The sequence below is a fragment of the Paramormyrops kingsleyae genome, chromosome 13 (genome assembly GCF_048594095.1).
Source record: "Paramormyrops kingsleyae isolate MSU_618 chromosome 13, PKINGS_0.4, whole genome shotgun sequence".
In the NCBI taxonomy this organism is placed as follows: domain Eukaryota; kingdom Metazoa; phylum Chordata; class Actinopteri; order Osteoglossiformes; family Mormyridae; genus Paramormyrops; species Paramormyrops kingsleyae.
Window position 1 is genome coordinate 5885093 of NC_132809.1, and position 144179 is coordinate 6029271.

Below are 144179 nucleotides of genomic sequence, written 5' to 3' on the forward strand. Positions count from 1 at the left end.
ATGGATTTTCAAGGAAGGTTGGTAATAATAATTTGAATTTTTAAACATGGATTAAGTTGGCTGTTTTGTTTTGTTGTTATACTAAAATGTTCACTTAATTGCTGTAATTATCACAAAGTAATTTGGTTGCTACTAATGAATGGTTCTCATGTTCTGTTATATAGATCATGTATCTTGGAACTGCAAACAACAATTTGGCCTCTACCACACAGATTTTTTAACCAAGCTGTGCAGCAGTATGGCTTTCCACTGAGGTTAGATTAGTTTACTATTTACCAGTGCAGACAGGTCAGAATAACAGTAATACAGCTTTCTATATTCAACTGTTTATTGCATTTTATTTCCAGGGTTCGGGGGGACCACGGCAACGATGAATGTGGATGTTGCCAGGTTGATGTTCACAGTACGGGGAACAGGAAAGGGCAGCTACAGTATATAGCTGGAAAAAGTGTGCACAATCAAAGGTACAAATATAAACAAAACTTTATGTAAACAAGGTCTCTGAGATACAAGAGTTCTCTTTTTTAAAGGACATTATAAAGTGACACATTCATTGATGTGTCACTGTGGCCTGAAAAGATTTTGCCAGTGACTTTGGTTATTATCTATGAGGCTAATACATTATACTGGAAACTGGCCATATGGCTTTATTGGGCTATGCTACACAACCCCAACCAACTTTTTTTCAGTCACACTGAGACTATCTCACTCCTCTCTTTCTCTCTTCAATAATAAACAAAACACTGTATTAACAAAGTCTCCACACTGGTACTGGTGTTGCCATTCCTTATCTTAAAACATGTCCAAGTTGTTGTCATCCTCTGCATAGACTTACCAGCTTGCCTAGAGGAGTATTCTCTGTATTTGTTCTACTGTTTCTGATTGACAAACTAAAATTTTTGGTATCCAAGAATTTTTATGAGTATATGAGTGCAGTGAATATGGAAATACTTATGTACTTTATCACAGAAGTAGAATTCATTTAATAATGTGATTTTCAGACACTTTTTAGTTTAACCAAAGTGTATTATTAGTCTGTTGATGAATGTATAAACCAAGGGAAGAAACAAACTAATAAAAAATACTGTTTGAATGTTCATCCTAGAATTGAAAGGCTGTGGCGAGATGTATGGATGGGTGTCACCTGGACCTTTTATAATCTCCTTCACAATTTGGAGGAACAGGGGAATCTGGACATCTCTGACAGTGTGCACCTGTTCTGTTGCCATTACGTCTTCATCCCTCGGCTTCAGACAAGCCTTCATGTCTTCTGTTGTGGTTGGGATGATCATCCCTTACGATCAGAGGGAAACATGACTCCTAACCAACTGTGGGAAGTTGGCCAAATGCAGAATCCCATCCCAGATCCAGTCGGTTTGGAAGTCAGTAGGCGCTAAACTTTGCCCGATATATTCAAAGTACAGATAAACTCAAAAAATTTGATAGTATAATGCATTTATTCATGTCATTACAAATAACTGTTCATGTCATTTCAGGAATTGCATATTCCCAACATTGACTGGGAAGATAGTATACAGATCAATTTCCAGGCTAACTATGGTGTGACTGTACCAGAATTGAGGAGTCCACTTACTGAAGAACAGCTAAATCAACTGAGTGAGCATTGACCCACTACGTCCTTCAGACTGTTATGGTGTAGACATTTATCAGGCAACACTGAACTTTGTCCAGTCTCTTTTAGAAGAGAGTGTGCTATGAGATTATACAAGCTAAGGATGTTTTCTCCCTAGTTTTCATCTCATAGCTGTGGCCTCCCAGTTGTAAGAATTAAACAATATTGTAATGTATGTAATGAAAGAATTTCCTATTTAACTGTACTGTAGTCTAGTTGTTGCCCTGTTTTACCAAAGAATACAAACAGCATGTTACCGAATTTAAGAACTTTAATTAGGTTATACCATATAGAAAACAGTATAAACAGTCATGGAAAACTATTTTTTTATAATAAAGCAGCTGGATGACTTGACAACCATCTCTCTATATTAATGGGATCCACACTAAAAAAAATTAGCCAAAGATGCTACGCCTCATAATTGAGAAAAAAAATGTGATCTGGGCTTATTTTCATTTCAGCTGATAGGTAAAAAAGAAAATTAGTAAAACAGAACAATCAGTATAGCTAGAAAGCTTTTATGCTGCAACCCTTAATGAACCTCCGGAAAGCACCAGACTGACTTCTACATATTTTACCAATTAAACAGAACTCTTTGGTCAGAGTATGTACAAATACTGCTCAACGATATGGGTACAATATTGGGTAGTTCTGCTTAACAAACCTGAACTTTACATTTAGACTAACCCAAATCCGTACATTACTGAACTTAAGCAGGTCTGCATGTCTGTCTGAAACGAAGGAAAATCAGTGTAGTGGCCTGGAAGCCGAAGTGTCTCAAAGCAGGTTGAGGTTTTGGGCATAGAGCTGGTGGTGAACTCCACTTTAAGTTCCTTTGGCAGAATTTCCCAGCCTACCCAGAACTTCAAAAGCTTTCTCAGTTCATGGGCTGATGCTAAAGAAAAAAAAAACATTTTATAGTTTATTACAATTATAGTGAACAGTACTGCTCATTTACAGTTTCCATAACATTTCGATTACAATGTGTGATTGCTGCAAAGTGATTCAAAATGTTCTGGTAGAAAATAACTACACCACTGCTGTAGTACATGCTGCAAATGTGTATATTATATTGAAATACATTAGAGGCTTCCAATTATGCTGAATAATTAAAAGTATGTAATTAAATACCATTGTCAATAAATTGACGCAGGTAGCCAGCAATGCGGGATCTGGTATTTGCATCAAGCTCTTCATCCTCATCGTCCTCATCAGAATTCTGGGGCCACACTATATGCTGCAGTATCATCTAGAATACATATGAATTTTATAATTGCAAAAATAAAGCATGCGAAAAATATAAAAGGCCTGGTTAGGTGCATATTCACCTGAGGAGAGTAGTCATACTCTGAGTTTGGAAAAATATGTTCCACCACATCTGGTCTTCCTCTGATAAGTGGCCATAGTCCTGTCTCCTTCAGACCCTTGCGCATCTGTTTAAGCTGACGTGTGGTCCGGCCTAACACCTATAGGAAATTAGGTCTAGGAATAGGTTATACAGAGAACTGTAGTCATATTTACTCATAATAATTCATCTTAACAACAAAGATATAAACTACATCAAGACTAATAAGCCTAAAGAGTATAGGAACTTAATTTTAGCAATTTCAGAAATATATCTGTTCAAAAATATGTCAGGAATACAATAAATACGATGCTGTTCATACTTGTAACATTGTTCACAATTGCTCAAACTATAACAATCTGTGAGAAAATAGATCGGTAATACAGCATGGAGGAGCAGTCTTTCGAAGAGCCACTTCTTGTTGCCGTCTGTGACACCAGGGAGATCCCATGACAGACAAAGCTCCAGAATTTTCTCCCTCTCTAGATCAGTTATTCTGTCATCTTTCTGCAGCTTTATGAAAATACAGGGAAAAAAATCTTAATTTACAACGTAATTGTTTAATAAATTCTACCCTTGTGCAACATACCAGTTGTAGAGTGTCCCGAACATCCAGATCAGGACAGTCTTCTAGTTTTAAAGTCGCTGTCTCTGGCGTACCTCCTGTTAAAACATGGACTACTGCTGGACTTAGTCCTGGCAAACCTGGACCTCCGTGCAAGAAACTGTGTGCCACCATCCTGCCAGCCACTAAGAACAAGTCACTTTCAACCAGAAAAGAGGATGTACTTGCAACAAGGTGACCCTGCTCTCCCTCAAACAGCCTAGTAACATCCATGTTACCTGTAAGATAAGTTGTTAGTTTTGTAAATACTTCAACGTGTGAACACACACACAAATATACACATTTAAGAATGTCTGCAAGTACCTAAGTTAACGTGGAATCCATTTCTAAGTTTATGACAGATGGTAGAGAGGACATAACGGTTCACACCTTCACCAACAGCAGAATCACCTGTTAGATCATATAAATTATGTGGATTATAATGCACCAAAATATTATTTGAATTACCATAAAAGTGGTAAATGGTTTTTAAACAATACCTCTTAGTTTGCACTGAAGAGGAGATGCCCAGTTGACGTTGCCTTTTTTGTAGAAGAACAGAATAGCATGGTCTTGTTCCTCAACACTCTTGTGAATGTCCAAAGTGAAACACAGGGGTTCAGCATGTCTCTCTGCCTTGCACAGTAATTCTCGAGTAAAATGCAATGCAGCTCTCTTGGGGTCTGATGTGGTCATCCATTCTAAAGAATTCAAAAATATGACAAGTATGTTAAATGTTGTCATCATAAATACCCCTTTAATGCCAATAATTCAGATAAACCTTAGCTGGTAATTGGAAATCTTTAGGAAGGGGAGGAGGAGAATTCTTTAAGGAAACACACCTTGCATGTCTGAAACGCTGTGTAAAGGTGAAGGATGCCTGTCAACGTTTCCACTTGTAGAAGGCTGATATCTGTTGAAATCAAATCTACTGTATACATACTGTAGAAGGTGATGCTGTAGCCTACTGTTACTTAAAAGGCATCCAACATTGCGTGCAACATTATATACAACTCACCCCTCATCACAAAAACTGGCATGTGTCTCTATTTCATCAGCAGCAAAGTCCTTTAAGCAAATTGGGCACTGTACAGGGCTATTTTTCTATGCAAAAAACAATATCACACTAGATATCAGAACAACACATATCTGATCATTACTATTTTTTGTTAGTAAGGCACTAAAGACATATTTTGTTACTGTTTTTTCTTAATGAGACAATAAGGAATTATTTATGTGTGAAAATTTTAACCCAGTCAGAAAAAAGAAGTGTTTTCAAGTCAATATATTTTATGTTGACTATATGAAAAATATAAATTAAATTATAAACTAATAACGATGCTATTACCTCAGTGCCTTCTGATGTAACAGGAGTCTCAGAGGAAACATCATGTTCAAGGCTGTTACCCTGAACACACATTAAATAATGCTGATTCTTAGTATGTTTTATTGATTCATATATGGGCCATATATAACAAAAAAAAAACACAAAACTTTATCTATTCTAATTTACAGACTACATGTTACTTACTTCACAGTTGTCCACATGAGATGCCAACAACTGAAGAGGCATATACATGCCACATCTCTTGCAGGTTTTTTTGGGCATTTTAGCAAACTCTTGAGCATCAGGAGGAAGAGGACTCAGGTCCATCTCCTCCTGTAGTGGAGCTACATACAAAACGATTTCCCCTGCATTTGTCAACATTTTAAGCTGCTTTCCAGAATACCCCTCTGACTCTAGAGGGATAATTTGAAGTTTTCTATGACCAGTCCCACCTGTGAAAATATGTAAATTCCTATTTATTAAAATGTTATAAATAAATTATTTTTAAGAAGTACAAATAATGTACATATATTATAAGCTTTAAATGACACCATTTTATCCCAGTTTCGGGAAGCATGTTATAAGTGCGTCCACTTAATAACAAAAGCCAACTGTTGATGATCCTATTGACTAAAAATACCTGCCACCTTTGTAATCATACTTATGCATATTACTAAGCATATTACTCTGACTTGATCTACAAATGCCACTGACAACAACCATCATTCCTAGTTATTTAATTGGCTATTATTTGTGGTTTACTTTGGAATCACAATTTTGAATGCATACAGCTCATCGTTCATCAGCTGTCAAACACAGAAATTTTACAAGGTCACTTCAAAAAATCACTAAGAATTTTCTGGTATGATTCCATAGTTTAAATGCTAGTACCATGTTAGTGCTAGTACTATTTTTGAAAACAGCACAAAATATCACAAACTATTAAAAAATTACAATATACTACATATATATATATAAAGTATATATTATATATTCTATTATGCAGAATTCTTTAGCAGAATTCTTACCTGTGGCTTTATAAAGCATCCATCCACCTGTGATGTTCCCCAGTTTAGGATACTCAATCTCCAGAAGTTTAACAATCTGTTCAGAATAAATTAGCTTTATAAATACTTTTGTCATGTAAAAATGCTATTTAACTATGCATTAGGGTAGTCATATTGTTGAAGCATAACTACAGAACACAGTGTACATATGAAATTAGTAATTATTGAGAACGCAAAGAAAGCATGCAAATAGTATTATTAAGCATTAAGCATGGGGCGGCATGGTGGTGCAGTGGTTAGCACTGTTGCCTCGCACCATCCAGGGTTGTTCCCTGCCTCATGCCCGTTGCTTCCGAGATAGGCTCCAGACCCCCCGCGACCCAATAGGATAAGCAGGTTGGACAATGGATGGATGGATGGAAGCATTAAGCACAATAGACATTTACCTCATCATGTGAGCTGTCCTCAGGCAGAGACACTAGCTTCTTCCCAAGGCCAGCCTGAATAAGACGCATTTCATCTGCCGCTGTAAGGGTGGTTGTAGTTGGTCCCGGTAGTGCACAGAATGTAAGGCTGACTGTTTTATTTATATAGTTTGTAGGTGTAGATAACCTCCGTTTTCCACGTACAGGTCCATCTTTTCTGAACAGCCCTGGAAAGGATCTTGAGAACAATTGAAATAGCAATAAAGTTTGAAGTAATCAGATATCATGTGACGAATGATTAACCTCTAAGAAAACTATTGTAACCTGCACATCTCTTGCTGGACCTGTACACTGCCACTCATTTCAGGCCTGGCAGAACCAGATGCTTGGTTCTGTGTGCCTGTCACAAGTGAAGGAATCCTTTGTGCAGACGTTGATCTCCTACTGTATGTGACTCCTCCAAAGTGTTGGCAATGACAGACATCATTGCCCTTACTGCCTGCTCAACACCACTGGTGCCCTGCATAGTACCATAACCATATTACTGGATAAGTACTGTATCATGAATTACTTGTTTTATGTGCTAATGTAACTGCATGATTAGAATAAAATACTATAGCACTCATATTTAGCTAACATATCTATTCGTTATTATTATAGCTACGTACGGTGTAAGACATCACGAATAAAAAAAACACGGTCTTAGCAGACCTAGTATCAAAACACAGATTTAACAACTAATCGTTAGCAATTCAATTCACTAATTGTTAGCATTCAGAAAGTTTATTGGTAATTTTAAAAACGTTATGTCAGCTCAAACACCCAGCTAAAAATAGATTTAGCATCAGTAAACAAATTTATTGCATCGTAGTTTGACAAGGCGTTACCATATCATTACTGTTAGATTGTGTAATTTATTCTGTACATCGGTACAGTCGCATTTATTCAAAACGGAACTCACCGGCCCGTGCTGACTACTGTCCATTTTCCCGTACAAGAGTCCCGCTCTGGTACCTTCGTCTTCTTCAGCGGTTTTTTTTACTGGAAGGCCAGGATTGGTTGCTACCTTACCTGCAGCTTTATGATTGGCTAGAAAATGAATTAATTTGATTGGTGGCTATGCGAGCAAATATTTATCTGCAAAGCGCTAGGCAAATTAGTGCCAAAATTATTTATATGCGCAAGTGTGAATTTGCACTCGCAGGTTGGTATTTGCAAGAGGACTTGGATTTGCAATACAGGTTTTGTACTTCAGTAAATCATTCTATCTTTGTAAAAAATATTTTTATGAAGATGTTTGGTTTCGCATTTACAAAAAATATTTTTTTTTGCGAATGAAAATTGTGTTCAGTGCGAGCAAATTTCTTTTTACGGGTGCAAATTGGAAAGTACACATACAAGTACATATGGCACTATTCTGACTCCATAGAAACCTTTACTGTCATGCTTAGCCTCCAATGCAATTTTTCTTTCTACATCCCTCTTTGATCACCTAATGTCATTTTTTAACTTTGCCTGTAGACTCAGATACTCCTGCTTGATTTTGAAATCATTAGTTATTTTCCAGTTGTGGAACAGAGCCCTTTTCCTCCTGACTTTATTCTTAATTTCCTTAGTAAACCACCTTGGTTGTCGTTTCCTAGATTTAGTTTTGCTGGAAACAGGTATGAAGTCCTCTTGCACTTGCAACAATGTGCTTTTGAAAAATTCCCATGCCTCTTCAACTGTTTTGCTATTTAACTCTGTCCAGTTTACAGTTTCTAATTTCCATCTCATACCATTAAAGTTAGCCTTCCTAACATTGTATACTTTTAATTTAGAATTTGCTCTTCGGACACTAAAATTAACCTCGAATTTAACCATGTTATGATCACTACCGTACAATGGGTCTAAAACCTCTAATTTTCCAATCCTATCCTGGTTATTACAAAAAACGAGATCAAGAAGGGCTTCTCCCCTGGTAGGAGTATTAACAAACTGAGTAAAAAAACAATCCTGTACTAATTCCACCATCTCAAGTTCATTTACAGAAGAGCCAGAGACCGTGTCCCACTGTATCCCAGGTAAATTAAACTCACGCATAACCATCACATCATTTTTATTACTCATAATCCTGATATCATCATATAATATTCTGCTTTCCTCTACAGCTACATTAGGTGCCCTATAACAAACCCCGACAATTAGGCTATTTGAATCTTTAGCATCAAGTTTTATCCATACAGCTTCTGAATTTTTATTTTTATCAGTGAGATCCCTTGCCTGCAAGTTTTCTTTTACGTATACTGCAACACCACCTCCCTTCTTGCCTATCCGGTCTCTATGGAACAACGTATAACCATCCATATTATATTCATCACCATCATTGTCACTCATCCATGTCTCAGTTATTCCTATAATGTCGTAATTGTCTGAAGAAATTAAAGCCTCTAAGTCATTAATTTTGTTTCTAATACTCCTAGCATTCAAATACAGACCACTAATGGTAGGCCTTTTACAGTGTCTACTTTTAATATTTATTTGGGCTTTCCGTCTCTCCCCACATAAATTCTTAACTGACCTCCCTGCCCCCCCAGTCCCTAGTTTAAACATTCCTCAACTATTCTGCACATACGCCTCCCTAATACACTGGTTCCCCTATGGTTCAGATGCAACCCGTCCGGCTTGAACAGGTCCCACCTGTTCCAGAAGGTCTTCCAGTGCCCCATAAACCTAAACCCCTCTTTCCTACACCACCATTTTAGCCACGCATTTAATCCCCTTATCTCAGCTAATTTTGCCTGACTTGCACGTGGCATGGGAAGTATTCCAGAGAATACCACCGTGGATGTTCTGCTTCTAAGCTTATCCGCGACTTCTATAAATTTATCTTGCAGAACAGCCCTTCTGCCCTTTTCCTATGTCATTGGTGCCAAAATGCACCACGACCACTGGATCCACCCCGGCTGAGGCCAAAAGCCTGTCCACTCGATCTGGAAGGTCCCCTACCTGGGCACCAGGCAGGCAAGACACCATACGGGACCCTCTATCACGGGTGCACACATAACTATCTACACCTCTTATAATTGAATCCCCTACTACCACAACCTCCCTCCTACTGGGGTTAGGTGGCTCCTTGGTGCCCAAGGGCCCACCTGCCTCCCCAGTCTCTTCCGGCTCTAAAGCTGGAAGCACCTGAAAGCGGTTAGAAACCGTTACTTCAGGTGATGCCGCCTCTGTGAACTGTGTACGCCCTTTTCTACGTCTACGACCTACGCTCACCCAGCTCTCTCGACCTACCTGTTCATCATTCTCCCCCCTCCCCGCTTGTGACGTACACATAGTCTCCCTAGAAGGCGTATTAACTCTCTCCTTTAACTCATTGCTATGCTGGATGAGAGCCAGTCGCTCCTCTAGGTCACGAACCTGGGCAATGGCTCCGTTTGCCTGCTTTCCGGCTCGCCTGCCCGACGATTGTGACAGAATGACAAGTCTCCCCAAGAACGGATCCCCCCTAGCCGAGGAGGACTACCTCGGCTTGGTTGAAGAGGTCCTGTACTGGCTGACCCAGCCCGAGATCCAGGAGGATCCCGCGGCTCGCTGGTTAGCGCATCAAAGCCGGGACATCCTGGAATGGATGTCCTTACCCGGCGACGCGCACCAAGCGAGCGAGGTGCGCGACAACCTCCGGCAGCTTCGAGAGGTAGCGGCTGCAGCTATGCAGTGGCAGGTAGATCGTGACGGCGGGCTGGTGTACAGCTCGCCACCCGCCGATGCAACCCCGCTGCCGCCTACCGGTTCCGGAAGGCGAAAGAAGAGGCGAAGGGGAAAGGTGGAAGAAGCCGCCCCGACTCTCTTCTTGTGGGCTTGCTCTCTGCACCCCACCTGGGATGACACCGCCGCTACCCGCCTGGCGAGCTTCCACGCGGAGAAACCACCCCCGCTGGAGGCTTATTGTTACCGGCCGGCGCGCGTGGGGTACGGCGGAATTCGCGCCATGAGAGACGGCATTCCTCGGCTCCCCAAAGCCCTTAAAGGGACAACGCCTTCTCGCTCGGCGCCCCTCCTGCCGCCCGTGCCGAACCTACCGGCCGCACTGCCTGCTCCGGACCTGCCAGCGGCTACACCTGCTGCTGCTGCCGCCGCTCTGCCCGCGGCACCGCCTGCTGCAGCTGCCGCCGCCTTGCCATTGTGACATATACTCCTGGTACCTGTAAGCTTGTATATTGTAAATCACTTTGATCTAGCTAAGTAAATATTGCATGCTTTGTTTGACTTAGTGGAAAGAAATTTTCTGTATAATTTTGTATGATTATATAATTTTTCTTTTGAATGATGTGAGAAGATGTGGTTCAGTAGGTAGCACTGTTACTTCACATCCCTTGGGTCGGAGAACCAAATGTTGCCTTAGATCCGTGTGTGCGGAGTATACATCTTCTTTCTCTTTGTCATATGGGTTTCCTCTGGGTACTCCAGTGTGGTAGAAAAATTATAAATCAAGGACTTAGAATAAAAGTCTGGACCTCTTAGTTTGGTGAGTAAAGAAAATCTCTTTTATTCCAGCAAGTTCAGCAAAGCGCTCCCATCACACTCTGGCACTTGGTACCAAGTCACACCCGGCACACAGAGCAACCAGTAGATAAAACATAACTCCCAGGACTTCTAAGTCCTGATTGGTCATGAAACATCAACAAACTAAGCTGAAACGTATAACAAACACAATTCTCCTGCTCCATTGGTTCACCTTGGTAGCAAGGTAAAGTCCACCCATTGTACGCAACTTACTGGAGACAGCCTCGGCTTCTAGACTCTACATGAGATATGTATATAGATATTAATTATATGACATTGAATCAGTGTTAATGTTTGATTAATGATTAACACATTGACGTATTGTCTCTGAATCACTGGAAATACATGGTTAACATATGATTAGTATGATTAACATATATATTGACTACTACTATTCTATTAAGCTATAACTCTTTGTGCACCAGTTGGGGTGGCTTCGAGTCTCTTCCTGCAAGTGGTTTCTCCCCCCCTTTGCTCCACTGTCTGCCCCTCCAAGGTCCGAGCTTCTGCGGAGCCAACTGCAGGCAGCTATCACAAAGTGAGGTCACACAGTATTCAAAACAATCTTTTCTGGTCTAAGGCCTAAGACATAACAGACCCAATATGCCTCCCCTCCTGGGCCTACTAATGTCCAATTTTACTTCCACACCAGTATCCTCCTGCAGCTCAAAGACATGTGGTGCTACCTGAGGTCCATAGTGAGTGTGTTTAGGTGTGTTTAGGTGCCATCCAATCTAAGGTGTACCCCTACCTCATGCCCCCCTCATAGTAAGATACAGAAATGTAGGGTTTGCTCATACTGCTGTCCCTTCTGGGTATTTTTCATAAACATTGTTTCACTATGCAGATGACACATATCCTCATGTATAGATCATCCTAATTTTCCTCTTGGTGAATAGAAAGGCAGTAAGTCTATTTCAGAAATACTTTCTCAGTCTTCAAACTAGATGAATCTGGGTCAATGCCAACACCCAATTAAATGACCCTAGTGTTGAAATCATCAGTGTAGTTTTATACATATGTCACATGTGACTTTTACCTGTGTAATATAGTCAAGGTCAGACAACTGTTAATGATACAGAATAGTTTTATGCATTTATTGCACTAGAAGTAGAATAATGTAACAATCTGCTACCTGGCCACCTATATCCTGCCCTGAAGTATCTCTAATGGGTACAGAATGGTGCTGTTATTTAGAGTTATCATTAGTCAGAATTATTTAGAGTCGTGTATTCACCGGCTGGCAAAGTAGAATATAAAATAACGCTACTTATTTTTGAAGCCTATAATGGACTAGCACTAATGTGTCCTAATAATCTACCTTTCCATACAGTCTAGTATTAGTATACTTTTTTACACATGCTTGTTGTAATACTCAAAAATAAGAGTATTAATTAAAGGTTACTCGGCTTTCTCATAGAGAGCTCGTGCTTTTTAAAGCCTGGATTTAAACAAATTTCCTATATTTAAGTCTCGAATAAACTTTCCTCTCTAGTCTCATATTTGTGAGCTATGCAAACACCTTAACATTATAAATGTGCCAATGTGATCCTGTTCTTTGGCTTGTTTTGGTATTGACTCTATTGTCCTTTGTGGCTCCTCTGCCTCCTCTTTTTCACTATGCTACCATATAGTTAAATTCTCTGAGACACTTGGTTAACACAACTTCTTCATAATGTTGTCTGGGTCAGCTCCTGCTGTTCCCAGTCTTTCGTGTCCCTTCCCCGTTTGGCCAGCAGGCGTTGTTGGCCATCCTGTCCCTCCTGTCACTCTCTGTGTTTTCCTTTGCTTCCTGTCAGCCGCATGGTTCAACATGTTGAGCATGCAGTTGTCTGTGAACTCCTTTGTTGTGTGTTCGAATCCTGCCTTCTGTTTTTGTAGTTTCGTAGATTTTGTTCCCTTGTGTTTCAATTGTATCAGTTTTCTAGTCCCTGTGTTTCGATTTGTATTGTTTTTTTTTTTTTTATTGTGTTTAATTACATTAATGATATTGACACGAATACATACAGTAAACTGGTTAAATTTGCAGACGATACTAAGGTGGGCGGGGTAGCAGATACTAATCTAGCAGCAGAGAGGCTCCAACGGGATCTGGATTTAATTAGCGAATGGGCTGATACTTGGCAGATGAAATTTAACACAGATAAATGTAAGGTAATCCATGCAGGGAGCAGAAATATACAGTACAGATATTTTATGGGTTCCACTGAAATAAAGGTAGCTGATTACGAGAAAGATCTCGGTATGTATGTTGATGCTTCCATGTCCCACTCTCGCCAATGTGGGGAAGCAATAAAAAAGGCGAACAGAATGTTGGGTTATATCTCTAGATGTGTGGAGTTTAAGTCAAGGGAGGTGATGTTACACTTATATAATTCCTTGGTAAGACCCCACCTAGAATACTGTGTGCAGGTTTGGTCACCATACCTCAAGAAGGACATTGCTGCCTTAGAAAAGGTGCAACGAAGAGCTACGAGAATGATTCCTGGTCTTAGAGGAATGTCTTACGAGGAGAGGTTAGCGGAACTGAATATGTTCAGCCTTGAGCAAAGGAGACTAAGGGGGGATATGATTCAGGTCTATAAGATTCTAACGGGTCTGGATGCCGTTCAGCCAAATGACTATTTCAATATTAGTCTAAATACTAGAACTCGTGGCCATAAGTGGAAATTAGCGGGAGAACATTTTAAAACAAATTTGAGGAAGCACTTCTTTACACAGCGTGTAGTCAGAGTATGGAATAGTCTTCCTGCTATTGTAGTGGAAGCTAAAACCATGGGTTCCTTTAAATCAGAGCTAGATAAGATTTTAACAACTCTGAGCTATTAGCTAAGTTCTCCCCAAACGAGCTTGATGGGCCGAATGGCCTCCTCTCGTTTGTAAATTTCTTATGTTCTTATGTTTTTTACTGGTCTGTTATCCCCATTGTTAGATTCTGTTTCCTATTTTTAGTTTCATGTTTACTGTCTTACTAGTCCTTGTTAATTAGTCTCACCTGTCCTGTGTTAGTCTCGTTACCCCTTAGTATTTTAGTCTCTGCCTCAGTTCAGTTCCCCAGTGGTTCCTTGTATGGCCTGCCTGCCCTCCATCCATCCATCCATCCATCCATCCCTCCCTCCCTGACCCTTGTAGTTAGTCTTTGTTTTCCCCCATTTTAGTTTTTGACCCATCATGGGGAGTATTTCTCATACGTGGATTACTCGTTTAGCCGGATGTAATTGTTGATGATTTGGCATGATCCTGGATCTGTCAGTTTTTCTAAACTCTTCTTGGATGTGTTGTCATAGCAGCACATCCAAATCCTCAAACCTGCTCTGAGCAGGTTTGTTCTGTGTAAACAAGGATTAGCTCGCACACGTAATCATTGTCCGTGCATTGAAATCCAATCAGTCATGGTAAATAGTAAATGATAAATAGTAAGCAGCTGAAACCGATTAACAACCCCCATTGCTACTTAACGGACTAGATCAATATCCCAGAAGTTAAATTGACTCGATGCTATACTCTGATTAAAAAGTGTTCCTTTAATTTTTTAAAGAAAATTACACAGGTAAACTTGCTGCGATTTCTGTTGCAGCTCTCCTGTACCTGGCACTGAGTTGTCCATACAAGTCCTGGCACAGCAGCAGCAAACGCTGCAGCAGCCTTCCTCTCTGTCTCCATTGCCTTTTGTTGCATAAATCGGCAATGGAGTTCCTTGGCTAGAAGACTCAGAAAGAATCTTCTTTTGCCTTTCCACCCTGTACATGCCTTGTACAGAACGCAGGCATTCACAGAATACATGCACGCCATTTGGTCCAACACATCTACACCACACTGTAAAAGCAGAAAGAGAGAGAGAGTCATGAGTATATGTGCTTTTTTTCAAAAAAAAAAAAGGCCTGTATAGTACATATCAGAAAACATTTTAGCACTGGTGTAAAATTATACACACATTCACATACCTTCATAGTCTGTTATCGTGTTGGGTTTCCTCTTTCTGCCGTCACCGATCGCCATGTCTTGGTGCATGGAACTCAGAACACACACAGTCTTGTTTTTTTTAGGTGCATAAATTGTCAAGGAGACACTTCCACTTCTAAGCACTTACGTGGAGAATTCCTCTCGCTGTGCAGTGTCCTTTGCAAGTGGAGGAAGTTCATGCCGAACTTTATTCTCCGTGCCCAGTAGCGTTGTTTTGCGCTGAAGCAGTCTGTGTGACAGTGCCAGTGAGGTGAAGAAATTGTCCGTTGTGACATTTCTCCCATTATCCAAAAATGGCTCCATCAGATTCATGACCACGTTCTCTGCCAGCCTCTCCCCCTTCTGACGACTGGGGTCCTTTCCCAAGTAAACGGATGCATTGCAGACGTATTTGGTCTCTAAATCCGTGGCCATCCAGAACTTCATCCCAAATTTGTCCGGCATGGATGCGTTATACTGCGTGAATGGACAACGAACCTTGGTAGGGAACAGCTGTTCATCTATGGTCATGTGTTCTCCTGGAGTGAAACTCTCAGCACTGTTCTTGGTGAAGCGTGTCCAGATGTCAGAGATCGCAGCAAATTTGTCTGTTTTCACCATTCTGCCCACGTGTCCTTGTCATCAAATCGAAGGTGTTGCATAATTGAAAGGAATCTACCTCGGGACATTGTCTCTTTGATTACTGGCACCAGAAAGCTTTCTGACCAGCTATCCACAATGGCACCAACAGGACACATGATTGCTCTCACAAACAGAATAAACCTAAATCAGTGAACTAAATCACTTATTCAACAGGTTTCATTCATCTGCCCCTGACTTTCCACCCATACTGCCCTCACTCATGCAGTCCCCAACATCTGCTACAGACACCCCTACCCCCACCTCTGTTCCACATCAGACACTTCACAAGTGTTGCAGGAGACTCTGACAGCACTGAGCAGCTCCTTCAGTGGCAGGCTCCTGCATCCACAATGTGGGAAGGAGAGATTCAGAAGGTCTTTCCTTCCAATCGCTGTCAGACTCTACAACAAAGTCCTTGAAACTGGCCCCACACACATATATCCACTCTGTACATAATATACATACACTCTATTTATACATACGTATATTTATCTGTTTACATATACACACACACACACACACACATATATATATATATATATTTTTTTTTTTTTCTTTTTTCAATACACTCATCCATATTTATGTTCCCAGATTGTTTGTATAGTGCACTTTTTATACTGTACTGTTGGTACAGTTTTTATTCTATTGTTTTTATTTTTGCTGCTCTTGTCTTGCACTGTCCACTTTTCTGCCGTGATGATGCAATTTTCCACTTGTGGGACTAATAAAGATAGATTTGCTGCAATCTCTGACATTTGGACACACTTCACTAAGAACTGTGCTGAGAGTTTCACTCCAGGAGAACACATGACCATAGACGAACAGCTGTTCCCGATCAAGTTCTGGATGGCCACGGATTTGGAGACCAAATACATCTGCAACGTGTCCCCTTACTTGGGAAAGGACCCCAGTCGTCAGAAGGGGGAGAGGTTGTCAGAGAACGTGGTCATGAGTCTGATGGAGCCATTTCTGGACAACGGGAGAAATATCATAATAATATCATAATTTCTTCACCTCACTGTCACAGTCACACAGACTGCTTCACTTTACTGGGCACGGTGAATAAAGTTTGCCATGAACTTCCTCCATTGGCAAAGGACACTGCACAGGGAGAGGAATTCTCCACGTCACTGTTTAGAATGGCGCGCATGTATTCAGTATGAGCAGCAACACGCAGGTGGCCAGTAGCTGTATTATACAACATGCTGGACCTGGTGGCGGTGAATGCCTGCGTTCTGTACAAGGCATGTACAGGGTGGAAAGGAAAAAGAAGATTGTTTATGATTCTTCTAGCCAAGGAACTGAATTGCCGAATGCAGGGACGATGGTCACTGGGTCTGCAAACGCTGCAAACACAGACTTTGAAACAGACAGACAGACTGTGTGGGAGAGTAACCACTGAGACAAAAGGCAGAAAGATGACGAAGAGATGAACCTGGAACTGAGGGACGGATACATTTTTTTTTTCCATTTTTTAAAAATTTTTGCTATTTTTACATGAACAGCCAAACATGCTAATCTGGAGAGATCGCACAAAAACAAAATTCACTTTTGGTGTTATAATTCAGTGATGGCCTATGAAAATGAAATGACATCATTTTATTCTGTATGTGTACGAGCATGTCAAAACCATGGACCATGACTTCACTCAGCTTATGACATTTGTGTACAAACATACATTGGAGACTAAAATGTTAGCATGTTTTCATTTTATTCATTTCATTCTATTAGCAACTTTTCATTTTTTCACTCAATTTTTTTTATAAATAAAACAGACTTGTGTTTCCATATATTTTGTGAATGTGTGTCTTTCATATTTGCAGGTCAGTCAGTGTGTGGGATATTCTGTATAGATATAGCAGGTGTTTGTGAAGGTTTCCATGTCACACACAGAAGTTTGGCCTGCCTTGGATTTGAGCTAGTCTGAGTAAACAAATGCAAATGTGCCAGGCCTCACAGGTAATGGGTATGTTTGCACAACAAAAGACCTGCGAAAATCTTGGGACTTTCACCAAAAAAATTAAAACTTGGTAAATCTAGTGTTATGACATACAGTAAAATCCTGTTATAGCGGACTCGCATATCACAGAATTTCGCTTATAATGGACAAACAATTTGGGCCCCAGGGCTGCTTTTATCTGTAGTTTTGTTTAGCTACAGTATAATGGACATGCATCCAAGGCGCGTGGCATGCCGGTGATATCCAGTGCAGATACGTAGTCGGGATTATTAATAGTCACGCATCTGGTCAGGTAAAGTTGGATTACCACATGTACAATATAATAATCTATACCACAAGTGTGTCTGTGGGGTGTGGCATGAGTAAATGGTGTCCTGTATTGGGCATACAGCAACTCTGGATATAACGGACTTTGGATATAAGGGACTGTTTGGTCAGGTCCCTTGAAGTCCGTTATAACTGGATTTTACTGTATTAAATAATAATTAATCTAACAAATAGGAAATGAAACGCTGCATTCAGTAAATACAATGAACAGTACTTCCGCGTTTAATTTGTCGGCCACTTTTTGCCTGCCGTCTTTTCTGGTTTGGGCAGTTTTTGCCGTGTTACCCCTTGTGCATATTAGTTCTTGAAATTATTCATATCCTTCTAATAGGAAGTCCTGCTCCACTTGTGTGAAAAGGTGCACCCTTCCTTTCGTCATTTTGTTGCAGCCTATCAAAGACTTGCTGATCAGGTTTTCTAGACTCAATATACAGTATATGGGCTTTTCAAGCAGCACAGGCGTGCGCAATCATCTCGGATGAATGGATCCAGCTAGACTAATCTTCTACACAGCTGCGTTTGAAAAACTGACTTATCCCGGATGACTTTCACTGGCATTAACTCATCCAGGATGAGGCATCTGATCTCGGATGATTTAAGAAACGTACGGAAAATACCCCCGTAGTCTGTTTTTGTTTTATTAGTGTTTCTAGTGTTTTTCTGTTTTCATGAATAAACCCCTTCTGTTCCCGTAAGCCGCAAGTGCACATTTCTGTTCCCCACCTGCATGATGCCTTGTCCTCGTGCCAAAGCCGCCCAGATCCCTGACAAATGTAACTATCAATGCTATTTTTTTTTTCATTTCTTCTGTTTCCCCTAGGGGAAGTATGCCTGTTGAAATCAATCAATAAATCAATCCATCCATCTTTTCATGTCCTTTTGTTCCATTTGTAAAAATTACTGTGAATCCCCCTGAAGTGCTCTGTAAAAAAACTTGTTTGTAAAAAATTTTATCCATTCATTCATCCATCTTCCCACCATTATGAAGAAAAATGTTAAATGCTTAAGTTTGATTGATTGATATAGAATGTTACAATCTGCCTGATCTCATAAGTATAGTCATTTCATGTCAGTGACATTTACTGCAGCCATGTATCTGACCTGCATGAGAACAACAAAGTCATTTTGACATGCCACAGTTGTCTTGTGTCTGACCCTCATAAGTACTGGCAATTGATGTGAATCAAGTTTATCCATATTATTTCCTGGATGGATGGATATACTTTATTGACCCCAAGTATGCGATTCTGGATTACAAATGTCCACAGATTAACAAATTTTTATATGCTGAATTCTTTCCTCGAAAGACATTAAGAAATGTCTCATTCATCCTTTTTCCGTAATCATTTAGCCAATGGACAGTTTAAAAGGGATGCCAATCCATTACAGGGCACATATATGCACACCCAAGCTATGGCCAGAGCTATAAAGGAGGAATCCCTCATGAATATGGTGAAAGGCATGCAAATTCAAAGTCAAACCCACAACACGGGAGGTATCAGACTAAAATATGACCCACTGAGCCACAATTCTGCCCTCATGTAATTTTTAAAAATGCATGGCACCCATTACTTAGAAAGAAAACCATGCAGAGGAAATAAGCCTTCCTTTATAATAATGTTTATTTCAGAGCATGTGTACTTTAGTGTGTGCATTTATGTTCATGTACACCACCCCCAATCCTAATTAGTTATATAAAATCAGTGAATTTTATTTGTTTTGCCAGCAGGACAGCATTATAGACTGGAATTCCTGGACTAAGAATATAATGCAATTTTAGATTGAGTAACACCATGTTTTATAAAAGGTTTATTGAAAAAACTCTTGCTTCTTAGACTGAAGCACATACTAGGGCAATCGTCCAATCAATGTTCATAAAACATAGCTGTGATTCAATGCCTTACACACAGAAATACTAATGTTTCTATATACTAAAATATGTTTTTTTTAATTAAGTATTTTAAAAGTATTTTAGAAATAGGAATCATAAATTTGACATTGAAATTAGATTTTTTTATGTGACATACCGATCCTTTCTGTCTAGGGTGAAGACAAAAGAACATAAAGAATCAAAAGTAATCCAGGAGCACCTTGTTTCACAGCATTTTTCACTAGGGATTGTGTTATTGTCATTCAATAAAAGACAACACTAAAATATATGGTAACATAATAGTACGATTATAGGATTAGCTTTCTATAGTAATATTTGGCACTGGAATTGCCTTTTGACCAAACTACAAATTTAAATGTAGTTACATTTCCATTTTGGGCTGGTTACCTTTACAAACACATGCAATTTTTGGTTCACATGTGAAATCAGTTCAAAATACTTCTTGATTTAAATAATTTCAGTTATATAAAATGCAGTGAAATGGTGCTCCTGTAAAATATAATAAAGAAAACAATTTTCTGTAATAATGCATGTGTAATTTTGATGTTCTGGAGACACAGCAGCACATTTCACTTCATATTTATTATATGGTACTTGAATTTCAGGCAGTATATAATCCCCCAGTTACGACAAACAAAAAATAAGTATTATTTAAGGCGATATCAGAGCTCACAGCTTGCTTGTTGTGATAGATACTTCATTTGGAAAGAGTGGACAATCATTTTCTCTCTTACACACACAAACTCATAAAAGATGCTTTGTAAAATGGACATAGAGATGTGATCTGGTATGTGATCTGGTGTTCTGTATATAACTGAAAGCAATTTCACTAATTCCAGTTGTTGACTCATTCACAGTACGAACTGGTTGCTCTTCTGATTTCAACTGCCTCTCCGACCTGGGGTCTCTATCAATTAACCTGCTGTATCCAAGCAACAAGAAGGTGACCTGCAGGGCTGTATATGATTACGTTCAAATCCATCTAAAAATTTTTTTGCTGTCCATCTTTACACTGCATAAAAAACTTTAGCCCCTTATGAGGATAACGATACTTAAAATCACATAATTTTTTCCACTAATAAATTTAAGGTTTAGTTATAGCAAAATGATAGGCTCTTTTTCATAGAAGGGTGACCACTGGAACTCTGTTACAATTTGTTGTTGACAGAGTCTTTGGTGCCATAGAGATCGGCTAATTTTTTGAATGGTGGTCCCCAGATTTGGAGGTAGTCATAGTTCAGGTCTGAGTCGTTCATGGTGGTTTCCAGGGAGCTTAGGGAGCCAGCGACAGAGCCCTGGCCCTCATAACCATACACCTGGATGGAGTCATACGGCGGGGCATTGGGGTCATTGTCGACATCACAGAGGTGGTTCCTGATGAAGCAGTTTACATCTACGTTGCTAGTCGCCTGCTCCGGCCTCTGTTGAACTGGGTACTGCAGCTCTGGTTTCATGTCCTTCCGAGGCAGGAAACCATTGGCCCCATCAGGGTTCTGTAGTGTAGCGATGTCAAAGGCCTCAGTGTCGGCCTCGCCACCACCCTCGTCGTCGTACGTAATGATGTTTTCCCGAATGTCCTCTTCCTTAAATACCATGAGGGGCTCATTCTTCTGCCTGTGCAGCGCCACAAATAAAACTACAATGGCTGCAACAACAGAGGAGGAGGTATCAATTTCTGTTTCCTAATTCTGAAAAGAATGATCCTGTGAGACTTAAGTGCAGCAAACTGTCCTAAAGTGTCGACAGTGACTGCATGATGAGACAAATTCTTTTTATTTTCTTCAGACCAAGACACAGCCTCATTTGGGCAGTAAAGTTGATCCTATAGAAATTCTGTACCTTCCCACATCAGACATTCTGAAAACTGGAGGTGTCAACTGGAGGTATACTACTGTAGGGGCTCAATCAACCTGGGGTGCGTTTCTCGAAACCATCGTTGCTAACTATGTTAGCAACTTCCGTCGTTCGAACTATGTAAGTACGACACAAGTGTTTCTCGAAACCATAGTTCAAACTACATAGGTAACGATACTGCGGACTTACGTGGTACGATGCATCGTTAAACGACGCAGGTGTTATTCGTCAGCGATGTTGGAAAATGCAGTTTAATAAGGGTATGGTCACCGTGTAAGTAAGAAATGTAATAATGTTTAATACATAATAAAGAATAATTTAGCCTTACGATCACATATAATGTTAAGTTGTCTGAAAATGTAGTTTGAAACGTAATTGTTGTGTGGGTCTCTGGTCATAAGTACGGTAACTGTCTAGTGAGCAACAGGGACAAATCTCAGACTGTAAAGTATTGATTAGCACAGGGGTGGCTAATTTTATCCAGAAAGGGCCGTTAGGCACGAAGCTTTTCGCTGCAACTTAAGAGGACCGATCGACTGAAGAGGTCGCACAACTGGGTTTGAGCAACTGATCGAACTGTTATCCCAAAAAAACCTGCAAACACACCGGCCCTTTCTGAATAAGATTGCCCACCCCTGTAGTGGCATATGCAGTTACTGTGTATTGCTTGGTATATTGTTGTGTACCATATGGTACACTTCACCATATTTCATATGGTATACTTCGCCATATTTATTATTTCTTGCCAAAAACGAGAAATAATAATAATAAAAACATTAATAAAATAAAAAGAAAATAATAAAACCCAATAATAATAATAATAATAATAAATCATTATCCCTTGTATGTGTATACATGTGTGTATTTGTAGCCCTATGCAGACCATTGGGTGTTGTGCAGTTTCTTCATTACACACATAACTTAAGAGGGACAACAGTCACCTTAGAAAAGAGTACAGCATTTTGATGAAGTACTCCTTATTCACTGACAGCTGTCATTGCCATAATGGAAGAGTAGAATGACACTACAGCGGTCAGATACGAATCCATGCCTTTGTACTCGGGAAATTACGTCTGTAATGTCTGGATATTACATGCACCTGTATATTCCAGTCAGCCACTAACATTCTGTAAGTGACAATGTCGGACCAGGAATTTGTAAGTGGTCGTAGTGTGACTGAAACACAATAAACTGCAATCAACATAATTGCAGATGGAGCGTCTTTCAAAAAATGCAGTGTCATAGCTAAAAGTTCTTCTGTTTATCACTCCAAGAAGCGTCGCATTATTTTTGCGCGATTGCTAATTTTCATATTATTGGCGTTATGTGACTGACAGAAATTGATGACACAAAAAAATATATGTGTGTGTGTGTGATTATTATATATTTTACACAGTTCGCGAGTTTTTGTACCCAACCGGCTGTGAAAGTACGTGAAAGTACTTTGTTAGTTGTTGCGCACGACTTGCCGTGAGTCTGACCAATCAGCGCTGTAACCATTGTATTTCAAACTACGGTAGGTTCGCCATGCGTCTGACCAATCAGCGCTGGAACCACTGTAGTTCCAACTACGGAAGTCCTAACTAACTGACGTGGTTCATACTACTGTGGTACGACGGTTTCAGGAAACAGTCGTTGTTTGGATGTTGGTTAGTTTGAACTACCATAGTACGATGCATCGTTAATGCTAACTTCCGTCGTTGTTCGAGAAACGCACCCCTGGCCAGTTTATCCAGAATGACCACACCAAGCCAAAGTCAATCTGGGGTCCAAACTGGAATATTACACACAATAACTTCAGAGATATGTCTACTGTCCAGTATGGTCCCTCCCAAGGTTTCTTCCTTCTAGGGAGTTTTTCCTTGCCACTGTCGCCTATGGCTTACTCACTGGGGGCTTTGGGTGGGGATGCTGTAAAGCGCTTTGGGACAATGTAATGTTGTGATAATGCGCTATACAAAAATAAATTTGTTGTTGTTGTTGTACTGTCTTGTGTTCATATTGCAATGCCCTCTACAGATAATATAAAACTAAACTGAAACCATAATTAAATTGAATTAAGTTATATTTAACGGGGCAAAGAGGAAATATAGAAGCATATTACATAACACTACTGCAGTTAAAAACATAATTTTGGTAGCCCCTTTTTCAACCTTTTTCCATTTCTATTTTTTTTTTCATTTTACACTGTGATATAACTTCTTCTTCGTCAGGTGATTCTTGCATAGTTTGGACTAATTTGGACTAATTACTCCTTAGCAATTTCAGAATGGCAGCCAACCCCTCCTGGGTGAAATGGAAGCAGCGGGATGTAGGTGAGCGACTTACCCAGCAAGATTACAATGCAGGCCAAGATGGCGATGAGGGCGCCCATGCTAAGTCCCGCTGGCAGGATGAAATGCTGTGCATTGCAGGAGAGGATGGTCTCCCTGGCATCACAGCTGCAAACTCGCAAGATCACAGTGCTGGTACTGCTCATGGGAGGGCTGCCGCTATCGCTGATTTTGATTGGCAGGTGGTAAACATCCTGGGTCGTCCGGCTGAAGTCCTTCCGGGTCACGTAGAGACTGGCGGTGCTGTCTGTGGTGAGAAACAGGGAGAGAGTGAAGGTATTTTACAGCATAACATGAAGGACACAGAGCAGTGAATCAAATGACATATGATAAATGCTTTTGGACAGACTCGAAACTCATGGAAGAATGTGAAATCTAAGGTTGAGAAAGACTGTTTTTTTTAGTTAATACAAGGACATTGCTAGAGGTGAAATAAAAAATAAATTAATAATTGTCAGTATTCTTTAGGGTCTTTCCAAAATGACGAGTTTTCTTAAAAGGGGCATAAATTACTGAAAATTTGCAATATATTTTGTCATTGATATGACATTATTCAAACTATTTTCAATAACTAAGGCTACTTTAAGGAAAGATTCTGTATTTAAGGTCTAAATTGTTACAAGGTGGAAAAGATTCCACCACATAAGATAAATAACTCCTTCCTGGGGTTATAATCTTTTTTCAGTTATGTCACGCATCATTTTTTTGTGGCCTTCACCTCAATCTTCTCATTTATATGAAGACACAAATTTAAAAAAAAATAACCAACATTCGCAACATGTTGTTTCATATAATGTGAAATTAATCTTGTTTGAAACATGACTGACATGGCCGCTTTATTATTTAGAGGGTATGATGTGAATATATAAATAATTTACAATGTTTATATATCTCCCTTTTGAAATTGCTAAACAGGACGGGCATCCATTAGCCCTTCATTTCTGGGCTGCATGCTGCAGTACGACACTGTTGCCCACCCACTTCGGTTATCCTTGACAGTGAAGTTTTGTTTGCCGGTGACCTCTGGGGAAATGCTGAAGTGGAAATGTTGATGTGAGGCCATTTCATCCTTGTCCAAGGCACTGATGATCTCGATCATCTGAGATAAGGAGCAGAGTGGAAACATCATGACATCAAGTGTCTTCACATCCTTTTTGTTCCATGAAACCAAATAAATTGAAAGCATTTATGCACCATCCAGCCCTCGTTTTCTTATTTCCCTTGCATTCTTGGATATAATGTCTAAACTACAGCTTTTTCATTTATTTTACTTTTTATGTCGATATGTAATATAAAGAAAAAAAAATGTGTTTAAACGCTTGGCACAAGTACATAGTCTACACTAAGTAGCCAGTGTATTAGTTACATCTGTCTGATAAAGCAATTTTTAACATGTTTCTTGGTGCAATACACTACCAGCCAAAAACTTTTGCACATCACAGGTTTTTACCACTTTTCCATTTATTTCATAAACTGCAGATTATTTATTCTTGTTAAGCATTGGAAAGTTGAGTGAACAACAATAAATGAAAATATAAGTCAAATAAAACAAGTTTCCTTTATAACATGGAAAGAGTATGTAACAGGCATAGTCAAATTCTAGACTGTTCTTTAACTTTAAATGCACTAGTTAACTGCTTCATTCCTTGAAGCAGAGCAGTATTTGGTGTCCCTTGTAGAAAGAATGCCTTGAATTTTCTCTGCTGATATAATTGCTAGAGGAGGTAACTTTGATTAATCAAAGATATGACATTTTCTTTCTAATAAAGGTACACTGGTATCTCGGTTCTCGAACTCACTAGAACTCGAATTTCTTGAAACTCGAACAAACCAGTTTGACCTAGAACTCGATCTAAATATCAGAAGTCGAACCGGGACCGCTGACCTACAGTAATATAAATTGTACGTGCCAGGAAATGAGTCATACTACAATGCAATTCTTACTTGAATGCCGCCTTCACAGACTGGACGATTAACCAAATAAAGCAGCGCAACATTATAGTAACTAACAATAAATAAACCACTAACTTTCGTGTACTATTAGAGCATTTATGTCATTTATTTAAACTTTATTTTACCAGGTAAATTAACTGAAAACCAGTTCTCACTGCTTTAGGTGATATTCGGGAGAAATAGCAGATTACGTATCGGAACTGCCTGGGATACAAACGTCATGCATGTAACTAAACTCTTCAGCCAATAAGGGCAAAGGTGTGTCGCGGTTCCAGTTTGTGCAGCCGGGTGAGAGGCCGCAATGCATCTAACCGTAATGCATTGCGTCAGGATCAGAATGCGTTGCTTTAAGCCAGCGCTGTAAGCAAGTCGAACGCACCCAATGGCCGGACTGGGGAAGCAAACTGAAACGCGGACTTAATACAGAGGACTAATGACAACAACCAGAAACACCTGATCACATGGGGATCCCACACGAGGTTAACGAGGGGGCGTGGCACAAGGAAGGAGCGGACGATCGGGGCAGGACAGGGGTAATGTTGGGATAAGATCTTTTTGGAAGCCATTAAGAAAATTGTTTTATCCTGTTCATTTTGTGTTTAAATGCTAAAAAAAAAAAAAAAACATATTTAGGTGTAATTTAGGGGGGCCGGGAACCAATTAATTGGTTTTACATTATTTCTTATGGGAAAAATTCGATCAGAACTCGAACTTTTTAAGATTCGATCCAGATCCAGGGTTAAGTTCGAGAACCAAGGTACAACTGTACTGAAATGGTGAGCATACTGTGAATTTCTTTGTTAGCAAAGAATATTGATTGTATATTGATTGAGTAAATGTTAATTGAGCAAATGCAATTTGCTCATTTAAATCTCAGTGTGTGCAAAAACTTGACTTGTAGTGTACGTGCTGGTTCTAGCATCTCAGAAACAGGCATCTTCCTGGGATTTTCATGCACTTCACTGGATAGAGTTTACAAAGAATGGCATAATGAAGAAAAAGCAGTCAATGATATTTCTGTGGTTGACAAAATACTTTGTTAATGAGAGAGGTAGGAGGAGAGTGGTGAGACGTGTTAAACCAAATGTGAAGGTTAAAAGTACATCCTTGAAATGGTGGCAAAAGTAATTTCTGCCAGGTACTAGCTAGGTGTCCATAAATAAAGTATCTATATTATGGTTATATAAGATCACTCACATTTAGCACAAGCATTGTTTAGCTTCATTTTTTGCAGTTTCTGTTTGCTTTTACAGTAGTTGAATATGCACAGTAAAATACTTACTTTGCCATATGCTACATTTTCACACAAAAGAATTTCATTTTGTGAGGCCAGTTCAGGAGCATTATCATTCACGTCTCTTACTTTGATGTTGACACGCACTTTAGCATCCTGATGATGGCCACCTGTAGAGAGCAATAGTTAGGTACTGTGTTGTTTTTGCATTTTGGAATTTAAAAGATGCTGATTTATTTATCTTATAAATATAGCATTAAATTACCATTTATGGGGTGAAGGAGATACCACTGATATGTCTATTACATTGTTAAAAGAAATATGGAAAAATTGTTTATACTTATAATCCTGGCTACTATTGTTCCATTATGAATTTTTAGCATCAAGTTTTTATTGGTATGGGAACTGCTTTTTAAATCAAGAAACACAATAGAAGCAGACAATGTCAATCTGGACTTTACCAGTCAGATTGCGAACCTACCGATTTCAATGGCGCTTACAGAGATGTTGTGCCAAGGCAAAGATTCACGGTCCAGTGGCCTTGTTGTTCTGATAATTCCATATTCTGGGTCAATGCTGAAGAATCGTTCCAGGTCAGTGTAGCGGGGAATCATATACCTATAGAGGAAAGGAATCCACTGATGTTAACATGTCTCCCTTAACAATTCTAGCCAGTCATAGCCGTGATGGAGCTTTTTTTTGAGGCCTGAACTTTGTTGACGGATGCAAACTTATGATGGAATGATTGCAATGGGGTTCATACCTAATGGGTTTGTTGGCCATATCCGTGTCCTTGGCATGGACCCGCCCCACAATGGTCTCTTCTGGTGCATTCTCCTCCACCTCAAAGTTGTAGCCAGATGCAGTGAAGACTGGTGGCTCATCCTCGTCTTCCACTGTAACCTTCACGGTAGCCGTGTCTTTGAAGGGCCCCCAGGCGAAGAAATGTGGGTCCACATTCACATTGGATGCCTCCACCCGTAGGGTGTATGCTCGCTTGCTTTCAAAATCGACGGCCTGCCATCGGGCGAAAGACCAAACATTGACAAATCATTCACACCACATCAGTCACCATAACACGTTTCTCTGCAGGTTGTGTGTGTGTGTGTGTGTGTGTGTGTGTGTGTGTATATATATATATATATATATATATAAAAACTTGAGAGAATGGGAGTACCTGTTACAAATAGATGGTTTAACACAATAAAACCCAGCCAGGAAAGTTGTTATGCTTCTGATGATCAGAAACTTTTCACGGTCACAGCAGAATTTAGCTGCAGAATAGTACAATCTATATATTACCCTAATTATGCCTAGGGAAGTCTGCTTTTACAACAGAATAATATTAATGCGTGTGAAAACAGACTATGGTAATTTTTTTTTTTTACATTTTCAACTACTGCAGTGAGGAGCCAGGGGGCGCTGTTGATATAGAATTTAACTGCGTGTGTGGCTTGCTCCAAAACAAACATCCTTTCATAGGTTTCTTGTTTTAAGACCGTCCACATACAACACATTATTCAGCCTTTCAAGAACTACATATATTGTCATGTGTGAATCATGAAAGGCCAAAATAAACTGCAACTACAAGGTCTGAGGAATCCTGAATATTCTTTAGGAAAAAAAGAGAAGAAAATATAGTTCTTTTACATCACTTGAATTTTCTTTTTAACAACAAATCCATCATCTATTGACCTTTTCTTTTGCCATTTTTTTTGTTGCAAACTTCAGAACCCCTCCTTCCCACTCCCTATATATATATATATATATATATATATATATATATATATATATGTGTGTGTGTGTGTGTGTGTGTGTGTGTGTGTATATATATATATATACATTATTTCAATGAAGCTGCCAAACACTGAAATACAAGCTCTCTCTTCTCTGTTCTCCAGACAGTGCAGGTCACCTTCTAAGTCTTATATTCTGCCACTAAATCATTTGATAGCTAAAACTAATCATCAACAGATAACGTCCACAATAATGTCAGGTTGCCTCTTAAGATTCCAGCGGCGCCTCCTGCCTGCGGCTCAGACTGAATACTTGATTAAACTTCAGCAAATCTGTCAGTAATTTCAACTCTAATTTTTACCTTACTTTGAGCGGTGAGGGGTAATTAAATAGTGAGAGGTGTACCTAAAGGCTGTTGTTGCAGAGCACAGCAGTCTGGCATCAAAGTTATTGTATTCAGCATGAATGTGATAATGCCCCCCCTCCCTCCCCCTCACCCACCCCTTTGTATGCTGACACAGGTGGAGACAGCTGCATGTCTTTCAGTTACATGCTCAGTCCTGGCATTTGACAAATCAACAGTGCTGGATTCTGCACCTTGTGTTCCTTATACACACAACACCTTATTATATATTGTCTGAAATTATTTTTTTCCACCTCTCAATACTACCCCTTTCAATCAGGGAACCAAACCAACCAATTTAAGGAACAAAAAGAGCAGCCTGAAATGAACATTTTTAATTTATTTTTTTAAAAGAAAACGAAATTGAAAACGAATCCATCCATTCATCCATTTTCTATACCCACTTGTCCTTTGCAGTGTCACAGAGGTTGGGAGCCTATCCTGGAAGCTATAGGCATACGGCAGGGAATAACCAAGGACAGGGTGCCAACTCATTGCAGAAAACATATTCGCAAACATAATTTTTAAAAGTTCTAGAATGTATCGTTAGTTCTCTAAAATCTAAGTTACCAGTTAATGTTATTTTGTGTTCTGTGCAGGCAACAACTTAAGCCTTACCTCTAAACTCCCAGCTGTCTTTGGATCACCACCATGCTTCACGTGGTTCTATTCCATGGAGTATTTTATGTGCATTTCTAGACCTTACTATACATGCATACATCTATCCATCCTTTACTATACTTACTATACTATACACTAGTATCAAGCTTATTATAAACATTTTCTTTACAAAAAAAATAAAGGTAGTTATTTATGTTAACCAGCCTAGATAATAATAGATAATAATAAAAACCTAGCTGTCCAGTCTAATAGCTATGGCACCCTATGTTTTAATTACACTAGAACTATATACATTTGTTAAAGGAACTAAATTAACTGTATGTTTTAAACATTTTGTTTAAGCAAAATTTTATTTTTACTGAGTAGGAATGTTATGTCAGTGTAGAAACTGTTTTTGAGCCTTTCTTTCAATTAACCTACATTGATATTAATTACTGTAATAATAACTGCTGTGCAAATTTCACAGATGGACACTGCATAGCAATACTGATGACAATTAGACTGAAACTCCCTCGGGCAGATACATTTGCATGGCCTCTTACAAGAGATGCACGATGTCTCAACACCCTGATTATCTACAAACAGAAAACATAATTGCAAACCTATTTTTTAAAAGTTCAGGAATCTAAAAAACAGATGCGTTAAAAAATGCGAATCATGTTGCTTTTGAACAAATCCATGTGGCTAGTTAAGCATGACACAGTTTGTGTCTTGTACTAAAACCAGTGTGTTAATCCATTTACAAAATGAGGCTGAAACTTAACCAACTGATGTTAATGCCTCTAACAAAATGGCAAGCCAACAAGTAATATTTACTTGAGATTCATCTAACCTTCATTAACATGAACAATCAAGAGAACTAAGACGTGAGAGCAAATTACCAGGCAGAGACAACTGAAGCGTACCGTGCAACATTATTGTACAAATATTTAGTACAGTGGTACCTCAGTTCTCTAACTCATTAAAACTCTAATTTCTTAAAAGTCGAACCAGTCAGTTCGAAAAAAAATTACCTATAACTCAATCTGAATCTCAGAAGTCAAACTGTGAACGCCGACCTAAGATAGCTTGCGGGGAAATGAGTCACAGGGCACGTCTCTCAGCGGAAACGTTTCAGTCTCAGCCTCGCATTCGCTGTGATAGCATCGTGCATGTTTAAACTAGCTGAATACGAAATACAGAGGACTAATGACAACAACCAGAAAGAGCTGATCACATGGGGATTCTACATGAGGTTAACAAGGGGGCATGGCACACGGAAGAAGCGGACGATCGGGGCAGGACATGTTGTTCTTTTTAACATTGTTTGGATACATTTATTTTCTTACTTTAAGAATTACTGTTTTGATAAATGTGCTTAGATGTGTTTAGTGCAGTATATGCTTTTTTTGTTTTGTCTGGTTCATTTTGTGTTTAAATGCTAAAAAAAAACATATTTCAGTGTAATTTTTTGGTTTAATTGGTTTTCTATTATTTCTTATGGGGAAAAGTTGATCAGAACTCAAAGTTTTTAGGATTCGATCCGGAGTTCTGAACGGATTAATTTCGAGTTCTGAGGTACCACTGTATTTCATATGTTTGATACCTGTGTGTGAAAACACATACCCCTGTATGAGGTAATATGCCACAAAATGTGTTGAAGTTGTGATAATACAACTTTTTTTTTTATTTATGTGTAAAATGTTTGTTTTGATAAATCTATCTTTAATTCAATACCAAACAACTTACTCATAAATCCATTCATTGGAGAATGATTTGTAAAGCTGTTCAATCATCTGCCCCTCCATGATCCTCACCTTCTGCAGTTTTATGATGCCTTCCTGGGTTCCCGAGTCTGTGACAATCTCGAAGACGTCCATGCTGTTGCCTTCAATCAGACTGTATGTCACCAAGCCATTCTCCCCAAGGTCTGGGTCCCTGGCCTTCAGCCTGCCTACCTCCTCACCCAGACCTTTATCTTCTGAGATGGACATGGAGTACACACCTGAAGGGGGAGCTAAAATCACTTTACAGCTCATGTCAGACAGCTCGACCTGCAATTTTGAGCATTCCGTTTTTGTTTTTCTTTTCTTTCCCTCATTGTCAGGTTTTTCAGGGCCTGTTGTGCCAGTTTTAATCAAGAAACGATTCATTTCTCATCCGCGATGCATATAGCGAGAAAAACGTGCTTACCGCAGTGCATTATGGGTTAGACAGCTCATCAAAATTGATGTTGTCATGCAATACATTTCTTAACTCCTCAATATATAACAACATACCAATAATATAAAAAAGTTATCGATTATAATGAAAAATCATCAGATTACATCGTAATGTTGGCATGAAAAAAATGACTGCATCTCCAAGCGTGTAAATATACTCAGCAAAAAAAGAAACGTCCCTTTTTCAGGACTGTGTATTTCAACAATAATGTTGTAAAAATCCAAATAACTTTACAGATCTTCATTGTAAAGGGTCTAAACAATGTTTTCCATGCATGTTCAATTAACCATAATCAATTAATTAACATGCACATCCGAATATCACACCTACGTGACAGGTACAGGATGGCCACAACAACTGCCCGAGTCACACCAGGAACACACAAGCCCTCAGTCCAGCCTCTCTCAGCCTATTGCGGACAGTCTGAGCACTGATGGAGGGATTGTGTGTTCCTGGTGTGACTCGGGCAGTTGTTGTGGCCATCCTGTACCTGTCACGCAGGTGTGATATTCGGATGTACCGATCCTGTGCAGGTGTTGTTACACGTGGTCTTCCACTGCGAGGATGATCAGCTGTCCTTCCTGTCTCCCTGTAGCGCTGTCTTAGGCGTCTCACAGTGCGGACATGGCAATTTATTGCCCTAGCCACATCAGCAGTCCTCATGCCTCCCTGCAACATGCCTAATGCACGTTCACACAGATGAGCAGGGACCCTGGGCATCTTTCTTTGGGTGTTTTTCACAGTCGGTAGACAAGTCTCTTTAGTGTCCTGCGTTTTTAGAACTGTGACCTTAAATGCCTACTTTCTGTAATCTGTTAAGGTCTTAACGACCATTCCACAGGTGCATGTTAATTAATTGATTATGGTTAATTGAACATGCATGGAAAACATTGTTTAGACCCTTTACAATGAAGATCTGTAAAGTTATTTGGATTTTTACAACATTATTGTTGAAATACACAGTCCTGAAAAAGGAACGTTTCTTTTTTTGCTGAGTATAGTAGGGTAACATACTTATGTAACACCATAAGAGTGCTTCCCCTTTGAAAAATCAGCCGTGATTTTGTAAACAATATTGAAGACCAATTTGAGACATGAAGAACATGTCTAAGTAGACTGTTTCTGCACGAAGTACGTACCCAAATGTTTAAAATTTGAAAGTAGTGGTAAAAATGTGCCCTGCACAGCACATACAATTCTTTTTCTCTCCAGAAAACTGCACTTGTCCGCGGACAGCTGAAATCAGAAAAACACGCTTGTCCGATGTTTATTTTTTCTCTGCTGCTAAGGTAGGAATCGGTATTTTGGCTATGATCTCTGAGACTCAGTTGGAACTAGATTAAAGCCACTAGTATTGCTGTTTTTGTAGTACTCTGAAGTGTTTGCTAGTCTATGCCAATTAGTTCTCTCAGGTAACTAATCAATGGTAGTTTCAGACTCCCGTAAGGGCAGGGCTTAGTAAGATATACTGAAGGTGTATCTGCCACAGACATGCATCCTTCCTCTTCCTGCCATCATTTTCCTCTTTCCCTTCCTGGCATCTTTTCCCTCTTGCGCAATTAGCTACCAGCTCTGTTAGAGCTCTATTAGTTATACTTAAACTTCAGCCATAATCCGAACTGCAGGCATGTGCCTCAAACCTCTCGATCCTCATATTTTTCTTATACCCAGAAGACCCAATCCACAATCGAGAGGCCGTACCACCAGCAACCTTACCTACCCTCCCCTGTTGTCCAAGTCTCGGACAAGGGTGTTAGGTGGGCTCTGGAACTGTCAGTCTGCTGTAAAGAAGGTTGATTTCATCTCTGCCCTTGCCTCCCATCACTCTCTTGACTTTCTGGGTCTAACTGAGACCTGGATATCCCCACAGAACTCACTGGCAGTTCTCTCCTCTGTTTATGCTTTCTCTCACACTCCACGAGAAACTGAGAGGGGTGGAGGTACAGGTCTGCTGCTGTCTCGAAATTGGTGTTAGACTCCCCTCTCTGTCCCATCTTAATACCTCATCCTTTGTATTCCATGCAGTTTTAGTTTCTTCTCTAATCAACCTTCTCATCGTTTTCATCTACCACCCTCCTGGTCCATTAGATTACTTTCTTGGAGAAATAGATGCACTGCTCAGTCTCTTCCCTCTCACTCTTCTTGGAGAATTCAATCCTCAATAAGCTCCATTCCTTCTGCTTTCTCCCTCTTCTCTATTCCTTCTCTCTGACATCCAACAACTACTCTCCCACACAAAAAGGAGAAAATTTCCTGGACCTGGCCTTCAGCCATCCTTCTCCAGCTTCTAACATTATTGCTACCCCTCTTTGATCATAAGTTTGTATCCTTTAGAATGATCCTAACTAACCCTGCCTAAACCCAGCTATGAATATTTCTCCCCCACTCAACAAAACCTCCGCTTTGTCTCCCTTTCATCTGTTTCTTCCTGCACTCTATCATACCTTCCGGACCCTGACTCCTTTTCCTCCGTACCACTGGAGTCAGCAACTGACACTCTCCTCTCCTACTTCATCCATGAATCACCTCTGCCCACTATCTTTCAAACCAAGGAAAACAGCTCACCCTGCTCCTTGGCTATTGGATGCATTACATATCAATCAAATAGAATTAAGAGCAGCTAAGAGGTAGTGGAATAAATCACAACTCGACACAGATCTGTCTTCTTACAGCACACTCTTGTCCAAATTCTCATCTGATCTGATTGCTACAATGACTTCTTTCTACAAGTCAACTACTCCTGCTCCATCCTCCCTGACCGCCAAAGACTTCACCAACTTCTTTGAAGAGAAGATAGATCAAATCTGTCAGACACTCTCTCTCACCCCATCTACTACACATTAAGGACTTCCCTTTCTTTCAAAATTTCTTAAACACAGTTTATAATCAGTTGTCTCTCTATCTCTCTCAGAACAACCTTCATGATTCGAACTAATCTGGCTTCAAAGCTGCACATTCCACAGAGATTGGCTGTCACTGAGAAGCTACATGCTGCCAGAGCAGCCAAACTGTCATCTGTCCTCATCCTCCTTCACCTTTCAGCAGCATTGGATGCAGTCAACCACAAGACTCTCTTGTCCATACTTATGAGTCTTGGAATTTGTGGCTTAGCATGGCAATGGTTTGTTTCCTACCTAGAAGGCCAGTCATATCAAGTGACATGGAAGGGATACACATCAAGTCCACATAGCCTCTCCACTGGTATCCCTCAGGGCTCAGTTCTTGATCCTCTTCTGTTTTCCCTCTACAGTAGATCTACAGTAGGTGAGGTCATATCCTCACATGGGTTCTCATCACTGCTATGCAGACGACACCCAACTCATCCTTTCCTTTCTTCCTTCAGACACTAAAGTCTCCACTTGAATCTCTGCATGTCTGGCAGACATCTAATCATGGATGACAGCTCATCAGCTGAAACTTACCCGCAGCAAAACCGAACTGCTATTCATCCCAGCTGATCCATCCCCACACTAGGATCATGTGATCTCCCTGGACAACTCTATGATTTGTCCTTCGGTTGCCGCCTGTAACCATAAACAATCAGCTGTCCTTTTCGTCTCACATTGCTAATCTTTCCTGCTCCTGTAGATTTCTCCTCTTCGACATCAGAAAGGTTAGTCTATTTCTTTCCACGCAGGCCACTCAGGTACTTGTTCAATCTCTTATCTTGAGACTAGACTATTGTAACTCACTCCTAGCTGGTCTGCCTCTGAGTGCGATTCATCCTCTGCAACTGATCCTGAAGGCAACTGCCCAATTCGTTTTCAACCTTCCCAAGTTCTCCCACAGCACACCATTGTTACACTCCCTCCACTGGTTTCCTGTAGTTGCTCACATCAGATTCAGAACACTGATGTTTGCCTACAAAACCAAAAATAGTACAGCACCCTCAAACCTAAAAGAACTTCTCACCCTGCGCTGCTCAACTGGTCACACCATCTCTCAAGGTTCAAAGACGACATGCATTAAGACTCTTCTCTGTTTTGGCACCTATGTGGTGGGATGAACTTCCACTAGATATCAGAACAGCTGAGTCACTGGGTGCCTTCTAACGACGACTAAAAACCTACCTCTTTCGGAAATACCTGGATTAGCACTTTCAGGATTATACTCATAATTATTTAAAAGAAAAAAAATTTATTACTTGCCAACAGATTTTTTAGAGTGATAGTATTCTTAGCCAGGTTCTATTGAACGAGTATTAGAATGTATTCACTGATGAGACTTCTGAGCACTTATATAAGTCGCTCTGGCTAAGGGTGTCTGCCAAATGCAGTAAATGTAAATTTGTTAAAAACAGGCGCTAATGTAGGTCTTTTGCGAAAGCAAAGTAGCATAAAGCAGAGAATACTTGAAATGTGTATGATGTAGAAGCTATGACACCTCAACTAGTCTACAACCAAAGCAAAAATATAGTTGCATAGACTAGAGTTGGATGTCTCGAGACCACTTTTACGCTGTCTTGGTCTTCTCACAGTCTCGACGTTATATGGTCTTGGTCTTGTCTTGGTCTCGGATCCCTCGGTCTTGTCTTGGTCTCGCTGTCTTGGTCTTGCTGTCTCAGATCGACATAGTGGTCGGGAGATTTGGAGCGAAAAGTATCCATGACACACAATGTAACGTTCCATAATGCAACATTATTATTATTTCACCTTTCGCGCCCTTCAAATGTAACCAATAAATGACATTCATATGCATTTTGTTGTGATTCAGACATTGGCGCTCATCCAATCAAAATACGCCTTATATGCGCAAAATAAGTGTAGCGCTACTTAAACGTTAGTTAAATGTAGGGCTGCACGATTTGGGGAAAATATTGAATCGCGATTCTTCTGACAGAAAGTGCGATTGCGATTTGATTTGCGATTTAATTTTTTTATGTCAAGCTTCAGTTCAATATTCAGTGTGTAGTAATTTTAAAACATGACGCAGCATGAGATACCATCGATCAGTATTAACTGGTCTACGTTCTAATGCAAGGATGAGAATTTAAAGATGTGATGTGTCAAGTAAAATAAAGTAATAATGAAAACAATTATAATTATAATATTAATATATTATAATAATTATATTATAATTATTATTATAATAAAAATAGCGATCTTGCAGGTAACGCTTATTACCCTCCTAATAACACTAGAACCGCCTTTTCCCACGCCAATGAACAAACAAGAACTACTTCGGTGTGTGCAGCACCTGCGTGAAGTTGGCCCCCCATATGTTTCAGATTTCAACCAAACTGGTCTCAATCGTATGTGCCGCGTTTGTGCCGGATTGTGCCGTTAAAATTTTTGTTTGTGCTGTTTTAGTTTCTGAGATATAAATGTGTGTTTACATGGTGACGTCATCAGCGTGAAGTTGGCCCCCCATTTGCGTCAGATTTCCACCAGACCGATCGCAATCGTGTGTGCTGCGTTTGTGCTGGTTTGTGCCGTTAAAACTATCCTTTGTGCTGCTTTAGTTTCCGAGATATTAATGTTTGTTTACATGGTCACGTGACACCAGCGTGAAGTTAGCCCCCCATTTGTGTCTGATTTCCACCAAACCGATCGCAATCGTATGTACTGCGTTTGTGCTGGTTTGTGCCGGTAAAACTGTCCTTTGTGCTGCTTTAGTTTCTGAAATATTAATGTTTGAAATGTTGTCCCCCCTCCCATTTGCGTCTGATTTCGACCAAACCGATCGCAATAGTTTGTGCCGTTTAAAAGTTGTCTGTATTGCTATTTTTCTGAGTTATACCTCTTAGTTTATGCCTTTACGTGATCGCCGTATAGTGCTCAGGCTTGTGTTTCTCATGTTAACGGAAAGTGGAGCGTTTGATGACTACGCGACAAAGCTGCATGTAGACTTAGTCAGCCCCGCCAGCCAGATACCGCATTTTAGGATCATGCTAGATATTTTCACAAATGACCGCCAGTTACATACTGCCTCGTTACGTGCAGGCTTGACCCAGGTTATCATCTGTTCTACCAACTCATCACAACACAGTACGATTCATTGAGATGTAAAGATTCTTGGGAATGTGAAATTTGAGAGTGAAAAAGCAAAACAACAGTATGGAAAGTGGCTCTTGCGGTGTCAAAAGTGATTGTGTGCCATTTACAGTGGTAAAGCACATCACAGAACCCTAAATTATATGCAGACGTACATAGCATTTTGCTACAAGGTAGTGAACACCCCAGCACCAAACGCAACCAGTTAATGCTTAATACTGTACAACAATGTATAATAAACTCTTGTCATTTTGCCTGCACTGTGTATTGTGATGTCTTTACCTTCCCATGGACCCTCTTATTTCTTGCACATGGCGGTTAAATAAAAATTGTCCAATAATGAAGTTTTACTGTCTTTTTAAAAATATAGCAAAAATATGTATGTCTATGTATGAATACGTATGTATGTATGTGTGTGTATAGTTAATGAACAGGTATAGACCTCAAAAATATTAACGCCCGCGCCCCCCAATTTCTAAAATGGCATTGCTCATGTGAAAATACAGCGCCTACTTATTAACTCTATGGAGGGCACCAGGGGCCCCTTGCATGGGGGGGCATTTCTTCCCTCTTTGGAATAATTACCTTATAACTTCAGATATAAAAGTCACAGACACATGCCTGATACCTAAAATCAAAGTTGACCCCTTTACAATTGATTGCAGGAAGTTCAATAACGAAATGAATAACCTGTGTATAATTTATGGACATGCGAATATAACAAAAACAGCTGGAAAAATACAAAAACCTGTCTTTGTGTCTTGGATTTTTGTAAATATTTCAAAAACTACATGATGGAATAGGTCCAATTTTAAAAATCTGGTTCCCAAACTTGTTTTCTACATGTGTGCCCAATTTCATATCATTTGATGCAGCCCAACAGGTTTTACGGAGGAAAGAGCAAATGGTGCAACTGGGAGCCTTTCCTATCCAAAACCTAACCTAAACTAATCTGAAACTTATCCAAAATGGCAATAGTGTAACTAGCAGTGTTTTTTGGGGTAGCAACTTTCTTTCTAAATGCATTACCACTTATAGGTCATAAGTAACAATTTGTCACACATCATCACCACACATTTGTAGGAAAATCTATATTTTATTCACACGACTTGTGCCAAACTTATCCAAAACCTATCCAAAACCTATCCAAACTGGCCACAGTGTAACTAGCAGTGTTTTTTGGGGTAGCGTCTTTCTTTCTAAATGCATTACCACTTATGGGTCATAAGTAACATTTTGTCACACAAAATCACCACACATTTGTAGGAAAATCTATATTTTATTCACACGACTTGTGCCAAACCTATCCAAAACCTATCCAAAATGGCCGCAGTGTAACTAGCAGTGTTTTGGGATAGCGTCTTTCTTTCTAAATGCATTACCACTTATGGGTCATAAGAAACATTTTGTTTCTAACCCTAACCCTGCATAACTGTGCCCAAACAAAGCCCGACAAGTGCCCCGCATAACTGTGCCCAAACAAAGCCCGACAAGTGCCCCGCATAACTTTGCCCAAACAAAGCCCGACAAGTGCCCCGCATAACTTTGCCCAAACAAAGCTGACAAGTGCCCCGCATAACTTTGCCCAAACAAAGCCGACAAGTACTGTACATAACTTTGCTCAAACAAGGCCGACAAGTGCCCCGCATAACTTTGCCCAAACAAAGCCCCGCGTAACTTTGCCCAAGTGAAAGCCAAAAGCGCTGCATTACTTTGCACACTTCAAAGCTTGACAAAGGCGATGCGGAACTTTTCCCAATGTACCACAATACAAGTGTTACCAAAGCAAATGATAATTGTAATTTACTGAATCACGGAATTATAAAAATCTATAGAATAAAAGAGTAAACTGTAAATAAATGTACTTATGTCGAGCGTTGCATCCTCTCCGCGCAAAAAAGCGTCCTCCTCCATCGAATCAATGGATAAAAGCGACACTTTCTTCCCCCGAACCACTCTTCAAAATCATCTTCTGTGCTTTCTCAACAGTGAAAGTCATCCGAGCCATTTTTCTTCAGTCAAAAAAGTTGTTGTCCGAAAATAACTGGGTAAACTCACGGAGACTACGTGCGCAATGCGTAATCGAGACACTCCCACAAATACTGCACCTGCAGATAATAAGTTGCGCATTCATGTCCCCAGCGCGAAAAACAATGCCCAATCAGCACATCCCATACCATTTTGCAAACCTTAGACACACCTCTATTGGATGAAGCAAATGACACTGTAATTTGATGTTCATGTCAAAAGTTTATTATGGTGAAACATAACCATGGGCAAAGGTTCAGTGCGTAAAAAATAATGTGCTAGCAGGGAAGCAGAGCATATATCTGAAAAAATACTTGACAATGAAGGATTACAGTGATTGATTTATGTTACGAACGTCCATACGTCCAAATTTTCAATAACAAAAAAAAATGACGTTCAATAAAAGAACAAAATCAACCAAAAACGGCTTGTTACACTACAAAAAACCTTTCAGATAATATCTGTAGAAAGTTGCGCAATTTTTGTGCCATGGTTTTTTTGTAACAAGTAAAAATAAAATGACCATGGTAGCCATCTTTAAACGGGTCGAGTGTCAGGAAGTAAAATATAAGTGTTAATAAAATGAAAACTAAGCACTTCAAACTATTTCTTTCACGGCCAATAATTCATAAACCGTCACAGTATTAAGACAAAACACGTATTTTTCCATAAATATGACTGTAATGCTCTGAAATAGCTTGCTCACTCATCGCGGAAAAATGTCAGTCGGCATTCTGTACATTCGTCCAATGTTTATTATCTTCGGAGTTTTAGAAGAAAACCAATGAATAAAATGACAAAGTTACCCTCGTTTGAAAGCTTGATCTCTTATGTACATAAATCAATCACTGTAATCCTTCATTGTCAAGTATTTTTTCAGATATATGCTCTGCTTCCCTGCTAGCACATTATTTTTTACGCACTGAACCTTTGCCCATGGTTATGTTTCACCATAATAAACTTTTGACATGAACATCAAATTACAGTGTCATTTGCTTCATCCAATAGAGGTGTGTCTAAGGTTTGCAAAATGGTATGGGATGTGCTGATTGGGCATTGTTTTTCGCGCTGGGGACATGAATGCGCAACTTATTATCTGCAGGTGCAGTATTTGTGGGAGTGTCTCGATTACGCATTACGCACGTAGTCTCCGTGAGTTTACCCAGTTATTTTTGGACAACAACTTTTTTGACTGAAGAAAAATGGCTCGGATGACTTTCACTGTTGAGAAAGCACAGAAGATGATTTTGAAGAGTGGTTCGGGGGAAGAAAGTGTCGCTTTTATCCATTGATTCGATGGAGGAGGACGCTTTTTTGCGCGGAGAGGATGCAACGCTCGACATAAGTACATTTATTTACAGTTTACTCTTTTATTCTATAGATTTTTATAATTCCGTGATTCAGTAAATTACAATTAACATTTGCTTTGGTAACACTTGTATTGTGGTACATTGGGAAAAGTTCCGCATCGCCTTTGTCAAGCTTTGAAGTGTGCAAAGTAATGCAGCGCTTTTGGCTTTCACTTGGGCAAAGTTACGCGGGGCTTTGTTTGGGCAAAGTTATGCGGGGCACTTGTCGGCCTTGTTTGAGCAAAGTTATGTACAGTACTTGTCGGCTTTGTTTGGGCAACATTATGTACGGTACTTGTCGGCTTTGTTTGGGCAAAGTTATGCGGGGCACTTGTCAGCTTTGTTTGGGCAAAGTTATGCGGGGCACTTGTCGGGCTTTGTTTGGGCAAAGTTATGCGGGGCACTTGTCGGGCTTTGTTTGGGCACAGTTATGCGGGGCACTTGTCGGGCTTTGTTTGGGCACAGTTATGCAGGGTTAGGGTTAGAAACAAAATGTTTCTTATGACCCATAAGTGGTAATGCATTTAGAAAGAAAGACGCTATCCCAAAACACTGCTAGTTACACTGCGGCCATTTTGGATAGGTTTTGGATAGGTTTGGCACAAGTCGTGTGAATAAAATATAGATTTTCCTACAAATGTGTGGTGATTTTGTGTGACAAAATGTTACTTATGACCCATAAGTGGTAATGCATTTAGAAAGAAAGACGCTAACCCAAAAAACACTGCTAGTTACACTGTGGCCAGTTTGGATAGGTTTTGGATAGGTTTTGGATAAGTTTGGCACAAGTCGTGTGAATAAAATATAGATTTTCCTACAAATGTGTGGTGATGATGTGTGACAAATTGTTACTTATGACCTATAAGTGGTAATGCATTTAGAAAGAAAGTTGCTACCCCAAAAAACACTGCTAGTTACACTATTGCCATTTTGGATAAGTTTCAGATTAGTTTAGGTTAGGTTTTGGATAGGAAAGGCTTCCAGTTGCACCATTTGCTCTTTCCTCCGTAAAACCTGTTGGGCTGCATCAAATGATATGAAATTGGGCACACATGTAGAAAACAAGTTTGGGAACCAGATTTTTAAAATTGGACCTATTCCATCATGTAGTTTTTGAAATATTTACAAAAATCCAAGACACAAAGACAGATTTTGTATTTTTCCAGCTGTTTTTGTTATATTCGCATGTCCATAAATTATACACAGGTTATTCATTTCGTTATTGAACTTCCTACAATCAATTGTAAAGGGGTCAACTCTGATTTTAGGTATCAGGCATGTGTCTGTGACTTTTATATCTGAAGTTATAAGGTAATTATTCCAAAGAGGGAAGAAATGCCCCCCCATGCAAGGGGCCCCTGGTGCCCTCCATAGAGTTAAGGCATAAACTAAGAGGTATAACTCAGAAAAATAACAGTACAGACAACTTTTAAACGCACAAACTATTGAGACCGATTCGGAGGCAAATGGGGGGCAACTTAAAGACGGAGTCACGTGACCAAGTAATTAAGCAATATATCAGCACTGAAGCAGCACAAAGGACAGTTTTAATGGCACAAATTATTGCGATCGCTTTGGTCGAAATCAGACGCAAATGGGAGGGGGGTCAACCTTACAAACATTAATATCTCAGAAACTAAAGCAGTACAAAGGACAGTTTTACCGGCACAAACCAGCACAAACACAGTACATACGATTGCGATCGGTTTGGTGGAAATCAGACACAAATGGGGGGCTAACTTCACGCTGGTGTCACGTGACCATGTAAACAACATTAATATCTCGGAAACTAAAGCAGCACAAAGGACAGTTTTAATGGCACAAACCAGCACAAATGCAGTACATACGATTGCGATCGGTTTGGTGGAAATCAGACACAAATGGGGGGCTACACTCAAAAACCCGTAATGTTCATAACAGAGTGGCTGTTGTGTCCTGAAAACGTAACACTGGAAATTTTTAAACGTAGCATGCATTTTATAAAATGTTGAATAAATAGAAGTCGTTTATTAGTGATTTCATGTTGGTCCACTTTTTAACAACTGTATTTGTATTTTCTATACAAATCAATTAAGGTGAAACAAAAAATGTACGTGTTCATGGTTGCAAACTCTTTCAGACTCTCACGCAAGAAATCTTACGGCAAATCTATATTCCATTCTGAACTTAAAATTAGCTGCATCAAAAACGTTACAGCAGTTTGCAAACCCTGCAGACTATTTACAAGGTAATAAAACTTACATACATATAAATGTGTGTGCAGAACGGAGAACAGAAAATCTCACTCCATGCAGCTGACTAAAGTTGCCAACCCTGCATTTTTCGACTGAAGCAGCTTATCATTCCTTTGCTTTGTTACCCGGACAAATACAAAACGAATGATTAAACATTATATGCGTCTCTATTTGTATGTTTTCTAAATAAGACCGCGTGCCCATACCCAACTGTAATAGCGATTAAAGCGATCTATTCTTTTAGTATTTATGTTAAAGCAAGACTTTTATTTCTGTTCTGTTGGAAACACTTAAATTTAATAAGCACAAAAACATATGACATAAACACGACTGTATTGTGGGTTTTACGGCTTTTTTGAAGGTCACCGCTGCTGTGAGAATTACTGTCTCGTCGTTTTGATCGGTTAACTATAGGTACAGTCGAACTTCGTTACAACGTACCTCGGGGGACATTAAGAATTTGTACGTTATAACCATAGTACGTTGTAACCAAGTCCCTCAAAATGAATGATAGAACACAAAATGTATATAAAAAAACTTTTAGAAAACACCCCTCAAGTTGACACTATGACATACAGCTTGTGTAGTTTGAAGAATATAATAGGAACTATATTCTTCAAACTAGGTTAATATCAGTTACTCATAGACAGCCGACATAACGCAAAATCCACTGCCGGCTTATCGTTCAAATTGCCTTACTGTAACCTAATGTCAAACCGAAATTATGCTGTCTTTTGTTAAATTCTTTCACTATATGTCACACAATTACCCCAATAACCACACAGTTTCAGAACTTAGTTCGCGTCGGCAGTATAAGGCTGCCATGTATAATTCTGAATTATTTCCACCTTGTCGGTCAGCGAAATCCGTTTCCTTTTAGCAGGCATCTTGCTTGATATGCGGCAGCATGACACCATGCAAAACCAAGAAAAAACGGGGGCTGCATGCAAGGAGTCCGGCCGGCGTGGAATGCTTCGTGAGGATAGGTTCATACAGTTAGGCGTTGCTAAGCGATGTACTGTAGATGGCCGGCAACGGCCGATTCTGAATTGTGCGCGCGCTCGGAAGATGAGGCTGTACGTTGTAACAAAGGTCAGTTTGCCCATTTTCCTCTGAAAATCATACGTTATATCGAAGTTTACACTGTAAAGGTGTACGTTCTAAGCGATACCGGCAAATGGAATAATGCATTACGCGAATTCGGGACATCGAAATTTGAACATTGTATTGGTGTAAACGTTATAAACGGGGTACGTTGTAACGAGGTTCGACTGTAATACTAATGCTATTGCCTATTAACAAAAACCAAAGGTATGATACACTGAAGAATATTGCAACTGGTGTTTAAAAGGAGCTCGTCGGTTCTATTGATGATAGGACCTTTCTGAAACAATCTCGGACCATGAAATAGGAAGGCAATTCACTTATAGCTTAGTAGCGCAATCAGTATTTTTCCGCACCGCGAATGTTACATTTTCCTCGGGTTTCACGTGTTTGCTATTTGTGGGCCTATACGCCTTCTTGGGCCACTTCTGATTGGTGAGCTGGCACACGAGAAGCACGGCGCTTGTGGTTGGTGAGAATGACTGTCACACAGGGAGCACAGCATGAATTTGTAAAACTATTCTAACAGCAGTTTTAAACCCTGGGTCCGACGTGCTGTATAATGTATATCCTAAATCGCAATTTTTGCGACTTGCTAACCGCGTTGTTTCAAATCGCGATTTCGATTTGAAATCGATAAATCGTCCAGCCATAGTTAAATGTGTAATCACATGCCACTGCAGACATCAAGATGTCAGAATCTTTTAAGCACTTGTCCTTATTCTTATTAATGCACAATTTGAGGTGCAGTTTGTATTGGTATATAGAATTTGTAGTTTGCATTTGATTCATGTGACGTGTGTGCATGTCTTTATATTGTTTGATTACAGTATTTTACAAACCGGATTCCAAAAAAGTTGGGACACTAAACAAATTGTGAATAAAAACTGAATGCAATGATGTGGAGATGGCAAACGTCAATATTTTATTCAGAATAGAACATAAATCATGGAACAAAAGTTTAAACTGAGAAAATGTATCATTTTAAGGGAAAAATATGGTGATTCAAAATTTCACGGTGTCAACAAATCCCAAAAAAGTTGGGACAAGGCCATTTTCACCACTGTGTGGCATCTCCCCTTCTTCTTACAACACTCAACAGACGTCTGGGGACAGAGGAGACCAGTTTCTCAAGTTTAGAAATAGGAATGCTCTCCCATTCTTGTCTAATACAGGCCTCTAACTGTTCAATCGTCTTGGTCCTCTTTGTGATGCGCCAAATGTTCTCAATAGGTGAAAGATCTGGACTGCAGACTGGCCATTTCAGTACCCGGATCCTTCTCCTACGCAGCCATGATGTTGTGATTGATGCAGAATGTGGTCTGGCATTATCTTGTTGAAAATTGCAGGGTCTTCCCTGAAAGAGATGACGTCTGGATGGGAGCATATGTTGTTCTAGAACCTTTTTCTGCATTGATGGTGCCTTTCCAGACATGCAAGCTGCCCATGCCACACGCACTCATGCAACCCCATACCATCAGAGATGCAGGCTTCTGAACTGAGAGTTGATAACAACGTGGGTTGTCCTTGTCCTCTTTGGTCTGGATGACATGGCGTCCCACATTTCCAAGAAGAACTTCGAATCGTGACTCGTCTGACCACAGAACAGTCTTCCATTTTGCCACACTCCATTTTAAATGATCCCTGGCCCAGTGAAAATGCCTGAGCTTGTGGATCTTGCTTAGAAATGGCTTCTTCTTTGCACTGTAGAGTTTCAGCTGGCAACGGCGGATGGCACGGTGGATTGTGTTCACTGACAATGGTTTCTGGAAGTATTCCTGAGCCCATTCTGTGATTTCCTTTACAGTAGCATTCCTGTTTGTGGTGCAGTGTCGTTTAAGGGCCCGGAGATCACGGGCATCCAGTATGGTTTTACGCCCTTGACCCTTACGCACAGAGATTGTTCTTCGGATGATGTTTTGCACAGTTGATGATGATAACTGCAAAGTCTTTGCAATTTTTCGCTGGGTAACACCTTTCTGATATTGCTCCACTATCTTTCTGTGCAACATTGTGGGAATTGGTGATCCTCTACTCATCTTGGCTTCTGAGAGACACTGCCACTCTGAGAAGCTCTTTTTATACCCAATCATGTTGCCAATTGACCTAATTAGTGTTAATTGTGTTGTGTTTAATGCAATTATAATGTGTACTGTGTTACCGGAAGTACATGTGTAAGAAGGGATCTTCCGGTTGATGAAGTGCGCGGGTTAGTTCTCCTACGTGGTTTCCCGCTCCGCATGTACTGCTGCTTACGTGCGTGAACTTTAGTAAAGTTATAAGGTTACTCCTGTTTCCTGCTCCTTAATTTGACACCAGCCATCACAACAAATTGGCGACGAGGATTTAGATTTTTTTTCTCTTTTCTTTGCTCTTCCACGCTTGTGGAGATGGCAGTGTCTAATGTGCCTTTTCCAAGTTTTTTCCTCCCCTGCCCCGGTGAGCCGGCGGTGCCTTTCACTACGTGGCTGCGGATTTTCAACAATTACTTACTGGTGATCGATGCTACTGGAGATGCTTGGCCTGACGCCCGGAGGAGAGCAGTTTTACTTCACTGCCTCGGTACGGAGGGACAAAGGATTTTCTATGCCTTGCCTAATACAGGTAGTACATATGAGTCGGCGGTGGACGCGCTCATTGCATACTTCGCGCCCAAAGTTAATGTGGTGGCTGAACGCCATGCCTTCCGCAAAAGGTCTCAGGCAACTACTGAGTCAGTTTTACAGTATGTAGCTGCCCTGCGTGAACTTGTTGCTACGTGCGACTTCGGTGATCGCTCGGAAGAAATGATCCGTGACCAATTAATTGAACATTTATGCAGCGCACGCATTCGGGAAAGACTGTTGTTGGAAGTGGACTTAACGCTGGACAAAGCCGTAACTATTGCAACACAAATTGAATCTGCTACGGATCATGCCAAATCGATTGCAAATGTACATATTGCCCCAGTACAGGCTGTGCAGCGCGCGTCTACTGTGCCTACCGGTTACGAGCCAAAGGGTAACCTACCGCTGCGAGGTAATGTCTCTGTGCATTCTGCTACAAGGAAATGCTTTCGATGTGGTTCAGAAGGACATTTAGCAAATGCAACGACTTGCCCTGCCGTGTCAGTAACTTGCAGACGTTGTAAAAAGGTTGGGCACTTCGCTAAAGTGTGTCGCTCTACTCAGTCTGATTGTATTAGGATGAATTCGCGGACGATTACGTCACCCACGTGACATAGAAGTAACTTTACTATAATATTCTGGAAAGTTGTAATAGTTGATTAATTCCGATCGCCTGTGGACTGATCGTCCTGAAATTCAGATTAATCGTCCATGATTCACCCCAAATGTCACTACACTGCACGAACAAGTTATTTACCGATCCCCTGTAAAACCTAATTTTGCCGTAAATAACTTGGGCTCATAAAAGAAGCCAGGATGCTTATCTTGGTTTCGGGAGATAGGGTGGGGGGTCGGTATACAGCACCCTATATTGCCTTTAGGGGGGAACAGGGAGGCGTTGCGCAAAGACACCTGGCGCCAGGACGCCCATTGTATTGTATTATCGCAAGCAGAATCACTCGGACTAAAGGGGGAATTGGAGCACCATATATTGCCTGGGGGGAAGGGGTGAGCCTGGCCAGCTTACCCCCTGCCCACACGCAACTCTAAATTTAGTATAAAGGAAGGGGGGGAACCCAGTACTGACCGGAGTTCAGCCGTGGGATAGAGCGCGCATCGCCCGGCACTTTCTCGGAACTCACGTGTTGGTCTCCTGCCAGGACTGAAAGGGCTCCCCAGTCCATGTGTGAAGGTGGGTGATGATAGCACGTCCGAGTGTAAATAGCTTTGCAACTGCTTCTGCTTTCCATTGATTGTTGCGAGTAAATTATCGCCGCTTGTGATATTTCGTAACTTTCTATGTTTCCTTGCTTCTTTTATGTATTATTGCTTCTTTTCTATATATATTCAAACCTTTCCACCTAATGTTATTAGCTATAAGATATATATATTTTGATATCCGTTGTAGTACGAGTTATTTTGCATTGCCTTCAATATGATAGCTCAGTATTGGTGTTAATGTGAGATCATTTTGTATTACTTATTAAAGTGTATTTGAGTGAACCTAAGCGTGCCTGTTTGTTCCTTCAAGAGCCCTATATCCCTCTCTCATCCATTTTAAGACATTTTGGCGTAGTCGGCAGGATCTGAGGGGAAAAAGATATAGGACTAAGGAACAAACATGTTTAGGAGAAAGATAGCAGCGCCCGAGCCTGAAGTGCTCCCTGAGTGGGATGAGACGCAGTTTGCTGCGTTAGCCCAGGAGATAAGGAAAGGTGGAGGGCCTGTTGATTCCTGGACTGCTGCGTTGAGAAAAGCCGAGCCTGAGCAAGTATTGTCTTGCCTTAAAAAGGTTCCGGTTGTAAAGGATCCTGTGCGTGCTCTACAGAGACGCCTATGGATCGTGTTGGCTGCATACAGAATGCAGTATGAGCGCGCAGACCAGACTGAAAGGGAGAAAGAGGGACAAATGAGAGAATTGACTGAGGCATTAGGTCGGATGACCCTGGCACAGGGTCAGGTGGATATTTTACATCAACGCCTGCAACAAGTAACGGGGGTTGCAGAGCGGGCTGCGATGCAAGTAGCAAAAGCCAATGCTAGGAAAAAACGGACACCATGTCCGCGAAAAATTAGAGCATTTGTTGCTACTGCAACAGCAGCTAATTGGGATCCCGAGCGATGGGATGGCAATATCTGGGACTCAGATGATGAGGATATTGATATTTACAACCCAGATAAAGTCGCGGGTCCTGATCGGGGATCTCTTATGGATCCCCCTCCGTTAACAACTTCTGCACTCCCTATTTCACGGAGAAGGGAAGTGCAAGATCCTTCTGGCCGGAGACCACGGCAGTCTGAGCTACTTGTGGAGGATTTCACACAGAAGGAGATTAGCGATATACGGGAGCGGATGAAGCAGCGACCAGGAGAACCATTAGATAAATGGTTGGTCAGGCTGTATGATCAGGGTGCGGCACAGATATCCATAGATCATATGGATTGTCACCATTTTTGTGATTTAAGCACCGACGCTGTAGTGCGGTCTCAATGTCGGGAGCACAGGCAGCCACCAATAGATGGGAGAAGCAGTGACACTACTCTCCTAGCCCTTATGGGAACCGGGGTGAACCAGCGATACCCCGATGAAAGCAGCTGGCCGGAAAAATCGGGCCAGTGGCAAACATTGTCAGAAGCGATCGCTAGAATGCGAGAGTTGTCTATGAGGGCGGGTGTGTATACCGGGCATGTTGATGCACTGGACGATTTGTCCTTAACAATACTGACCCGGAATGCTCTCATAAAAACAGCACCCGCTCAGTACAAGGCAGCAGTGATGTCATTGTTGTTGAATATGGTAGGGGAAAGAATAGGAGATGTGGTGTTCAGATTGAGAGAATTGTGAGATCTAGGAGAGTGGGATAAGTCTAACCATGATGGTGATTACACCTGGGACCCAGGAGTGGGATGGACAATTTAAAATTTCGAGGTATGGTGACAGAGCGACCGGTATTGGTGGGGAAGGTGAAGATGCAACCTTTCCCCAGTCCATACTGTACCTCTCGCAAACAAAGTAGTGAGATTGAAGCAGCACCGGATTGGTGGAGCGTAAGAAGCATGGGTTTTAAAATGGAAATGGTATGTAAATGACAAGGGCTATGAGTAAGTGGCGGATGTTGTAGAGAAAGGGGAAGAGATTGTGATATTGACGGTGTTGGTGGAGTCCCCTATATCGTGGGGGGTGAAGAATAGAAACAGCATGTGTGTTGTACGGATGGGGCGGCTAAGTATGTCGATGGTAAGCGAAAGTGGAAAGCTGCGGCATGTAATCTATGTACGCAGCAGATGTTGGAAATGACAGGTGAAGGTAAAAGCAGCCAATGGGCTGATTTGTGAGTAATGGTTTTGGAAGCAGGAAGGGATGAGTGATTGCTATGTTTATACTGATTCCTGGTGAGTAGTGAATGGTATGGCTGTTCGGATGCCTGCGTGGAAAAATCTGAATTAGAGAATTAGGACCAAGGAGGTTTGGGGTAAGAAATTATAGGAGCGAATCTGAAAAACAAGTAAAAAGAATAAAAACACAGGTATGTGGGTTCAACAACAACAAGACAACCCACCGAAACCTGCAGAAGTGATAGCTGTGGGACAAAACAACACTGTGGTCGTTATGGAGCCAAGCGCCGAAGGTGGCGACATGTCCCAGCTAATGAATGTTATCTAGGAGAAAACTAATGTGCATGTGAGTTCTTTCCTTATGTGTGAAGGATGACGCAATGGCTCTGGTGATGGGCGTGGCCGACGCTGCTGACGACCTTCGGCTATGCTGCAGTCCCAGGGACCGAGTGGGAGCAGACTTCTACTTTCAGGATCGGATGGAAAGACAGCGCGACGGAGCGGCAGCAAGACATCTTCACCTGACCAGCAAACCAATCATGCTTCGTCGTTGAACTGACTCCTGTGAACCCAAACGAGATGTACGTCTGTAGAGGATGCCACAATGGGAAAGAACATTCCCATCCTTGCGTCTGCCGGAGTGCCCCTCAAGTGGGTGTAGGAGTGTGACCTAACTCAGTGGAGGAATCGGACTGAATGCACTATGACTATGTAAAACACCAGAATTCAACTAAATAATGTGTATTAAGTGTTAATCACATTTAATTCTAATGGAAAATATTCTGGAATATTGATTCCAGTATGAGATTACATCTGAAGCCTGAAAAAACTCAGTGTAACGAGACTTTGTGTACTGGCCAATGGTAAATGTATAGTGTAACTACTCCCCAAACTTTATGTAGGTTCCATGTGCTGCCTGTAATAGCTGGACGGGCATATAGGACTTTAAAAGGAAGGGAGAATGACTAGATACCTATACTAACAAAACGTATAATATACGAGATAGAGGATATGTATGCGCTACGAATACGTTATGCTATTGGCTGTGTGGAACACCTGTTTATGTATTTATACCCGCAGGTTATATGATCACATTTCTGCACGGGTTATACATTGGTGAATCATGGCCGAGGGACCGAATGTATTAGGATGAATTCGCGGACGATTACGTCACCCACGTGACATAGAAGTAACTTTACTATAATATTCTGTAAAGTTGTAATAGTTGATTAATTCCGATCGCCTGTGGACTGATCGTCCTGAAATTCAGATTAATCGTCCATGATTCACCCCAAATGTCACTACACTGCACGAACAAGTTATTTACCGATCCCCTGTAAAACCTAATTTTGCCGTAAATAACTTGGGCTCATAAAAGAAGCCAGGATGCTTATCTTGGTTTCGGGAGATAGGGTGGGGGGTCGGTATACAGCACCCTATATTGCCTTTAGGGGGGAACAGGGAGGCGTTGCGCAAAGACACCTGGCGCCAGGACGCCCATTGTATTGTATTATCGCAAGCAGAATCACTCGGACTAAAGGGGGAATTGGAGCACCATATATTGCCTGGGGGGAAGGGGTGAGCCTGGCCAGCTTACCCCCTGCCCACACGCAACTCTAAATTTAGTATAAAGGAAGGGGGGGAACCCAGTACTGACCGGAGTTCAGCCGTGGGATAGAGCGCGCATCGCCCGGCACTTTCTCGGAACTCACGTGTTGGTCTCCTGCCAGGACTGAAAGGGCTCCCCAGTCCATGTGTGAAGGTGGGTGATGATAGCACGTCCGAGTGTAAATAGCTTTGCAACTGCTTCTGCTTTCCATTGATTGTTGCGAGTAAATTATCGCCGCTTGTGATATTTCGTAACTTTCTATGTTTCCTTGCTTCTTTTATGTATTATTGCTTCTTTTCTATATATATTCAAACCTTTCCACCTAATGTTATTAGCTATAAGATATATATATTTTGATATCCGTTGTAGTACGAGTTATTTTGCATTGCCTTCAATATGATAGCTCAGTATTGGTGTTAATGTGAGATCATTTTGTATTACTTATTAAAGTGTATTTGAGTGAACCTAAGCGTGCCTGTTTGTTCCTTCGAGAGCCCTATATCCCTCTCTCATCCATTTTAAGACACTGATGCACGTGAAGTGCATGAAATTCAACTGCCTGAATTTACGGTGCTTTACACAGAATTCCCGGAGAACATGCCCAGTACAATTATCTGCCCTGTCACGATTTCGGTGCCAGATTGCCAGTCCTGTGTTGTGGACTTGGTTGTTGACACGGGCTCATCAGTTTCCATTCTGCCTCACAGCATTTACTCACGTAGATTCAGTAACGCTCCATTGACTCCACCTGCAGCCAGGTTGGTGACGTACTCCAAAGCTCACATTCCTGTTCTTGGTTGTTTGTCCGCGACTGTTTCTCTGCGTGACCGTGCGGTCCCTGTGACGTTCTTTATAGTACAGAATGGAACGCCTCTCTTAGGAAGAGATTTAATGTCAGGACTACAGGTGTGCATAGCCGATAATAAAGTTCTCTGCCCTGGGCTCAGTACTGCTTTAAACTCTGCTGCTCCTGTGCTAGAATGTGCTATTACGTCACGCCCTGCTGTCGGTTGCGTGAAGAATTTCATTCACCGTGTGAAAGTTGATAGGACTGTGCTGCCAGTACGCCAAAAACTGCGTCGCCTGCCATTTTCAGTCAGAAATTCTGTCTCGGAGGAATTAATGCACTTACAGACTGCGGGTATTATTGAACGAATTGATGCATCTGCTTGGGTATCACCGATTGTGGTTGTGCAGAAGAAATCGGGAAAAATTCGTTTGTGTGTCGATCTGCGGGAACCTAATAAAGCGGTTATTGTCGATTCCTTCCCCTTGCCTCATATGGATGAACTATTGTCTGCTCTCAGGGGATCTACTGTGTTTTCCACTATTGATCTGACCAGTGCTTACCATCAGGTACCTTTGCATGAGGACAGTCGGGACCTGACGGCTTTCATTACCCATGAGGGGCTTTTCCGGTTTCGCCGTGTCCCTTATGGATTGGCATCTGCACCTGCTGCTTTCCAAAAGATGATGTCCATTGTTCTTGCTAACGTGCCTGGAGTGGAATATTACCTGGATGACGTCATTGTTCATGGGAGGGATATGGCTGCTCATGATAGAGCTTTGGATGCTGTTCTACATAGATTACACTCTGCTGGTCTTCAGTTAAATGAGGAGAAATGTCATCTTCGACGGCTCAGTTTACCTTTCTTGGGTCACATTATTTCGGCAGAGGGTCTGTTGCCTGATAAGGGACGGATACAAGCGATTGTCGATGCTCCTGCGCCTACTGACGCTTCCACCTTGCGCTCTTTCCTTGGCTTACTCTCCTGGTATTCCAAATTCCTGCCTAATCACGCCACTGTGGTGGAGTCCATGCGCGCCTGCTTACGTCAACAGGGGCATACATTCCAGTGGACTGATGCAGCACAGGAAAGTTTCGAGAAGGTAAAGCGTATGCTATTAGTTAGTCCTGCCTTGGCTCTCTTTGACCCTACTCTGCTTACTGTCGTCTCTACGGATGCCTCAGACTACGGCCTGGGTGCCGTACTGTCACAAGTCGGGCTTGACGGTGTTGAACGTACTGTGGCGTTTGCATCACGGACACTGTCCACCACGGAACGTAAATATGCTACAGTGGAGAAGGAAGCACTTGCTTGTGTGTGGGCGGTTGAGAGATGGCGTACTTGCCTGTGGGGCCATCGTTTCACTTTGCGGACGGATCACCAAGCACTCACGACACTGTTGACAACAAAAGGTGTTGGTCGTGCGGGTCTGCGCGTCGTAAGATGGTCTGCACGTCTGCTGTCATTCACCTATGATGTGGTGTACTGTCCAGGTGCTCAAAATGCTCCCGCTGACTGCTTGTCTCGCTTGCCCTTACCTGTTACTTCACTGCCTGACGCTTCGTCTGCTCCTGATGACATTGACACAGAGGTAGTTGCTCTTCTTTCTTCTGTTTCGGATGCTCTGTCGGTTTCTGACTTCACATCTGCTTGTACTGCTTGCCCGGAACTGTCCAAGCTTCGTGTCCAGCTGGCGCGTGGCTGGCCTCAGTCATCGAAGGGTTTAGATACTGCTCTGTTGCCATACTACAGACTTCGTCATGAACTCTCTGTTAACCCCTTGGAACCGGCGATCCCGCCGGCGGGATCTGACAGAAATTTCGCAAAACCGTTTAAATAACTCCGCGAGTTTTTGTCATATACACATTTTAAAAATACTCTCAGAAACCTTGGACGGTCTACTTTTCAAATATATATAGGTAGAAACTAAATATATTTTTACAGCTTCGTGATACGAATTGAAAGAACAAGAGTGACTGACTTAAGCGTCTGCGTCTCGAAGCGGCTCTGATCGCCCACCCACTTGCAAATCGCGCTATTCGCATGATAATAACATGATAATCCGACAGTTAGTATTGGGTAAAGAAATATGTGAATACGCCCATTGTGACCGAAATAAACAAGAGCACATGTCTGGGTAGTGTTTACACTGATCGGCTACAGTATAGCACACGGATACGTCTCTGCCGCTGAAGCTTTGCGCCAGTGTTGCCACTTTCAGCAGCGAAGCTCATACCTGTGTTCATAGCTCAGTGGGCTAAGCCTGTGTGCCTGCAATCACGTGGTCGCCGATTCAAACGCAGCGTATTTAGAACGTGAATAGCGATCTTCCGCTGAGAGCGGTCCTAAACGCTCCCGACGCAAGTAAAACCAAGAAAGGTGACACGATTTGCTTTTTTGCCTATTTAACCTAATTTTAAAAACTTTAATACTTCTGACAATGGAAGTTTTGAAAAGAAGACAGATAACGGATTTAGTCAGTGTTTTTTTCATGATTCTACATAATGATTTCAGCGAGATATAAACTGAAATACACGAGAAAGATACGCGGTCGATGATGCCCTCGTCCCCAGAGCGTCAATAATAGTCACTGCATCATATTTATCGCTTTCTATATTTATATAGTCACAGTTTTTCATTTTTCATTCCATCTATCAATAAACTGTGAAAGGGATTTTATTGTTGCTACTTTTCTTGCGTTTCAAACTGCCTTTCCAAAGTGATGGGTGTGGGGTGCAGTGACATTCCAGACTGATGGGCCATTGACAGTATGCAAACTACTACAGGTGTGAGGACACCTATCTCATCAATATTCATTGTGAAGACCACTGACTTTGAGAAAAAGAGTGTCACTCCAAAGTTCTAACACTTTAGTAATCAAACCATATAAAATTTCTGAATGTCACTTTCACCTATGTGTAGCCAACCCCTGTGTCTATAAGCTTCAGAGCTCAAAAGTCTTACCTAGAAATGTCTATAATGTGATTTTTTACAATTTCTCAGCATGACTGAAAATAGGTTTTTGAAAAGTATATGTTTAAAGTTGATTTTAACAAAAAATAGAATAATAACATTCTAAGAGGTCTCAGATTATTGGTGCTGAGTTTGTGCTGAATAAAAGCAAATGTATCACTTTGGGATAAATGTTTTTTAGATAGGTGAAATATTTTAAAATGTCAAGGCATGTCAGACTACCTCGAAAGTGGAAAAAAGGCCTCAGGGCCCAGGGGGTTAAGGATGATCTGGTGTTTCGTGGCTCCCGCCTAGTTGTACCTCTTGCTCTTCGTTCTAGACTCGTGTCCATAGCGCATGAAAGTCACCAAGGTCTGGTGAGGACAAAACAACGCCTTCGCGACCTTTATTGGTGGCCGAAAATGGATGACCTTGTCCACTGTACTATCAGCAGCTGTTATGTGTGCCAACTGAGTGATAAATCAGCTCAGCCACATCCTGCTCCTCTACAACCTGTTCAGTTGCCTGATGGGCCCTGGCAGAAGGTGGCTGTGGATATTGTTGGACCTTTCGAAACTGCTGCGCCTGATTGCAGGTATGCGATTACTATGACTGACTACTACAGTAAATGGCCAGAGGTTGCCTTTACCCCCAATATTACGACTGCTTCAGTTATTGCCTTTTTGTCGTCTGCATTCAGTCGTCATGGCAACCCGCTGAGCATTGTAACTGACAATGGTGTCCAGTTTGTTTCTGCCCCTTTTGCTGCCTTCCTGCGGGAACGACAAATACGTCACCATAGGTCTTCTCTCTACTACCCTGCTGCGAATGGAGCTGTTGAACGATTCAACCGCGTCCTCAAACAGACCATTCAATTGGCAATTCAGCAACATCAGCCCTGGAAAACTGCTGTGACAGACTTTTTACATGTCTATCGTGCTACGCCCCATGCTACAACTGGTACTTCGCCGTTTGAACTTCTTCATGGACGGCCGATGCGTACTAAGCTGTCAATGCTGCCACCTGCCCCACCCTCCACACAGACTCATGTGGCTGTTCGTGATCGTGTCAGCCGGGCCCAGCAGAAGATGGCGGAATACGCTGATGCTGCACGGCGTGCACGTATCCCTCGCTTTCGGGAAGGGGACAGGGTTCGAGTGAAAACTTCCCTGCATGTTCCCAAAGGCCATAGGAGATTCTCAGATCCTTTGACAATAGACAGAAAACTGGGTGATGGAACATACATACTGAGTGATGGAAAAACATGGAATGCCTCACACCTCACTTTATTTACAGGCTCCACCCCTACGCTTCCAGTGGAAAATAGTACCACAGACTGCATACAAACTACCAGGCCTAAAAGAGTTGCACACAAGCCAAGTTGGCTGAAGGACTATGTAACTTAATGGAAGAAGTTCATATTTTACATTTCCACTGTTGTATCCTATTACTAATAAGTGTTACAACTGTTTGGAGACTTACATTATTGTAACAGTGATGCTGAACAGAACTTGCTAATTGTTATTATTTTGCATTGGTGTGAAAATTGCATTAGTGGTAACTGTTACATACTGTTACATACTGTACATACTTATGACCCATAGTGTAACTAGCAGTGTTTTGGGATAGCATCTTTCTTTCTAAATGCATTACCACTTATGGGTCATAAGAAACATTTTGTTTCTAACCCTAACCCTGCATAACTGTGTCCAAACAAAGCCCGACAAGTGCCCCGCATAACTGTGCCCAAACAAAGCCCGACAAGTGCCCCGCATAACTGTGCCCAAACAAAGCCCGACAAGTGTCCCGCATAACTTTGCCCAAACAAAGCCGACAAGTGCCCCGCATAACTTTGCCCAAACAAAGCCGACAAGTACCGTACATAATGTTGCCCAAACAAAGCCGACAAGTACTGTACATAACTTTGCTCAAACAAGGCCGACAAGTGCCCCGCATAACTTTGCCCAAACAAAGCCCCGCGTAACTTTGCCCAAGTGAAAGCCAAAAGCGCTGCATTACTTTGCACACTTCAAAGCTTGACAAAGGCGATGCGGAACTTTTCCCAATGTACCACAATACAAGTGTTACCAAAGCAAATGTTAATTGTAATTTGCTGAATCACGGAATTATAAAAATCTATAGAATAAAAGAGTAAAATGTAAACTGTAAATAAATGTACTTATGTCGAGCGTTGCATCCTCTCCGCGCAAAAAAGCGTCCTCCTCCATCAAATCAATGGATAAAAGCGACACTTTCTTCCCCCGAACCACTCTTCAAAATCATCTTCTGTGCTTTCTCAACAGTGAAAGTCATCCGAGCCATTTTTCTTCAGTCAAAAAAGACTGTTTTTCTTTTAAAAAGATTTAAAAGAGTTAAATAAAGAGTATGGATTCCCACCGGAATCCCCGCTCTAAACGCACACACAATCAGAACGATATAACCAAGGACTGGAGTACTCACAGTACCGGCGATGGAGGTAGAAAGGGCTTGGATCATTTCGCAATGACTGAGCGGCGAGAGAATGAAATGTTCCACTATTTATCTTCCGGGCGATCACCTACTTCCGGGTCCTAGTGGCGATCGCCTGACCGGTGCGCATGACAGTACCCCCCCCTCCAGGACCGGCACCAGACGGCCCAGGCAGGGAGGACACCCGAAGATGGAAATCCCGCACCAAGGAAGGATCAAGGATGAACCGGGCCGGGACCCACGAGCGGTCCTCGGGACCGTAACCTTCCCAATCAACAAGGTACTGAGTACCGCGGCCCCGAGGACGCGCATTGAGGATCCGGCGCACAGTGTAAGCGGGACCACCGTCAATGATATGGGGCAGAGGGGGTGCGGGGGACCACGGAACCATAGGGGAAGTGACAAAGGGCTTGAGCTGAGAAATGTGAAAAACTGGATGAACTCGAAGAGTCACAGGCAGCTGGAGACGATAGGTGACAGGATTAAGCCGGTGGGTGATGCGGTACGGCCCAATGAAACCGGAGGTGAGTTTTCGTGAGTCGGTGTGGAGGCGAAGATTCTGAGTGGAGAGCCAAACCTTGTCACCTATATGGAACAATCGTCCCGGTGGGTGCCGACGGCGATGTTGAGCAGTATAATAACGATTAGCCTTTTTGATGGCTGAATGGGCCTGCATCCAGAGCTTTCGGCATCGATGGACCAACTGTTGGCCCGATGATACATCAACCTCCGGCTCTTGATAGTCGAACATCGGAGGTTGGAAACCATTGCATACCTCGAATGGACTGAGACCAGTTGCAGAAGAAGTGTGAAGGTTATGGGAAAGTTCAGCCCAGATGAGGTAGCGTGCCCAGGAGCACTGCCTATCCGCAACAAAGCATCTCAGGTAGCGCTCCAGTTGTTGGTTGGTCCGCTCCGTCTGACCGTTGGTTTGGGGGTGATAACCAGAAGACAGACTGCAAGTGGAGTTGATCAGACGGCAGAAGGCCTTCCAGAACCTGGCAGTGAACTGAGGCCCTCTGTCCGAGATGATGTCCCTGGGGAACCCATGCAAGCGGACTACATGCTCTAAAATCAGCTCAGCTGTAGTTTTAGCCGATGTGAGTCCGGCCAGGGCAACCAAGTGCACAGCCTTGGAGAAGCGATCAACGATAGTGAGAATCGCATTTTTCCCTTCTGATTCCGGCAGGCCAGTGATAAAGTCCAGGGCGATGTGTGACCAGGGCCGACGGGGAACCGGGAGAGGATGAAGTCCACCCGGAGATGGTTGGTTGTTTGTTTTGGCCCTGGCACACACCAGACAGGCCTGGACGAATTCTCGGACGTCGTGAGCCATGGCAGACCACCAGAAGACGCGTTGGAGGTACTGCAGAGTTCTTCTGGTACCGGGGTGGCCTGCCAGAGCAGAGGAGTGAGCCCAAGAAAGGACATCCGGCCGGATGGACGTGGGGACATAGAGTCGGCCGGGTGGTGAACCTGCCGGAGCGGGCTCCATGGTCTGTGCTTGGCGTACCCTAGTTTCCAGGTCCCACTGGAGAGGTCTGATGATTCAAGCGGTGGGTACAACAGGCGCGGGGTCCACCCGGGGAGCATCGGCCTCATGCTGGCAGGAGAGTGCGTCAGCCTTGGTGTTCTTGGACCCTGGGCGGTATGAGATGTGAAAGTTGAACTGTTCAAAGAACAGGGCCCATCGCGCCTGCCGAGGGTTGAGTTGTTTGATGTGTTGGATGGTGATGAGGTTCTGGTGGTCCGTCCAGACCGTGAATGGTTCACTGCCTCCATGGAGCCAGTGACGTCATTCCTCCAGGGCCCACTTGATGGCCAGCAGTTCACGGTCCCCTACCCCGTATCGCTGCTGAGTGGGGTTGAATTTCCTGGAAAAAAAACTACATGGGTGTAGTTTCTGGTCCGGACCTCGCTGGGAGAGGACTGTTCCGACGCCCACGTCTGAGGCGTCCACCTCCACAACGAAGGGTTTGGTGGAATCCGGGTGAAGGAGAATAGGAGCAGTAGTAAAAAGGAGACATAGTCTCTGAAATGCATTGATGGCATCCGGAGTGAGGCTATAAGGATGGGGAGAAGGACAGGTCAGGGCGGTGAGAGGTGCTGCAACTGTACTGAAGCCCCGAATAAAGCGTGATAGAAATTGGCAAACCCCAGAAAACACTGTAGCTGCTTAAGCGTCCTGGGTAGGGGCCAATGACGCACAGCTTCCAGCTTCTGGGGGTCCATGGCCACACCCTGGGGTGAGATGACAAAGCCCAGGAACGTGGTGGAGCGCTGGTGGAAAGCGCATTTCTCCAACTTACAGTACAGTTGATGGGCGAGCAATCTCCTGAGGACCGCCCTGACATGTTGGATGTGCTCTTCCAGGGTGTGAGAGTAGATGAGGATGTCGTCAAGGTAGATGAATGCCCAACGGTCTAGCGTGTCCCGCAGCACATCGTTAATGAATTGTTGAAAGGCAGCGGGAGCATTGCACAGACCAAAGGGCATCACCAGACTCTCATAGTGACCAGTGGGAGTGATAAAAGCCGTCTTCCACTCATCGCCCTCCCTGATGCGCACCAAGTTGTAGGCGCTCCGGAGGTCCAACTTGGTGAAGTGGGTGGCACCGGATAGGGCATCCAGGGCGGTGTTGGTCAGTGGAAGTGGGTGACGGTTCTTAACGGTGATGTTGTTGAGCCCCCGATAGTCGACGCAGGGTCGGAGACCACCATCCTTCTTCTTCACAAAGAAGAATCCCGCGGCAGCGGGCGAGGAAGAGGGCTTGATGGTACCCTGATGGAGAGCGTCGGCAACGTACTCCTCCATCGCCTTGGTCTCTGTGGGGGAAAGAGAGAAAAGTCTGCCGTGGGGAGGCACGCGCCCGGCAGGAGGTCAATGGCTAGGTCATAGGGCCGGTGAGGAGGTAGTTTCACGGCCCGTTTCCTGCAAAAGACCTCCGCCAGGTCATGGTATGGCTGGGGGATGGCCTCTGGGTCGACATCGGGGGCCTCGGGCTCCCTGGAGCACGCCCCAGCCGTTGCCTGTAGGCATAGTTCAGAGCAGGTCGACCCCCACTGAAGAATCCGTTGTTGGGTCCAGGTGATGAGGGGATCGTGCTGAAGAAGCCATGGGTGCCCTAGGATGATGGGGGCTGAGAGGATGGATGTGACCAGGAACTGGATGCGTTCGTGGTGGTGGCCGACGCTGAGGGAGATGAATTGAGTCTGGTGGGTGATGGGACTGGTGGTAAGGGGCCGACCGTCCACCACAGTGATCGGAACCGGCTGGGGTAACGCCTCCAGCTCCACCCCCAGTTGTTTGGCATAGGTTTGGTCAATAAAGTTCCCTGCGGCCCCTGAATCAATGAAAGCCGAGGTCTTGACCCATTTGTGGCCAAACTGGAGGTGTACCTGAACCGTGAGGCGGGAAACGGCCGCATTAGTGGAGAAAAGGGATAAGGGACCCGGTGAGCTCTTCTCAGGACTCACTGGGTCTGACCATTTCCCGGACGGAGATGGCAGATGGCGCGGTGGTGCTTGGGAGAGGCACGGTAGGCACAAAGGCCTTCCCTATAACGCCTATCCCTCTCCACAGTGGTCAGGGAGGCGCGCCCTAACTGCATGGGTTCCCCTGCTCCCGAGTGGTCCACAGGTCGAGGTGGAGAGACAGCACCAGCCGATGTTGGAGAGTATGCTGGCAGATGAAACGAGGTGGGCAGCAGGGTACGGGGAGTTGGCCTCGGACGCGAGCTCATCCGTTGGTCGATACGGAGGGCCAGTTGAATAAGACCCTCCAAAGTGGTGGGGAGCTCCCGTCCGGCAAGCTCATCCTGGATACAGGGAGCCAACCCCTCATAATAGGCTGTTCGGAGAGCGGAATCACCCCAGGTGGTTTGCACTGCGAGGGTACGGAAATCCGCTGTGTAACGGCTTACGGACGAGCCTCCTTGCCGCAGATGGTACAGCCTCGAATCGGTCTCCACTTGACCGATTCGAATCGGTCTATACATGACCAATATATGTATAACTGAGGTTGATGTGATACTAAGCCTAGCTAAACTCAAAATAAATAAATCGCAGGGGCCTGATGGCATCTTACCTATAGTCTTGAAAGAGATGAGGGATATTATTAGCCAACCTTTGACTTTAATATTCCAGAAATCGTTATCTGCCGGTGTGGTACCATCAGATTGGAAGCATGCTAATATAACACCCATATTCAAAAAAGGGGATAGAAGTAATCCAGCAAACTATAGGCCAATCAGTTTAACTAGCATTACTGGAAAAATAATGGAAGCTATAATTCAAGTGAAAATGGTAGATTACCTAGATGCAAATAACATTATAAAGGATAGCCAACATGGATTTAGGAGAGGTAGATCCTGCTTAACGAATCTGCTTGAATTCTTTGAGGAAGCTACAAGTGAAATTGATCACAAAAAGGCCTATGATGTGATTTACTTAGATTTGATGTTGTCCCCCACAAACGGCTCTTGTTAAAGCTTAAAGCTGCAGGAATTTTAGGAACTGTGGCAGCTTGGATCAAAAACTGGCTAACTGATAGGAAGCAGCGAGTAGTTATTAGAGGCACTATGTCACAGTGGGCCTCCGTTTATAGTGGGGTACCGCAGGGTTCAATTTTAGGACCACTATTGTTCCTAATTTACATTAATGATATTGACACGAATACATACAGTAAACTGGTTAAATTTGCAGACGACACTAAGGTGGGCGGGGTAGCAGATACTAATCTAGCAGCAGAGAGGCTTCAACGGGATCTGGATTTAATTAGCGAATGGGCTGATACTTGGCAGATGAAATTTAACACAGATAAATGTAAGGTAATCCATGCAGGGAGCAGAAATATACAGTACAGATATTTTATGGGTTCCACTGAAATAAAGGTAGCTGATTACGAGAAAGATCTCGGTATGTATGTTGATGCTTCCATGTCCCACTCTCGCCAATGTGGGGAAGCAATAAAAAAGGCGAACAGAATGTTGGGTTATATCTCTAGGTGTGTGGAGTTTAAGTCAAGGGAGGTGATGTTACACTTATATAATTCCTTGGTAAGACCCCACCTAGAATACTGTGTGCAGGTTTGGTCACCACACCTCAAGAAGGACATTGCTGCCTTAGAAAAGGTGCAACGAAGAGCTACGAGAATGATTCCTGGTCTTAGAGGAATGTCTTACGAGGAGAGGTTAGCGGAACTGAATCTGTTCAGCCTTGAGCAAAGGAGACTAAGGGGGGATATGATTCAGGTCTATAAGATTCTAACGGGTCTGGATGCTGTTCAGCCAAATGACTATTTCAATATTAGTCGTGGCCATAAGTGGAAATTAGCGGGAGAACATTTTAAAACAAATTTGAGGAAGCACTTCTTTACACAGCGTGTAGTCAGAGTATGGAATAGTCTTCCTGCTATTGTAGTGGAAGCTAAAACCATGGGTTCCTTTAAATCAGAGCTGGATAAGATTTTAACAACTCTGAGCTATTAGCTAAGTTCTCCCCAAACGAGCTTGATGGGCTGAATGGCCTCCTCTCGTTTGTAAATTTCTTATGTTCTTATGTTCTTATGTCCACCTCACTATCCGGATGACAAAATGTAGCGCGGAGTTGGTGAGTGAATTCGGGGTAAGAGTGGCCTATGTCGGATCCGGAACGAATTATGGCTGTGGCCCACTCTGCTGCCTGCCCAGTAAGAAGGGAGACGAGAAGTGCAATGCACTGCCGATCTGTGGAGTATCTGGCGGGTTGGAACTCAAGCACCAGATCTAGCGCAGTGAGAAATACATCGCACGTCCCATCTACCCCATTCCATTTATCAGGTAGTGAAATGTGGGACTCCAAGGCAGGGGAGGAGAGACGGACCGCCGCTCGCCAGCCAGCTCCCGAACAGCTTCGCGGAGACTCGCGACCTCCTGCCGCAGCGCCTCCACCTCGCCGCGGGACGCGGCTTGGCTTTGAGCGCTTTGGCGCAAGTCCACGACCTCACGCTGGAGCTGATCGATCAGCACTGACTGGTTTGCGACGGCGTCACAGATGGCGGCGAACTCCGCTGGGTTAACCGCACAGGGCTCAGTCATTCTGTCAGGATTTCCAGTAGCAAACACGGAGAAAGTCTGGTGACCGTGGATAGTCCGTGTAGCGTGGATGGTAACCCAGACGCGGAGTTTACATGAAAAGGTAGGATAACCACGCGATTGATCTAAGAACGCTCTTTAAATAAAGAGTAGGGATTCCCACCGGAATCCCCGTTCTAAACGCACACACAATCAGAACAATATAACCAAGGACTAGAGTACTCACAGTACCGGCGATGGAGGTAGAAAGGGCTTGGGTCATTTCGCAATGACTGAGCGGCGAGAGAATGAAATGTTCCGCTATTTATCTTCCGGGCGATCACCTACTTCCGGGTCTTAGTGGCGATCGCCTGACTGGTGCGCATGATACATTTTCTCAGTTTAAACTTTTGTTCCGTGATTTATGTTCTATTCTGAATAAAATATTTACATTTGCCATCTCCACATCATTGCATTCAGTTTTTATTCACAATTTGTTTAGTGTCCCAATTTTTTTGGAATCCGGTTTGTATTTAAAATGGTGTTGTTTGACTAAATAAATGTGACCATTGACTTTTCAATAACATCTGAATATCACGTTGTGTTGACTTAACAGGCCTAATCCATTTCAGGGAAGTTGATATCATACAGTGTCATTTGGCTAGTACTACTACAATGGGACATGATGCAATTTCAAGTTTATAATTGTGTATCTTCAATTTGATGTTACAATTTCATCTACAAATTAAGTATAATTGAAACAAGTTACATATTTCCCATCCTTTAGACAGTTGTTGGAGGTGTTAGCTGTTTTGTCAGATGACTTTGGGACCAGTCAGTACCCGTCATGTCAGTCCTCAACAGCACACAAAAGTTAAGGGAGTCTTTTTTTTCGGTCTCTGTCTTGGTCTTGGTCTCTTCTCGACTTTGTCTTGGTGTTGACTCGGTCTGTCTTGGTCTTAGTCTGAGTCTTGTCTTGATCTCGATACCCTCTGGTCTTGGTAGTGTCTTGGTCTCGGTTTAGGCGGTCTTGACTACAAGTCTAGCGTAGACTGCAGGTACAGGAATACGAGTGCAAATGTAACCCTACTTTTAAAAGCCTATTAAGTATTTGTAAGGTTAAGCTTTTTAATTAATTTCTTGAAAAAATAAGATTTTAATTTCAGCATTTTCAGCTGAAATTAAAAGTGACTATTACATGATAATGATATAATTAAACTCAAATTGTTCATTTTAGTTAACTTAAGTTCTACCTGCTACATACTTCAGTCCCAGTCGAAAGATGTTGCTTTCTGCTTTGAAGCATTTATTAAGCCTTCTGCTTTCCTAAAACCATATTTGTTCTGCTGACATCATGAGAAACAGGGTAACCTCTAGGATCCTCAAGCCTGCAATCAGCATTACATACCCAGTGAAGTAAGAAAAACTAATAGACATTTTTTTTTTGCTAAGTCTTCATCATAAAAATGAGTTACAGGCATACATATGCACATGAAATCACTGAATACCTAACAGATTTTATTTTTCTCAGCAGATGTTGCTGCTTATTCAGTCCTAACAAACCAATGTTTTTACATGTCGCAGATTTCATAAAATCTGTCTATTACGAAGAAACTGAAATTTTATGGACTGAGTGAAGCATTCCATTTCAGGACTTACACCTGTGGTCCTTTTGCAAGACACTGCGTCTAACTGGAGAAATACATGCTGGTTTCTGGCTCTCATTATAGAGTTGATTCAGGCAAATTTGACTTAACATGCTTCAATTTCACTACTGAGAAAAGTGTTTTTCAATAATATTATTATATATTTAAGGGCTAAATTTCCCTGTGATGGCTTGGTGCCCCAACAACAGGGTCGTTACCTGCCTCGCACCCATAGCCTCCGGGATAGGCTCTGGAGCCCCCGCGACCCTGATTACAGAAAATAGATGGGCTATTCAGATGGATGGGCTAAATAAGATCCTACAGGTCTTAAGATTGAACTACCTAGACATTGCACTTAAGATCAAGGTCCTCAAAGAATGTTTAGGATCTAGGAACTTCAAATTTAAGTGCTTCATTTAGAATTTGATTCTGCATTTTGCACACTGGAAATGTAACAGCCAGTCAATAATTTAACAACATCGTTTGAAACTATTTCAAAACAGTAGTTCCTTCTTAATTAATTGACAATCTTAATTAATTGAGATTCACCAATCCTATATAACCCATACTCACTCTGAGGGAACTTTGGAGGGTTGTCATTGACATCCGTGAGGACAATTTTGACTTCTGTTGTGCCAGACAGTCCGCCCATATGACCTCCCATGTCCTTAGCCTGGATGACCACATCATATTCCTGCCGGGCCTCCCTGTCCATATTTGGTAGGGCTGTTCTGATGATACCTGTGAAGGAACATCAACACTTTGGTTAGAGGCAAAGCAAAGGTAAAATGGTGGACGATCATACAGTCACACCAGACTCTATAGTGCCTGAGACTAATTATGGAGAAAGCAAAGGCTTCTCCATCTTACACAGAAATGTGAGCTACTAATTTAATAGCATTATATAACTTGCTAACACTATTTATGAATGCCATGTCGATAAGAATCTATGAGCCCATTCATAGCCAGGGCTAGACATAAAGGATTTAGGAGGGCACAGCCACTTTGGCCTTGGCTATTCATATTTTTTCTAGGGCACAAGGCCATTAAGCCTGGGCACAAGGCCAAAATTACTGTAATTACCAAGTTTAGACAACCTACGCAATACGACCTTCGATTTGAGACAGAATATATATATTTATAGATATATATAGCTTTATTTCAAAAAACAAAATCCAACAATAAAGGAGCCGTCAATATTTTTGTATTTGTTTGCTCAGAACACCCGTATTCTTTTAGTGTACATGACGATTGACTTGACGTTCGTTTTTTGCACACTGCACGCTACCAGTCCTATATCCTCCCAGCAGAGCTTGGTACTTCTCGGAGTCAAATCTGCTCTGCCTCGGCAAATGTTTTTTTACAACACCATCTGACACTTACCTGAACAAAGTAAATAATTTGCAACATTTTGCGGCAGTAGCCGGGAGTTCAGCTTGCTTTCTTTTACGTTCTCGATCTTTGCAAGGCATGGTGACAGCATAAGCAGCAGACGACAACTACACGATGATTACCGAAGAGGACACCTATCTGTTATTCGGAAACCGTCGGATGGCTTTTCCAATCAAAAACGTAACCCCCGATGATGCACCATTGTCATTGCTGTGGCTCCATAGTAGGCTGGACGATACATACCGTACCAGCCAATCATGCGACGAACACATGATCGTATTAGTCCAGAATTCATTGCGGTTCATTCAGTAGTTGGGAATTACGAGATGTGCGGGTCGACCTCGTTTCTCGTATCGAAGGTTGGGTTCAGGTTCAGTACAGATGCATCGATTGTTGACGAGGTAAAGTGGACCGTGTCATGCACAAGTCTTTTGTGTAATGGCCGTAAGGTACTTCAATTTTGAGGAGGCGTGCGGCCAATTTTGAAAGGCACGACGGGCATTGGCCGCGGTGCCGCGGCTTATGTCTAGCCCTGCATAGCACATTACAATGCATTCATAAAGCATTATAAACATGGCTAAATATATTTATAAAAAGACATGACACGTTATAGCCATGTTTAATATGCCTTATATATGCTTTTTGAAGCTTTAATCTATAATGCACTATTCATACCTTCATAATGCAGTACAACACATCCTTAATTCTTGTACCAACCATTATAATGCATTATGATGAGAGCTTCATTTGAGCTTATGAAGTATTATATTTAACACTATTATGCCTTATGACTGTCAGAATAAGATGCTGTAATGCTTTATTATTTCTTATACTGATCATTAAAATGTATTATGAAGGTATCTATAATGCATTATAGATGACAGCTTCAAGTGAAGTGTTACCAAGAATTTCCCCCAGGAATCAATAAAGTACACCCTATCTTATTTATCTTAATTATAATAATCCTGTGGAAGTCAGAGCTGTCATTTGGTGAAGTTTTAGCCTGCTACTTTCCCTGTTAGTAAACTGACATGCCAGTTACACAAGAGAATAAAATCTGGATTGTTGATATCCAGTTATATTCGGCTGAGCTCTCTGCCTGACAGCACAATAAGCCTAGAAGGTGTTAAATGTGGGCACTGGGTGTGTTCCAGTGTAGGCAGGCATTATTTCCACTCTAAGCTCTTCTCATTTAGCAAGTACTACTTTGGATTTGGCATATTTTCAGTCCTACTGGGATTTGAGAAGCAACATATACTCTAGCTTTACATGAAATGAGTAAAAATCACAAGAAATGTTGTGATGCAACAGTGTCACACCGATGAGCACCAATCAGACAGATGGTTTCCGACAAAGTCAGCCACAAGTAATGACAACAGGACATAGCTGAAGGTCAATAATTGCCCCGACCAGGGGGTAGGACTGTCTTTCGCAACAACGCTTAAAGCCCATCAGGTGGAAAGGAAATGCCACACAAGACACAGCTTGGGGGGTGGGGGGGTGACCAACTTAAAAGTGCAGCTCCTGATTGAACCCTTTGTCACCACATCCTTTTTCAATATTTATTTCCCAAAAAAACCTCAAGGGGTATTTGCCTGGACTCTTATCTCCCATGCCTTTTTGCCCCCAAAAATATACATACCATGTTTCCCAAAATGTATTGCCTTTACTTCTCAGTGATGATTAGGATTATTGTTTACGATCACATAGAGCCTCGGAAGTGGTGTGTTGCATACCTGTCTGAGGCTCCACTGAGAAGTAGGGTTGGCCCTGGAGAATGCTGTAAACCAACATTGCACTGTTTCCGTATGTTGGATCATCTGCGTCAGTAGCTGTCACCTGTATCACTGAAGTACCTGGAGAGCAGCATGGAGAGAACAGAAAGAAACCAAAAGGAACTGGCTGATTACAAAACCGACATCCATTGCTGAAGTCTGGGTGAAGAGAAGGCAACTATTTGTGCCCGGCAAAGCCAAACAAAACCAAAATGAAATAGCTCTTATGAGACAGACCCCAAAGTATATGCATTTTATTTATATTAAGATTGATTTATTATCTACAACAGAATGTATAAGTCTATTCAATTAATTAATTTAATCACATACCATTAATTATTGATATAATATGTAACATATTAATTTGAAACATATTATTTTATGCAGGCAGAATGTATAGTGTCAACACCTGAATACCTGATATAATACAAAATAAATAACCTAAATACAAAATACGATATTGTATTCCATTATGCAACCTAGATACAATATTGTAAATAAATAGTAAAGTTATGTTTGGATTATAAATCAAACATGAATCTTCACTAGACATCAGTCCTGGTGTTTGCTTTGCAGTAGATAAACAACAATTGCAGGTACAATTTCATTTTCACCCTTTTTCAGTTACATATATTAATACATAATGTTTTGTGCCAAGTTACACTTCATGACCCCCCCCCCCCCAAAAAAAAATTGCCATAAAGAAGAGTTACCTAGGGTAACTGAAAATGTAAGAAAACGAAAAGTGATTGCAGAATTTTTGCAACACTTAAATCAGTACTTTTGGCACAATAACAGCCATTTCACATTTTGGATATGTTTACCAACTTTACATAGCATTGTGATTCTGTTTTTTTTATCTATTTTACTTGGCAGAATACCTCAGTTACTTGCAGGTTAGGCTAAGGATTTTTTATGGAGAGAGTCTTCAAATTTTGGAACACCTTAAATTTTGGTCTTCAATCCACCCCTTCAGACATTCACTTTTTTGCAGAGCTACTGCACTTTTGTTTTTAATTGGGATTACCTTGCTAATAGAGCATTCTCCTTAACCCCAAATCCTTAGTAGTCTTTCATCTGGGATCCATATTTTTTCTTATTATTTGCAAATGTCCCTGACCATACTGCTACCCAAAACACAATGGCATCACCGCCATGCTTCACATGGTGTTCAACCACAGAATAGAAGAAAAGCTACACCTAATTGAGAACAGAAAAGAGTGAGAAAAGATCTCACTCACCGACACCAGCCATTTCAGGGACACTGGCATAGTAAGGGCCATTGAGGAACTCTGGAGGGTTGTCATTGATGTCCTGCACCTTAACCACAAACTGTGACGGTGGTTCCAGGGGCTTGTTGGTGTCACGAGCCACTGCTTGTGCAATTAGAGTGTACTGGGCCTGCTCCTCCCGGTCTAAAGTCTTTGTGGCATGAATGTTCCCCGTTTTGTCATCAATGACAAAGATTGTGCCTGCTCCTTCTCCAGAAAGAACATACTTGATGTTTCCATTGCCAGAGTCGACGTCCGAGTGTAGCTAGAGATTGATATGCAGAATAATTATTATAATAGTTACAGAAATATATATTAGACAGTATCCATTAATAGTATTTAAAAATATTACTCCATTTATCTATTTTAACAACAAATTTGCAAGAATGGACCATAAAAGTGAAGGTAGCTAAGTAAACAAATAAAGGACTTGGCTAACAGAATAATGAAAATAAAACTGAACTCTGTGTGCATTTATATAAAAAACATGTCATGCATACACATATTTTAAAGACAGTGACCAGAGAGCAGTTTAGCAGCTTAATTATAATTATAAATTAGCTTTTGTAAATAGCAACTGGATTTTTACTGAATTAATGCAGGTGTACACATTCACAGTAATACACCAATTTACACATAGTCTATTCTTAACTGATGCAAAATGCATTTTCCCCATTTATTAATTAATTTGTTTGTTTGATTGTGTGGGCCACTGATTGTGTGAAAACAATTTAGATTTGTAAAATATACTGAAAAGTTAGAAGAGACTACTAAGGGGTTACTAATAATGCTTACTGGCTGATTTTCTACATTGACAAATGGATCTTAAAAATGCCACGTAACAGCAAGCCCTTATAGGACTAAATATTTATATCTAGCACAATTCAAGACTGAGAAACCAAATTTAGATACAAATAAATACTGACCCCAGAGATCAACTTTATTTCATGGTAAGTTTTTAATGATAGCAATATTAAACAATAATAAGCCCCCTCAATAGTTAGTCTTTGCTAATCATGGGGTCTAAAGTCAGCATATTAAGATAACAACAATTAAAAAAATTATGAAACGTCAAATTCTGATAGCTCTTACCCGGCCTACTAGCACAGGGTCTGGTCCAGTGTACTCTTCAATAACAAAGAACTGGTTCCAAACCCAACCCCTTTTTGTGCGGTGTAGGACCTGCCCCTCTTTGCTTCTCTCTCTGTGCCTATGGAGTGGTAGATGCTTCTGGTGGGCATGGTCCAATGTTGTGTGGGCGTGGCAAGAAATCCCCACCCACAAACACATAAGCATAATCCGTAGGCCCAGTCCATCCCACATGCTGCCTCCACCGCTCTCCTGTCTCCGGTCTGAAAGGATCCAGGAAATGTGCCTCAGTCCTTCCTGCTGTTGGCTCTCAAGGCGACTCCACCTTCACTACCGGGTTCAGCCATTTGTGGCTTAATCTGTTTTCTTACTCCTGGGTTGGTCCAGCTCTGGCTCTCTAATTTTAATAAACAGAGAGGAATACTTTTCAGTCACAGGAAACATACACAGGAATATATACAGGAAATATATGTGACAGAAAGTGCATATAAGGATCTACAGAGCCTCTAGAGAAAGTCGCTCAGCTGCCTGTCACAACAAAGCTACGTTTATACAGCGCATTCTACAAACCCAAGGTGGAAAAATACACAACAACACCACTTAAGTAGCATGAGAAGATAAATCTAATTAAATAACTAAATAAACAAGTAATTAAGTATTGCACCTCAGTATCACATAAAACGAATCTACCTGCACATGCTATCTGCAAAAGCTGGAAACTCTGTTAAATAACCTACAAATAAAAGAAAGGGAAAGAAAATAAAATTATTACTCGGTCTACATTTCATGTTAATAATTAGCACATTGGCTAATTAACAAAAAAGCAAAATAATTAACATATTCACTTTTCACTTTATAAAAAATCTCATTAAAAAATGAGTAATGTAAACTGTGGCATTTGAAATAGTAAAAAAGAATACCTAACTGATCAAATAACTGAAGGTGGAAAACACATTTAAAAGATTTTGTGAAAACTGCTCTTCAGTGAATACTTCTGCTATCAGTTTCAGTTTTGTCATTTCAATGAATTTATCAAAGATGGATTTTCAGAATGGGAATAGAAAATCAGTGGGTAATCTCAAATTCAATATCAATGCCAAAGCACTTTGTTTAACCCCAAAGAGATTTCAAATGATTGAAGTGGTCAGTGTATTAAAAAGTCTGTTGTCTCTTCTCACATACTGGTGCTTCCTAACCAAGAAGCAATGATGAATGAATAAAGCATGTATATATTACTCTTCTAACATGCAGACCAAGCTAAAGCTATGCTGTCAATAAACTACATGCAGGTGGGCTTTGCAAATTAATAAGTGAATTAAATATATGAAATTATTGTGCTTGATGTTTCATAAAGACTAAGGAAAGAAGTCCTGTCATTATTGAACAGATATCTGATGATAGGGAGCAGATGGCCTCATGTTTCCATTGTGATAATAACATATTTTAAAATTAGGAATATTTTTTAGCTGTAATAACACATCTGTCATAAATGCAAATTCACTTTCTTTTTTGTGTTGTAAGTTGTCCAGGTGAGATATGAAAATTTCTGTTGAAAAACCCAGGGGTCACTACTATATCACCCTGTAAATTCAATATGTGACTCATAGTTACTAAATGTTATATCACATGTAAATTTTATTCAAATGGCATGTACTAAAATAAAAACATAGTATTACTGCTAAAACAGTGTAATGTGTCAGGCTCAAAAATTCTGAGCTTTAACAGTATTTAGTGCCATTGCAAAAAACTCCATAAATAAACTAATCAAGTCACTATGTGTTATACAAATTTTACACATCTTAATGTGTTTTTTTTTTGTTTTGGAAGAACTTTATGCAATTTTTGCAATTCCATAATGCAATTTTTGTCATTCTATTGTGCATGACCAGCCTTTGTCACAAGTAAATTAGTATCATTTGATTTTTCTCAGAACTTCATGGGTAGTACACTATACACATACACTCACCTAAAGGATTATTAGGAACACCATACTAATACGGTGTTTGACCCCCTTTTATAAAATATATATATAAAAAAAATTATATATTTATATATACATCTTTTTATATATATTTATTACACACTCTGCCAGGCTGATGTTGAGCAAAATAATGCAACGCAATTTCGTTCTGTTGTGCACTAACCCGTGTATCTCTGAATGACAATAAAGTAACTATTCTATTCTATTCTATTCTATTCTTTCGCCTTCAGAACTGCCTTAATTCTACGTGGCATTGATTCAACAAGGTGCTGAAAACATTCTTTAGAAATGTTGGCCCATATTGATAGGATAGCATCTTGCAGTTGATGGAGATTTGTGGGATGCACATCCAGGGCACGAAGCTCCCGTTCCACCACATCCCAAAGATGCTCTATTGGGTTGAGATCTGGTGACTGTGGAGGCCACTTTAGTAGAGTGAACTCATTGTCATGTTCAAGAAACCAATTTGAAATGATTCGAGCTTTGTGACATGGTGCATTATCCTGCTGGAAGTAGCCATCAGAGGATGGGTACATGGTGGTCATAAAGGGATGGACATGGTCAGAAACAATGCTCAGGTAGGCCGTGGCATTTAAACGATGCCCAATTGGCACTAAGGGGCCTAAAGTGTGCCAAGAAAACATCCCCCACACCATTACACCACCACCACCAGCCTGCACAGTGGTAACAAGGCATGATGGATCCATGTTCTCATTCTGTTTACGCCAAATTCTGACTCTACCATTTGAATGTCTCAACAGAAATCGAGACTCATCAGACCAGGCAACATTTTTCCAGTCTTCAACTATCCAATTTTGGTGAGCTCGTGCAAATTGTAGCCTCTTTTTCCTATTTGTAGTGGAGATGAGTGGTACCCGGTGGGGTCTTCTGCTGTTGTAGCCCATCCGCCTCAAGGTTGTGCGTGTTGTGGCTTCACAAATGCTTTGCTGCATACCTCGGTTGTAACGAGTGGTTATTTCAGTCAAAGTTGCTCTTCTATCAGCTTGAATCAGTCGGCCCATTCTCCTCTGACCTCTAGCATCAACAAGGCATTTTCGCCCACAGGACTGCCGCATACTGGATGTTTTTCCCTTTGCACACCATTCTTTGTAAACCCTAGAAATGGTTGTGCGTGAAAATCCCAGTAACTGAGCAGATTGTGAAATACTCAGACCGGCCCGTCTGGCACCAACAACCATGCCACGCTCAAAATTGCTTAAATCACCTTTCTTTCCCATTCTGACATTCAGTTTGGAGTTCAGGAGATTGTCTTGACCAGGAACACACCCCTAAATGCATTGAAGCAACTGCCATGTGATTGGTTGATTAGATAATTGCATTAATGAGAAAACAGGTGTTCCTAATAATCCTTTAGGTCAGTGTATACCTGACACATGACAAGTGTATCCACTGCTAGACACTATAACACTGAGACATTTTATTAGAAATGTCACATAAATAGTCATCCCATGAGGTCATATTCCATATAGGGCTTATAGTACCTTCTAAAGGGTGACACAGTGACCGAGTGGCTATCACTGTTGCTTTACACCTCTGGGACCAGGGTTCTAGTCTCCACCATGGCTCCATGTGTGTGGAGTTTGTGCGAACTCCCCATGTCATTGTGGGGTTTCCTCAAGGTACTCCAGTTCCCACCTACAGTACAGTCCAAAAACTTGCTGAGATTAATTGAAATTGCCAAATTGTTCATAAGTGTACCCGTCTCTGTGTGCCATGTGATGGGGTGGCACCCTGGGATGTTCCTTGCCTTGTGCCCAAAGGCTCCAAGACCCCCCACAACCCTGAATAGGACAAGTGGTTACAGAAAATGGATGGGTACCTTTCTAAATGAGTGCCCAAATGGTGAGCAGCCTTCAAGCTGAGCTGGCTTGGGACTTCCCTGCACAATAAAATGGTTAATAACCTTGCACTAGAACTGGCTTCTCACGCACTTTATGAATGAGCTGCTCCGCTGCCTCAGTTTTTGGTTGAGATGAGAAACATGCATAAAATCCATACCTTCCATTTTAAACTCAAAAACTAAGTACAAACAGTGTCTAGATGCATAGACTCTATATATAGAATCAGAGAGATATAAATCCATATGCGCTGAGCCATGTTGGATATTTAATATTTAATCACTATTGTGTTGTTTCCATTAGCATTTTCCTGCCCTGTGATCAGCTATATTGAGTTTCTTAGGAAATCTATACAATTAATGTACATCTTGTCAGATCATCCTTGGTTTACTGTGTTCACTGAATCTATGGAGGAGAAGGAAGGCTCACTTGAAGTACTTTCAAACGTCTTTGTCTGAGGTTAACAAGTGTGATTAGTATCTGCTGAGCTGAAGTACATTTTAAGGGAGATGACCTGCCTGTCCCAGCAGTTTGTGACCTCCCATTGTGCATCCGCTCATCGTCTTTCAAGGACCCCAGACTTTCTTAGCCACAGTAGTACACATTTGCAGCAAATTCTATGTTGTACAATGAATGGGGCACTTTGATTCGATGGATCTAGTGCCACAGTCAAAGATAAGAGGCCTGAAATTAATGGTCTAGCTCAATGTTGGTGCCCCCTGTGCCTGACCAGTGTCAAATGTATAATGCAAGCAGCCTGTAATTAACGTAAATGACTGATTATGTCATTCATCTGAAACAATGACCTTTACAATAATATAACAATTTTAAGAGGCTACATAGTGAATAAGGTAAGAACATATGCCAGGTGTTGCCTAATAATATTTGATTCATTTATTGACAAAACTGACAGTTGAGCATAATACAAGGAGGGGAAAAAGAAACAGACAGACAAACAAGACAGGCAAACCAACAAACAAACAAATGAATAAAAACAACCGTATCCTAGATTTGGGTGAGCATATACACGTAAAGCCAAATAGCTCTCAGTTGCTGTTGGTCTTGCTTTAGTTTCTGCTGATTTCAGGAAATGGAATTGGTAATTGTCTGCTGCGGAGGGCAGTGATTCACTTTGCCAGGAGCAGCGTCAAGTTGTATGTCTGTAGAGATGATGCCAGGTGAAAACAGTGGAGGCCACTACCGAGGACTTTTTTGCAGAATTATTTCACAATAGCTCTTGCCTCCGCTCCTCTGCAGTAGTTAAGAGGAGAACAAATTGACTATCAAGTTAAAAGCTGGATCTGCTTTGAGGCCAAGAATATGAGGACCATTCACAGAATAGACAAAATAAAAACATAAAGGAACCACAAAGTACCTTCATGAATGGCACTCTAAAACCAAACAAAAAAGTAGGTGCTAATTCTAAAAAATGGCTTCATAGTATGCATGTTCTCCCTATGGGCAAAAATACATCACTATGTTTTTATTGAACCACTTTGAAATGGGAAAAAATTCCAGAACACCAAATATTATGTTTTTTGTGTATAATTCTAGTTGCCCTAATACTTTCATTAACAAAAGAAAGAAATTAAAAGGATATAGATGATTTTTTATTGAATCGTTGTAATTAACTCTAACCAGCTTAACTGCAAAGAGGTACAGTTTATACAGTACCATCCATATTAAACAAGAGCTACTCCAGTCTGGAATGATTTTTGGCATCAGAATTTCTTATTAGAACATTACTATCTTGCGATGTCAAACCTTAACAGTAATGAAGGAATCATCAAGTATGTAATAATCACACCGTATAAATTAGCAGTAATTATTTGCCTTTTATTAACACATCTGGTGATATTTTATCTAATTTAACATGGATGATATGTATAGACCACATGTCAACCCCTGTCTGCTTAATGTTCTAGAAAAATTCATAAACCAAACATGAAGTGGCTGCATTTTCCGGCTGAGCAAATAGCACAACATCTGTAGCTTCCAGATCCAAACCAATTTATGTCCTTGATCTAGAGGTTCAGGCAACGTCTAACTATCTGTTCCCACGGAGACATGAAAAGCAGGCAGCTGCAGATTTGAGGAAATGCAGAAGTAAAATCCTTAGGGCTGCTACAGCTCAGGGAATTGAGACAGACAAGCATATGATGGTACAAATGTGGAGTGCGGAGCCTAGCAAAAAGCAGTGGGAAAAGCCAGGCCTAAGGTTTCCCAGATTAATTTAACAGTATTGACCTAAAAAGGTAAGTAACACGTAGACTGCTAATAGAAAATGTTTTGATCTGCTCAGAAGATCACTGAAAATGTTAAATTTCGCTCACTGCAGATATCCTTTGCTAGTAACATATACATGTGGTGGTTGTTTTAGTATAACTGCGGAAGATTCCCGTCTGATAATGTGGTTTTCCAGGAAACAATTTCTGAGCCCATTAAAATGATTCTGTTTATGAACAGGTGTAGCAGAATTGAAATTATTTGTTTGATAAACAAGTTAAAAAAAAGAATTATGATGCCAAACAGAAACAAGCTGACATCTGACAATTTAAAAATCCAAGAATATCCCAAAAATGTTAAAAGTTATAGCAGGCTTTTTCATTCCTTGCTGATTTACTGGTTCTTGTAGTAATTCTGATAAATTGGATGTGATTACTTTTTCCTCCTAAGCAGAGTTTGCAGAGAGTAACCTGCCACAGGCTAACTGCAAGCAAACAATTCATCAAACAGAAGTTGCTGATCAGAGGGAGATATAATTTATTAGTTTTCCTTGTAGTTCAGTGCAGTTAATTGTAAATAGAAATACTTTTCAGCATACAGCATGTGTTCATTTGTGTATAAAAAAAACACCACAGGAAAATTTACTGCCAGTCTCACAAAATGGGCCATGTCACTTAAACCAATTTCAAACCTACTGGATACTATAGAAGAAATCACCCAACACAATGTCACTTGTAATATATTCATGTGGACTAATTGGAAAGCAAATTAAACATGGGACGTGGCATTTTCATTTCTTTGCAAAGAAGCAGTCAAGAAATTCCATTTTGTGGCTCTATTGGAAAATCACAGCAAATGTCATTTTCCCATATTTCATTTGTATTAATTTATAATTCATTGACATTTGAGTGTTTATCCCGTTATTTGTTTTCCCATCTAGGTCTTCATCCACCTAATTCTGATTTATCACTTGGACCAACTAAGATACTGTTATGCATGTGTATCTTAACTGTGGAGGTCAACATATTCCTATAATGTGATGGGAATTATACAATATGTCAAAAGTCTGTGATAACAGTCAGAGGTAGTATCAAAACATATCACTGCCTTATGATGTTGGCCCATATTATCATGTTGTCCTTTTTATCAGCCAGCAGTACTGGCCCATGGTGACCATGTCATTATAACATATCACACTGTGTTATAAACCCATGTTTTCATGCTGTATTTCATGCCACTATAACAGGCTGTGTTAAGTGACCCGTGTCATTGGCACTTGTTATGTATATTGTCACAGGTTCCTGAGATCTACACCACTGAATAAACACTGGACCCTTCTCATTTTATGTTTCAGCAGGCAGGATTCACCACAATAAGGTAAAAAAACTGATGCCTATTTGGTTTGAGCCACAGCTAGCATGACAGATTAAAAGGAGAACAGAAGACACCTCAGTGACATTGTCTTTATAGCATTACAATCCAGCATTTCCACTTAGTGCAGATGTGCAAAATATGCTTATCACTGTGATCCTTAAAAATGTGCAGTTTCATCTGTCATCAGATAACTTGAATTGCATGCATAGATTTGAAGATTCTCTTACTCAAAAAAAAACAAAAACTGGTCACCTTCAATCGCAGAGTTGACAAAGCTGCACAGCTCACAAATACTTGGTTCTTATAGGATAAAAATGATAAAATCACATCCATCCATTCGTCAATCCACTCTTGTTCTATAATCACTTATCTAGTACAAGATTGTGAATGAAGACACCATACATCCATAATCCATACCCACTTCCCCTATGCAGGGTTACAGGACTCCAGAGCCTATCCCAGACACAAAGCCAGGAATAAACACAAGGACAACAGAATGGAGTGCCAACCACAATAAAAACACATGAGTAGAACTGGACTGGAGTAGAAATATTTAACAAAGACATTCCAAGAGCTGTCACATATGTTTACAGCAGGAGATGGGAAGCAAAAGCACCACCCACTGCACCACAACTTCAGTACTTCATGCATAAAACTTTATTAAGAATGCAGTTACTACCTCATGTGATTGATTCACAAAAAAAAGATCTAGATTAAAATATCAAGATACATTGAAACCCAGCCTACAGATAGCCAAAATGTTGTGGTCCTGGAAACAGTATAGACCACTCCCTGCAACCATTAATATGCCATGCATCATTTCTGGTAATTTAGCTCGCTGGGAAGCAGGCAGTGGCGTAGGAGAGAGTGTGATATTGGGAGGGTTCATGATAGTATATAAACTGAATGTGATTATAGATGATAGCAGCTTTCTTTCAAAAAGGAGTCTAACTGGATACACAGTGCAAGTCAAGACAATCCCATGGGGGGCAGACTTAGATAACCCAGAATATCAATTTTAATGTTAACATTTATTCAAGAACACAAAGCTACAAATGGGATCATTCTTATCAGAAAAAAGAAATCGTTTTCGATGCAAAAAGGACAATGATGGGAATGAAATATATTTTCTTGCTGAAAAATAAATTCATGCCATACTCAAAGTAATTTTACTGCCATTTTGGCATAAGCCATAAAAATTTGCAAAATGATGAGAGAACTTTTTTTTTAAACTATCATCACTAAATATATGCATATGTGACACAAAACTATAGTTCAAATTGTGATAATAGATGGTCAAAAAGACCATAAAAATAACACAAATGATGATTAAGACATCATTCAAATTTTATATTATAGCCCATATCATATTGAAACCTAAGGTTTTGAAAATGATTGATTTGTAAGCCCAGTTCTTGGAAAATTGTGGCTGGCAAGTAAATTACTGAGTTCACAGTACAGACGGTTACTGTGGCAGTCTCCTGTTAGTGTCCAGCCAAGATACCACATTATTGTTATTGCAGTGTTTATCTCAGCTGTCTATCAGTCAGACGTTAATGTCCGGTGGGTGATTACATGATATATTATGCATACACTGTACATCAAACAAGTTACATCCTCTAGAGCAGGATTCACCAACCTTTTTGAAACTGAGAGCTACTACATGGGTACTGAGCCATACGAAGGGCTACCAGTTTGATACACTCTTATTAAATAACAAATAGGCTGTATAATAAACATGTTTTAAATACTTTTTTTAGATACTGTAATTTTCAAATCTATATAAATGTAAATATGATTAAAGAAGATTGATTTTAGACGCTGCTCACTGGTGAGTTGTGCTAATTTTAGGACAGGTCTGCGGGCGACTCATGTGGTCCTTGCAGGCATCCTGGTGCCTGTGGGCACCATGTTGGTGACCCCTGCTCTAGAGGGTGTGAACATAGCAGCATAGCACTTTACCCTAAATCGTTAAAAACAATATTTCAAGACTGATTTAGAAAGAAAACTGATGTAACTGCTTCCAACCTGAAATTATGCACATCATTTTTCATTAATGTTGGTTTTCAATTTATTGTAACCATAGACATCATAAGGTACTAGTTATGGTTAGAGATTTAAACTGATCTTAAATACCACCACCAACAACAAAAACAACAACAACAGTAATATCAATAGTAATAGTTGTACCCGTGCCATGTACACTGTGCTACCTGGGATAGGCTCCTGGCCCGGTTGTGACTCTGTGCAAGGGCCTGTATCCTGAAGTGAGATTTGGTTAGCTAGATAACTTTCTGGATTTAAGGAAGCCCAGTTTAAACTGACTATATCTTTGTTCACTTCATTTTCGCCCAGATTATGACAAGTTTTCTTGCTAAGTCAAAAATCCTGTTTCATGATGCAGGTTCCAGGATAAGCAGTTGAAAGACAGTTGGATGGAATAATAATAAATGAACAGAGTCTGACAGGATGTGTTGTAAGGTGCTCATCCATCCATCCACCATCAAAAATCAGTTATCTAGCACAGAGCCATGGTGAGAGTGGAGCCTAGAGCAGGAAGCACATGGCTTCAGCACAGGAGCTCTTGGGACATGATGCAGGTCTGTCACAGGGCACAATCACAAAGGCACAAATATACACTAGTTCTGAATGGACTGTAGGTGGAATCTCAAGAACTCAGTGAAAATCCACACAATAATGTAGCGAACATGCAAACGTACAAATATGTTCTAATATAATTTTCCACATTTTCTGATGGATTATAGGACTAATTAATAACTAAAAATAATGTACACATAGTGATATATCATATCCCATTGGTCCCAAATTGCTAAAGTTGCCAAAAAATATAACCATAATTAACAATCTTGTGTACAGTAGTCTATGGTCAAGTAATTTTACCACCCAGAAATATATCCATATTACATTATTAATAATAATACATTATTATAATAATTCATAAATTTACTACACAGGTTTCTCATTTGCATTGCATCTGAACCTGTATTCTACTCCCCTGCTTGAATGTAGCACTTACCTTACAGCCCAAAGCCATGAATTCATTCACACATAAGTACATTATTAGCATGCATGGAAGGTAGAGCTACTATACTACGCTAAACTATTATTATTGCACCTATCCTGCAAGAAAACACCTTCCTCAGAGGACGTCATTAAAATCATACACCAACTATCATAAACTTATCAAACGTTTCTGTTGCAAATCTGAGGAATAAACACAATCTGCAGAAATATATTTCACATAGCCTGACAATTTAAGTGTATTGGTAAATCCAATGGCAAGACCATTACTTGTGTTCCTCACTTTTAATAGCAATTTTGAAAATGGACAGTGTGTAGTAGGTAGCATTCTTCAGGTTAAACAAAAGTGTCCAAGCACTAATTATAGTTTACCAATGTCTATACATTTTTTAACAGAATAATCCTTCAATACACAACAGAAGAACAAGTAGGGCTAAACTCTAGCTTTTTTCCATTTTAATTACAACAAAACCAATAGACAGAGATGTTTCAACAGTCATCCTCAGTGTCTACAATTTATGTGGCCACAGAACTTCTCTTACAGTATGTAGCGGAAAGGGAAATTGCCTCACCTGTCCTGATTCAGTGCAATAACACATCATCTTAAATAACAAGCTACATTCAATGTCCAAACTCATGATTACAACCAACAGATAATCCATACTACGCCCATTATTCAAGGCAACACAAAACACACATAAAAAAATATATACAAATGAAACTAATAAAAAAACAATTTCATCCGTATTACAAAAAACAAGTCAAATCAAAATCTTAAGGGCAGTATGATATGCATTCAAAGTAAACTGTCAATAGGCTTCTTGTCTTATTATTTTTATATCTAGATATCCAGACCTCCCAGTAAGTGTAACTTTTTCTGTGCCGATGAATCAGTGTTTATATTCTTTAAAATTTCATTTATGTATAGACATGCAGCACTGTGCAACAGTCTTAGGCAGTCAAAAGAAATGTTAATAGCTATTGATTTGGGTAGTAAGTGCACATTTACTGCTATCTAGTTGGATAGTTGGTTTTGCTTCAGGTCCCAAACCTCTCCTCAGGGGCACCCCAGGCATTCCATGCATTTATCAAATTTCACCACCAGCTAAGTTAATTAACTTTATTAGTTAAAAAAAAGCTATACAGGGTGTGCTTGTGGTCAGGTCAAAAAATACAAAGGTGTATTGGATGGTTGCTGGAAATACTGGGGTGATTTTAGCAGAGGTTTTGAAATGGCGAACACACTTTGACAGGCATAATAGCGTAGTTTTACACCAACAGAAAGATCATATCATTTAAACATCATTTTTTTTTACTTATGCAAAGTACTGTAGATAGACAGACAGACAGACAGACAGAACACACCATCCAACTTACAGAGCAGGATTCAATTGTCTGCAGAGACCCTCATACACACTACCCCTGAGAATCAATTCAGTGAAGAAAAACAGGGATATAAGTGCATTCATTTTGTATTTACAGAGTCCCAGCACATTATCTCCATCACAAAATACATCACTTTCAGAGCAAGTGAGCAGGGGGAAAAAAAAGAGTCATTTGGGAAAAGCTATCTAAACATTAGCTTCGGCATACATCATTCAACCTCCGTTGCTTTCATAAGCAGCAGGCTTAATATAAAATTACCCCTCTACTTTAGAAATGAATAGTGGTGTTGATAAGAGGAAATTTGATTATTAGAGTTGCATCATTTCATCTCTTCATTTTTTTCCCTATTTCATAGACATTTGAAAAAAAGTCACAAATCAGTTAACAGCAAATTCTTTCCTTGCCTGGCTATGGGCTGATATGAATCTCAAATGAAGGCATACGCACAAAGAAATGGATACATTTCTACCCACATTTATCCCAAACTAGATAATGTGCAGGTGTGTCCTGGGTACAAGAGATATTAGTAACCCAAGGTGAATGAGTAACAGTATGCAATTGCCAGGAAAACATTAAAGATTATAAGTAGGATTTTTACCTGTACCGTTTGTCTCCCAATATTTTTAGGGTATCCATACCTCTTCTGTGCTCCTGGTAACAGCCAGCATTTGCTGTTTTATTATTTTAAGATGCCAGAATATGCTAGTATTGAAAATGGATGGATGGATGGATGGATGGAATGGCATTTTCCTTCAAATTGGCTTCACTAGCATTGTTTTCAGGGTACCAGGAAACACAGGGCACAAGGCTAGATTACACCCTGAACACCATGCCAGTCCATCACAATTTAGAGACACCATTTAGCCTACCAGCATGACTTTCAAAAGCAAAAGGAAACTCACACAACAGGTCTCGATAAGACTTGATAAGGCTAAACTCTAAGCTGGTGGTCAGACAGCCTCCACTGAATGTTAAGTGGAATAAGTCAAAAGCAGAGCTTTTATAGAAAAAAGCACCTCCATTTATAGCTGCCCTCTACATTTCACCAAGCATTCCTTCCAGTCTGCTGGGCAGTAGTGACACATGTGGATTGTCATATATCCCATTTTGCACGGTGTCCCTGCTCCTCGTTCATTCCAGCTAGTTCAACTTCCATTTCACAAGGAATGGAGATGTTACCATGTTCAAAATCAACAAGCGATATGGATAACTGCATTTGGCTGTTTAACAACAACAACAATAATAATAATAATAATAATAATAATAATAATAATAATAATAATAATAATAATAATAATAATAATGTTTTATTTATATGGTGCTTTTCTCACACCCAAGGATGCTTTATAATACAAACAATCCAACACACACACATATATGCAAACACATACACACAGACACACAGGTTGTAATTATACCTTTGTGGGGACTCTCCATTCATTTCTATGGGGAAAACTCTAATCCCAACATGAAGACCTTAACCCCTACCCAGCTCTAACCATATCCATAAGTAACCAAACAAATTACGAGACTTTTGGCATTTTTAGTTTTTTGATTGAATTCTCAGATCTTTGTGGGGACCTGAAAAATGGTGGGAATATTTTGTCCCCACAATGTAATATAAAGATAATCCACACACAAAAAAAAATAGATATGTTAACTTAAGATTAAAAGCTGAAATAGATTGTACATAAATTGTGCAGACTCTGTGGCAGTGCATTACAGAGATTCAACCCTACAACACTAACTGTCCAGCCACCCATCGAAGATAACCGACAGCTAGGTACCATGAGGAAATTGGAGTCTGAGGATCTTAATGTACGAGCCTGCTTGCAGAGAGGAAGAAGGTCAGAGAGATAGGAAGGGTCAAGTCCATGAAGAACCTTGTAGGTGATAAGTATTACTTCATATTTGATTCTCAAAGTGATTGGCAACCAGTATGATATAATCCTGAAGAACAGGAGTAATGTGGGTGGATTTTTTAGTATATGTCAGCAAACAAGCAGCACAGATTTGGTTCTGTGGAGATATTTGGAAGGGAGGCTGATAAACAATGTATTACAATAATCAAGGTGATGAATGCATGGATTAATGTTTCAGTATCAGTAACACTAAGGAAGAGACAGGTGAGCAATGCTATAGAGATGGAAAAATGCAGTCTGAACCAGAGAGCTAACATGGCACTGAAAGGTAAGAAAGGAGCAGCATAGAAAAACTTAGGACTAATCATGTTCGTCAACTGGCATTTGCGCAAGCTCTGGCGTATACTGTACTATATAAATCATATTTAAAAGAAAAACCCTCGAACATCAAAGTTATAGTTAATGTAGCTACACGGGTCCAAATGAACAATGACCACGCTTCATACAGATGTCTTTGAGGGTTTATTTGTATCTCTTTCTCTCTCTACCCTCAGCAGACACCGTGAAAACTGTAACAAAATTAAGACAAAAATTTACATCACTCAGTCCATACAAGTCTCTTCCTTAGCACCCCCATCACAAACACGCAAGCTCATCCAAAATACATCACACTCACAATTAACTGAAACAAAGATACATCGTACATATAAATACACACTTAATTATAATCACATACAACACAAAAAAATTTAACAATTACCGTGTGCGCCTCTTGGACCACATGCAGAGTTAAATCCCTTTCAGCACTGCGCAACTAACTCTTCCCCAGTGCCACCGCGCCAAAACCATGCCAAACGTCAGTCATGTGACCCATTACGCTTTGCGTCAATTTACATAGAATTCTAAATTATTCAATAAACATAATTTAAATCAATTTTAAAGATCACAACAAATTTAGGTAACTCAATTTATAACAAAAATGAACTTTCAGAACACACTGTCATTGGGACAGTTACAGTTATCAAATAAACAATATCAGAAGTACTGACTTCTCTTCCACTTAATGTGTCCATCAATTCACAGACCACTGAAAATGCCAAAACACAAAACACTGTAAAAACAGATTTTCTTAATGTATCCAATACAGAAAATTTTCGCTCTACTTGCCTTTTTTATCAGAAGTAGTCAATCCTAAGAGTTCCGCTTTTGTCGTTAACTATGTCTTCTGCCTCTTACCATGTATATTCCAACTACTTGCACTGAGACTAAACACTCTTAACAGCTAACTGAAGAGTAATAGCAGCCTGCTGCACAAAGCTGATAATCAACATTTAAAGATGATTACACTGAGTATGTGCTATTGTAGTGTTAAACCATTTGGAAATGAGTGATTTAAATTTTTTGAATACTACTACTACTAATAATAATATTATTAATAATAAAGATACCCAACGAGAGAACTTTTTAAAAAATCATGATTGAATATTGCTGTCACCATGCACATTTGAAAGTAATGTAATGTCTGGATTAAGTTGTGATTATCCTGGTTTCTTATTCATTGGTTATGTGGCAGTAATGAAAAAATGTGGAAAGAGCCTTACAAATTCAAATGATACATGACCAGCGGCTATTTGTATTTCATATAAGCCATCAATCTAGATTCAGTGCTCAGAGCAGTCACGACTGCGTGCATGTGTCATTTCCATTCTACTTCTACATTACATTTCAAATTTAATTCCCTGTTATATGTATTCATGGTCTTAAAATCATTTTACTTAGGCATATTTAATAAAAGGCTCTAATTATATATTTTTAAACACCAGCAATAATTATGCATGTACTGTAGTATACCATATGTTTAATGCATAAATCATGAGTAATTTACTATAAAGACTTACTTTAGAAAGAGCGGCAGTAATCAATTTTTCAATAGCCTCTTATAAGATGGAATTATGACATTAGGCTAGAAGTAGTTTAAAAAATATCTAACAATCAATCAGTCAGTGAATTAGTCTATCTATCTATCTATCTATCGAGGTTGCTTTCTCACCATGGTTTTTCAGCCATGTAAGTTTACAGTCCAAGGGCAAAGGTTTGGTTTCACTATCGGTAGGGACCTAATCAGCCCCTAAATCCCCCCCCCCCCCAAAACACACACAGTACTCCCATAAAATTGGTAAGGATGTCTCTCTACCCTTCATATCCAAATGTATAACCTTGGTACAGTTTGCTGGCACTGAAAGTCCTTAACTATGGTCGGTAGTTTTGGTTAGAGGGAAGATGGTTTGCTGGATTTGTATTGTAAATCTCAAAGCTCAGTAGTGTAACTAAAGGCATTATTCATACAAAAAGTCCCCTCACCTGGCTTGTTGAGTGTAAATTGGTCACCAATTAATGCATTACTCTAAAACCCACAGGAAAATGCTATTATTATCTCTGCACAGTTTAAAATATTAATGGATTTTCTGGGCACTCAGATTCCTTCATCCCTCTCTTTGCTGTAATTTACCCCTCTCTACCCCAGCACTGCCCCCCCAACTGCTGATTTGCTTTCAGGGACATGCCTGGTGATAAGTGACCCATCTGGCTGCCATTAATACTGCTCGCTGTTTAGATTCAGTCTGCAGCCAAGGGCAGCACACTAAGACCTATATCAACCTAGGAAAATGCGAATCCCCTGCTATAACTGTTTGTCCCACTGATGCAAGAACTATCAAATAAAAAGCTTCAATGCTCAAAATTCTACCTCATTATACCTACACATAATTACAGGTTATTAATAAGGCACTGTTTTAATTACTCACTTTTCAATTAAACATTACAATTCTCATGTTTTAGATGGTCTATAATGTAGAATGGGAACTAAGCCTATAAACATATAAAAGACAAATTCAAGAGCACAGCAGTTATCTTAAGCAAAAACCAAAAGTCGAGCTATATACTTAAGCAAAGACCAAAGGCAAGCTATATGTTCAGATATCTGGCCAGTTATCAGGAAGATTTCACGGCTGGGCATCAGCTGTACAGACATCCATCATCCATTCAGTTTAATTTGTGACAGAAGGAATATATTTTTTACTGCATCACCTTTACTATCGGTCAAACTTTCTTTATTCCTTGTTATAGTCATCGCTAGCTAAGGATGGGAATTGATAAGATTTTCAAGATTCCGATTCCATTTTCGATTCTGTTTAACAATTTGATTCTTTATCGATTCTCCTATCGATTCTTATTTTTAAAAAAGGAGAACACACAGGTCGATTAGCTTAGAACTTTGTTTTATATCTTATCTTTGAACAAGATAGAAATTTAGGAGTAGCATGACCTTACAAACCCAACAGTGAGATCTTAACGACGCTGAAGTTGGCTCCTTATTCGCAGCTATATGTTCAGATATCTGGCCAGTTATCAGGAAGATTTCACGGCTGGGCATCAGCTGTACAGACATCCATCATCCATTCAGTTTAATTTGTGACAGAAGGAATATATTTTTTACTGCATCACCTTTACTATCGGTCAAACTTTCTTTATTCCTTGTTATAGTCATCGCTAGCTAAGGATGGGAATTGATAAGATTTTCAAGATTCCGATTCCATTTTCGATTCTGTTTAACAATTCGATTCTTTATCGATTCTCCTATCGATTCTTATTTTTAAAAAAGGAGAACACACAGGTCGATTAGCTTAGAACTTTGTTTTATATCTTATCTTTGAACAAGATAGAAATTTAGGAGTAGCATGACCTTACAAACCCAACAGTGAGATCTTAACGACGCTGAAGTTGGCTCCTTATTCGCAGCTCCTTATTCGGATTTTCCGGTCCACCTTAAATACTTCGCAGCACAATGCAATGACGCTATTGCGTCTGTAGGGGGGCAATTTTAATACCTTAAACCTCTCTGGGCCAGGCAAATATCAACTTCTCAGTACACATCAGGTATCCTACTATACAGTAAAAGTGACATTGTCCTGGCCCAGACTGATTTAATGCTTTAAAAATCAGATGGAAACAAGGCACGTCATACTATAGCGCATAATGGTGTTAATGGGAAGCCAGGTTTCCATGCCCATTTTAATGCCTTAAACCTCTCTGGGCCAGGCAAATATCAACTTCATAGTACACATCAGGTATCCTACTATACAGAAAACGTCACATTGTCCTGGCCCAGACTGATTTAATGCTTTAAAAATCAGATGGAAACAAGGCACGTCATACTATAGCGCACAATGGTGTTAATGGGAAGCCAGGTTTCCATGCCCATTTTAATGCCTTAAACCTCTCTGGGCCAGGCAAATATCAACTTCTCAGTACACATCAGGTATCCTACTATACAGAAAAAGTGACATTGTCCTGGCCCAGACTGATTTAATGCTTTAAAATAATTATTTAAAATAATTTATAAATCAACTAACATAATATGCAATGTTAGTTGATTAGTTACCTGCCGTATTAACAGGAGAGGACATGCAAACGTTACTGCTTCTGCTGGGTTGAGATTCACTAGTCCGGAGGGGATCAAAAACACGACATTCATTTAAGGTTATCGCGTGTTTTGTGAGCAAATGCTTTTGCATATTCGTAGTGTTTCCTCCCTTTGATGAAATATCTACTTTGCAAATATTGCAACTTGCCCTGTTGTCATCCTTTCTCGTAAAGTATAACCAAACTTTTGAGCGTTTGTGCCGCTTAGGCGCCATGTTTCCTGCTGGGTAAATGACGCTACGCAACCTGGTGACGTCATTCGAGGCGACTGGAATCGATAGGGGAATCGTTTGCAAAAATGGCAAACAATTCCAAGGAATTGAAACAGTGGGAACCGGTTCTCAACAACAACCGGTTTTCGATTCCCATCTCTATCGCTAGCTGGTGTTCATGTTAGTAATGCTAAGTTCACACTACATGAATTTCCAAGTCATCAGATTGCTATACCGTTCATATGTACGGGGTTCCATTTGTGCCTAAAATATTTTGATATGCGCACTATCAATGTCAATTGAACATGTAACAAAACAATTGTCTCTCATTATGTATGTCATCCTGATTTGTTGTCTGACTGTTGTTATGAATGTCATCTTGATGTTTTGTTTGTCTGTGTTGTTTTGCTTCTAGGCCTGCTGTATCATTCTCCCTGTTGTTTGTATTGTTCTGCCTGTAACATTCTCAAATATACCAATCATTCTCCAATATGCTTTGGTTTTTTCATAGGTTATTCAACAACCTACAAAGGCTACTTCCTTCAAAATCAAGTTAGAATTCCTTTACACTTTCAAGTCCTAGATAATGTTGTAGTTTACCAGCATTTCCTGTACATCTTGTGTATGAAAACGCACTATAGAAATAAACTTGAATTAATCTACTTGGGATGTGAGGGACAGGGAGAATAGTACAGCAGGACAAGAAGCAAAACAACATACACAAACCTCATCAGGATGACATGCATAGCAATGCAGTCAAAAAACAAGGAGAACGACACATGAAAACGACGAGAAGGACAGTAGTCAGACAACATCTCAGGACAACATGCAGAATGACGTAGTCAAATGATGGGGAGAACAACACATCATGATGACATGTTGACATATTTGTTCGACAAGCAATACAAGTCAAATAACAGGGAGTACTAAGATGACAGAAGTAGAGCTTAAAGTTGAACTGTTTTGTCAGGTGCACAATCAACACGGACAATGTTATTGTCAAAATAGATTTGTCACAGCTGAAGTACAGTTCGAAGTTGAATAGACAAACACAATTGTTTTGTTATATCTTCAGTTGACATGGACAGTGAGCTATTGACATATTTTTTGCACAAATGGAACCCCATACATACGAGTATAAACAGTAACAGTGAAAATCATGTAGTGTGAACTTAGCTTAGTCCCCCTGGCCAATAGTGCTTTAGAAAAAGGGTTAGGGCTGCCCACCTCATTTACATAAAAATGAATTGAAAACAATTTTGGAATATAAAAGCAATAAAAAAAAATCTTTGCAATAAAAAATTACATTTATTTTCTATAAATCTTTGGAATAAAAAATTAAATGAATATTGATATATTTATTTGTGATTATGTCACATTTCGTCCTCCATAAGTGTGTGCCCTGCGTTAGGCTGGAACCCCATTCAGTAAACTCCCCAGTTTTGTGCTATCCTATGTTTCTTAGGATAGCCTTCTGGCCCACTGTGAACTAGATAGTCATTAAGTATGCTGTAAATGAATTTAATTGAAATTTTGCTGTGGCTAATAGCACAAATTCTTTTTCATCACTACAAGGGCAGTACAGAGAATTTTACCACTGAAGTTCCAATGGCAATTTGATAGATCATGACCCCTTTTCCAGGCTCCATGAGAAAAGAGAAAATGAAGGCCTCTACAGCAGGGGTCTTCAACTCCGGTCCTGGAGAGCTACCATCCAGTAGGTTTTCTATCATACCTGGCTTCTGATGAGCCACACCTGTTCTCAGGTAAATACCAGGAACAGGTGTGGCTCATCAGAAGCCAAGTAAGATAGAAAACCTACTGGATAGTAGCTCTCCAGGACCAGAGTTGGAGACCCCAGCTCTACAGAATGGAGTAGAGGAAATGCCACATTCAAATTTAAAAAGCCAAACCCTGTATAGTAGCCATTATTTTCTAAAAATAAGACCCCAGTAAATGGCAGTGGGGTTACCTGGTGGCTGTACCACACATGCTGTTTTTGATCATACTTTAATATTTTCTGCACATATATACACTCACCTAAAGGATTATTAGGAACACCATACTAATACGGTGTTTGACCCCCTTTCGCCTTCAGAACTGCCTTAATTCTACGTGGCATTGATTCAACGAGGTGCTGAAAGCATTCTTTAGAAATGTTGGCCCATATTGATCGGATAGCATCTTGCAGTTGATGGAGATTTGTGGGATGCACATCCAGGGCACGAAGCTCCCGTTCCACCACATCCCAAAGATGCTCTATTGGGTTGAGATCTGGTGACTGTGGGGGCCATTGTAGTACAGTGAACTCATTGTCATGTTCAAGAAACCAATTTGAAATGATTCGAGCTTTGTGACATGGTGCATTATCCTGTCTTACATTAATGATATTGACACGAATACATACAGTAAACTGGTTAAATTTGCAGACGACACTAAGGTGGGCGGGGTAGCAGATACTAATCTAGCAGCAGAGAGGCTTCAACGGGATCTGGATTTAATTAGCGAATGGGCTGATACTTGGCAGATGAAATTTAACACAGATAAATGTAAGGTAATCCATGCAGGGAGCAGAAATATACAGTACAGATATTTTATGGGTTCCACTGAAATAAAGGTAGCTGATTACGAGAAAGATCTCGGTATGTATGTTGATGCTTCCATGTCCCACTCTCGCCAATGTGGGGAAGCAATAAAAAAGGCGAACAGAATGTTGGGTTATATCTCTAGATGTGTGGAGTTTAAGTCAAGGGAGGTGATGTTACACTTATATAATTCCTTGGTAAGACCCCACCTAGAATACTGTGTGCAGGTTTGGTCACCATACCTCAAGAAGGACATTGCTGCCTTAGAAAAGGTGCAACGAAGAGCAACGAGAATGATTCCTGGTCTTAGAGGAATGTCTTACAAGGAGAGGTTAGCGGAATTGAATCTGTTCAGCCTTGAGCAAAGGAGACTAAGGGGGGATATGATTCAGGTCTATAAGATTCTAACAGGTCTGGATGCTGTTCAGCCAAATGACTATTTCAATATTAGTCTAAATACTAGAACTCGTGGCCATAAGTGGAAATTAGCGGGAGAACATTTTAAAACAAATTTGAGGAAGCACTTCTTTACACAGCGTGTAGTCAGAGTATGGAATAGTCTTCCTGCTATTGTAGTGGAAGCTAAAACCATGGGTTCCTTTAAATCAGAGCTAGATAAGATTTTAACAACTCTGAGCTATTAGCTAAGTTCTCCCCAAACGAGCTTGATGGGCCGAATGGCCTCCTCTCGTTTGTAAATTTCTTATGTTCTTATGTTCTTAAGTAGCCATCAGAGGATGGGTACATGGTGGTCATAAAGGGATGGACATGGTCAGAATCAATGCTCAGGTTGGCCGTGGCATTTAAACGATGCCCAATTGGCACTAAGGGGCCTAAAGTGTGCCAAGAAAACATCCTCCACACCATTACACCACCACCACCAGCCTGCACAGTGGTAACAAGGCATGGTGGATCCATGTTCTCATTCTGTTTACGCCAAATTCTGATGTCTCAACAGAAATCGAAACTCATCAGACCAGGCAACATTTTTCCAGTCTTCAACTGTCCAATTTTGGTGAGCTCGTGCAAATTGTAGCCTCTTTTTCCTATTTGTAGTGGAGATGAGTGGTACCCGGTGGGGTCTTCTGCTGTTGTAGCCCATCCGCCTCAAGGTTGTGCGTGTTGTGGCTTCACAAATGCTTTGCTGCATACCTCGGTTGTAACGAGTGGTTATTTCAGTCAAAGTTGCTCTTCTATCAGCTTGAATCAGTCGGCCCATTCTCCTCTGACCTCTAGCATCAACAAGGCATTTTCGCCCACAGGACTGCCGCATACTGAATGTTTTTCCCTTTGCACACCATTCTTTGTAAACCCTAGAAATGGTTGTGCGTGAAAATCCCAGTAACTGAGCAGATTGTGAAATACTCAGACCGGCCCATCTGGCACCAACAACCATGCCACGCTCCAAATTGCTTAAATCACCTTTCTTTCCCATTCTGACATACAGTTTGGAGTTCAGGAGATTGTCTTGACCAGGACCACACCCCTAAATGCATTGAAGCAACTGCCATGTGATTGGTTGATTAGATAATTGCATTAATGAGAAATTGAACAGGTGTTCCTAATAATCCTTTAGGTGAGTGTATATGCGGTTTTCTGAGAAACAATGTCCATACTAATTGAAATGGATGGCTCATTTGGTGGGTTAAAAACACAGTAGTTTTGCTTGATAAACCTTTTCCGTTCTTTGTCTATGGTGTTTCTGCCAGCACCAGCCGCAGTAGTCATTGGCTAGAGGCCAGCATACATGCACAATGCCCACCTGACACCCACCTGAATGTCACTAAACAAGTTAATAAATTGAGTACTGTCGATACGAGGAGAGGGCATGCCCTGCGGGTATTTCAGGCAGCCTTTAGCCACATAACAATTCCACTCTCCGTGCAACAAATGCTGCCAATTTAAAATATAGGCCATAGAGGAAGAAATTACCGGCTCCAGAAATGGTTTGGGAAAAGCAACAGAATATTTCAATGTATTACAATACTTAGAATGGCATCTGCTGGAACACATGGCTAAATACTAATGCATGTTTCTGAAAGTGTTAAATTTTCCCTAATTCTGTTAACTAATTTTGTTTTCACATTCTCTCCCTGACTGCATGATTTGAACTGAATGTCACAAATGGAGGGATTTCAGACATCTTCCTTTAAAGGCGGGGTCTGCACTCACAGTAATTGTTTGCCTTTGAGAGTCATGGTGACTCATCCATTATTGTTGCCTGATACGGATATCAGGGACTATGAGAACATTCAGATCTGATACTGCTGAATGGGAAGTCCGGTATGACACATGTACACACATCGCCTAGCCTTCGATGACAAAACAGTCAAAAGAGTGATGTCAGCTCCACGCTATTTGTCAACAGTCTTTACAAATGTATCCAAAGGTATAAACGATATTTCATGTCGTAATAATTTCAACTGAATATGCTTCCTTTTACCATTTAACGGCATACAGAAACAGCATAAAGAAACTGAAAATGCATTCAGATAAAGAGTTTAGTTAAATTTTGTGCCTTAAGAGGAATATAAAGAGCTTAAATATTAGTTTTAGTCAATCTTCTAAGAGCCTCTTTTGAATAAATGAATACCCCATTTTTTATAAATAACTTTCTGGCAATGCCGGAGTGGATAATTGGGAGAATTGGGCCTATGGGCCCCCTGGTTGCCCCACACCCCAATCAAATTCAACTGCCAGAACCGTCCCAACACAGGGTGTACAATTCCTAGGTTGAAACTCAGTCCCACTCCAGCCCTGTTCTCTAGTTATTGCTGTTACATCTTACTTAATTGAGTAATACCCCACTCATTGCAAAGAATTCTTGCTGTTTCCATACTGCGAAACCTTTGTGGAATATAGCAAATTGGTAATTTCCAAGCATACTATCAGTTCTCCACTAGCTAATGCTGCGACATCTAACTTGTGAGAGTGATGAGAAAGTCAATAGCCTGAATGCAGCAATGTGTCATAAAATGACAGCATTGAAGAACCCTGTATAATCTCCATATATACAGTAACTCATTTTACCCCTTTAAAATGCTTACGTTTGTTTGCCTAGTACTGTACCATTGTCTACAACCTGACACAGTTACAAACCACAGGCAAGCTTTTTCTGCTATAAATTTAGCTAGATAAATAGATTATACCAACACTGGAAACCAACAACTTATAAAACACTATTAATATTGTGTATTACAAAAATTGTATATCGTATTTGTAAAGTTGCAAATTGCAACTTTATATTACAAAAATACTAAACAATAATCAGTTACAGTTGAGGTGGGTAAATAGCCCCACTGCCTTGTGGGTTAGCCTAGTTAGGCACGGCTAAGGAAGCACACCCCGACAGAAAAGCAAAAGACCTCAACGGCGGAACAGGAGGATGATGATGGCTGACCTGTGGGGAGCATCACAATGGCTGGAAAGGCAGATGAAGGCTGCAGCAGAGATGGGTCCTCAGTCGTCTTGGATTCCATGCCACTGGATCCTGCCCCATACCTGCCAAGGACCGTGCACCAGTCTCTCCATGATAAACAACGCCACGCACAAGCGTCCTCCAAAATGGGAATCTGCCCTTACATCTAGGATGTGGCCTTCATAGATCTGACGAAGGCCTTTGACTCTGTTGACCGTCAGGATCTATGGAGCATACTTTCAAGGTTTGGATGCCATGATAAATACATCCATATACTAAGGCTTTTGCACGATGGCATGTCAGCCACAGTGCTCAGCAATGGTGGCTCTACATCTGAGCCTTTCTCAGTAAAGACAGGAGTTAAACAGGGCTGCATCATTGTACCCACTCTGTTTGCCATCTTCATTGCAGCCATACAGCCAAGAACTGCCACAAGGAATCCCAATCCTCTATAGAACAGATGGCAGGCTGTTCAACCTTAAAAGATTCAAAGCCAAGAGTAAAATCAGAAACACCGCTATCATGGAGCTTCAATATGCAGATGATAATACCATTGTATCACATTCCCCAGAAGAACTCCAGGACATTCTGAATGTCTTTGTCAAGGCATACAGTGCCCTGGGTCTGGTCTTAAACATCAAGAAGACACAGGTCCTGTTCCAACCGTTGCCCAACCAGCCTTTAATCCAGCCCAGCATTAAAGTTCACAATACTACACTGGAAAATGTGGATCACTTCCCCTACCTTGGCAGTCTGCTCTCCCCCACGGCTGAAGTAGACTCTGAGGTTAATCATCGCCTGAGCTGTGCGAGTGGAGCCTATGCCAGACCCAGACAGAGACCTGAGAACCCAAACAAAACTCCTGGTCTATATAGCTGTAGTCCTCCCTTCCCTGTTGTATGGAACAGAAACATGGACCACGTACAGCAGACATCTAAGAGCCTTGGAACAATTCCATCAAATGTCCCTGCAAAAAATCTTAAAGATCAACTGGGAGGACAAGCGCACCAACATCAGCATTTTGGAGGAGGCAAATATGCCCAGTATCACGACCACCATACTGCAGCACCAACTCCGCTGGACAGGCCATGTCATCCACATGCACCTGTCTACCTAAGCAGATTTTGTACTCCCAGCTAAAAGAAGGTCAGCGAGCCCCTGGAGGGCCAAAGAAATGCTTCAAAGACAACATCAAGGCAAATTTTAAAAAGTTCAACATAACTTTGAGTAACTGGGAGGATCTGGCTATGGACAGACTCTACTGGAGGAAAGAAGTTCAGGAAGGTGCGGCACACCACGAAACTGAACTGATGCCGTGCCACAGAAGTAAAGCAACAAATCCGAAAGGATCTAAAGAAAAAGGCTCCATCACTACTCACCATCTCTACTTTCCCCTGCCCACACTGCACCAAAAAACAGAGAGGACAGTCATACTCGTCTGAGTGACCGCTAATAATAATAATAATAATAATAACAGTTGAGGTATTTCTCATTAATCAGTTCTCATTAGTCATGGATTTGTTCTTAATAGCTAAAATTAGTTCAAATGTAAGAGGTATATATTATTTCAGATATAAGTATGCAAAGGACAAGCAGATACAGAAAATGGATGGAATATAAAATATGTAGTGTAATTAGATGGAATCTATATTAGATTGTTGGTTAAAATGAAATGGAGGAAGAGATTCCATAGGGGTTATCAAAAGTTCTAGTGATGGATATACAAAAGTTGGGGAATGAATTAAAGAACAAAATAGTGACAGAGCAATATATACAAACTGATCTGCAGGCATTCAAATGAAAAAATAAACATATACACAAAATTCCATGAAAGTTGGAATGAATGTGTTGTATTTTGTCTGTGACTGGTGCAAGTGATTGCACCAAGCAGAGGGTCATTGCAAATATCTTCTTAAAGCAGGGGTCTCTAACTCTGGTCTGGGAGAGCTACTATCCAGTAGGTGTTCTGTTCCACTTGGCTTCTGATGAGCCACACCTGTTCCTGGTATTTACCTGAGAACAGGTGTGGCTCATCAGAAGCCAGGTAGGATAGAAAACCTACTGGACGGTAGCTCTCCAGGACCGGAGTTGAAGACCGGTGTCTTAAAGCATATTAAGTGAGGTGTCAGCTGGTTGAAATAAATACTCAATAAGAGTTTGAGCTGTCTTATGAATAGATATGATTCCCTTGTTTTTTTTCTATAACTCAACCAGCAAGACTGATTCGCCATTTTTCACTTCTGGAAAAAATTATTGCCATACTTATTTTCCTACTGGGCGTGGCATGGTAGCACAGTGGTTAGCACTGTTGCCTCACACCTCTGGGAAGACGGTTTGAGTCTCTACCCTGGATTCATGTGTGTGGAATTTGCATGCTCTCCCCATGATCTTATGGGGTTTTCTCCAGGTACTCGGGTCCCCCCACAGCCCAAAAACATGCTGAGGTTAATTTGAGTTACCAAGTTGTGTGCATGTGTGAGTGTGCCCTGGGAATGTTGTTAGTCCCTGTTTCCATGCAGTCTACTTCCCATACACCTTTTCTGCACTGCTCCGTTACCACACTCTAAAGGCTCATTTGTGAATAATAAATTTAAAAGAATACTCAAAGCACACCAATATATGAAATGAAATAGCAGCTAGAACTACATTAGTAATATTATAATAAATATCCAAAAGAAAAACTAATTATATAATGGCTTCCTACAATTGTCCCAGGCTTCTTCTAAACAATGCTATTTTATAAATTTCATGATTGAAAATCCAGTATATTGTGTAATAATCTGTAATAATCTCTAATCTATATTACCTCACAATGCTGATGTAACATATTTCAAAAAAAGTTTCTCATTTTCATTTTCATCCTATTCTAAATCACAAAATAAATTTACATTCTTGTTCTTATGTACCTAATCTACCTTTTACAATATAAAGTGGAAGGATACTAGACCTTAATTGTGCATATAAGATCCTCTGTCTTCTCGTTAAATGACACTATAGCATATTTACACAGGTCTACAATTTTTTTTTTCAGGTGCCAAGGTTTTTTGAATGGATTTAGGGTATTTTGAGGTTGCTGAATTCAAAAATCCCATTACTTTTGCTGAATTGGTTCTAGTTTTTGGGATAATGGACATCCATGAAAATAATGCATTCCCCCAATGCGACTTGTGTGTGATAACAAATGCAATAGCTTTTGGTCTGTCTTTTGACTCTTTAACAGTGTCTTAGGTAATGAAATGAATGATGAAGCATTGAAGGAGAGTCTGAAAATAAAATTAGAGTTAAGTTCACATGTGCGTGTGTGCATGTTCATTTATTACTGTTATTACTGCCATGGTGAATATTTACCCAGATCAAATCTGCCAGGTCCTCCCAAAGGAAGGGCATCATGGGAACACGTGTCTGGTATTTTACCAGAAATGGTTGAAAAAATGTAGTTTGGTCAGAAGAAGGGGATCCATTCGGGCTTCACAAATGCAGTCAAAAGAAGATGTCCCTGGCTTTTTCACCTTTTTTGACTTCACCAGGTCCATATATTTCACACTAGAGGGCCAGACTTCCAATGCTCGTTCGACAACTGCCACCGATGGCCACAGAAAGGTAGAGGAAATCTTGAGGATGATGTTGCAGCTGTGAAGTCCTCTCTTCTGACTGGTGCAGAGTGGAAAAGAAAATGTAGTGCTTTGAGCACTTTCTCCACCATCCACACTTCAAAACCAGTCTTGAATGAGTTCTGAAGGGTATGTAGGCCACAACTTCCTACAATTACTAACTGTGTCCCAGCAAATTGCTCACCACAGTGTGAATGTCATCTTTGGACGTATAGGAGTGATGTCGGCTAACCGTTTGCAAAGCCCATAGCACTTCTGCTTTCAGTGTGTCGGTTGAGGAGAATGTACTGAAGGCATTGCTTGTCAGGGGATCAGGAGACACTGCCAAAGCGGATGTAGGCCTATCTGTAGAGGTTGTACTTGCAGGACTGGCAAACAACTCAATGGGGACAGTTGTTGTCCGACTGTCGACAAGATGCTTGTGCTTCTCTCCCCTGATATGTGAGTCAATGGCTTTAAAGCCCATTGTTGCCAGTTTGATAACTTTTTTTACACTTTTTTTACAACTTTTTTTACTTTAGTCGTCTTTTTCAACCAGCCACAGTACATTTTTTTGAAGCATTGACATTACTAACAATTAATAACTAATTAATATTGTATAATTAATGAAATCATACATAACTTTTTCATGTCACTGTTAGATATTTTTCGTTTCTTTTTTGTATGATGTTAGACTGTTTACTTACTAAAATTAATTAACAATTAGATATCCCAGAAACTAGAGCCAATCTTAATCAGCACCATAAACTTAATATAAAACCGTTCAGACATCGTCGGCACCAAAATCACTGTATACCAGTGTTATTCTTAATTACAGTAATTTTAATGACAGTATGTAGTTTTGTTTCACCCAAACTTTTCTTTCCAATGCAGTATAAATAACTGAAATACATTGTCCTTAATATCCTGCACATTACTTCACATTTTATTAAAAACCTGGTCTCTGTATCCTGCTTTGTTAACATGTGGGTGGTTCATGGTCCACTAATTTCATAGTTCCACTTAAATCATTTGCTTCTATTCAGCCTGTTCCCAACCAGACATGATATCATTTTTACAGAGTAAGAGTGACAGAATGTCAGAGTAACCATCAATGAGCAGCCTTCAAACTTCTCCAGTGCAGCATAAAACAATATAGCTGTCTTGCATTTTTGTACTATTATGGCAAGACATCCAGATGCGCTTCCACATCCCCAGTAATCTTACTGGATACTGATAATTCTCCCCTGCCCTTCCTTTGAGCAGTTCACTTTCTGAAAGAGTGCTAATACCAATGGATGTGATGGCAATGCAAAGTGGGAAATGTCCCGTCTCATGAGGGGGAAAAAAGCAAGTTGAGACAGTAAGAGGAAAGTTCAGAGATCTTCATTACTGCTGGGTGACATTTCAAATCTGGCTCCAAAGAGTAGAGTGGACTGAGGTTCCTGACCTGCCCTTAATTACGGACACTGACCATCTACCACATTAAATTTTAAATGTGACTGTGGCCTCAGGTAGTGAGTATGCGAATAGCGAATATGGCTGAAAAAGTGAAAATACATTGACCTATAAGAATGCATTGCCCAAAGCCAGGTATTTTTATATTATTTGGAACCTCATATATGACATATATAAAAATATGTAATTTGTCGATCATTTATTTGGTAATTCACAAAAAATGGTTCAAGGATTCTTTTTCGATTGAGATAAAAAGCATAGATTTGCATGTTTTGACCATATGAATTCTAACTCTGATTTTACATGGAATAGATATATTTTTGAGCCTTTAGGAACCTACTCCTTGGAGCAGCACAGCGGTTAGCACTGCTGCCTTATAACTCTCAAGCCATGGTTCAGGCTTTTGCCCTGGATCCATGTGTGTGGAGTTTGCATATTTGTTGTGAGGTTTCCTCCAGTTTCTCTGGTTTTCCCCAACCTTCCAAAAACATGCTAAGATCAACTGGAGTTGCAAAATTGTCTGTATGTGTGAATGGTGGATGTGTATGTGTGTGCCCAGTCCTGGACTATTCCCTGCCTTGCTGGTGTAGTTTCTGGGATAGGCTCCAGACCCCCCGTGACCCCCCATAGGACAAATGGATACAGAAAATGGATGGAGGAACCTCCGCCTGTACAGTAACTTTAGCACCACCTTAGCGTTGTCTAATTGTTGTATTGGAGACCGACAGGAAACTATTTAAACTTGATGCTAATGTTTCACAACCCTTCTGTTCTCTGTTACATAGAAATAACATGGTGTCTTGCTGGATTCCAAGAGTTGCATGACACACCTGTCAGAACTAGCATGATTATGAGAGCCAAGCACACTTGCCAAAAGTAAAAACTGGAAAACAATACATGTCCACCAATTCATAAATAAACAGTAGCATTCCTAACTATATAAAACAAGGTTAGAAAATGGAATATAATGATTATTTAAAATTATGTGAACTCACTGTGACACATATTGTTGTGTTTTTAAATATATGCAAATGGAAGAAAATATGAACAAAACTGAATTCAGCTCAAAGTCTGGAAAGCTGTCACTTTCTTTGGCAAGGTTTAGTTAACGGCACCAAAAGGCACCAGTGAACAGTCAGAAGCATTATCCTTCTGGAGACTTCCAACACTGGACTCCACCCTACAAACACATTTGTCAAGAAGTACCTGCTTGTTTGGTAGATATTTGAGGTTGGTGGTTTCCTCAGACTGGACTCAGTCATCAAAACCCTTTTACGAGTGTTCAGGAAGACGGACAGCTCTCATAGACTTACTTAGCTTGTCAATGTTTCTCCTCAGGAACTTTGATTTTCTTAGACTGCTTACATTATTTTGAAACTTTTCGGTCTGTCTCTGTCTGATGTACTTGCATATGGGATGCTTTTTGGTTTAAAGACTTTGGGGAGATATTAGTGAATCATGAACTTACCTCTGGGACATCTGAGGCTTGTGGCCTCACATGTGCAGATTATTCTTTTGTGAAAAGGCTCAAAGACAGACTGTAGGCTTCCTTGTACCACCTGTTTATACTCCCTCATGGAGTTTTTTTAATTTAGTCTATCTTTGCCTGAATAAAATTATCATTAAGAATTAGTCTCCCTTATCTTTCATGTTGGCATTTGAGACACCAAGGGAGGCAAAAGTCTTCTCAGAACTTTATTTAAGAAACACTTACAATCTTTTTCACTTTCAGGAGGTGAAAATGGAGTGTAACACCTCGAGAGGCCATTATGGATATCTCATGATACCATTTGGCTTAGCAAACTGTCCAGACATCTTTCAATTACTTGTGAATGACCTTGTAAGCAAACTCTTCATTTTTGTGTATAACTTGATAATTTTTTCTTACACAGAACACATTCAACATGTGAGACTAGAACTTGAATAGTGCTAAAGAATAGTTTATGTATCAAGTGTGAGTTTTATGTGATTCAGACCACATTCCATACTTACTGATAGTTCCCAGGTCAAGGCGAACAACAAGTGGCCAATTCCCACTACGGTCACATGAGTTCCGGGCAGGGGCGGAGCTAAAGGGGGGCCACCACCCCTGGGCCCGGGCCCTCCCCTGGATTGTAGAGGGCCCTCCCCCCAGCCAAAAGAGGACCCTCCCATATACTAAATACACATAAAGTTACACTAATTTATTTTCTCCCAAATTCTTGACATCTAGAACACATCACTAACACTTTAAGAGTGACTGGCGATTTTATATATCTGTGATCTTTGGTATACATTCTTATTATTATTACATTTATTATTCATAAAAAAAAACCCTATAAAATCCCTACAACAAACTTAAAATATGATAATAATAAACAAACAATAAAATATAACACATAGTCATGTTTTGCAGTCAAACTAAGCTGTTCCTTTTGTATTTAATTTTTTTCCATTTGAGGAAATTGCAAAAAACTGCAGTGCATGATGGGTAGGATCTAAAGGCTGTCTAACGTCCTCGTCCGTCTGACGACTGTATATAGCCCAATTATGTCGTGGGCCTTTTAATTTGTTTGTTTGCAATTTCGCCTGGGAAGGCTACCTTCTTTAAACTGTGTTTTGTTAGACTACATATTTCGAGATATTTTATTGTAGTCTTTGTAAATATGTATATACAGTAGTTTAACCTAACCCAGCCACTTAATGGAGCAAGCCAGCTCAACTAGGTGCCGGTCCCAAGCCCGGATTAATGGGGAGGGTTGGCGTCAAGAAATAAAGAGACTATGTTCACTGCATCACTGATGTCAAAATGTGGGAAATATGTGGTTGTATAAATAAATGCGTTAAAGTAGGTTAATGATTCTGTGCTGTCTAAATTGTATGACATTTGAATGGGCTATACCTGGAGGCATGGACACATTATGAGAATGAGAAAGATGGTGCGTGCACACTAATTAACCTATACCCTATTCACTTAGACAGTACACTGTAATTTTTGCAACAGAAATGGATGAGATGGGCAGGCAGCTGGAGGTGGAATTTTTGTCCTTGGTAAAACTCTGACGGTCTCCACACTGGTAACAACGTTGTTTTCTAGGCACAGCCAAACAAATCTCCTCCTGTCTGAAAAGGCGTAGAAAACGCAATTTAGCCATTAAAACTTTACAGTTTTTGTGAGAGACAGTCGAATTCTCTCGTTAAGGTTTTTGTGTTCTTGCACCCACACTTTAAAACTCGTTTCACCACCGCCACATATACGTATGTGTACATGTGTGTGCAGGGGGGGCCCGATCGGTGTTTTGCCCTGGGGCCTTGTGTGCAGTGTTTCCGCCACTGGTTACGGGAGTCATATGGTTTGCAAATTTCTACATACTCTTTATGCAGAACTTTAATTGTGTACTGTAGCTGTGCCCATCTCAGCACTGATAAAAGGGTTTCCCTCTTAGATCGGTTGATGGAGGTACAGGCCCACTTCAATAACCTGACACATTGATTTACTTCAGTTCCCTTTCTTACCCATCCTAACCCAGATTCTTCATCATATGCCTTTAAGACAGGAATTAGTTGCAGGGTTCCCTCAGAGATGGCAAAGTTCACCTGTGCACCATCTTTTCTCAGTGTATTTCAAAAGTTGAACAGACTTTGCTATGCTTTCTAAACCATAGCTGTCAATGTAGCCTTGGAAGCGTGGAGACAGTGCTTTATTGTATGGACTAACTATTCCAGTTTCGCCCTCTCTTACCACCCAGGGCCCAAGAATACTAAGGCCAGTGCGCTCTTTTGTCAATAATTCAGAAAAAGTTAAGTAGCCTAACTTCATCCCGCCCTTGTCTCGTATTGTTGCTCCAGTGTGGCTGTCTCTCAAAGATAGAATTGGGCCAGTGCAACTACCTGAAGCTGTTCCTGGCGACATTCCTGGGAGATGGTTGTTCCTTCCATCATCAGTCTGCTAAGAGGTACTGTAATTGGGGTCATTGTTCCAAGTTGGTGGGACACCCAAGGGTAAGTGTGATACTAGAGTCCTTATTGTTTCTGTTAGATGAAGGATAAGAAATTCATGGTTGTCATAGTAATCTGAACCTGTCAAAAGTCCTCCACCCTCATATATCTGTAGACGTTGTGACAGTTCTCCAAATCACAGGATAATATGATCGTTCAGGTTATATTGGTTTGGTTTTCCAGGAGGGCTGGACAATAAATCAATAATGATAATTAGTGCAATATAATATTCCTCAACATTAGTGTGGCCAGTGCTTCATGAAATCACTTTCTCTGTAACTACTTGTCAGGACTGGCAATGAAGCACAAGCGCAGACACAGCTATAAAAACACAAACGGCGTTTATTGAACAAAAGAGAATGCAATATGGCAGGCAGGCAGAAGAAAGATGACAAACTCAAAACAACAGGTCAGCTCACCGGGTGAACAGGTAAGTCCAAAGTGATCCGTCCAATAAGGATAATCCAGCGGAATCCAAAACAAAAGTCCACAGTAAAATTCAGTCCACGAGAAATTCACACAGTAATAATCCACAGCGATTTCAGAAAGGCTAGGAAGAACATGTGCAGCGGCATTTTGTCAGCGAAGACTAAAATAACTTTGCCTGCTGCTAGGCACAGTGCATTGAGAATGGGCAACCTATGCACAACAAATGCACAGCAAGGTTTATTGAGTTAGTGGAACAACCCACATACTGCTATGCTGTACATGTGAGTCAAGGGAGAGAAAAGACATCAAAAGAGTGTGACAGAGATCTTCAATGTTGGTGTCAGCAGCCACAACATCTTTTTAAAAAGGAGATATTGTGGATAAACCAGGTAAAAAGACACCAGTGGCATGGCAGTACTTTTGCAATTTAAAGAAGCCTATGACACGCAACAAATTGGTTTTGTATAATGTAATCTCTGCCAAAAACTTGTGCCAACTAAGACTGGAAATACTTTGCATATTTCATCACTGGAAGCATTGCCTTCCAGTAGGACATACAGAATGCAAGCAGTGAATGCCAGTCACAGATACCAGAAATTAGTATTGCAACTTCTTGTCCCGTCCCGTATTGGGTCAAAACAGGACTCGGCATTTTATTTTTCAATATCAGGTGAATGGCAACACTATCAACCATGTGAAATCCACCTCCTGAAATGAGCAGTGATGTAGTCAAAGAAAATAATTGAAAATACTGAAATTAACGACGCACAAATTATACTGTGATAAATATCGATATTGTGATAAAATATTTTGCAATATCGCCCAGCCCTATTTTCAAAAGCTGCACACATTGTTCCATCCAATTCAGGGTCGCAGGGGGTCTGAAACCTATCCCGGAGGATACAGGCGTAAGGCAGGGAACAACCCAGGATGGGGTAATAAGCCACAGCAGCTGCTCACATTGTTCCCCTGAAAAACCTCCAATTAGTTAAACTGACTGCATTCATAATTTGTCTTTGTGGTGGTGAGACACTACAGATTACAACTGATATGGTCTTGGACTATGTTAATCATTTCATTTCAAGGGTTTAGAAGCTGTCATGGACTGTTCTCAGTACATCTATAAGTCATCAGGCTTCCATGCTTTTTTGAGACTTCAGAAGACCTACCACCAACTGGACAACAGGATGTACCAACCAGCACTCTCATCCCAACCAGGGCAGAAAGTCTTGTACTCCACCAAGAATCTGCTATTGCAGACAGAGTCTAGGAAATTCAGCCCTTGGTTCACTGGGCCCTTTCAAGTTGTGAGATGTTTTAATGTTGTTGTATACCAGCTAGCCATTCCTAGGACTATCAGTAAGTTTAGTGCTTAATGTCTCTTCATGGAAAGTATATTCAGCTTTCTAGTATCTTCAGACTATGAAGCTCAGTCATCAAAGTCCTTCTTCCAAGTGTTTAGGACCATTGAGAGCTCTCTCAGTTACTTATCATGCTAGTTTTCTCCCTCTGGACTACCTAGATTTTTCCATTCTGGACTTAAGCTATTGTGAAATTCTTTGGCCTTTCTTTGTCTGATGTTTCAGGGAGGTATTCACAAACTGTGATCTTACCTCTGGCACTTACCTTTGTTTGTAATATCACATGTTCTTATTACTTTTTTGTTAAGGGACTCATGGGAAGACATTGGGATTCTTTGTATTGCCTGTTTATACTGCTTTGTGGTTTTGTTACTTTCTTAATGTGTAACAAGTAAACTATGAGACGAACAAATATATTCCAAGTCAATTTTGTTGCACATGAGAAACATTTGCCTTTCTGATGTTATTTTACCATAGTGATACATGTCCCATATGACTAACATTACCAAGACCTGTGTCTGTTGAAAATTATTTTTAACTATGAATGCAAAGAACTAAAAAACAAGAGTGAATGCAGGATCATGTCCAGTAATTACTAATACCATCAAAAACATCATCAATAGAAATTCAAAGCTAGTATATAAATATATTTATTTATATATAATATATTATTTATTTAGAGTGAAAAGTTATGCTATTAAACAAAGAACGATGTATAATTCTATCTAATACCTGAAAGACAAGGTGCTGTTGTGGTACTGGTTTCCCTGTGGAAAGTTATGCTGTCTGCGCTACTTGTACATATTACACCTAACAACAGCACCCTCTATCGAAACTCAAAACCCACGGGGAGGGGTTTGCATTTTTCAGCTAACATTATTTTGAATGACAGTGTATCTTCAGTGTACGCAGTGTATCGCTGCTTTATCCAGGTGGGCACAAATGTGTTCAGTTGCAGTAGGAAGTATTACTGTAGTTTACGCATATACATTTCATTTAGATCCAATTTAAACAGTAATACGGTATTTAACCAGTGTGTCATATATAGGGTTAAACAGAAAAGACAATTGGCTTCAATATCAACGTTGCCACGCAATTACAGAAGCTACTGCATGGTCTACAGTAGCCAAAAGAAGCTAGAACTTTCGTATATAAAAGGATAAAAAGTCTTTACATAAATAACGCATCGATATACTGCGACGAATTAACTGATTGTAAACCGAAAATTAATATATGCCCCTGCAATAATCTTTTTTTTTCAGAACTCAATTTGCGCAACCGTTTAAACAGTTCAGTCGTCATGTGCGCATTTTCGTGCATTTAGCCAGTATGCGAGTATGAGTCATTGCGAATTATTGCAAAGCAATGTACTATATTTTTTTGTAATGAGAGAAGGTGAAAAAAGTGGCGATAGGAAATAGGCAACTACTTAACGCTTCGTAGCCTCTGCCATATTGCACTACATAACCGGATGATGGTGCTTCAACAGGTAAAGGTACGTGCAGAAAAATATTACACGCGTTTCCCATGTCTGCTCCTATAGTCACGCGTCCTCTATATCTGTCATTTCAGTAAATAACACCAGAGAAATTTAATCTTTTATGCCCTAACCGCAAATAAAAAAATCTGTACCGCATTAAATTACACCGAAAAAGAATAATTAGAAAATGCAGGCACACGAGTTTTAACGTGCAAGTAAAAATATATTTGTTTTTCTTTGCACAATATAACTCATCGGCATTTCGGTGGTAGAGATTAGATTACTATCTATGAGCAATTTCTCTTACACTGATTCTTATATCTGTAGTTTTCCCCGAGGTTTCATTATTTCATGCTTAAATTGAAGTCTAAATCACTTAATAGCTGCAAAAATAAAATGCAAAGACGTGTTAAGTTTGACTTAAATTTACCAGACCAAGTGTGAGAAATAACATACTTCATCAAATGTCTGCATTTTAAATGCAAAACATAAAATTAAAATAAACCTACAGTAACACAGACAGTTGCACAATATCGCAATGCAAGACAGTAGCACAGTGATTCTTAAAAGGTAGCCTATTACTGCATCGCGCAAGAAATCCAGAAAAGATGTGTAAGCCTTAGCGTACACATATTAACGGCAAAGACGACTGACAGATCTAATTTTAGTTTGCATGATATGCTGCCATGATCCTATTCAATAGAAGTGACTGCTGCGCTGTTCTAAATTGCCATTTGAAATAGCTTACCTTTATACAAGTTGCTTTCGCATAAGTATTCCAACAAGCCGTCCCATCAGCCTATACAGCCTTCTATTACTTCTGCGAGACGGTAGGTGAACATCCCTTATTGTCCATCTGTCTATTGACACTCCAGGTACCGATTTAGTTGATCAATTTTTTTAAAAATGAGTGACGTTGAATTTTATAAGGAAAAAAGTGCTAAAGATGGTAAGGGACAACAATTTAAAACTGTAATATCCAACCACGGTCCATGCAGTCCGTCTTTCCGTAGCTTCGTTATCTCCTCGAATAATGATAATAGTAATAGAATATACTAATTGCAAATGTAATGCTTCAGTGCGAGATGTTCTGCAAACGGTATCCCCTGTCCACATACAAGCAGACTGTCATTTGTCACACCGCCCTAGTCAGCGCTGAATAATGGCTTAAACTGTTAAACTGGATTCGAAACCGCTCGTCCAATCAGCACTGGCAGATTGAGGTAGGGCCCCCTCTGTTTGGCAGATAGAAGAACAACCCCCCACCCCCACCCCCGCTCGAGTTCTGCTACAGCCCTTAATTCTCAAACCATGCTTAACAAATGGGCTTTATGGGCACTTATAAGTTCTACTTGTAATTTTAAAACAGTAATTATAGAGTAACAATTATATGAATGAATTACGTATGAAAGTTTATATGGAAATTGCAAAATTGAAAATAAAATCTTAAATATTGCGGATGATTATTGAGCTTTTGAAAAGTATATAAGATGATAATCAATACCATTTAAAAGAAAATACTGAATGCCACATAAGGAAAAGCAATGTATCCTATTCAAACACTATTAAATCACAGCCGTTTTACCTTAGCACTTAGGTATACACTTGATAACACCTAGAAATTCGACCGTGGTCCTCGTTGCAGTATAATGAGAATAAACTATGCCCTACATTCTATGACTGCCCACACAGTCATATAAATATTACTATAATTGCAATAGTTGGGTTTGAAATATGCCAGCAGAATCCCTGCATATCAGTTCATGAACATATTTCAACGCTTTAATTTTGTTTTTCCGTGGTAAAATCTGATTTTTATTTCATTTCCAAAAGAGCCCGTAGGGAACTTTCTGACCCTAAAATTCAATCCACTTAAATGCATCTTAGACCATCTGCTGCTCATTATAAGTTGGCGATTACTTTTCCTTATTTATCGAGTCTCTCCAGTTAATCCGGGGAGCTCAAATCTCAAAGGAATCATTTATTTATTTAATTATGCATATTTATTTATTTGATATTAAGTTTTAGATTGATAAACTTCTGGAATATAGTGATACACAGGAATAATAAAAAAAGTTTTCAGAGTTATTTATCAAACTATGTAGTGTAATAGTAACCATTTTGCATACCATTCACTTGTGTACATACAGGTACATGTACATGAATACATAGAATATGATTAACGGTCTATATATACACTCACCTAAAGGATTATTAGGAACACCTGTTCAATTTCTCATTAATGCAATTATCTAGTCAGCCAATCACATGGCAGTTGCTTCAATGCATTTAGGGGTGTGGTCCTGGTCAAGACAATCTCCTGAACTCCAAACTGAATGTCAGAATGGGAAAGAAAGGTGATTTAAGCAATTTTGAGCGTGGCATGGTTGTTAGTGCCAGATGGGCCGGTCTGAGTATTTCACAATCTGCTCAGTTACTGGGATTTTCATGCACAACCATTTCTAGGGTTTACAAAGAATGGTGTGCAAAGGGAAAAACATCCAGTATGCGGCAGTCCTGTGGGCGAAAATGCCTTGTTGATGCTAGAGGTCAGAGGAGAATGGGCCGACTGATTCAAGCTGATAGAAGAGCAACTTTGACTGAAATAACCACTCGTTACAACCGAGGTATGCAGCAAAGCATTTGTGAAGCCACAACACGCACAACCTTGAGGCGGATGGGCTACAACAGCAGAAGACCCCACCGGGTACCACTCATCTCCACTACAAATAGGAAAAAGAGGCTACAATTTGCACGAGCTCACCAAAATTGGACAGTTGAAGACTGGAAAAATGCTTCCTGGTCTGATGAGTCTCGATTTCTGTTGAGACATTCAAATGGTAGAATTTGTCAATTTGGGGAGTCAGAATTTGGCGTAAACAGAATGAGAACATAGATTCATCATGCCTTGTTACCACTGTGCAGGCTGGTGGTGGTGGTGTAATGGTGTGGGGGATGTTTTCTTGGCACACTTTAGGCCCCTTAGTGCCAATTGGGCATCGTTTAAATGCCACAGCCTACCTGAGCATTGTTTCTGACCATGTCCATCCCTTTATGACCACCATGTACCCATCCTCTGATGGCTACTTCCAGCAGGATAATGCACCATGTCACAAAGCTCGAATCATTTCAAATTGGTTTCTTGAACATGATAATGAGTTCACTGTACTAAAATGGCCCCCACAGTCACCAGATCTCAACCCAATAGAGCATCTTTGGGATGTGGTGCAACGGGAGCTTCGTGCCCTGGATGTGCATCCCACAAATCTCCATCAACTGCAAGATGCTATCCTATCAATATGGGCCAACATCTCTAAAGAATGCTTTCAGCACCTTGTTGAATCAATGCCACATAGAATTAAGGCAGTTCTGAAGGCGAAAGGGGGTCAAACACCGTATTAGTATGGTGTTCCTAATAATCCTTTAGGTGAGTATATATATATATACTTTTTCAGGACTGTGTATTTCAACAATAATGTTGTAAAAATCCAAATAACTTTACAGATCTCCATTGTAAAGGGTTTAAACAATGTTTTCCATGCATGTTCAATTAACCATAATCAATTAATGAACATGCACCTGTGGAATGGTCGTTAAGACCTTAACAGCTTACAGAAAGTAGGCATTTAAGGTCACAGTTCTAAAAACGTAGGACACTAAAGAGACTTGTCTACCGACTGTGAAAAACACCCAAAGAAAGATGCCCAGGGTCCCTGCTCATCTGCGTGAACGTGCATTAGGCATGCTGCAGGGAGGCATGAGGACTGCTGATGTGGCTAGGGCAATAAATTGCCATGTCCGCACTGTGAGACGCCTAAGACAGCGCTACAGGGAGACAGGAAGGACAGCTGATCATCCTCGCAGTGGAAGACCACGTGTAACAACACCTGCACAGGATCGGTACATCCGAATATCACACCTGCGTGACAGGTACAGGATGGCCACAACAACTGCCCGAGTCAAACCAGGAACACACAAGCCCTCCATCAGTGCTCAGACTGTCTGCAATAGACTGAGTGAGGCTGGACTGAGGGCTTGTGTGTTCCTGATGTGACTCGGGCAGTTGTTGTGGCCATCCTGTACCTGTCACGCAGGTGTGATATTCGGATGTACCGATCCTGTGCAGGTGTTGTTATACGTAATTGATTATGGTTAATTGAACATGCATGGAAAACATTGTTTAAACCCTTTACAATGAAGATCTGTAAAGTTATTTGGATTTTTACAACATTTTTGTTGAAATACACAGTCCTGAAAAAGGGACGTTTCTTTTTTTGCTGAGTATATATATATATATATATATCTCAGAATGTTACTTTGCAGCTGTAACTTGAGGAATTTTGTATTGTCTAATAAAACTAAAAAGATGGAAGATGGTTTCGTACTGAGAAATAAGTTAAAATTTAGGTTGACTTGGGTGAGGTTCTAGCAGAGAGGGTATTTATTTTATAATGTACCAAGAAAATACATCCCATGTATAAAACCTTATATTATGCAGGATTTCATGGGTATAATATCTAGTATGATGTAACCTGTCAGTATATCTATGATATATTTGACAATTGAAGAGTAAATTTCCAAAACTCACTTTTTTGTTTTGATTTTAATATGAGAATGCCAGTGATCAAAAGCCAGGCTTCCTCATTCTATATTATAACACTGGGAACAAAACTCACTCAGTTCACAGAAATTTTCTCAAAAACATATCCTGTGGACTGAGTAAGTTTTGAAAATTTGTTCTTCAATTTTGTCAATTATATGAATGTCATTAAATTAATATATGAATGGTATAGGTCTACATTACCTCTGCACTATCAATACTGTGGTTCAAAATGTGTTCCATTGTAACATTTCTGCACCAAAAATAAATACATGCTTGTATGTCATGAATTAATAGAAATGTAAATAGACAGCTACCAGAGTGGTGACAGACTAGCCACCACTATCACACGGACCAGCAGGGTGATTGGCAGGTATAAAATATATGATCAGATGATGGAGATGCCACACTCCAATGGCAAATGTAAAGGGAACAGGCCAGTTCGCTGAAATGGGAATCTAGTGGGCCATATGGAAGGACCTGCTGTGCTGTGATATCCTGAAAATAGTATTTGACGCCACATGAATGTACCGCCACCAAGTACATAGCCAAGTGGAACTAGCCTTTCTCCATCATTGTTGAAAGGCCAGGTAACCTCATTTGGGGTGGTTATATGTATATTTATAATTGTCTACGCAATACCATTGACAACTAATTAAAACAAAGCTTTACATCAGTTTTACTGAATTCTGTTTTTGCTCAACAGATTTATGTGCAAGTACACAAGTGATTACACAAATTAGAATTTGCTTTATATACTTTTAGATTATCTATCTATCTATCTATCTATCTACATACATACATACACTCACTAGATTGTACTATAGGGAAGTCTTTCTACTTGTAGCAAAACAACAGCATTATTTATTAGTATTTTTAAGTGAAATAAAACTAGATACTGTTTGAAAAACAACAATGTACTCCCCATCTAATCCGTACTATTTCACAACCTCGAAAACCTCTACAATCTCTGCACCATCTCCTCACCTCTCCCCACCTGTGCTGTCATGTGCCACCACTATGAGGTGCTGCTTCAATTTTCATGCAGCTTGCCTCATAATGAAAACATACAAATCTTCATCTAGTCTTTCTGTACAATTGTAAAAAGATCCATGAAACATTTTTGATATATCACATGCACAAACATCACAAAGCAGCGTTGCTTCTATTTGTTTCAAAATATATATTCCAAATCATCACCTATATAGTTCCTGGGAAGTTTGAAAAAGATCCATCATATGCATTTAGAGGTATTGTGTTCACAACATCACATGTCTTCTGCAGTTGCCCTTTACTTCCTTTGCTGCCACCTGGTGCTGCTGCCTTATTTTTAGTGTGGCTTGTCTAAAAATGAAACCAGGTGCAGATCTTCATCCATATAATATTTTTATTTTTTATATGGTAATAGAGCCATCAGATACTTCTTGGGTTATTACATTCACAAGGTTATATCTTATGCAGTCACCCTAACCTTTGCTGCCACTAATCAGCATTGCTTCCATTTTCAATATGTCAAATACTGTTTGAATTAAGAAATGATGGATAATGATAGAGACTTCATGACCAAGCCCTGCTATTTAATGCAGCATTTGAAAAAATGTCCAGGAGCTGCTTAGCTAGATGAAAGTCCCACTATCACTTCCTAACCAGAAGTAATCCAGTTGTACTAATTTATAGGGGTGTATCGATATACTCAGCCCAAGAGACGAGACAAGATATTGGGTTCACAAGAACGAGACAATATTTTAACAATATTTTAAGGAAAACTTCAAAGAGGAAATATATTACTGGAAAGCAGCCTTTAATTTGATTAATTTAAAAGACAAAAATGCTAAATAATGCAGATGTATGGTGAAATGAAATAATCACCATCATCATATGCAGTAAAGAACAGAACAAATATCTAGCACCATAAAATATTTCACCACAAACTCAAATGACAGGCTTCTCTCGTATTTGACTACTCAAATGAACATAAAATAGAATATAAATAAAACAATGTAAATGGGTGTGTTCAAATTGGGCTTAGGTCTGTCTGCAGCTGACGTGACGTGGAACGAGATCTGCTGGCGACTGCAGGGGTGGAGTATAAACTGACTGCAGCCAAGTCGGACAACTTCTACTCCTCGTAGTGTACGAGACCTGACTGCAATGGTAGCAGTGCCAAAAGGTTGTAGATAATCTATACAAATATCACCTGCTGTCACGCCCAGCTCCGTCCTATCCTAATGTGTGCCACACCCACCTCGTTACCTCCTGTTTCTGCCTGATTGTTTTCGCCTGTTGCTCGTTACCCTTAGCTTGTCTTGTGTATTTAGTCCTCGTCTGAGTCAGTCTTCCCCTGTGTGTAGTGTCCGTAGATGTCCCTACCTGTCTGTCTTTTGCCTATTAAAGCCCCTGATTACCCGTCAGTTCGGCTCGCTCTCCTGCGTCCCTGCTTGCCTTCTTGCCGCAACGTGACAGAATGATGGATCTCTTCGAAAGCACAAAGCAGCAGACCGAGCACCACCGGCTCAGTCTGCTGCAAGACTTTGTGTATTGGCGGTCCCAGCCCGAGGTCCAGGAGGACCCCGCAGCCCTGAGGCTGGCTAGCCGAGGGAGGAGGCTCGGGCAAAGCATGGGGTGTGGTCCCCTCCTCCCTCTCGCCTGCGGCCCCTCTGGCTGCTGCCCATCGCCCGTCTGGGTTCCTTCGGGCTCCCCTTGTTCCTCCTCCCTTTGCCTTTGTCCCGCCTGTTTCTGCTCCGTGTCCCTCTGTTCCTCCTCCGTTCACTCCTGGCCCCTTCGTGCCGCCTGTGGGTGTTCCCTCCGTGTCGCCCTTTTCCATCTGCCTGTCTGCGTTCATGTCTTGTCTTTCGTCTGGTCCCTGTTCCTGTTCAGTGTTTCTGTTTTGTTCCCGGTTCCCCGTTGATGTCTTGCTTTTGTTTTTCAGCTCCAGCCCCTCGTCTCGTCCGTTGCCTCCTCTCGGGCGCGCCCAATGTGCGCGCCTTTGGGGGGGGTTCTGTCACGCCCAGCTCCGTCCGATCCTAATGTATGCCACGCCCACCTCGTTACCTCCTGTTTCTGCCTGATTGTTCTCGCCTGTTGCTCGTTACCCTTAGTTTGTCTTGTGTATTTAGTCCTCGTCTGAGTCAGTCTTCCCCAGACTTGTCATTGACGTGTGTAGTGTCCGTAGATGTCCCTACCTGTCTGTCTTTTGCCTATTAAAGCCCCTGATTACCTGTCAGTTCGGCTCGCTCTCCTGCGTCCCTGCATGCCTTCTTGCCACAACGTAACACCTGCATGCACATTACTTTTTTTACAATAACCAAAAAAATAAAATTTTGTGTATAGTGGCCCTGTGTAAAAACATAGCTGCCAGGGAAAATATCAAATACAGTGGTACCACAGTTCTCAAACTCATTAGAACTCGAATTTCTTAAAAGTCGAACCAACCAGTTCTAAAAAAAATTACCTAGAGCTCGATTTGAATCTCAGAAGTCAAACTGTGAACGCCGACTTAAGATAAATTGTACGCACGGGGAAATGAGTCACACAGCATGTCTCTCAGCAGAAACAAAGGGTAACGCTTCAGTCTCAGCCTTGCATTAGCTGTGATAGCGTCGTGCATGTTTACACTAGCTGAATACACATATTTAGACAATAAAATACATTTAGACAATGATAGACAGCAACAGTAATTATTATTATATAATAAAATACATTTTTAAATAAAGATTTCTCATTATTTAATATTAATAATAAACCATTAATACATTTAATTATAATAATATTGTCGTGCCCAGCGGGGATGGAACGGAGACAAAGGCACAGACGTCAGAGTATCGGGGAATACGGTGTTTAACTACAGATGGACAATACAATGACCGGACTGGGGAAACAAACTGAAACGCGGACTAAATACTGAGGACTATTGACAACAACCAGAAACAGCTGATCACACGGGGTTAACGGGGGGCGCCTACATGCTTACAGCAGCTGATTTGCAGCGCTTTGTCACTACTGAAAATGTTACACCTACCGAAAATGTAACTTCCGCTACTATGCATGCGCACGCTTGCGACTTCTGGAAGGAGGCGTGCTATTTTTACGTAATAACATCAGGGTATATATTAATCTTGTGTACCCATATTGCTTATGAAGGGGCTGTGATATATATGTACAGCATTTAAAAAAAAAATCACACCAAAATAATAGTTATTTGCGCAACATAAACAATGTTTATGTTGTGTGGTTTGGCCCAAGATAAAACAATCGGTCGTCTGTCAGAAACAAATATAATTTGCTTCATTTAGCACCACAAGACACAGCTGCCGTAACTGACACGAGTGTGTGGTAATTACACTGATACAATTAAGAAAAGAAATGGCTAAGGAGAAAAAAATCAGGCTTAGTTTAAATAACTTCACAGCACATCAAACTGGGAGTAGTACATAATGGTAACATTAAAGTAATGTCACCTTTGACTGTAAAATTGATAGCCATACGCCGTATTTTACGTCGCTCCTTCTGAGGCACATTAGACATTAATGCCCTGTGTGAAATAAAATCTTTTAAAGTTGAAGGTCTCCATCATTATCCGGTTAAATCTTCTCTTTCCTCTCGCTGTCGACATTAATTCTCATAAAAAATCAACAGATGATGAAATGTGATGCGATACCGTAAAAATAGCACACCTCCTTCCAGAAGTTGCAAGCGTGCGCATGCGTAGTAACAGAAGTTACAATTTCGGTAGGTGTAACATTTTCGGTAGTGACTGCACATTATGCATGCGTAATAAAGAAGTGCCAGAAAATGTGGTTTCATGGATGCATGCGTGATGAATGTGCGCATGCGTAGTAGCGGAAGTAACATTTTCGGTAGGTGTAACATTTTCGGTAGTGACACGCCTAAACGAGACCGCTTTTCACTCCGATGAGAAATCTCGTCAAGTTGTAATATCACGAGATCTCGTTACACCCCTACTAATTTATGTAATGAAGAAAAGAATGGATCTCACACCAAGGAAATAGCCAGAACTAACCTGAAGTAGAGCAGGATCCTGGACGAACTCCAAGGCCAATTTCCTAGCACATTTGAAATACCTGACACTTGCAATTACAACTTGGCAACCTAGTAAAAAAATAAATAAATAAAATAAAAATCATTCTTATTCAAATGAAATAAATGTTTTAGTAGGGCTAATATGAGACTTGACGAAGGTGTTTGTGTTGTCCTTGTATATTAAGACTTCACAAAATTTGTTTTATTCTTGTTTTGAATGTGCCATTAAATCGCTGTTATTTTTCATACCAATGTGTTGACATCTTACTGAGCACAGCAAGAGCAATCGGAGAAGTGCAATTTAAATAAACGTTTATTTACATAAACTTTTATAAAGTACTAATTAGCAGTATAATTGTTTCCTGGTATGATTGAATGGCTGATGGAAAAATTAAACTTGAATTCCTCACATGTCTGAGCAAATCATCAGATTGCTGAATTCACATAAACACTCTATAAATTATGAAATACAGTTTTTCTTTCTAAAATCTCAATACTAAAAGAAACAGAATAAATAAAAACATGAATGAACAAATGAATTAATGCATGAATGAAGGAATGAATGAATGAAGGAACAAACTACAGGACTGGGTCTAAGTTGGTAATCATTGAACACCAGTTGTGTAGTGGGACAGTCTTCAGGCCCACCTTCCTCACCTTGTGCCACATGCTAGTTGATAAATAAACAAATGCAACCAATCAACTTTAAGACTCAAAAGCATACCCTAACCATCTGACCATGGTCACTCCAAGTGCACACATCTGACATTTAATTTCTGCAAGTTAGCGTCTGAAGGTCGTCAAGGGTTTTATGCATATGGTAAATGTCACCAGGCAAGGACAGAACACAGTTACAATGTTTTTGTTTCTGTTTCTGTTTTTTTTTTAAATCTTATATACTAATGCTATTGTAGCACTGTTGTCTCACATCTCCAAGGTTGTGGATTTAAATCTGACCTCTGCACTGTGTGTGGAACTTGTTCTCTCTGTATTGCATTATTCTGGTTTCTTTCTGCAGTTTATGCAGTCAGGTTAACTTGTTTCTCTAAATTGCTTGTAGTGACTGTGTTTGTGTTGCGGTTCTCCCACCTACGTCCCTGCTCAGGATAAGTAGTTAGAAGCTGGATGGATTTAAGCTTTTATCATTTAAAATATATTTCTCATATTGTGATTCTTGTAATATCAGATACACATATATGGACAAAAATATTGGGACACATCTCTCAATCATTGAATTCAGGTGTTTCATTCAGTCCCATTGCCACAGGTGTATAAAATCAAGCACCTAGCCATGCAGTTGGGTTTACAACCATTTGTGAAAGAATGGGTCATTTTGAAGAGCTCGGTGAATTCAAGTATGGTCCTGTCATAGGGTGCCACCTTTGCAATAAGAACATAAGAACATAAGAACATAAGAAATTTACAAACGAGAGGAGGCCATTCGGCCCATCAAGCTCGTTTGGGGAGAACTTAGCTAATAGCTCAGAGTTGTTAAAATCTTATCTAGCTCTGATTTAAAGGAACCCATGGTTTTAGCTTCCACTACAATAGCAGGATGACTATTCCATACTCTGTCTACACGCTGTGTAAAGAAGTGCTTCCTCAAATTTGTTTTAAAATGTTCTCCCGCTAATTTCCACTTATGGCCACGAGTTCTAGTATTTAGACTAATATTGAAATAGTCATTTGGCTGAACAGCATCCAGACCCGTTAGAATCTTATAGACCTGAATCATATCCCCCCTTAGTCTCCTTTGCTCAAGGCTGAACAGATTCAGTTCCGCTAACCTCTCCTCGTAAGACATTCCTCTAAGACCAGGAATCATTCTCGTAGCTCTTCGTTGCACCTTTTCTAAGGCAGCAATGTCCTTCTTGAGGTATGGTGACCAAACCTGCATACAGTATTCTAGGTGGGGTCTTACCAAGGAATTATATAAGTGTAACATCACCTCCCTTGACTTAAACTCCACACATCTAGAGTCAGTTCATTAAATTTCTTCCTAGCTAGATATTCCATGGTCAGCTGTAAGTGGTGTTATTGCAAAGTGGGAACGTTTAGGAACAGCAGAAATTCAGCCACAAAATGGCAAACCACGTAAAGTGACAGAGTGCCGTTGCTGAGTGCTGAGGCATATAGTGCATAAAAGTCAGCAGTGCTTAGTTGACTCCGTAACTACAGAGTTCTAAACTTCCTCTGGCATTAACCCAATACAAATACTGCACCAGGAGCTTCATGAAATGGGTTTCCATGGCTGAGTAGCTGCATCCAAGCCTCACATCACCAAGTGCAGTGCCAAGCTTCAGATGGAGTGATGTAAAGCATGCTGCCACTGGACTCTGAAACAGTGGAAACATGTTCTGTGGAGTGAAGAATCATGCTTCTCTGTCTGGCTGTCTGATAGACAACTCTGGGTTTGGCAGATACCAGGAGAATGTTTCCTGCCTGGCTGCATTGTACCAGTTGTAAAGGTCGGTGGAGGAGGGATAATGGTATGGGGTTGATTTTCAGGGGTTGTGCTAGGCCCCTTAGTTATAATGAAGGGAACTATTAATGCTTGAGCATCAAAGTCAAAGTATACTTTATTGTCATCTCTGCTATATACATTACAGTGTACAGAGAGACGAGACGACATGGCTCCAGTTTAAAAACAGTGCAAAGAACAAATAGGTCACAAAAATAAGTAATAATAAGTAAGCATGCCAAGACATTTTGGACAATTCTATATTTCCAACTTTGTGGGAGCAGTTTGGGGAAGGCCTTTTTCTATTCCAACATGTCTGTGCCCCAGAGCACAAAGCAAGGTCAATAAAGACATGGTTAGGTGAGTTTGATGTGGAAGAACTTGACTGACCCACACCGAGCGCTGTCCTGAACCCCATTGAACACCTTTGGGATGAAGTAGAATGGAGATTGTGAGCCAGGCCTTCATGTCCAACATCAGTGCCTGACTTCATAAATGCTCTTCTGAATGAACTGGCAAAAATTCCAACAGAAACACCCCAAATTCTTGTGGAAAGCCTTCCAAGAGTGGCAGTTATTATACCTACAAGGGGGGTCCAACTGATGGCTACAGATTTAGAACGGGATGTCATAAAAGTTTCTGTAGGTGTAATGGCCAGGGGTCCCCACACATTTGTCCATATGGTGTATTTTCTTTTTCAAAATACAGAACAAATAAATCAAAAGCTGATGCGTGGCTCTGCACTGTCTGCAGGTTATGCCTCTGTAACTGTGGTTGCAGGGTTTCCATTTCAAATTCCATGGAGTGTGTTATGCTGTTGGGCCTTTACCCCAAATCGCTCCCGGGACGCTGGCTGACCCGAGGATCTTATCCTGAAATGTATGTAGTTTTGGACAAAAGCATCTGCTTTATATAATGCATATTTAATGCTTTGCAAGTTACATCAAATAAATGCATATCTATGTGTTTGTTAATGAATGATGTTCCTGATCTTTCCTGTGTGTGTGTTGTCATTGTTTCTTGTGAAAAGGGGGCATAAGTCAATCGTGATCATCTGTCTGATTCAAGGTGGGCAAAGTTGAAATCATCAGAGTACACGTGTCAACTTTTCAGCTTTCATCTCTCTAAACAAGCTCTTCTGTAAACTTTGAACCCATTTTCTTTACATCGCCTTATTTTTGTCTGTGCTAAATCTAATTAATCATGCTTCCATCAAGTAAAACTTCTGAAGCAATTAACTCATTTAATTAGAGACTTTTTAGCTGCTATAGCCCTTACCACTGGAGTGTGTCTAACTGACTATACACTTAGAAATAGGCCTGTGTGAAATTCATTGTCACTGCCACCTCTAATACACTTCAATGATTCTCTTCTTCTGCTACTGAAGCCTGCTGACTTCACCTGCAGAGCTATTCTTAGAATACAAAAATTGCTTGCCATGGAGAGGAAGTAGTTGATTTTATGCCAAGTATTTAATACAACTATAACACAACCAATATTATCCACAACAGATATCAGTATTTATTTGGTAATACTTTGAATCTTGTTAATTCCAACAGGTTTGACCTCAATAATATGACAACACAGACACTAAACAAATAAAATGCCATGTCTGATAAGAGAAGCGTGTATCAAATGTGAAATTTAAAATCCACACTTTTTACTGTTTCACTCTTCTAAGGTTTTATTTTGCTGCGCTGTTTATAAATGTGAAAGATATTATTGCAAATAGTAACTTCAACATAGAGGACTGTAGGAATGTTTGTATATAAACAAAAAATGCAGTTAAGTTTTATGTGCGATTTGTACATTGTACAAATACAAGTACATTGAACTGCTTTATTCTGCATACTGATTAAAGACATACAGGTGACAGTGAAGATTTGGGTCAGGTGGTATGCAGCACCCCTGGAGCAATTGGGGGGGGAGCTTAATGCGTAACACAGGTATAGCTACAGGGAACTACTAAAATAATTAAAACACATATTAGAAGCTGGTGCTTCCGCTCAGGGGTGGTTCCTAAGTTAATTAAACAATTATCATCTGATTGTACTTTGGGTCATGTATAAAATGCTGGGCTGATCCACATTGACTTTAATAGCTACGAGAAGGAATCTCTGTGACTTTGAGAGTTGACTGCTTACTGTATGTTTCACTTGAGCACAGTGTCTATTATAAACCTATGAAAATCATGAAAGACAGCTCTCAAGGCATATTGGTTATCAGATCCCACACATACAACAGCTACCAGAATTCTGGAGCAACAACCAGAACTGATTTAAATGAGTGACATACCCTAGAAATGGGGTCACATCCATCTTATAATTCAATATAGAATTTAAATCTTGACACAGAAGCTGAGTTTTTTTTAATTATTGTCTTTGGTAATTACATATGTTTTAAAATAATCATTTCTAATGTGTGATGATTGACTCATGAAGACAGGGGTTGTTGAGAATAATAAAGTATCATCAATATTCTGTGATCTCAGCCCTTCATGTACACTGAACTGTGAAGGTCGGTGGTGTACAGTGGAAATCATGTTCCCAAAACCAGCCTGCTTTCTGAAGTTTTGCTAGCTTAATTAGTATGAATAATTTTATCAGGGAGAGAGAATCCATTTTAGAGCTTGTGTTTCTTCTTCGTATTTTTGACATTTGTCATACATTTGACAATGTATGTGTACTGTATCTGTGACGTGCCTGTATATATAGTATATATATACTCATATACACTCACCTAAAGGATTATTAGGAACACCATACTAATACGGTGTTTGACCCCCTTTCGCCTTCAGAACTGCCTTAATTCTACGTGGCATTGATTCAACAAGGTGCTGAAAGCATTCTTTAGAAATGTTGGCCCATATTGATAGGATAGCATCTTGCAGTTGATGGAGATTTGTGGGATGCACATCCAGGGCACGAAGCTCCCGTTCCACCACATCCCAAAGATGCTCTATTGGGTTGAGATCTGGTGACTGTGGGGGCCATTTTAGTACAGTGAACTCATTGTCATGTTCAAGAAACCAATTTGAAATGATTCGAGCTTTGTGACATGGTGCATTATCCTGCTGGAAGTAGCCATCAGAGGATGGGTACATGGTGGTCATAAAGGGATGGACATGGTCAGAAACAATGCTCAGGTAGGCCGTGGCATTTAAACGATGCCCAATTGGCACTAAGGGGCCTAAAGTGTGCCAAGAAAAAATCCCCCACACCATTACACCACCACCACCAGCCTGCACAGCGGTAACAAGGCATGATGGATCCATGTTCTCATTCTGTTTATGCCAAATTCTGACTCTACCATTTGAATGTCTCAACAGAAATCGAGACTCATCAGACCAGGCAACATTTTTCCAGTCTTCAACTGTCCAATTTTGGTGAGCTCGTGCAAATTGTAGCCTCTTTTTCCTATTTGTAGTGGAGATGAGTGGTTTCCCGGTGGGGTCTTCTGCTGTTGTAGCCCATCTGCCTCAAAGTTGTGCGTGTTGTGGCTTCACAAATGCTTTGCTGCATACCTCGGTTGTAACGAGTGGTTATTTCAGTCAAAGTTGCTCTTCTATCAGCTTGAATCAGTCGGCCCATTCTCCTCTGACCTTCAGCATCAACAAGGCATTTTCGCCCACAGGACTGCCGCATACTGGATGTTTTTCCCTTTGCACACCATTCTTTGTAAACCCTAGAAATGGTTGTGCATGAAAATCCCAGTAACTGAGCAGATTGTGAAATACTCAGACCGGGCCGTCTGGCACCAACAACCATGCCACGCTCAAAATTGCTTAAATCACCTTTCTTTCCCATTCTGACATTCAGTTTGGAGTTCAGGAGATTGTCTTGACCAGGACCACACCCCTAAATGCATTGAAGCAACTGCCATGTGATTGGTTGATTAGATAATTGCATTAATAAGAAATTGAACAGGTGTTCCTAATAATCCTTTAGGTGAGTGTATAATAATTATTCCCTTACTGAGACTTCATGTCACCCTCACAGGAATGAGTTATAGCTCTTTCCAGATAAGTCCATGACTGCCTTTTCCCTGGGGAGAGACATTGCCTCACTTCCACCTGTATGTTGGTTACTATCATTATGTATTTATTCTTAGAGACATTATGTAAGAATTACATGAACTTTTTGTGTCTTCCTTTTCTTCTTTCCATGCCATATTATAAGTGGCCTTTTAGCACCACCAAGGTGATTAACACATTTGTTTTATTGTCCAGGTTGCACGTCAATGATGAAACTGAAATAAGTAGACATTTTTTAAACTACTGTTGAGTATTTGTTAGGTGTAGATATATGTTTCTTAGTTGTAATATGATATCTGTGTTGTAATATAATGACTAAAACAAAATCCCTGATTAAAATAATGGTTATGTAGCCAAAAACAAATTAACCATCATCAGAGATGCCTTTTACTGATTTATTGTCAGCCTCTAATGCATGTTTCAGATTGTAGTTGAATTTGTTTTATATACAAAATTAGTTCTGATTTTTAGATCCGGCTCTGAAGAATATTTTCCCAGTTTTATTCTGCAGTTTAACACATATTCTGTTTTGGACACCACAGGCATTTCTAGATTAGCATTTTAACAGAAATCACTAATTGGGTGAAATATTATGCACTCAAACACTTTATTTATGCACTGACATTTTTTTGTTGCTTTCATCCTTCATGATGTCTTTGACTGAGGAAAATCACAGATAAAGTATTAAGACTGATATTTAAGAGACCCAGTTTGTATCATTCCACAGAATACACTCCTGCTGGTAGCTAAATCACTGTAACTGCCAATATCTTTACGGTTAATCTGGTTTAGGATTCTTTTTAAAAATGAACAGGAATGTGTTTGCTAATGATCAGTTTTTAACATAGATACTAGTTAGATGCCTGAGCCACCTCAACTGAACCGTTGAGGTGGTTTGGGAATCTGTCTAGGATGCCTCCTGGACAGGTGTTTCGGGTATGTCCAACTGAAAGGAGACCCTGGACACATTAGAGAGATTGTATCTCTCAGCTGGCCTGGAGGTGGCTGGGGAGATTGAGGTCTAGGTATCCCTGCTTAGACTGCTCCCCCGTGACCCAACCCTGGATAAGTGCCAGATGGATGGATGGATGGACACTTAAAGCAGTGTTTATAAAAAAAAAATGTTATTGCCAGACAACCAAGTCAGAGCATTTCCCAAACTGCAAGCCTAGTGGAGTGCTCATGCTGAACCTCAGTGAGTACCTACTGAGAGCGATCTAAGGAAGGAAATACCATGAACCATTGATAGGGTGTTGGGTAGCCCCACACGCATTACTCCCCCGAGTATCATTAAAATTATCGACACTTTGTGCCACAGTAGGCCATCTGTTGGTTTGTACCACATACTGTACAGTAGGACAAGTGTTAGCCACCCAACACCCTGGCCGTGGATCATGGTTTTTCCCTCCTCAGACCGCTCTCAGTAGGTACTCATCATGGCTGACCATGACCACCCCACATGCATTGCTGCTTCAGACTTAATCATCTGGCCATAATGATTTGGCACATATCAAAGTCAGCCCTGCCCATTTCTTCAGACAAAACATGTCAACTACAATGCATGTCAAAAAACTAAACATGCTGGCTTTCCCTCTCATATATTCTAGACTTTCACATGCACTGCTTTTACAAAATAAAGTAATTTTGGAGCGGGGTCATTATGTTTTGGTGCTGTGGTGTATGTGTGTGTGAGGTGTGTGGAGGGGTATGTTTATATTACATTATGTGTACCAAATGTCCCCACAATGTGATAAAAACCTGTTATTTTGACATTGTGGGGACCTTTTTTGCAGTTTCAATTTTATAATTTCAAAGTTTTCAATTTTATAAAAATCTGTCACTGCAACCAAGAAACTAAAAATGTCAAATGTCTTGTATTTTAATTGTTACTTATGGTTAATGTTAGGGCTTGGTAGGTAGGGGTTAAGGTCATCATTGCTGGGATTAGGGTTTTTCCCAGAAAGATATGGATACAAATGTGTGTGTGTGTGTGTTTGTGTTTTATACATATTAGTGGACTATTGCTATGGCATGGCCAATAGGGTTCATGGTTGGAAAAGACTCTCAGAAGGCATATATAGATGCCGTGGTATATTGATGAAACTTGTATCTTAATACTCAATAGATAAACAACCAAAAGACTGCATTGGCAACAACAGACCAACAGACTGGTAAAGCACATGTACAGTAGGAGTGACCTGCATGTGCCAATGGACCTCGCGCTCCTCAGTAAGTAGCTGCGACTTTAACCCTTCATCTTATACAAAGCCTCAGTGTAAGTGCTCCACTCAGTTCTGCCATCTAAGTGCACCCCAAGGTACTTGTATGTCCTCACTGCCTCCACGTATTCACCACCAATAGTGTCAGGGGACCGTGGGGGTTTGACCTTCATAAAGTCCACCACCATCAATGGACTATTTCTGTGTCATCAGAGAATCTCAAGAAGTAGCATGAGTCAGTGCTATAACTGAAGTCTGAGGTGCCAATGGTGGGGGGGGGAATTCAGGCCTCTGTGGGGTTCCTGTCCTACTTGTTACCATGTTCAGCAAACAGTTCTTAAGATGCACAAACTGTGTTCTGACAGTTTGATGTCCATTACCCAGGCTATGGTGGATGTGTCCACCTTCATTGAAATGAACTTCTCCCCCAGCAGCTTTGGTTCTTTGGCATTTGAAAGCACTAGAGACATCAAAGGACATGATCCTCACAGTGCTTCCCTTTTAGTGATATGGAAATAGGCTTGATTAAGCACGTAGATGACTGCATCACCTACTCCAATGTGGTCCTCTTAGGCAACCTGTAGTGCTGTTTTGACCAGGGGACAAAAGTGAGCCAGCATCAGCCTTACCACACTCTTCGTTATGTGTAATCACTGTCTTTGCAAATTTGTAATTATATGATCTATGTCTTTGGTTAGATTTCTAGATTTTTTGGCACAAATTCACCATTCAGAGCAAATAATGAGTAAAAATTACTTCCGGAGAGGGTCAGCACACAGTCACACAAGTCAAGCTGTGTGAAATACTGAAGTGTTGCTCTGTTTTATAATCTGCCAGCTGTGTTGCCCCACGTACTGATCAGTAAACGTCTGCAGCTGACTGCCACACATATGACAGGCTGCAGAAGGCTGGCCAGCAGCAGGTAGAGGACAGGCACATCTCCGTAGCCCTGTATCCGGAGCTCATTTAGGTGAGATATCTAAATGAGCACAGACTAGAAACACCCTCCACAATAATGATGGCGTATATGGCTGGCCGGAGTAACATCTGGCTAATGACACACCTTTGGCTCACTCTGTCAGACTCCGAGCCAGCCTGTGCATGCTCAAAGTACTTTCACTGAACCACTGATGTGTATTTTTAGCCATTTTAACACAGAAGGTTGTTTTTTAATAATTTATTTTTGCACAAATATATACAACACATACCATCAGGGGCAGGAGATTTATGTTTAGATAAAAATCGGAAGTTACAGATTCTTCCTACCAAAAAGTTGAAAGATGGTTAGTTGAAACCATTTTTTAAAACTTGCCTACATTCCAGTATTTTTTTAGTCCTTATTGGTCATCTGGGATTTTTTCCAGAAATACTATTTCAGAGAAATCGTAAATGAAGAACAGTGTCACCTCATCTCCATCCTCTTAGGAGCTGTTGTTTAAACAATGTTGAATCAGTATGATTAAATTCCAGAGAGTGAAGAGCTTTTTACATTGAGGCCATTGCAATTTACTTATATTGTGTCATAAAATAATCTGAAGAAGGTCAATATAAATATAGGAATTAAATTGATTTGTTCTACTTCAGTCCTCATATTTTTTCCATTAATAAATTATATACATACAGTATAGGTTTATTGTTTTTCATTTCTGAAGTTTGCTATGTCAAACATTACACCCTCACTAGGGATGTTTATACATCTGGCAAGGAAACAGAGTGGCTTCCTGTCTGTGTTGACGGTTATTCATTTTTCTCTTTTTTTTGATAGTGCTTTATTAGACTTTATTTACAACTGGTCTGTACCATAGAATTGCAGAGGTATGTTAGGTGTCCTACTTTCATTTGAGTGCAATTACTTTTCTTGATGTTGCTTGCAGTCATGACCTCCTTGTTTACTATACCTTGTTAACTACTGCTGATTTGGATACAGCATTTGCCAAAGGGTATGCTTTAAACCTTTGAATTAACCTGCATCACCTTTTGTCCTATTACTTGAAATGTTTCTGCCATCCAAATTAAAGCATAAACACAGAGAAAAATGTTTGTGATACAAAGATCGCATAATGTATTAACACTGTATAAACCTAAGGTAGACAAATTGTAGACATATAAGATTATACTTAAGAATGTATAATATAATGTTTTTGTTGTTATTAGAATGCCTCTGCTCAAGGAAATAAACAACAATATGACCAAAATGACTGATGAGTATATACAGTAATAGACAAATAGAGGAAAGACGTGCAGAGGAAATTCATGAGAGATTACAGGTCTTGCTCAACTGCTATCTCAGTGACTGAGGGTGTAACAAGCAGAACATACTCGGTATACAAACACTTTAAACAAAGCCTTTCCCTCCAACTGTCAGGCTTCGCTATGAGGGAAGAGGCAGACCCCAATATGCGGGAGAACACTTTAATGCCCAGATCAGGTACATCAAAACAGACAGGGAGAATCCAAGAGAATAGTCGGGTCGGTCGTAGAAGGTCAGATGCCAGAAAGGTCAGTCCTAAGTAGAGAGATGGGACGAGGAGACGAAGGGATGGGGAACATGAGGAGATAGGACCAGGCAAGCAGGGCGAAGAGGGCAGGCAGGCAGGGTGAAGAGGGCAGGCAGGCAGGATGGCAGGATCGACGAGGCAGCAGGTCAGGCGAGACAGGCAGGGTAAGCGGGAGAGACAATGGACAAAGAAATGCTTAGTATGCGTCATGGAACTGGCAACAATACTTCGCGATTTGCCAAGCGATCGCATTCGTCTTCATTAGGTGATTATTGCCTGCCGTTGTGTGGCCCCGCCCCTGTGGGCGTGACACCAACGATGGTCAGAGGTCACGTTCCGAAAGGAATTATAATAGTAATTATAATTATTATGAAAATCCTGTGCTTTATTTATTTGTTTTTTTTTTGACAGTTCTTTTAATTTGTCATTTTTGTGGGAGTAATACCAACAGCAAAACAGTGATACATCTTTCAGAGTTAATCTTAAAGGTGCCTCTGCAGTGATGAACACATTAATGCAGTTACAGTCTGAATGCTACCCTTGCAAACGTGGTACTGCACTGCCTCAGAGATAACGCTTTTGATGGATGTATGTTTGCAAAACTGACAGCAGCTAAATGCCATCATTCCTTAGTGAGAAGACAGACTGTTGTAACTAGAGAACAGAGAGAAATGAGGAAGAATGGCCAATCTTCGAACACCCTGTACATTAAATTTTCATAATAGTTTGGAATCGCAGTGATGATCTGTCAGAGTTTAGCAAAGCATTACATGATGGACACATATCTTCTGTCTTAATTGAGATTTTAAACAGACAGTCTACAGAAAGTTTTGTATCTATAAAGCCATTACTAAAGGAGGGACATCAATTGTAAGGTGAGTTTATTTATAGTGTCATCAAAATTCTGTTTTAATAAAATAAAATTCTGTTTTAAGTTGTTTTACAGTGTATATACTGTTTATTCAGTGATGTGATTGCTTCATAATTTATCTGTCTTAGTAAAGGGTCTGCCAAATATCCAGAAGTATTATTCAGATCAACTTGATCTGCTCCATAAGATTCCTAAAGTACAATCAGGGTCATTCACCAGGGGTACACATATGGTACCTCCCCCCCACCTTGATTTTATGTGAATGAAATTTGAATACCCCTGACACAAGCAATTCAAATTTCACCCAGAAATAAAGTTAATTAACTTTAAACTCTCATCTTGGTCAGAGTCATGCAGAAGTCTGCAGCCCATCTCAGACAGCATAGTGGGCAAGGCTGTGGTACATCCTGGACGCAATGTCAATACAAAGGTTCATTTTTGATAAATTTTGCTATAGACACCTGGAAGTGAGAACTGAATGTTATTACATGAAAAAGGCTCCTATATGTGTTACAAGTCTATGGAGTGCAACATCCATGCAGACTGATGCAGTCTGCATATCATCTGTATGGTTGTCTATCATTATGAACACCTGCCATATGTTTTCCTATTGTAGCGCACCCATGACGCGGTAACCGGCATGACTCCTAAACCCTATCTAGTATTTCTTCAGGGCGCCCTGAATTCTTTATTTTATTTACAATAATTGGTGAGTGGAGGTTTGAGACGTTGTTCTCTCCCCTAATTAGTATGAGCTTCAACTATCACGGGTACTACTGGTTTAAATGAACATTTTCCACAGGTAAAATTAAAACAGATACCTTTACTTTTAAACTTAGATTACTACACAATAAATTACAATTACAACTGAAATAACCATTTAGACTCAAACTTCTATGCTGGCAGTCTTAAACAAAAATATCACCCTCGGTGCAGGCTTGATATGTCGCTTGGGCACGGTGGGCCCAGCCCCAAAAAATGGCCACTTCTCTCTGTGAGCAAAGGAGAAATGCAGGACCAGGTACTTGCCACTTTCGACGAGAAGAAAAGGCTCCATCGTAGGAGAATGCTCGGAGTTCGGTGTTTCCTGTCGCGTTGTACCGGCTTCCAGTGTCCTCTAACATCCACCCTGTCCAGGTGAATGATGAACTTGTGAAGTCGCAGCTTAGTTCACCAAATCCCTGTAACTCAGGACAATGCTGTCTGCTAATGCTGGCGTTTTTCCTTAAGATGGCGGCCAGGCGCTATGACGCACTTTTAATACTACACAAGCAGCATTAAAACTCCAGCAAACTTCACCTCCACAGTCGCCGATAGGGTAGTTATCAACACCACTCCCAAAGCATAGAGGTGTGTATTAACCGTATAATTTCCCCGATAGCAAAATCTTTCTGGCCCGAATGTGGCCCACCTCACGCATTTTCAACTGGCCCACATACTGCATGGAATGACGACGATTGAGCGGACCGCTCTCGGTTTCCACATCTGGGCCAGAGCTGGGCCTTATGTTAGCCACAAGTGGCCGGGCTCTGTCTGAGATCTGACCCTATTGTGGCCCACTACTGGTTTCTCAACCTCACAAATGTTAACCTCATAAGAGCTACTTTTCAACAGGAACTGCATACAGTCCCTGATCAGGCTTCAAATGCGTTTAAAAACAACAAAAGTCCAAGCCATCTCTTAAACGCCAGGAGTATTAGGAATAAAATTCATTAGATTAGATTAGATTAGATTAGATTAGATAGAACTTTATTGATCCCACAGTGGGGAAATTTGTGCGTTACCAGAGCTCTACACAGAATAAGAATACAAGAAAAAAAGAAAAAATAAATAATAAAAAATACAATAAGATCAACACTAAATACAGCAGTAGTGCCTATGTACACCCATACACAGTATGTAATATATGGATAGTGGGTTGTGGGAAAAAGTGCAAGTAATAATAAATAACTATTTCACTATAAGGTGCCTTATGTATGAAGTGGTAAGTAGTGGTGACCATAGAGGTAAGTATCTGGGTGACTTATGACATCATGATATGTTATAGAGTCTAACTGCTGTCGGGATGAATGATCTGCGAAAGCGCTCCTTTCTGCAGCGAGGGTGTATCAGTCTCTGACTGAAGGAGCTGCTCAGCACACTCACAGTCTCGTGCAGAGGGTGATGTGGGTTGTTCATGATGGATGTCAGCTTTGCTAACATCCTCCTCTCACCCACCACCTCCACAGTCTCCAGAGGGCATCCCAGCACAGAGCTAGACTTCCGCACCAATTTGTTAATCCTGCTTCTGTCCCTTTCCGTGCATCCGCTCCCCCAGCAGGCCACTGCATAGAAAAGGGCGGATGCTACCACAGAATCGTAGAATGTCCTTAACAGGGTCCTGCATACTCCGAAGGACCTCAGTCTCCTCAGCAGGTAGAGTCGACTCTGGCCCTTCTTATACAGGACGTCTGTATTTGTTGTCCAGTCCAGTTTATTGGTGAGGTGAACACCCAGGTACTTGTAAGAGTCCACTACCTCAATGACTTTTCCCTGGATGCTCACCGTTGTTGGAGGGGGTGCCTTCCTCCTAAAATCTATGACCATCTCCTTCGTCTTGCTGGCGTTGATTTGGAGAGCATTAGTCTCGCACCAGCCGACAAAGTCACTGATGACCCCCCTGTATTCCTGATCGTTCCCGTCTGATACGCATCCGATGATGGCTGTATCATCCGAGAACTTTTGTAGGTGGCACTGGTCTGAGTTATAACGGAAGTCAGAAGTGTACAGGCTGAACAGGAAGGGTGAGAGAACCGTGCCCTGCGGCGCTCCCGTGCTGCAGATGACCGTCTCGGACACACAGTCATGGAGCCTCACATACTGCGGTCGGTTGGTTAGGTAGTCGATGGTCCATGCAGTCAGCTGCTTGCCCACACCGGCTCCCTCCAGCTTCCCTCTCAGTAGTGCAGGCTGGATAGTGTTGAAAGCACTGGAGAAGTCAAAAAACATGACCCTCACAGTGCTTCCTGCCTGCTCTAGGTGAGAGAGGACTCGGTGCAACATGTAGATGACAGCATCATCCACCCCTATTCCAGACCGGTATGCGAACTGCAGGGGGTCAATCGCTGAGCTCATCAGTGGGCGGAGGTGGTGCAGGATGATCCTCTCCATGGTCTTCATCAGATGAGAAGTCAAGGCCACAGGTCTAAAATGGTTGGGCTCCTTGGGGTGTGCAATTTTCGGCACCGGGATGACACAGGAAGTCTTCCACAGTTCAGGAATCCTCTCCAAACTCAGGCTCAGGTTGAAGATATGCTGAACCACCTGACAGAGCTGGTCTGCACATTCCCTGAGCAGTCGGGCGCAGATTCCGTCCGGACCTGCTGCCTTCCTTGCCTTCGTCCTCTTGAGCTAGCTTCTCACCTGATCGACTGTGAGGCAGATATCAGGCTGGGCTGGGTTGGGGGATGGGGCTGGCTGTCTTGTGGGTAGATATGTAGATGAGGGTGAAACTAGGTGGTGGTGTGAGGAGAGCTCAGGTAACAATGGGATTGCACCAGGACGGAGGGGGGGCAGCATAACGAGGGGGGTTGATGGAAGCTGGGGGGTGGGGGAGGTGGTTGATGGCCCCGAGTCGAATCTGTTGAAAAAAAGATTCAAGTCGTTGGCCCCCCCCTGGTCAGCAGACACTGTGGCTCCTCCAGTGTCTTTGAAGTGTCCAGAGATTTTTTTCATGTTCCTCCAGACTTCTCTGACGTTATTCTGTTGGAGTTGGTTTTCCATCTTCTTCCTGAAGTGCTTCTTGCCACCTCGGATCTTATATTTGAGATCCTTTTGAACTCTCCTCAGCTTTTCTTTGTCTCCAGATCTGAAAGCTCTCTTCTTCTCATTCAGCAGAGCCTTCAGTTCTGAGGTCACCCACGGTTTATTGTTAGAGAAACACCGTACCTTCTTGGTAGGAACAGTATTCTCAACACAGAAATTTATGTAGTCCGTGACGCAGTGGGTGAGGGCGTCGATGTCCTCACCGTGGGGCCTGTAGAGTTCCTGCATGATTTAGAATCATGATTTAGAGGCTTTTATCTCATCAGACTCTTATGATATTATAGGAATAACTGAAACGTGGTTGAGAGAAAAGGAGGGACAAGAATATAATATGGATGGTTACACGTTGTTCCATAAAGACCGTATAGGTAAGAAGGGAGGTGGTGTTGCAGTATATGTAAAGGAAAACTTGCAGGCAAGGGAGCTTACTGATATAAGTAAAACTACGGAAGCTGTATGGGTAAAATTAGATGCCAAAAACTCAAATAGCCTAATTGTCGGTGTTTGTTATAGAGCACCTAATGTAGCTGCCGAGGAAAGCAGATTGTTATACAGTGATATTAGGATTATGAGCAATAAAAATGATGTGGTAGTTATGGGTGATTTTAATCTACCGGGGATGCAGTGGGACATTGTCGCTGGCTCTTCTGAAAATGAACTGGAGATGGTGGAATTAGTACAGGATTGTTTTTTTACTCAGTTTGTTAGCACCCCTACCAGGGGAGATGCCATTCTTGATCTTGTTTTCTCTAATAACCAGGACAGGATTGGTAAATTAGACGTTTTAGAACCACTTGACAGTAGCGATCATAACATGGTTAAATTTGAGGCCAAGTTTAGTGCCCGAAGAGCAAAGTCCAAATCAAAAATATATAATATTAGGAAGGCTAACTTCAATTGTATGAGATTAAAACTAGAAACTGTGAACTGGATGGAGTTAAATAACAAAACTGTTGAAGAGGCATGGGAATTTTTTAAAAGCACATTATTGCAAGTGCAAGAGGACTTCATACCTGTTTCCAGCAAGAGTAAATCTAGGAAATTGCAACCTAGGTGGTTTACTAGGGAAATAAAGTATAAAGTAGGGAGGAAAAGGGCTTTGTTCCAGAAATGGAAAAAAACCGATGATGACAGAATAAAGCAAGAGTATCTAAATCTACAGGCTGAGTTAAAAAATGACATTAGACGAGCTAAAAGGAATGTCGAAAGGAAGATCGCATTGGAGGCTAAGGATGACGTTAAAAGTTTCTTCCAGTATTTTAACTTTAAAAGAGCTCTAAAAGCTGAAATTACTAATCTGCAGGATAGTAAGGGTCTTATAATTGAAAACGACATTGATATAGTAAAGGAGTTCAATGATAGTTTTTCACGGGTATTCACTGTTGAGGACACTAGTAACTTATCAGTTCTTATTACTAATCCAGCATCGTCTATAACTAATACATATATAACTGAAGCTGATGTTTTGCAAAGCCTAGCTAAGCTCAAAATAAATAAATCACAGTGCCCTGATGGCATCTTACCTATAGTGTTAAAAGAGGTGAGGGATATTACTTTACTGTTTCAAAAATCCTTATCTGAAGGTGTGGTACCTTCTGATTGGAAGCATGCCAACATAACGCCCATTTTCAAAAAAGGGGATAGAAGTAATTTGTCAAACTTTAGGCCAATCAGTCTAACTTGTATAACTGGTAAAGTTATGGAGGCTATAATCAAAGAGAAAATGGTAGATTACCTGGACTCAAATAACATTTTGAGGGATAGCCAGCATGGATTCAGGAGAGGTAGATCCTGTTTAACAAATCTGTTGGAGTTTTTTGAGGAAGCTACTCAGGAAGTTGATGATAAGAAGGCCTATGATGTCATCTACTTAGATTTCCAAAAGGCTTTTGATGTTGTCCCCCACAAGAGGCTCTTACTTAAACTCAAAGCGACAGGTATTTTAGGAACTGTAGCGACCTGGATTGATAACTGGTTAACAGATAGGAAGCAGCGAGTAGTTAGAAGAGGCACAATGTCACAGTGGGCCTGCGTTCATAGTGGGGTACCGCAGGGTTCAATTTTAGGATCACTATTGTTCCTAATTTACATAAATGATATAGACACCAATATATACAGTAAACTGGTGAAATTTGCAGATGACACCAAGGTGGGTGGTGTAGCAGATACTGAACTAGCGGCTCAGCAGCTACAGCGGGATCTTGATTTACTTAGTGACTGGGCCAATACCTGGCAGATGAAATTTAACATAGACAAATGTAAGGTACTCCATGTAGGGAGTAGAAATATAAAGTACAGGTATTTTATGGGACCTACTGAAATAAAGGTAGCTGATTATGAGAAAGACCTTGGTGTGTATGTTGATGCTTCCATGTCTCATTTTCGCCAGTGCGGGGAAGCAATAAAAAAGGCCAATAGGATGTTGGGGTATATCTCCAGGTGTGTGGAGTTTAAGTCAAGGGAGGTAATGCTAAGATTATACAATTCCTTGGTGAGACCTCACCTAGAATATTGTGTGCAGGTTTGGTCACCATATCTTAAAAAGGACATTGCAGCCTTAGAAAAGGTGCAGCGTAGGGCCACAAGAATGATTCCTTGTCTTAGAGGAATGTCATACGAGGAAAGGTTAGTTGAGCTAAATCTGTTCAGCCTCAAGCAAAGGAGACCGAGTGGGGACATGATCTAGGTCTATAAGATTCTAACAGGTTTGGATGCTGTTCAACCAAATAGTTACTTCAGCATTAGTTCAAATACAAGAACTCGTGGCCATAGGTGGAAATTAGCGGGAGAACATTTCAAACTGGATTTAAGGAAGCACTTCTTTACACAGCATGTAGAGTTTGGAATAGTCTTCCTGATAACGTAGTGCAAGCTGAATCCTTGGGTTCCTTTAAATCAGAGCTAGATAAGATTTTAACAACTCTGAGCTATTAGTTAAGTTCTCCCCAAGCGAGCTCGATGGGCCGAATGGCCTCCTCTCGTTTGTATAGTTCTTATGTTCTTATTGCAGCTTTCATTGACATGTTCCTCAATCAATTCAACCAATGGCAGGTATGAATGGGTTAAATATTTTAACAGTCAAACTAGATGATTGATGTGTCATAAATACATGTATTTTACATCTGTTAACTCATTAAGAGAATATCATATTAACTGATGTAATAGTTACTGTTATTCGTAAACACTTACCAGTAATGACATATTTCAAAATTAAATTGTGAAAGGCTGTTTTCCCATTGATGTCACGCCAGAGAGGTTACCTGGTACCTTGGGCGGGGCCTATTTTGTGGGAGGAGCTTAAAGCTCTCTCCCATCTGTGACGTCATAAGCGGGAGGTGGGCGTATCCTTTGTTCTGATTGGTCGGGGGGAGGGGGGTTTTGGCCAAATGGTATACATGCTTATGCCACGTGTTGCTGATAGGGGGTCGTATGGTTTGGTGGTTGTTAAACTTTAATACAATAAAATACATTACATGTATTTTATTAATGTGTTATTTTTAATAACGTTTTATGGAATAATAAAACATATAGCAGGATGAACGTAAGCTAGGGCAAAACTTTAGTGATACATTTAAAAGAAAGAAAAGTAGGCGTAATTTAAACAAGTAGAGACATGCCCCAAGCGAAACACCGTATTTTTAAACAAAATGACACGTCCCAAACTTTAACTTTTAAAAGAAAGAAAAACAGATGGAATTTAAACAAGTAGAGACATGTCTGAAACACTGACAAGATAAAACACCGTGTTTTTAAACAAATGACACGTCCCAAACTTTAACTTTTAAACAAGCCCAAAAGAGCAAATGCGAAACAAGCACAAGCATTTTAAACCCATTACATTTAACCAACGTATTTAAAGAAGAACAAGAAAACCTTTTAGCGATATTTACCAGTGTTAGGTTGAAGAAAACATTTAACCAGCAAACATCTTAGCCCCGCAACGGAGCGAAGCCGGCCGGCGGCCAGCCTGTTTGAAACTTGCGGGTCGAATGGGCGATCGCTGGGGGCAGCACGCGTGACGCAGGCGCACTCACGCAGACACACGTTCAAAATGGCCGGCGGCGGCGGAAATTGTAAACGCAAGCCCATGGCCCTTAATTGTGTGAACACGCCACCATACTGACAGAATGCGCATTAACTCTATTTGTTAATCTGACTTATTTGTAAACAGTATAAAATGATCTATTTCTAATTAAAATAAAAGTCGGACTCTAGCACCACAAGTCCCGACTGTTTAGCAACATTTAGCTAATTTCATCAACGGACGACTAATCACAAGGAATAAACATCTTAAAAGATGTATTTACATGTATTTTGCTATCAGGGCTTTAGAGTTTAACTTCAGTTCGGTGAAAGTATAGGCACGCAATGTGTATGCAGACCCAAAGCACGCTAACTTAGGCATTCACGCAACTTATCGCGAAAAAACAGATAGAAATAGACTTGGAAAATTTAAAGAAAATATATTAACTGTTTTTGTCAACGTTTAAAGGTATAAAAAACTTTTAGACAATAAGTTTTGGGGCTGAATTCATGTGTTTTAACAAAATGTGGCACCGACGACATTGTCGTACTGAAAATAAACACAGTCTACTAATGTTTTAAACTAGAAATAATTCTCTTTAACATAAATGTACTGTTTTAACACACTGTTTGATATAATGTATGTGAATAGACTAGACAATAAGTTTTAGGGCTTAACTCGTGTTTTAGCAAATGTGACGCCGTAGAGTCAAGCGCTGTCTGGCCTGTTGGCAAATGTCCCAGCATGCACGAGAAACATTGTGTAAAAAACTTTTGCTTCAAGATTCGATATGGAAGTTAGCCGACAAAATTTTGCAGATTTCATAAAAGAAGACACGGTAAGAATCGCGTTCTATCCGGCGATGTGCCCCTCTGCCTAACCCAACATGGACACCTCACAAGCGAGACAGCGGAAGCAGCATATACTATGGGTAACCGATCCCCCGCATCTCTAATCTATCAGGGAAAAAAATGATAAGTTTTTGAACAAACTGCTGACGTTTTTCTAACACCGATGACATGGGCACAGTGCGAGTTGGAGAGACAGGGCAAGCATTGGACTCGGGGGTAACATTATTATTATGGCAGAGTGTACAGGACTCGCCCCACTGCCTCGGGACGTGGGTGGTCGCCCGGACAAACAAACACTTGTATTTAATTGTTGTATAAGCTAGTGAACGGCATGTATCAGCATACATCAAAAGCATTTTTAAAACTTTGGTAGAATTCTTATTTTAAAATAAGTATAAAATGTGTTATAAAGCATTTGACAAATGATAATTAATAAAGAATTACGGGAGCGAGGTACGGGAGCGGTCAAGAATTTAGGGGAGAGGTCACTAACAGGCGGACCGCGGGCCGGGTCCGGACCCAGAAGCTGTCCCATACGGACCCGGACCCGGACCGATAGCCAAAACATTAAGTTATTATTTAAAAACTGACGGGACGCTTCTATTTTAACCGGCGCAGCGTTTGTAGTCTTTTCGGTAGTGGTTTAGCGGGAGAGCCGCCGTTTCCCACGCCAATGAACGTCAAGCGCCTTTGAACGCCAAGCAAGATGTAGTTCGGCTTATGCAGCCCTTTGTCTGCGCTAATGTGCCGTTAGTGTTAGTAGTAGCATCGAAGCTAAAACCCACAACCAAAAAGCCGTAATGTTCCTAACAGAGTGACTGGTCTGTCCTGAAATCCTAAAGCTGAAGTTTTCAAATATAGTATGTATTGTATAACATATTGGATAAATAGACGTAGTTTATTGTTTATTTCATGTTCGTTGAAGTTTCTGGTTTTTAACATGTATAAAGTAATGTTATCTGTTATATAAATAAACTCGGGTGAAACAAAAAATGTACATTTTCATGGCTGCCAAATCTCAAGCATCTGGCATGACACTCACGCTTTCAGACTCTTACGGCAAATCTATATTATTTCATTATAAAAAGCTAAAATTAGCTACGTCAAAAGTGTATTTACACGGGTAAATACAAAAGCAGACTATTTACAAGGTAAGAACTGTTACATGTGTGTGCAGACATCTCGAATTGAAAGTCTCACTCCAGCCAGCTGCCCGAAGTTCTTTGTCACGTGACAATAAATATTGTCAAAACGTTTTTGAATTGTACTGAATTAATTTGATTTGACAGTCAGGTACTGATTACATGCAATGTTGGTACAGCTAATAGGCTACTTAAATATAGATCACACTAAATAGTTAGACATCTTCCGGACCTTTGCTTCAAGAAGTTTTCTCTAACTGGACCTCTTTAAATTTTAGTTGAATACCCCTGATTTAGGATATATTTTTGTTATTTTACCCTTCCTTTGTTAAGGGGTTATTTTAAAATAAGTATTAAAACACGCCATGAAACATTTTATTCAAAGTACTTTAAGGGTAGCTTTACAGAAGTTTAGTCAAGAGGCGACAAGCCACTCTCTCTTTGAAAATGCGCAGGGCATAGACACTGATGATCCAAACAAGGAATAAAACAGTTTAGCAGTAACTGTTATTTTGCTATTTAAAGAAGGTAGGCATGGTTATTTAATCACATTTAATAGCACCTAGTAAGCGACATTTAGAATCAAGCATCAAATACACATGAAAAACTTTGGTAGAATAATGTCTAGTTGTTCTGATGGAAACGCCCCGCTGGGAGGGGTAACTCACCTCATGCTTTATTAAGCGAGCAAGTGGCAAGCACAAAATACAGATACATCTGAAAGCTTGAAACAGACACAGACATCTTCGCCGATCAACTTTCAACGCAAAGATGGAAATGCTAAACTGGAGGTATGATACACTGTCATTTTAACATTATTTTATATTTGTTATAAGGGCCAATACGGTGAAAACATATTATTGTTATTTTGACCAAAAGTTTTTTTTATGTTATCAAGTGAATTAAGGATGCCGAGCAAGGATGTTGAAGAAAACGGCCGACGTGTCGGTAAGGGTTTTCACTGTTTAAAATGGGTAAAGACAACATGTGATTATGTACACACAGGTTCAGATGAGGGACCCCCGGTCGAAGAATTGACCACAAATATTGAGAAGATTATTAGGGAAGGGCCTATGGAGGACACAGCGGGGGGTGACGACGTGAAGACGGCAATGGCGGGGGGCCCCGTGGCGCGACGAACGATCCATTTTATCATAGGGGCCGTGGCATGGATTATGGATACGGTAATAGATAGCGATTGTGCGGCGTGTGCAGCATACTGCCCCAACTTACGCTGGCACAGGTGTTACAACGGGCCAGAGCCATATTATATGCTTTATAATTTTGAAAGGGTCGCCAAAAAGCTGTGCACGCCACGGGTTGCAGATATATTAAGAAACTGTATCATGACGTTTACACCAACGCCGCCAGCCGCAACAATTGTTCAAGAGGCTATTGATACCGTTGTAAATAAACTGAAATATGTTAGCGATATACGGCATGCGTGAATGTCATTTCAAAAGTTATTTTTAAGAGTTATGGTCCTGTTTTTATTTTATTTTGTAGCAAGTAAGTAAGTAAATAAAATAATGTGTGAAATGAGTTTCTTTTTTTACTTTTCACTCTATCTCCATCCATGAAACCTGCAAAGTTACAATTATTGGCTAAATTGCGGATTGTAGATGACATGGGGCCATGCAGGGACACGTTGGGCAATTCTTCTTCTAGCCATGTAGTCTTCACTCTCATCCAGGATATTACCCCATTATGTCACCCTTAAGCAGGCAACATGTGTACCACCCTGTATAATCTATCTACACCACCAAATGACCCAGGGTTTTGATGGCGTAAAATAAACACGGTCAAGTGCTTGTTAGCAATAACAACACAATGTTTTCATGACTCAACTCATTTTATTTAGAAAGCATATAAAAATGAGCAGCCAATCACATTTTGACAGACGTTTGTGATAATATGTTTAAGCCGTGACCTATACAGCTTTTTGAACAGCTTTTCAAAATTGTTAAAGAAATAAAACGGTACAGGTTCATAGAGACACGTGTGCTGAAGCAGGCTAGGGTGTTTCACAGAACAGCCGATACAGTTCTCCTTCAAGTCATCTTCGATTAGCCGATCCAGAATAAAGGCAAGTGACCCTTTGATTATCTTCATGGCAGCTTCGGTGATGCCGCCACCCCCAGAATCTCCAGATAATGATGGAGCCGCAAAACGATCGCGGAAATCATCCAACATCGATGCAGTAACCCGCGATGTATCCATTAGGGCAGAGTCCGCACGCGGAGGTTGTGACTGGAACAGAACCCCATACGGGCACCATGATGCGGCCAGCCGCGGAGTGTATTGAGGAAGCTCTGGTGGCGTTGTATCCATTCGCTGTCCAAAAGTATAGAGGGTCATGGATGGGGATCGCTGGGGGTTAAGTTGAGGAGAAGACTTGTTGTGCTGTATCGCCCCAAAAGTAAATTCAGGCGTGAGGTGGAAATGTTAGGGTGGGGAAAAGGTCTGTGGGTGTGTCTCGTCCAGGTGACGATACCCAATGAGATGAAACAGTAGACATCCTTAATTAAATTTATGTTAAAAACACATAGATTCATTCCCTAAAACTTTGGGAAATAGGCTGTTCACATACATTATATCAAACAGTGTATTAAAACAGTATATTTATGTTAAAGAGAATTATTTCTAGTTTAAAACATTAGTAGACTGTGTTTATTTTCAGTACGACAATGTCGTCGGTGCCACATTTTGTTAAAACACATGAATTCAGCCCCAAAACTTATTGTCTAAAAGTTTTTTATACCTTTAAACGTTGACAAAAACAGTTAATATCTTTTCTTTAAATTTTCCAAGTCTATTTCTATCTGTTTTTTCGCGATAAGTTGCGTGAATGCCTAAGTTAGCGTGCTTTAGGTCTGCATACACATTGCGGGCCTATACTTTCACCGAACTGAAGTTAAACTCTAAAGCCCTGGCATGTCTCTACTTGTTTAAATTACGCCTACTTTTCTTTCTTTTAAATGTATCACTAAAGTTTTGCCCTAGCTTACGTTCATCCTGCTATATGTTTTATTATTCCTTAAAACGTTATTAAAAATAACACATTAATAAAATACATGTAATGTATTTTATTGTATTAAAGTTTAACAACCACCAAACCATACGACCCCCTATCGGCAACACGTGGCATAAACATGTATACCATTTGGCCAAAACCCCCCTCCCCCCGACCAATCAGAACAAAGGATACGCCCACCTCCCGCTTATGACGTCACAGATGGGAGAGAGCTTTAAGCTCCTCCCACAAAATAGGCCCCGCCCAAGGTACCAGGTAACCTCTCTCACGCCAGTTCAGCATCTTTGCAAGAGAGTTGGAAAGTGTGTATTTCATGATTCTCCAGACAGTGTCCTTGGTGTCAACTCCACCTATATGCCCCAACACAGCGATCTGGAGAGTACAGCATATTACATGTATATGTAACAAAGTTATTTTGACATCTATAATTACTCAAAATTCTTATTAAAATCCTGGTAGTTATGAGTAGGACAGTGAACACTAACTCCCAGAAGGCCTTGCTTCATGGCGCCTCTCGCAGGTATAAAAAGGAGCATGACGTGTTCCCTCTTCCTCTTTTTCCTTTGTCTCTTCGGGGAAGAGGTAACTTGGCTCTCATTAACCCAATCTAAAGAAAAATAATCCTTTTATTATTATATAAATACCTGCTATAAAAGTTAATACATATCATTGTTAATATGTATATATTACCTTGCATTCTGATGTATTTCTTTTCGTTGTGGGGGCGAGCATGAGCAGTGAGCGAGCTGCCGCGTGTCGGGACTGATTCGTGGGTTCTTCCTGTTCATTACCAGGTATGCGTTTTTTATAATTTTTGGTTTTATTTTTTAATATATTCATGTATATTGGTAATCCTCCGTGGCGTGCTCTTTTTCCTTTGTCTCTTCGGGGAAGAGTGAGCGAGCTGCCGCGTGTCGGGACTGATTCGTGGGTTCTTCCTGTTCATTACCAGAGAATAAACGGACGTCGGATACCGAGTCCAGCAAAGGCCACACGGTGTCGGCTTCCTCTTTCCCGCACCCACACACCACAAGGAAAAGAAGTACACAACGCAGAGTGAGAGGATCAGCTCTCGGAATTTCCACCGGGATCTATAGCTGGACTCGCTTAGCACGATCGGGCGGTAAATTGAGACCCGAGCGAGACCGGTTACATATACAAGACAGATGAGATGGGTGCTGTAACTGTTACCATT

At 40.7% G+C, this 144179-nt stretch overlaps 2 protein-coding genes, 1 long non-coding RNA gene and 1 pseudogene across 6 annotated transcripts; 2 read left to right on the plus strand and 2 right to left on the minus strand.

Annotated features, from left to right (window-relative positions):
• Positions 1–1886: 1886 nt before the first annotated feature.
• Positions 1887–7374, minus strand: LOC111840263 (uncharacterized). Its single transcript, XM_072698086.1, has 14 exons — positions 7303–7374; positions 6363–6579; positions 5938–6013; positions 5114–5361; positions 4931–4990; positions 4601–4686; positions 4425–4495; positions 4083–4283; positions 3907–3993; positions 3568–3821; positions 3363–3491; positions 2962–3099; positions 2765–2882; positions 1887–2528 (listed from the first exon to the last, which is right to left on the minus strand). The coding sequence occupies exons 2-14, from the start codon at positions 6429–6431 to the stop codon at positions 2311–2313; spliced, it is 1755 nt and encodes a 584-aa protein (XP_072554187.1). The 5' UTR covers positions 6432–6579; positions 7303–7374; the 3' UTR covers positions 1887–2310.
• A 12843-nt stretch (positions 7375–20217) lies between these two features.
• LOC111835305 (cadherin-11-like) lies at positions 20218–109540 on the minus strand. 4 transcript variants are annotated; one of them, XM_072698083.1, is made up of 13 exons: positions 109156–109540; positions 72375–72417; positions 71688–72081; positions 70566–70860; positions 69286–69405; positions 66731–66898; positions 31586–31773; positions 27792–28045; positions 27510–27646; positions 27077–27198; positions 24823–24940; positions 23837–24088; positions 20218–21299 (listed from the first exon to the last, which is right to left on the minus strand). In XM_072698083.1, the coding sequence occupies exons 3-13, from the start codon at positions 71916–71918 to the stop codon at positions 20803–20805; spliced, it is 2382 nt and encodes a 793-aa protein (XP_072554184.1). In that variant the 5' UTR covers positions 71919–72081; positions 72375–72417; positions 109156–109540; the 3' UTR covers positions 20218–20802. The 4 variants fall into 4 exon arrangements, with proteins under 4 accessions (XP_072554184.1, XP_072554185.1, XP_072554183.1 ...); XM_072698084.1 differs by lacking the exon at positions 72375–72417 and having other exon boundaries at positions 71688–71947; XM_072698082.1 differs by lacking the exon at positions 72375–72417.
• On the plus strand, positions 35361–36085 carry LOC140578272 (uncharacterized; annotated as a pseudogene).
• A 30851-nt stretch (positions 109541–140391) lies between the features above and the next one.
• LOC140578264 (uncharacterized) lies at positions 140392–141309 on the plus strand. The gene is made up of 3 exons (XR_011982362.1): positions 140392–140741; positions 140849–140898; positions 140956–141309. It is a non-coding gene; the product is annotated as an uncharacterized lncRNA (long non-coding RNA).
• Positions 141310–144179: the final 2870 nt, after the last annotated feature.

Excerpts from the sequence above, each read along its gene's own strand:
- LOC111840263 (XM_072698086.1), bottom strand. The coding sequence starts at position 6,431 with ATGCGTCTTATTCAGGCTGGCCTTGGGAAGAAGCTAGTGTCTCTGCCT. Across the intron at positions 4,687-4,930 it reads TTACATCAGAAGGCACTGAG|AAAAATAGCCCTGTACAGTG; the intron begins GTAATAGCATCG and ends TTTTTTGCATAG. Across the intron at positions 2,529-2,764 it reads GCGTCAATTTATTGACAATG|CATCAGCCCATGAACTGAGA; the intron begins GTATTTAATTAC and ends TTTTTTCTTTAG.
- LOC111835305 (XM_072698084.1), bottom strand. The coding sequence starts at position 71,918 with ATGTGGGATGGACTGGGCCTACGGATTATGCTTATGTGTTTGTGGGTG. Across the intron at positions 70,861-71,687 it reads ACCCTGTGCTAGTAGGCCGG|CTACACTCGGACGTCGACTC; the intron begins GTAAGAGCTATC and ends ATCAATCTCTAG. Across the intron at positions 21,300-23,836 it reads CTGCATTGTAATCTTGCTGG|CCATTGTAGTTTTATTTGTG; the intron begins GTAAGTCGCTCA and ends CTGTTGTTGCAG.